This window comes from Microtus oregoni, unplaced genomic scaffold (assembly GCF_018167655.1).
Source record: "Microtus oregoni isolate MIOR12 unplaced genomic scaffold, Mior012 000007F_ref0000211, whole genome shotgun sequence".
NCBI classification, from domain to species: Eukaryota; Metazoa; Chordata; class Mammalia; order Rodentia; family Cricetidae; genus Microtus; species Microtus oregoni.
This window is the reverse complement of record NW_024543066.1, coordinates 28583762-28727940: the sequence shown is the minus strand read 5'-3', so window position 1 is coordinate 28727940 and position 144179 is coordinate 28583762.

The following is a 144179-nucleotide window of genomic DNA, read 5'->3' as shown; positions in this document are numbered from 1 at the left end:
CCCCGCTACCGCCTCCCATTTCCCTCCCTCTCCCCTCCCTCATCAGCCTGAAGAGCAATCAGGGTTTTCTGCCCTGTGGGAAGTCCAAGGACCACCCACCTCCATCCAGGTCTAGTAAGGTGAGCATCCAAACTGCCTAGGCTCCCACAAAGCCAGTACATGCAGTAGGATCAAAAACCCATTGCCATTGTTCTTGAGTTCTCAGTAGCCCTCATTGTTCTCTGTGTTCAGCGAGTCCGGTTTTATCCCATGCTTTTTCAAACCCAGGCCAGCTATCCTGAGTGAGGTAAGCCAGACCCAAAAAGAGGAACATGGGATGTACTCACTCATATTTGGTTTCTAGTCATAAATAAATGACATTGAGCCTATAATTCATGATCCTAGAGAAACTAAATAAGAAGGTGAGCCCAAAGAAAAACATATAGGCATCCTCCTGAATATCAACCTTCATCAGGCAATGAAATGAGACAGAGACAGAGACCCATACTGGAGCACTGGACTGAAATCACAAGGTCCAAATCAGGAGCAGAAGGAGAGAGAGCACGAGCAAGGAACTCAGGACCGTGAGGGGTGCACCCACACACTGAGACAATGGGGATGTTCTATCGGGAACTCCTTGGAACACTTTTTTTTTAATTAATTAATTAATTTTTTTTATTGAGAAAAGAAAAAAAATAAGTTTCCTCCTCCTCCCAGCCTCCCATTTCCCTCCCCCTCCTTTTATCCTTCTCCCCTTCCTCCCACCCTTCTCCCCTCCCCCCACTCCTCTCCCCCTCCCTATCCAGTCCAAAGAGCACCCTGACTGCTCCTTGGAACACTTTTATATAATTATTTTTAAGGCGTTTTACTTTAAGCTTAGCATTTTTTTCCATATCTACCAATGTATCTGTGTATTTTAATGAGTTTTGCAGACACATGCACATTAGTACTTCACAGAAACTTATAGATGTAGTCACTGTTTGATTGACTTCATTGAAAAAAAAAACATTAAAAAGCCTTTAAAACATGCATTAATGTATAGGCCACTTGCTACCTCATGGCCTTTAAGAATAAAGGAATATATTTTACTATGATATCAGCAGTAAAATAGTAACTAATCTTGTCAATTTAAGGAGTGATGATTAGAACAAAGTAAATAGCAGGTGGTGATCAAGGGCAGTGGAGCAACCTGATTGATCCTAATTGATCTCGACAGTGAAAAACAATGGAAACAGATCAAAAACACTAATAACCCTCTGAAACTTCCTCCTCAGATAAAGCAAGGAAGGTCAAAGTACATCTATACATATACTTAAACTTTCTATCCTATTAAACTACAGTGCTCAATAAAGTATCAAATTAATACCAGCACAGATCCAGTTTTCTGTATATTATTAGAATTTCCATTTAAACCAACCACTACACATTAAAATGGAGTCCCAAAATGAAGAGTAAGTGTAAGGTTCTAGAAAACAGGGATTTCTAAGGAATGATCTAGAAAGAAACTGTAATTTTTACATTCTGAAATGAAAAAATGGTTTTGGGGATTAATAATCAAAGAAATATGTTTTAGATGAAGTGACAGTCTCCTTAAAGTGAAATTACCCGACATTATGGAACGTTTACAAAAGGTTTAGTGTCACTTGCTATCAAGGGTGTAATTGAGTAGTGTGCTATATGAACAGAAAGGTCTAGCTGTTCTTATTTTGAACGCAATAGAAATGTCTTGAATAAAGGTGCAAAATATATATTGTTATTTATTTGCCAAATTAAGTGTAATGGATATGCTGAATATAACACCCTTTCAGGCTTGATAATACTAATGTTACAGATGATATCTGAGAAGGGCTGTTATCTAGACTTCACCTCCTCACACTAGGTTAAAATTTTGTGATGAACTATCCGAATATCATTAGATTAAAAAATTCTGACAGTGGTCAAAGGAGAAGTTTAGGAGCATACCTATCACAAAAAAAATATATCACAAAAATATATCCCATAAGGAAAGCCAAGATACCAGGGTGGTTGTGGAACACAACTTAATCCCAGCTTTTGGGAGGGAAAGGCAGTTAAATCCCTGTGAGTTTGAGGCCAGCCTGATCTCTGGTCGAAAAAAAAAAAAAAAAACAAGATCCAGGATGGCAAGAAATGTAATACAGGAAAACCTTGTCTTGAGAAAAAAGAAGGAAGGAAGGAAGGAAGGAAGGAAGGAAAGAAAGAACGAAGGAATAAAGAAATGGGAGATTTCCTAAATTTGGAAATAATTGATAATGAATATTTTTAATTGATTTTATTGAGCTCTGTATTTTTCACTGTTCCTCTCTCTTCCTTTCTCCTCTCCCTCAACCTTCTTTCTTGGTCTATAAGGTCCCAATTTACTCAGAAGATCAGGTCTTTTTCGTCTTTCCATGTGGATTAGATTTATGTATGTCTTTCTTAGGGTCCACATTGTAGTCTATGTTCTCTGGGATTGTGATTTCTAGTCTGGTTTTCTATGTTACATGGTACTGACCTAAGCTCTCTGCACATAAGTTACAATTTTATAACTTGGTCTTCTGGAACTCCTAACAGTAGGAGCAGGGCCGGTCTCTGACTCTATTATCTGCTTCTGGGATGCTTTTTCTCTTACCCTGTTGCCTTGTCCTGCCTATATATACCTAGTCTGGCTGTAACGTTATAAGCCTTGACAAAGCCTTCACCGTGATAATTGTAGAGAGAAATAAAATATAGCTTCTAAATGTGGAATAGCCTTTACTACTCTCAATTCTCTATTTTCTATGACCATCTGCTTATCAGTAAGGAGAATCCTAGTGACAATAATTAGGATTGTCACAGTAATAGTGTAATACAAACACCTTGTTTATTACTTTTTGCTTTGCAATTGAAGCTAATGAAGCAATGTCTCCAATTCCTCATTTCCAGACCAGAGTTTGCACCTTTCCACAAAAATTTGAGGTTCTCCACTTTTGTCCACTGTGATTTCAGTCATCAGACTCAGTCTGACCAGAGAATATGAATAAAATACAGAAGAAACAGTCTCAGCCTCTATCTTGGAACATATTCCAGATTCCAAATTATTTCTAAAACCCTGGTCTTTGTTACCAGGCTCTGTCCCACCTATGCACAAACAAACAAACCAAAAAGGAATTCAGCATGTGGTGTTCTATAGCATCACTAAATAATGGGCCAAATAAACAGGCAACTAAGCTCATTTCTCCAAAGGCCCACTAGTCCATTCACCTCTGAGGATCATTGCTATTTTAGGCCACTGGGTGTGAAGATGAGCCCTTGTACTGCAAACAGTGTTCCTTCTCAAATCAACTTTAGAATAACGTTCTGTTCCGATACTGTGGCATTTAAAGTACGTTACATTCGGATAATAATCTAGGGAGGACAATAAAGACTCTCATAGTTATAATGAATTGTCAAAACTAAAACAGACACACACACAAACATCTAACTTTTCATATTTTTTTTCTAAATTTGGAAACATTCACAAATCTGACAGTGCTCTTCCTCATAGAGAGATTCATTATTTATATTAAGAAATAAAAGAAAACTTTATAACTATCTATATAACTAATGGGAACAACTTACAGTCTATTAAAAACTACTGATCATTGATTTGTATGCACTGAGAATATTGCCGAATATTGAGTATTTCTCTTCATCAAATTTTCAGGTATTTTTTTTTTCTTTCCAGGTCAGAAAGCATATTTTCACAGTTTTTTTTTTTTTTCAACTCAAACAAGCTTTAGTATTTTATCTAACACCGCACATCTATGAAAGAAGAAAGAAACTGCAGGTAACACTATTCTGTTCTTACTTTATTGATCAGTAAAAGCAAGCTCAAAAATGTTAAATCACCTACCCCAAACAAAAGAAGCAGGTGGGCATTATGATCCTTTCAAACGTTCACATTCAATTCGGTGTCCAACACACGCAATTTTCAGTGAACTTGAGCAGTAATACTTTGTGCAGTACAACACTCAAAACATTTTATAGGCCTTTGTAAATCCTTTTGCTCCCTATGAGATTGGAAAATCAAAATGTTTTATAGATAGCACAATGAATCATGATGATTTGTTCTGCATTTACAAAATGCTTACACATCAAAATACCCAATACATTTCTGTTAACTCTCAGCATTTACAAAGCAGCATTTCAGGCAAAAAGTGTTTCAGTATTGGATAAGTAAGCTAACAACCAAATTCTCCTGTTTTTATATCGCCTTTCCATCCTTTCCTTGAGAAATCCCTGTCCAGTTTTTATAAAGATAAATTATTATGCTTTTCTTCAGGGCTTTGAAAAGTTGTATGATTTCAGAATCAAATCAAATATTTTACAAAGCCTATGTATTTGAATGACAGTAAATGTGTGAGTTCTTTACGCACATAAAATTGTCATGCTTAAATTGTAAAAGCAAAATTGAGGTTACTTTAGAGTAAGTATAAAAACAGGAAAGAATCTGTTGTATAAAACAAGACCAGTATGTGCCCTATACACGAAGATGTGCTGCACTATGCTTTGTTTGAGATCTACTTTATTTCAAAGACCAGAGCTGTTAAACTATTGCCTTATCAAGAATAGATCTCATCAATTTATAGGACTTTAAAAAAAAGGAAAAACCTATGGAGAAAGTAAGATCAGTAGTCTGAGTGTAGAAGGAATACAGGAGGAAGTGAGGGAAGCCAGACTGAATTAAACAAAAGGGAGGCAGTGTATATGATATATATGTCATTCATTGATCATAATCTATAGGCTTCCTAATGATGTAAACAATATACTCTGCATGAAAATGACATCAGTATCACGGAGTACTTAAAATGTTTGATTTGTGAAAAATTTTGATAGATTAGGATGTTATATACCTCTGAGAACCTGAAGTATTTGGAAAATTTTTGTGTAATTTTACTAAATTTGGATACATTTCAAAATTTAAGTCTTTTGTATTAGAATGCAGCTTGATAATATGTCAAATGTATCCTTTTAAAAAACCTGTTAATATTTTGACAAAATATTACAGGTATAATAGATTAAAATCTGTGCTTCTTTTTCAAATATAACTATGGCATGTTTTATATATTCTATTGACATCTTTATGATCTATAGTAGGGAGGAATATACCCTAGTAGATTTCTGTCCCACTTTTTTGAAAAATTTTAGCAATATTTAACACACTATTATAAAGGGCGAAAAAAGAAATCGGAACAGAACAGGAAGGTTTAAATTGGGATGGAAGAAAGAAGGGCAAAGTTAGATATGTGTCTTATAGAAATATGCTTATTTAATATAAACAATATTTGTTCATGTATCCCTTTTTCTTTTTAATGTATTTAATATTTCTATCATGTTTTCCTCACTACAGAATATTTTAGGATCAAAACAGTTATAAATAAGTCATTAAACTTCCTTTAATTTAGTCAATACATATTAAAGGATTTACCATAGAAAGTGACAAATATTTGAGAAGATAAATATGCTTTTTCTTAATTAAACATTAAATGAATTCAGGCAATATATGGTATTCCATGAACATTGAATTTCACATTTTGACATATTTCTGAAGAAGATAAGCTTGGTTTAGATTTAGTAATTGAATTAGGTTGAATTTTAAATACAGCTTGTAGCTACTGAAACTCAACTATGTGTTAAACCCATTAAGAACTTAAAGGTCCCTGAGGCAGCTAGAATTAAAACTGCTATCCTTGTTCATCTGTCATTGAATCTCAGAACAATTTTCAGTGAAATAATATATGTGAATTTCATTAAGCAAGTTGGAAATCAAAAGTGATTCCTTAAGGGTTATAGTCCCTGTTCTTATTATAGTCTTAACCATTGTGACACTGTATGCTTATTTTTTGTGTGCTTTCAAGAAATCATGATAAATAAGAAATGAAATTCAAGTGCAAAACCTTACTCCTTCCTAAGGGTTGAGCAATTTAAGTTCTAAAATAAATCCACGTGCCTGTCCACGAAAAAGCTAGTAGCCATGTCTAACCTCTTTTATTCACATTTCCTATTAATTTAGGTGCTTTACAGTAACTATGTGCCCACTCCTGTGAACATCTTTGGGGTTGCTGTACTGTGCTGCTGAGCTGAGTATAAACTCTAAATTTTTAACTCCGCAAATTTTACTTTGCAGTTATCTAAGACTAAAAAAAGAATGGCTATTTTCATCTTTAATTTTTTTTTTTTACATTTCCCAATTTCCTGCAAATGTGAAGAAGGCAGTGTCTCAGAGAGGCAGGTGCTGTAACAGGATATCACATACAGTTTTCATTGATTTGCTTTCTCTAACGGATTTCTAATTACTTTCACAAGACACTGATTGAAAGCGCGGCTTCTCTCCGTCACTATCAGAAGTGCTCTGGCTTGTTTTATTTATTTATTTTTTTAAGGGTAGACGATGATTGTTTTCTTCCACACTTCCGCTCAGCCATCGATCATGGACATTTAGAGAAGAAACTATTTTCATTTGTGTCAATTACCAGTGCCATTCATTTTGAAATAAATTAGCCACATCCTGAATAGAAGAACATGTGTCTCGTTATTTTGAGCAGCAGTGATGTGTGTGAATTTCCACAAGAATCTCAACAAATCATTCTTTCCTGAGAAGGGTATAATTTTAGCAGGGCAAAAACATTTATATTAATAAGGGTAAGATGTGTGACTGACAGGATAAACACTCTTCATGGTTAAAAATGTGATGTGGAATATTATAATTCCTGCTAAGATTCTAATGATATAATTAACATTTTAAATATATTAAAATTATCATTAGGTGTAAGATCATGACTTGTTCTTCCTGACTTGAACAAACTCTAGAAAAGTAAAATATGATTCTTTACAATTATAAGACTATAAGAAAACTCTAATATATTACAATGTTTGCATACCAAAAATTTATATAAAACATTTTATATTTAAGCATGATTAAATCAATATTAAATACTTTGCATGGAATGAGTTAGGTTTATCTCAGTCAAAAACTAAAATATACATAGGCTTTAAACATTAACAAGAGCTCAAACAGTGCACACTTAATATCGGAATTTCACGTTTCCCTCAAAGTATCTGCATGTCATCTCCCTTTTCATCTCTGTACAGCACTAGACTACAAGTGATAGTAAGTTTTGTGTGTGACCTTGAGAGGCATACAGAATATCCAGGGGCTGACTATTCACTAGTTCTGAATAAACCCCAGAGGCCTTAAATGTAGGGCAGGTAGAATTACCCAAGGGAGAATACACCAACTGGTTCCCGTGTTTCTAATTGCGGTTTTAAAGGACCTGCATTGTGGCCAGTCCATATACACTGGAGTCTATAAATGTGAAGTGTGCTGCTTCTTGATAAGTTTCCACAGTCTTTATCAATAAATATGGTACTTCTATGTAATTGGTTTTAATGCAGAACTCTCATATTACTGTGAAATTGCACTTTATCTTGCACGACAGTGAGTGAAAGATTACATAACTCCTGTTTGCTCTTAGAAATGGCCAGCCTAGCTGACACAGCTGTTATGTTAATGGTAATTGGGTGCTGAATGAGAATGGAACTATCCAGGGAGGAAATTTCCATAACCTTTGCATCTAATATCAGACATAAGAAGTAATTTTCTCCTATGCTGAATCCAAATTTTTTCATGAGTTCATATGGAAGAATATGGTAATACACTTTTATCTATCTACCAGCATTAGCTTTCATAATTCTTTTGTTCACTTGCTGTGTTTCTCAGCAAAGTTTAGTAATAGAAATTAGGAGAAACAAAGAGGAATTCCAATCTATGTTTTTGCAATATACTTAAAGTTATTCTGTTAGACACATGTATGCATAAAAATTTGTAACATACATGCAAAATATTCATGCACACATGCACAAATAGTCCTAAAAGTGCATTAATGGATAAAATAAACTTCCCACAAACATAATTAATGAATATTTATAAAAGAACAGTTTTGAAACTCTGAGGAATATATAGTGTCTCCTTGCCAGATTTGTTTGGAGTAGAGTAAATATACTATAGAGACATCATTACTTCTGTAATTGCTATTTCTAAGAGAAACGTTTACAGAGTCTAAATTGGACAGTAAATTGACTATTGTCAGGAGTACTAGGAAACTTGGCATCTGGAACTGTGTGATTACATTCTCTTTCTTCCTTCTAAAACTAGTTATATGGCGTAATTTCAGATAAAATAAAATCTAATGAAAGGTATCTAAGAATGGCTTAAGTAATTGTAGTTATTTATTAAGATATATGCTTATGCAGTCATCAAATATACTGAGTTAAGCATGTACAAATATACTGTGGAAGCATGTACTTATACGATTAATTCTGTTTTTAATACTTGTTTGCAGTGTGTAAAAATTATTACCAAGAGTTGTTTGTTTTCTAGTCGGCACTCTCTATCAACGTTCAGTATTTAGCTTCGGACTAATTTCCTCAAAAATGACATGAATAATAGTTTGAAAAAAAATAAACTTTGAAAAATAGTACATAGGTTTCAAAAGCAGTCAATACTGTGGGAACAAAGAATTTGACTATGGAGAAAACTCACTGATGCAGATTAACATATCTGAAGCTCTTGTGAGGTATTTGCTGAAGCCCAACTACTGCAGAAAGACCTACCAGAAAAAAAAAAATGTTCACAATATTTCGTAAAGAAAATTGAAACTTTTGATTTTGAAGGTATCTTAGTTTCCAGAAAATAGAATACTGGGCTGGGGTGGAGAAAGTTAGAATTGAACCTAATATCCTACACAAATTTCTTCTTGAGGTAACCATAAATCATATGCAGAATAAAAATGGAACAGCCACAGAGAGATCAAACAGAATGCACCTGACACCCAGAAATAGAATTAAGTGGAGATTTCATCTTCCTTATAGCACTGAAAATCAGGTAGGCATAAAGATGGGAAACTATGGAGTCAAAGGAAGAGAAAGGATCACCACACTCCTGACGCTAGTGAAGCTTGTGAGTCTGAGAATTAAGAATCTTAATAAATTTGCCATGAAGTTTTCAAGCAGACACAATATAGAGACATTTTAATATAGAGACATTTTAAATAATGAGGTTAAAATAATAGTGAATTAAGCTTATGCCTAAGTGTATACAAACTTTATTCTTCACCAGTTATAATTTTCTGATTTTTATAAATCTTACTAGATAGTTTATTTAAAGTAAAAGACATGCTCTACCCCACTTTGTAACCCTGGGGGCTTATGTCTTTAATTTTATCAGATTATAATCAGATCCATGGCACTTCTGGACAACCTATATTCTCAGTTATAAAAAAGTGGGAAGCTGGGCAGATGTGTTGCAAACCTTCAATGCCATCATTTAGCAGGCAAAAGAAGTCAGATCTCTGAGATATAGGCTAGCCTGGTTTGTAGAGTGAGTTCCAGGACAGCCGGGACTTCACAGAGAAAACTTTTTTTTTCATAAATCAAACCTAAACTAAACTAAACTTAACTAAATGTGAGAAACAAGAACTGAGTGGTTACTTAGAAATTTACTAGTAATAAAATTCTAGATGTCCCCAAATGCTATATATAGTTATTCCTGGGATATTTAAAAATGATTCTTCCCTGATGAGCATGCACCCAATCTTAAATAAGGCCTCATATATTTTTTTCTGAACACTCCATTTTCTATTTTTGATAAACATCATCTTTGCATCACAGTGGCTTGTCCTGACTTTCCTTCTGCTATGAAGTCTAGAATGTGACTTTTCATGGGTGGAGGTCGTTAAAAATTTTGGAAACATAAGTTCCACTATGCCCCCAAGCCCTCCTATCCTCCTGCGATCTCAGGAGAACTCGGAAACACAGGCTGCAGCTACCCATAGAGGACCAAGAGAGGAACTCTGAAGCACAGACTGTGACTGCACAGAGTGGATCAAGAAAATGAATTAAAGAGGAGAGTAGACCAAAGGAGCAGGCCAAAAGAGACCTTTGCAGTTCCCTGATACAGTATAGTGACAGCACAAAAAAGACCTAGAACAGTTCCCAAAGACACAGACAGCAACTGCAAGGATTGGACAAAAGGCAAAAACAATGCTGACACCAATTGGAGAAAGAGATGGGTAGGCACCAAAGGAAGAATGCATTCAAGAACCTAAAAAACAACATGGTGGAAGCATAGTCCATTAGGATTGGCATGGTCCCCGTGGAACATGTCCCAAATACAAGGGCACCCACACATGTTAAAGAAAAATTACTTAAAATTAAATTGCACATCAAACCCCACACACTAATAGTAGAAGACTTCAACACTCCACTCACCCCAGTGGACAGGTCAACCAGACAGCAACTTAACAGAAGAACAAGAGAACTAACAGACGTCATGATTCAAACAAATTTAATAGGCATCTATCTATAGATCAGTACACCAGAACACAACAGAATATACCTTCTTCTCAACACCTCATGGAACCTTCTCTAAAATTGACCACATAATTGATAACAAAGCAAATTTCAACAGATACAAAAAAACAAACAACAAAAAATGTTTGATTAACCTCCTGTATCTTATTGGATCACCATGGTTTAAAGTTAGAATTTAATAACAACACTAGCTGCAGAACATGTACAAACTCATGGAAATTGAACAGAGATCAACTGAACAACCTCTGGGTCCAGAAAGAAATAAAGAAATTAAACTTCCTAGAATTCAACAAAAATGAAAGAACAATGTACCAAAACTTATCAGACACTATAAAAGCTGTGCTAAGAGGAAAGTTCATAGCACTAAGTGCCTACAAAAAGAAAGTGGAGAAAACTCACACTAGTGACTTAATAGCACACTTGAAAGTTTTAGAACAAAGGCAAGCAGACTCACCCAGAAGGAGAAGAAGACAGGAAGCAATCAAATAGAGGGGTGAAATCAATAAAATAGAAACAAAGAAAACAATACAGAGAATCAATGAAACAAAGAGCTTGTTTTTTGAGATAATCTACAAGATAGACAAAACCTTATCAAAACTAATCAATAGGTAGAGAGAAAACATCCAAATTAACAGAATCGGAAATGAAAAGGGGGAGATAAAAATTGACACCAAGGAAATCCAGAGAATCATTAGGTCTACAAAATACTACAAAAACCTGTACTCCAAAAAAATTGGACAATGTAAAAACATGGACAATTTTCTGGATAGGTACCTTATACCTAAATTAAATCAAGACTAGGTGAACATTTAAATAGACCTACAACCTGCAAGAAAATAGAAGCAGACATCAAAGGTCTCCAAACCAAAAAAGGCCAGGGAGGGATGGAATTCTACCAGAACTTCAAAGAAGAGATAATACCTATACTTAAATTTTTCCACACAATGAAAACAAAAAGAAAATTGTGAAACTTGTTTGTAAGAACTGACAACTACCCTGGTAGCCATACTGGAATTGGTATGTAAAATTAAAAAAATAAAGATTGTTTTCTTTATTTAAAAAATAAAAACAAAAAGACTGTACTTTAAAGAAAAGGCTAGGCACTCACCTCAGGCTGTAGTTCTGAGTCCTATCTCCAGCTACACCACTCCTGAGATGAAGACAATGTTTGGACCTTATAGTGTACAGAAAGTTGCTGCTCATTATCACACACAACTTTATCATACATCTACAGTACCATTCTTGAACCTTAGTTCCAGGGATCATTGGGGAAAGGAAGAGAGGAAAGGGAAAAAAGAAGTTTTAAGTGAGATTGCATCTCTGACAAATAACAGAAAGGCTACATCCATAAAATCTTGTCAATATGGTTGCCTAGAAAAGACCTGAAAAACATGACAACATTTGATGGATCAAGATTGGAAGGGGAAGATCCTGCGTGGCCTTAAGACTAGACAGAGCATGAATATGAACAAAGTACAATGAGTAGCTGTTAAAATGTTACAGTAAAATCCATTGACGACAGTAAAAAACATTGCTCTCATGTGGTATTGACTTATCTTGTTATGTTTATTTTTTTTTCTTTTCTCTCTTGAGTGTTTTCACTTTTATTTATTTCTTTTTTTTTAAATTTATTTATTTATTAAGGATTTCTGCCTCGTCCCCACAACCGCTTCCCATTTCCCTCCCCCTCCCCCGATCAAGTCCCCCCCCTCATCTGCTCGAAGAGCAATCAGGGTTCCCTGACCTGTGGGAAGCCCAAGGACTGCCCACCTCTATCCAGGTCTCGTAAGGTGAGCATCCAAACTGCCTAGGCTCCCACAAAGCCAGTACGTGCAGTAGGATCAAAAACCCACTGCAATTGTTCTTGAATTCTCAGTATTCCTCATTGTCCGCTATGTTCAGCTAGTCCGGATTTATCCCATGCTTTTTCAGACCTAGGCCAGCTGGCCTTGGTGAGATCCCAATAGAACATCCCCATTGTCTTAGTGTGTGGGTGCACCCCTCGTGGTCCTGAGTTCCTTGCTCGTGCTCCGTCTCCTTCTGCTCCTGATTTGGACCTTGAGATTTCTGTCCAGTGCTCCCGTGTGGGTCTCTGTCTCTGTCTCCTTTCATCGCCTTATGAAGGTTAATATTCCTGAGGATGCCTATGTGTTTGTCTTTGGATTCACCTTATTTAGCTTCTCTTAAACAACAATTTGTACAATAAGATTTCCAAGACTTCCCACCAGCAGTATTAGCATCACCTGGGATCATGCTAGAAATGAAGACACTTGGGTTTTATACCTGATCTATTGAGCTTTGGGTCCAGTGGTCTGTGCTTCAGCGAACTCTCTGTGTGACTCTGATGCCCTCTCTGTATCATTTGGTGGCACAACAAGTGTAATGTGTAAATGGAATGGCTTAAAGAGGTCTGTGATACATCAAATGATGTTGGTAAGTATGTCTGTTGTTTATGGATACCCCATCAGTACCATTTTTAGAATAAAACGGATGTTAGCATTCTGTCTTTAAAAAAAAAGACTAGACAGAAACTAAAGTCAACTGTAGAATGAGGAGAGCGGGAGAAATGATCGTTCTTAAGGAAGAATTCCCACCCCATTATTTATCCAATACCAAGGCTGGAAGAACAAATGTTAACTTTAATATTGAGAAAAGGAACAACAGAACTTAAAAATGAGATAGACAAGTTGTCAAAATAAGCAAAGCAATACAGTTAAACAGTGAGGACAGAACTCGTTTTTCAATCATATAAATGATAATCTAACTACAATTAAATAATGTAAAATTATGCCAAAAACACATGACTTAAAATATTCCTTAAATCTTACACCAACACAAGAAAAACAATGAAGATAACATTTAAATTAAAGGCCAAATGAAAAATTCTAATGCTATAAAAGAGCTAAGGTTTCAGAAAAGGCACAAATTAGATATGAAAGATAATTCAGAATTATAAAATACTTAATCTAAGTGGAAAATATCATTGTCCATCAACACATTGGGACATGTACGTGTAATAATAAATATATAGCTGGAAGCATGGGTTGTGTATTTGGAAATGAAGAACAGAAGTAGAAAGAACAGTCTTTTCGCAGAGGGCATATTAGATGTATTTAATTTATGTCAGTTTTTGTCATGTATCATAGTTATTCATAATGTGAACCTGTGATAGTCTACAAAATCAAATTATTATTATTTATTTATTTATTTATTTGTTTTTGGATTTTTGAGACAGGGTTTCTCCATAGCTTTCAGTTCCTGTCCTGGAACTAGCTCTTGTAGACCATGCTGGCCTCGAACTCACAGAGATCCGCTTGCCTCTGCCTCCCAAGTGCTGGGATTAAAGGCGTGCGCCACCACCGCCCGGCTCAAACTCAAATTATTCATTTTCAACCAAGCCAATAACGTTCTACTTTTATATTACTCCTTTTTTTATGATGACAAATCCTTTACAAAGACTTTGGTTGTGAAAAGAAGATACAAAGCAGGAAATGATAATCTATAGTATTGCTGGTGTAAAACTAAGTAAAACACCACCTCTGTCTTTTTATGAATGATTTCGAAGAATCTGTAATACCATGCCAGGTTCTATCCTCTAAACTTTAATAAAAAATGAATAAATAAAATAGAAATTAAGGAACATGCACCCATGCCCTATGACAATCAGTGAATTATGAAAATATACACTAATTCATGAGTATTTTGCTAATAGTACAGCTGGGGATAATTTCACTTTACACTAGTGATTTAGTCTTTATAAATTTATCACAAACAGTCCTTGATGAATTTCTCCACATTCAAACTCTTTGTTTGACCCTAAATCCTTATGTACTCAAAAATATATTTTTATTTTTCATCATTTCTTATAGATATCAGTTATAATATGTTTACTAATTCCTTGAAGGAAAAAATATTGTGGAAAAAAGCAAGAAATTTATAGGTTGAAGCTTCAGTTATTTAAATAAAGACATATAGATATTTACCTAATATGCTTTAGAATAATGGATCTCAACCTTCTTAGTGCTGTGACCTTTAATACAGGTCTTCAGATTGTACTGGCCCCAAACAAGCACAAAATTATTTAATTGCTACTTTATAACTGTAATTTTGCTTTAATTGTGAACAAATATTTGCTATGCAGGATATCTTATATGCTAACCCCAGAAGGGTTGTGACCTAGAGGTTGAGAAGCACTGCCCTAGAAGTTCATCAATGTTCAAAGTACCAATGGCTTGGTGAGAACACTGGGTTAGAGACAGAAACCATGAAGTCATTTAGAAAAATTTCTCTTCAAATATAGGACTAAAAGAGTTTTCTTTTTCTTTTTTCTTTCTCTTTTTTGTAAGACAAGGTTTCTCTCTAGCTTTGGAGCCTGCCCTGAACCGAGCTCTTGTAGACAAGGCTGGCTTCGAACTCACAGTGATCTGCCTGCCTCTGCCTCCCGAGTGCTGAAATTAAAGGCATATACCACAACCGCCTGGCTTAAAAGGGTTTTCAACAATATTTGCATACTAGAATTTTTCTTCATAAAGCCTTTAAAGCTAAATGTATTATTTTAAGAACTGTTAACCAGACCGTTTAAGCATAATTTGTTTTAATATTTGTTTTTAGTTTTGAAGGAAACAAACATTTAAGAAATTTTGACCTCTTCTTCATTGAAGCTATATTTATGTCAAATAAACTTTTACATGCTTTAACATTTCAGGTTAGGGAACCGAGGATCTATTTATGTACTGAATGTGTATAATATATATTGCAGAATCATTTTGCATATTTTAATAAAACAACATAACGAAATGCCAAGATTTTTAGAAACTATAGATACAAAAGTCAGTGGAAGATACCCAAAATCCTGCAAAATTTATATGGGGAATATTAACTTTGTGTTTTATATATACTTGACAGTATATTCTCTTTCACGTGACCTCAGTGGATACTGAGTGGGCATATTAAATTTACCAGAAATATTTTCTTTTTGTTAAGTTTGTTTCTTGCTACTTTTCTAAATGTTTTTAACAGCTGTATGATGTACCTATATTCATCAGTAATATTGGCCTATATGTTTTGTTGTTGTTGTCTTTGTTAGGTTATCATATCAATATGATAACACTGTCTTGGTAATAGAATTTGGAAACACCATGTTTTTTCTATTTTGCAGAATAATTTGATGAGGATTTGAATATCTGATAGAAATTTGGCTGAATCCATCTAGTACCCAAATATTCTTTTTTATGAGTAATTTTAATTACTTCTTCTCATTGTATATTTTGATTTATTTATTTTAATTTTTGCTTTTTCTATCTCATTGTCCTTTTTTAGGTTAGGAAATTTTTCTTCTATGATTTTGGTGAATGTATTTTCTGTTATAGACTGGGATATTGTGCTTGGGGAGGGTGTGCAGTTAAGGGCTCCTGGGTCAGCTTTAAGGAGTATTGCCTGGCTGTAGGTAGTGTCTTAGTTTGGGTCACCAGAACCTGCCTAACCTCAGGTAAGGCATAAATCATCTGCCAAAGTTGTGAGCTGGAATAAAGAGCCAAGGAGAGGGGGTGCAGCAGTCTCAGTTTTTAAATAGGCTGTAAGGAGTGTTAGCAGGTAGTGGGAGATTTCTTACCTGAGGTCACTAGGACCAGCCTTGCCTCTGGTAAAGCAGCTGGAGTTGATTATTGACATCAGGGTAGGGTTCTTCCTGTATTTCTTTATGGGATTTATTCATTTCCTCAATATTTATTTTGTTTTTTTCCCTGGATTTCTTTAAGGCATTTGTTCATTTCCTCTTTAAGGAATCCTATCATCTTCATAAAGTTGTTTTTAAGTGTTTTTTCCAGCTCTTGGAATATTCAGGTCTCTTTTAGTAATATTGTCTGTGGGTGGGGGTCTTACCTGGGTTCTGGATATTGATGTGGCCTGATGTATACCAGGGACTTCTGTAGGAGTTGTAGGCCTGGATATGGTGACCAGGAAAAGATAAGTAACTCGTTTTTAAAATGATCTGAGTAAAGTTTTCCACCTTCGGTTTTGCGTACATAAACATTTAAAATTTAAAATTATAAAAAAGTAGAAAAGGAACTCCCCTGTTCGAATGTGCTTTAAAAGAAGGATTTTGAATGCAATACCTCCATTTCAACTTCCTCAGAGATGACTGCCATACTTAATACCTACACTGAACCAGCCTTATGCTGAATTTAAATTTAAATATCCAGACATGCTTGAAATCATTGTCAGTTACAAGTTTATTCAGTGATGACTAAACTCCATATGACCTACTGTGGAGTTTACACCTATTGCATCGTTGATTAACTAGTCCTCTTAGCTGTGACCTAAAGGTTTTCCAGTTTTCATTGCAAAACACCTACCAGCTGTGAAAAAGGAACATCAGGGACAGTAATGTGAAAGTTGTAGAGGTGCCAAGTCCTAATTTTAGAAGTGAAATCTTACCAATAATACCGCATTATATTCACTGTAGACAGACGGCTTATTAAACACTATTTTCAAAAGAGAAATAAACCTTAGTGTCTTGAAAGTGAAAGAACCAAAGCATTTGTAAATTTCACTTTAGACCCATCTAGAATCCTAAGGTTGAATTTGATTAGATGTGGATATAAACACACCCTGCAGGATGATACGGATAACTATTATTAGCATAGAAAAAGATTAATCTATTTTTATGATATTAAAGATGAGTTTATTATATTTTATTGTATATCACTTTATGGTGTAGTATCATATATTTTTATCACTTTATGATATGGTATCTTTGAGTAACAGAAAATGCATGGCTCCAACCAAAATGCATTCACTTGAGATATCAAGATACTGACAATCCATATTTAAGTTTTGCAGACTAATCTTTGGATAGGTGCCTACTACTTAGTCCTCCGGTGTCATGACTTAGTGAAACAGACATCCCTATGGAATTATTGTGAGAACTCTGTTGTAAGAACTGTCATTGAATTACTTTTGTGACACTAAATCTCAGGCCTGTGTATGTTTCAGTCATAGCTATGGTTAACACTTGCTGATACACCAAGCCTATTATTTAACAGACAGCACTTAAAATCTCATCAGTAGTAGTTTTAAAGGTGGAAGAGAAAAAAAATAACATTTTCAGCCTGTGAATTCTTCAAAGTAAAAAGTTGAAATTATTAGATTTTATTAAAAGTTGAAAGTGTGAGCAACACTCTATAATCCCAGCTACTCCTGAGGTTGATCCAAAATACCAAACATTTCAGAACAGACTAGAAAAGCAAAAGTTTCATCAGAATGCACAGATGTGAACTTTTATCCCATTTTATGAATCTGAACCAAAGAAAGTGATAAATGTTTATTTTAAAACTTTCGTAGTATGTGTTCTTTTATTAAAGCACTACCAAAGCATAAAATTTTTGTTACGTTCAAACATATTTCTATGTATGTACATGTGTATTGGATAAGTTTAAATTGTGAAACATTAAATAGCAATTATGGTACAGGATTTTGGTGTAACAATAAAATCTCTTAGAATGTATTATAATTTATCTTGTCTTTCAGGTGTCAAAAAGGCCCTTTTCTTGTATAATTATCTTTGCAACATATTCTATTTTATGTTCTTACTCTTATATCATTTGTAACTATGTGACAATATGCAGATTTTGCTAGACTACACATTTTGTCAGTGTGAAGAATACGTTCATTTTGCCTCTCCAACAGAATAGACTATTACGGCATTCATCTATTTTTCAACAGAGTCCATCTTTGATGTTACAGAACAAAACAGAACTAATCATCCAAGGCAATGTAGGATAAAATTACTGTGTGAACCACTGACGACAGGGAAATTAAAACATTTTATTATTTGAACACAAGACAGAGCAAGTCCATAGTGGCAGATCCAATCATTGTCATTTGTGAAGTGCAGAAACTACAGCCACTATATTGTCGTCTTTCAGATGTCTTTAAAGCTGGGTAGGAGAGAATCAAATCATAAAAGCCCTGGTAATGACTTTCCAACAGTACACGTTACTTTGGATAAAATTCCAATGATAGTAAAATAAGCAATTTTTTTTTTTTTAAATTTACTATAGGGTAGTGTCTCTGGAAAAGAGAAGTGTAAATGTTGGTAACCATTTAGTGATGGTTTAGTCAGGAGCCAGTATACAGTACACTGTTTTATCTTTAGGTAGAGAAAAGAGAAAAAAGGCCAAGAGAAAAGGAACCTGAGGAAATATAATGTGTGTACAACTATATGTGAAAGTTATTCTATATATTCTAAACAATAAATTCTTACTTGATTTTATATATTAATTTTCAGATTCACACATATTTGGAATCCTTGGCTAGTTGTGTTTCAAAACAAAAGTGAATTATTTTGAATTTTAGAAAATAAAAAAAAATAAATTCCCAAATGTTAGGCTATTTATTCTTATTTCTTACCATTTAAAAATTGTTTAAGTGTGTGAGTGTTCACATGTTCTGGCATGCAAATGTACATGTATGCAGGTCAAATGATACGTTAAGTATGTCCTTTTCCCCCTGTAGTATGTGGTAGTTTACCATCCACCAATCAGCCACCTTTTATTTACCTGTAGATAATAAACTTGTATTTTAAATAAATATACTGGTTATCTGTCATATTTCTGTAGACAGATTTTTTTTGGGGGGGGGCTCCAGCTCACCAAAGACAACATGGAGACTTATTATTAATTATAAAAGTTCTATCTATAGTTGAGGCTTGCTTCTAACTAGCAATTATAACTTAAATAAAACCATTTCTATTCATCTATATGCGGCTATGTGACTTTTACCTCTCATCTTGCATGCCTTGCCTCCTCTGAGTCTGACTCGTGATTCCTCCCTTTTTGGTCTCCCAGGAACTCTCTGTCCCCAGAAGTCCCATATAGTTTCTTCTGACGCTATTTGGCCATTTACCTCTCCATTAAACCAATGAGAAAGTGCCTTGGCAAAGACGCATTTTCACAGTGTACAAAAAGATTATTCCACAACATACTGGGTGGTAGAACATTTTAACAATTTAACAAGTAAAAGATAAGCTTTGCAAAGTGAACGATTTGAATCTTAGCAACATTTATGTGTAATTTGGTTTTATGTTTTCACTTGCTGTCTGAACTAAACTTCATCGCTGTGTTTAAACTGCAATCATCAGTGAATTCATTTTCATTTTCATCAAGGGTATAAGCTTGTCCTTCTACTTACTCTTAGTCACTCACTGACAGATGTTTAAAAGAAAAGCAATGAATCAAGGCTTAACATTGAAGATACCAATTTCTCACATAACCCTACATAATGTATATAACAAAGTGTGGACAAAGTTTCTGATATCAATTAGATTATTCAGATTCCACATATAATGTATTTGCAAATGAAAATAACTGTTATTTCATTGATAACCAATTTTAATTTTACTAATAATTTTATTTAAATACAACAGACTAACTGAAATTACTTGCATGTGATTTAATTGTACATTAGTTTTATTGAGTTAATTTCATAGAGAACTGTGAAGGGAAAAATTTATTCTTTTTCATTTTTGATTCTAGGACTTACTTAGGATAATGTGAAAAAAAATATTGATATGAAAAGCAAATATTATTGTGTTTTTAGTCAAAAATATTAAAGTTGACACTAATGAGCTAATAATATATAAAGTTTGAATCATATTTTAAATTCAAAGCTGGGAAAATGTGTTAAATGCCTTTAAAAGAAAATAAACCTCCAAGTTTACATAACATGGTCCATTTATTAAACATGAATGTGGAAGAAAATAACCCTTTTATGAAATGGCTTAGCTTTTTCAGTTTTTTCAAGAATCATTAGATTATTCAGCATAACCTTAGATTTTAAATGAAATTTTTCTAAATTAAATCATATTTAATTAATTAAATGAATTGAATTGAATTAATTAATACCGTAATGTAGCATGTGAATCACACTAATGTTAGCATAGTAACATATTGTAAATTAATACAGAAATATATAGAAAAATACATATAAAATACGACTTTAATGAGTATGCTTTCATCATAAATTAAAAGTTGTTATAATGATAGTTCTATTCTTTGTCCTCACAATTCATTGAAGAAATAAGTCTATTTTCAAAGTTATACATAATTCTTGAGTGTATAGACTAAATATATTATTATTTTCCTGTAAATTTTAATGACAACGAGGAGACAGTCTTACCTCCTTTAAGTTCTACTGGATAATCGTTTACCAGAAGCTTCTCAGGCTTGAACATGTGTTTCTTTGACTAGTTCCAGGACAGGAACCAAAATCCTGTCTCAAAAATCAATCAATCAATCAATCAATAAATAAATAAATAAAATAAAATAAAATGTTTACAATTTTCCTTACAACTTAGAAACCCTTATCTTAGTGTGACTGGATATTTTTCATAATTTTCTTTAGATAGTAGTTTAGTTTTTTTATTTATTTAATGTGTGTGGCATATCTATGTGTGTGGGTATGAGCATATGATGGAATTTTTAAGGAAGTCAGCATATAGCTTTCTAGATTCATCACTTTCCTAAAGTGAGTCCTGGCATTCAAACTTGAGGGCTGTGGCATGACTTTACCCACTGGTCCATTTTCACACCTCTTAACCAATGTTCTTAATGTTATGTCTGTGTTCTTGGACAACTATCTTCTGATAAAGCTTAGTTCCTTTACGTCACGAATACCACCTTGTTCAACAAGAAACTAAGACTGAGACACAGCAATGCTCTGAAAGGGAATGTTCAACACAAGTTCACTACTGCTGACCAGTGAGAGCTTGAATACTTCGCAAACATTTAACATATTACAAATCAGCTCCTAACTGACAAAATAAAGTTGTATCATTAAATATTTTCATCCAAACACATACACACACACACAGGTCACATGTAATTGAAAGCACCATTTCAGTCTCATTTTTAACACTGAAACTCCCTCTTTCATAGCTGTTTAACTATAATAGGTGGACAGTGTCATGTTCTGTGAACATAGCAGAGAATTCTGTCATTGCACAGGCATTGTTTGAGATCAACAGCATAACTCTATTCATTACAGAACCCACCACATGCTTATTTATATGTAGAAATACATGAAAAGGAGGCTGACTATTCATGGATAATCATTTGCTTAAGCCAAACCTGCTGTGTTTTCATGCACACTCCGGAAACATGTTCATTCCTATTGAAAGAGAAATTGCCCTTAGAGGAACCACTCTTATCTCACGGTGTAAAGGACCCAAGGCTAAGAGATACGGCACACTCATATCTCATGACATTTTTAGATTATTAGAGTTACATGTAATCTTTACCTCTCATCTCCTAGAATTATTGCAGTTTTCATTTCTAAGATAAGAACAAATATTCTGAAGCTGATGCTGTCTCTTGCATCTCAGTGCCCTGTGTCTATTTTCAGTTAGTCACTTTCTCATCTGCCAATATTTTTGCACTGGTTAGTGTTTTAAGTGACAACTTTCATCTGCAAAAGAAAAATTGAATTGTATGGTCTATGGACATAAAGACTTAATAATGAACATAACTCCAGGTGTCGGACATCATAATTACCAAAACAAAGAAAATAGGTTATTTTTTAAAATTACTCACTACAAAGTCTAAGCATTATTTCTGCTACATTGTTTTTGATAATTTGGCAAGAAATATAATGACAACTCTGCAGCATTCATTTTCTAGACAGTTCTAAATGTTCAGATCTTAGAAAGACCACCATAGTGATGCTGCAATAACCTATGAAATCCTTGCATTAAAACCTGAGGTTTCTATGCAATATAATAAAATGTCTACTTACTATGAAGCTAGTCAAGAAAAATGAATGTATTAATGGTGAAATAAATTACCTTTGCTAATAAGGTACTTTGGTAGGGTGTGATGCTGTAGACCCATAAGTATAGATCTTGGGAACCTAAAGCAGGAGAATCACAAATCAAGACCAGCCTCGTTGATATAGTCAGTATGAGATCAGATAAGCCTTTACAGCAGGACAATACCTGTGCAATTGAATGTCATAATAACTAATGAATATAGTCCTGAGCACACTCATATAATGCAGTACATTTTTAATTAACACTTTTTCAAATGATTTCAATACCAACTACAGTTTCCCCTCCCCCTCTCATTTTGAACCCCTTCTGACCCCATCTACCCCCTTTCCCATCCACGCCTCTGTCTCCATTTTAAATAAAAGGTCAGATTTCTGTCTGGTGCTCCAATGTGGGTCTCTGTCTCTGTCTCCTTTCATAGCCTGATGAAGGTTAATATTCAGGAGGATGCCTATATGTTTGTCTTTCGATTTACCTTCTTATTTAACTTCTCTAGGATCGCGAATTATAAGCTCAATGTCCTTTATTTATGGCTAGAAACCAAATATGGGTGAGTACATCCCATGTTCCTCTTTTTGGGTTTGGCTTACCTCACTCAGGATAGTGTTTTCTATTTCCACAGAAGGAGACGAAGCATGAGCAAGAAACTCAGGACCGCGAGGGGTACACCCACACACTGAGACAATGGGGATATTCTATCGGGAACTCACCAAGGCCAGCTGGCCTGGGTCTGAAAAAGCCTGGGATAAAACCGGACTTGCTGAACATAGCGGACAATGAGGACTACTGAGAACTCAAGAACAATGGCAATGGGGTTTTGATCCTACAGCACGTACGGGCTTTGGGGGAGCCTAGGCAGTTTGGATGCTCACCTTACTAAAACTGAATGGAGGTGGGTGGTCCTTGGACTTCCCACAGGTCAGGGAACCCTGATTGCTCTTCGAGCTGATGAGGGAGGGGGACTTGTTCGGGGTAGGGGGAGGGAAATGGGAGGCGGTGGCGGGGAGGAGGCAGAAATCCTTAATAAATAAATAAATTAAAAATAAATAAATAAATAAATAAAAGGTCAAGTCTCCCATGACCTTGAACAAAGTGGCACATCCAGTTGAGGAAGGACTGAGCTCCTCTCCCTGTATAATGTCTGGGGGAGGCAATTAAGCATTGGGACATGTTCCCAAAAGCCAGCTAAGCACCAGGGATAGGTCCTGATTTCACTGTCAGGATCCTTACAAGTAGATCAAGCTACACAATTGTCACAGACATGCAGAAGGCCTAGATTGGTAGATTTTGTAGATTCCTTAACTGTTTATTCAGGGCCATGAGATTCCAAGAGCTCAGGTCAGCTGTCTATATGGGATCCCCAGTCATGACCTTGACCTCCTGGCTCATATTCTCCTTCTTCTTTTTCTTCAGGAGGATTTCCAGAGCTCAGCCCAATACATGGATATGGATCTCTACATCTGCTGCTGTCAGTTACGGAATTCTATGATGACAATTAGGGTAGTCACTTATCTGATTACTGCATGATAGTCAGTTCAGGCACCCTCTTCAGTATTGCTAGGAGTCTTAGGTGGAGACACCCTTGTTGATTCCTTGGAGTTTCCCTTACACCAGGTTTCTCCCTAACCCTGAAATACCCTCCCATAAAGATATCTCTTTTAATACTCTCCTCCATCCTGCTCCTAAACAACCTCCCATGACCAGCCCACCTAATTTACTCCTTCAAGTTCCCATCCCTCCACCCCAAGTTTATCCAGCATATCTTTTCTATTTCCCCTTTCTGGGCAAATCAATGCATCTCTCCTTGGGCCCTCCTGTTACCTCTCCTCTCCTCTCTGAGGCTGTGGACTGTAGGTTGGTTATCCTATTCTTTACTCCTAATATCCAATTAGGATATTTGTTGTTCTGGGTCTGGGTTACTTCATTCTGTTAGAGAAGATGTGGAGTAAGGGGAACACTCCTCCCCTGATGATGTAATCTTGTACAGCAACTTTGGAAATTAATATGGCAGTTTTTCAGAAAATTGGCAATCAATTTGCCTCAGGATCAAGCTATAACCACTTGGGCATATACCCAAAAGGACGCTTGTTCAAAAAAGCATCATTTACAATAGCCAGAACCTGGAAAAAACTTATATGCCCTTCAAATGAAGAATGGAATAAGAAAATATGGCACATTTATAAAACAGAATATTACCCAGCCGAAGAAAACAAATTTACAAGCAAATAAATGAAACTAGAAAACCATGTTGTAATATTAACAGGCATTTGTTTTCAGTTGTTACAAAGCAAGGAGAAAATTGAAATGCTGATACTACACTGATTCATGACCACAGTAAATAATAAATATTTTCAAATTTTTAAAAATGGGTATTTTAATTTTATCAATATAAAAATAAACTTATTAAGTAGAGATTTATTAATATACTTGTTGGATTTATTCTATAATATATTATATCCCATAAGTATATACAATATTTTATAACTAAAATTAAAACATGTGAACTTCACATATATGCCTAATTTACAGTATTGCAGTAAATGTTTAATTCTAATTTTTGACTGTTAACATTAATACCATGATATATTATTATTGTTTTGTCAGTATGCATCAAATTATATGTAAAATGTATTTGCCAGACTTTCTCTCATAGCTGTAAATACCTGCTTCTGATATATATATATATATATATATATATATATATATATATATATTCACATTTTATTCAGTTTTTGTATATGCTGTTTGAAAGGACCACTTGAAATTGATACCATTTCAACATGTTCTAGTTCATCTTACTTCTACAAAAGAAATGAAATCTATTGGTCTTTGAAAAAAATATGAGACATTTACTGAGGGGAAATTTATGTTGGCCAAACATCAATTCAGTTTCAGTTATGAAACATGAACGTTTTGATCCCTATATAACAAATGGAACAATGACTAACTCATTTCACTCTGGTTTCCATTATTCTGACTGACTAATGGTATTATTTCCAATGTGTTTATACATCTACCAGCTGAAATCCTTATCAATATTAACTTTTCAAAGCTCATTCAAGATAATAAAAATATGAGCAAAACATGAAATTTATTCTGTATATTTGAATTCAGAGCTTTACTGTTTGGGTTATAAACCTTTGAAATAACTTTAATGAAAGGTGATTGTAGAGAAAGGCCATTTAAATGTGTGAAAACAGAGGGAGAATAGTGAAAAAAATCCTAAAATGAAGGATGATGAATATTTCTAATTTATGTTAATTTCAATAAAATCTTATTAATACTTCCTTGAAAATTGTTGATAGTGTTTCTTCTTAGGTTTTAGTAGAAAACAATGGTAATGAATAGCACAATGGCTCAGTGTGTAAAGGTGCTTGCCAGAGAAGCTTAAGAATAGAGTTCAAAGATCAGAACTCCTGTGAAAATGTAGGAGTGTATCAACCTAGCAAAACTATTTCGTTGCTAGACTCTAACATTTCAGAAGGATTTTAATGAGATTTAATTTCCTTTCATTACAAAACACAAAATCTCCAAAATCTCTACTTCTCATGCAGGTATCAACTAATACTGTATTTGTTTGTTTGTTTGTTTGTTTCTCCGAGACAGGATTTTTATGTGTTGCTTTGGAGCCTGTTCTAGAACTAGTTCTTATAGACCAGGCTGGACTCAAACTCACAGAGATCCATTTGCCTCTTCCTCCTGAGTAATGGGATTAATGTCATGTACCACCACCACCTGGCATATTATTCTATCTATCTATCTATCTATCTATCTATCTATCTATCTATCATCTATCTATCTATCATCTTCTATCATCTATCTATCTATCTATCTATCTATCTATCTATCTATCTATCTATCTACCTATCATCTATTATCTATCTACCTATCTATTTATTTTTAAAAACTATCTTTTTTTTCATTTTACATGCAAATCCCAGTTCTTACTCTCTCCCCTTCTCCCATTATCTCCACCTTTTCCCCTGCCCCCATTCAGTCCTCAGAGAGGGTAAGGCACATTGCTTTGAGAAAGGCCATCCCTACTATATCTAGGCTGAATAAGGTATCCTCCAAACATAATTGGTTCCAAAAAGCCAGTACAAGCAGTAGTGATAAATTCTGGTCCCACTGTCAGTGGCCTTAAAGTATGTCCCAGCCATACAATTGTCACCCACATTCAGAGAGCCTAGTTTGGTCCTCTGCTGGTTCCTTTGGTGTCCTGCCACAGATGGTCAGCCCCCATTAGATCAGGTGGGCTGTTTCAGTGGGTATCCTCATCATGGTCTTGACCTATTTGCTCATATTTTCACTCTTCCAAATCTTTGACTGGACTTAGGGAGCTAAGCCCATTTCTTCACTGTGGATCTTTGCCTCCATCTCCATCAATTACTGGATGAAGGTTCTATGGTAACATTTAAGATAGTCATCAATTTGACTACACCTGACTTCTCAATAAAAAACAATTAAAGCCAGAAGGTCTTGGACAGATGTGCTGCTGTTGCTAACAAACCACAGAAACAGGCCCAGACTAAACGAACAAGCAAATCTTTCAATCACTATCAATGGAGAAAACAAGTTATTTCATGACAAAACTAGATTTAAGCAATACCTATCCACAAAATCAGTTCTGCAGAAAGTATTAGACAGAAAACTACAGGCCAAAGAAGCTAACCACAACCACAAAACAACAATAGGCAACAGATAACCTCACACCAGCAAACCCCAAATAAAGGAAGCACACAAACACTACCTCTGAAAAATAACAGGAATTAGCAATCACTGGTCACTAATATCTCTTTATATCAATGGACTCAATTCACCAATAAAAAGACACAGGCTAAGAGAATGGATATGCTTGAAGGATCCATCCTTCTGCTGTATATAAGAAACACAGCTCAACCTCAAAGACAAACACTACCTCAGAGTAAAGGGTTGGGAAAAGATTTTCCAATCAAATGGACATAAGGAATAAGTGGGTATAGCTATCCTAATATCTAACAATATGGATATCAAACTAAAATCAATCAGAAGAGATGAAGAAAGACACTTTATACTCATAACAGGAAAAATCCACCAGGATGAAGTCTCAATCTGGAACAACTATGCCCCAAATACAGGAGTACCACATATGTAAAAGAAACATTAGTAAAGCTTAAATCGTACATCAAACACCACACAGTAATAGTAGAAGACTTCTACACTCCACTCTTGCCAATGCACTGGTAAACCAGATAGAAACTTAACAGAAAAATAAGATAAATAGCAGCTGTCCTGATTCAAATGGACTTAACGAATATCTACAGAACATTCCACCCAAACACAAAAGAATATACCTTCATCTCAGCAAATCATGGAACCTTCTGAAATCGACCACATAATTGGTAACAAAGCAAGCCTCAACAGATACAAAAAAAATAGAATAATCCTTTATATCTTACCAAATCACCATGGCTTAAAGTTAGAATTTAATAACAATACTAATTGCAGAAAGCCTACACACTCATGGAAATTTAACAGTGCTTAATTGATACTATTATTATAACAGTATATTTACTGCTACTAATACATTTTAAGTCTGCTGAATAATATGGCAGGAGATATTTGAGGCTCCACCTGGGATTACACAAGTTACCGTGGAAGATTGGATTGCCCTTAGACTTACTAATAGGAGAGTTTGGGAGCTGATTCAGAAAGAAGTTCCACAACAATTTTATTGACACTTGTAAGCTTGTAGTGTGGGCTTGAGTGGTATCTGAAGTAGGAAGATGGAGCAGAGGAAAAGAAAATAGCATGCCATTTATATTAAGTCTTTTTGAAGGTCAACCAAATGGTAGAGGGGAAGACACAACAAGTGAGGGAAGAGAATTTCAGCGAAAGGATGGAAAAAAGAATCCTAGAAGGCATGCTTTCTCTATCCCACATCTCAAAGATACAGAAAAGAATAACATTATGTCGACTTGCCAAGTGAGAAAAGCAGACAGGTTTAACATGGCAACACCCTACAAACCTTAATATTCTCCACAGAGTGGAGAGTTCTGAGAAGGAAGAAGAAATTTGAATAACCCAATTTGTAGCATGATTTTAGGTGAACACTGCTTCCTGGGTAGGGGTGCCTGTAGCAGACAGTTGACCTAGATTAATTCTTAGCAGAAACCAGAATAATAAGGCTGTACCCCAAGGTAGATTCCATTTTTTTTTGTTAAGAAGTTAAGAGATAATAGCTTTCTGTTAATGATTAAATAACAAATGTAGCACTGAGGAATTTGTTACATTTTAAAACAAATTCTTCTGGAATGACAGACTATCAGAGAAATTTGTACTTGGATAATTATTCTTTATTTAGAGCCAAGGGATGTTGTTCTCAAATAGTGTGTAGTAAGTAGACCTTAATAAAGGATGGTGCACTGTGCTTCCTTCATTCCTTCCTCTTGGGTATAGAATATAGAACTAATAGAGCATGCACAGTATATACAATGAGGATTTATTTGTATTGGAGACAGAAGAGTTCGATTCTCTAGTAAAAGGTTACTTGACAGTAATTTATATATTTTACAACATTTTCTTTAATTTACAGAAAAGAACAGAAGACAAGAATTCGTACAGTATAATTAAAACTCAAAATGTATGGAAGCTGTTTATTTAACAACAGAACCAATCACTCTAAGATGATCACTGTATAACAATAAATATTCACTCATCAGGATGCAAGTTCTCTTGTTATTGTTGTTGTTGTTGTTGTGTGTGTGTGTGTGAGAGAGAGTGTGTGTGTTTGTGAAGATATTTCTGTTCCCTAGACATTTAAAATTAAACTGAAATAAACAAGACCCTGATAAAACATTGAGAACATGTATACAAATAATTATGTTTAAGCATAAAAGAGACCATGCATCTTTGAATACATACTATTAAAACAGTTCTCATTGTTAAAAGATAGAAACAAGTTAAATGAATTGGTATTAAAGTGAATTGCTATAAATAGAACAAGAAGGAAGGGAGGAGAGTCAAAAGTCTTAAAAATAAATAAGAGTTGTCAATGTCTATTAAAATATATTTGAAATTAAATAGAGAGATAGGAGAGGTGCTATATTGAAAAATATAAATAATTCTAAAAACCCCAAAATAACACATAGTTGTTTTATGAATTTTTTCAGGAGTGGGTATAAAGACAGGGCTTTTCTGTGAATCTTTGGAGCCTTTCCTGGAACTAGATGTTTTAGTACAGGCTAGCCTTGAATTTACAGAGTTCTGCCTGACTCTGCCTTCCAAGTGTTGGGATTAAAGGTGTGTGCCACCACTTCCTGGATTTTTTAAATTTTAATTGAAACATAATTTGTATTTAAAACTTCCGACTTTCTGTCTCATGAATTGTGTGAAAAATCTTAGAGACTTTTATATCTCTTTATTTATCAAAAGGAACACTGTTTTTGAAAATCTAAGGGAGGGCCTATGAGACAAACATTTCTCCAGCAAGCAGAAAATCAGGGGGAAAAAAAAGACTGTAGGCAGGCTAATGGACCTTTCACTTAAGTATTTAAGAAGTCTGAGTCCTCCCTATGTAAGACAAAATGTTGGTGAGCTTCCCCATTCCTTGTCTGCCAAATGGAGTTTACTCTTTTAGGGAACTTTCAGATGTCATACATGAGGGCTACTATGGTAGGGGAACCAAACAAATTCTCTGCATATGTCTGTATTATCCAATTTCTGCAGAAGTTCCAACCAGTCAATTTGGAGGAAGATTAGGAGTTTATCCTCTTCACAACTATATAAAAGCCTCAACTGTGAGGAAAAATTAGGACACCTTCTCTTGGTACCATCCCAACTCTAGGGAGTCTATGTCTGTTTGCTTTCTCTACTTGAGAGGTTTCCTCTTTCATTACGCAAAGCTGTTCTGAGACCTCCTTGCTTTTCCTACCTCTTATTTTTTTAAATCAAAGGAGATAAAGAATCTACTCCTCAAACTTTATAGGACATCATCCTGATGGCATCAAATTAGTCCAAGAAATATAGTAGCTAAATTATATTGGCTGCTTTGAATACAGAATGTTTACTTAATGAAAAACAATGTTAAATACAGCCATGGGTGATGCCCTTACACTTAAGAAATATGCTTATTGCAATTCAAAAGAATTTTTAAATCAACCTGCTTAATACATTTGCGTTCAAAGCTTAATCATGTGTATTTTATAAATGTATCTCACTGAGTAATAAATAGTAATAACATTATAAGAATAATACACTAAAATTGCATATGCTTCCTTTATAAGAAAGCTTTTTTTCTAGCGTATATTTTGAATATTTTAAAAATATTTTAATTATACTGCTCAATATAAAAGTTGTGGCTTTTTGCTACAACCTTCAGAATAATGTTAATGCATATGGCCATAACATTTAAGATAACTTGATGCTCTAAATTTTCCAAACTTTTTCAAAATTGCTAAAAATTCAATTCCATTTCAATTTGGTAGTTTATAGCAATTTATATCTCCATTTATTCATCTAAAAAGTCTTTATAAGCCTTGATTCTAAAAATTTTCTAAAACAAAATGTTTGAAGAAACTAAGGGTTTTATTCAGAAACAGAACTTTTCCTTCAAGCAAAGCCATAAAATGTTGATAGTTTCTCTTCTTCTGATTTTAGAACTGGAATAAACTCAACTTTGTGTAAAAGCACTTAACATGCTAACTGGATAATAACATGATTTCTGAATATTTTAATCATAAAAAACAATGGTTTTGAATTTCTAATTTACAGCTTAAACAAAAAATAGCTAAAATACCAGATGTTTTAGAATATTTTATTAGAAGAAATGAAATTACAGACATTTCTGACTGTGGATCTTATAGATTATAACATATAAAAATAGAGCCTCATACAAACCTGAAAAATTTGAAGCCACAGACTCAGATTTTAATATAGCTATACACAAACAACCAGAATCTGACCTCCATAAAGATAAAACAAAATATTCCCAATGTGACTGCACTTTTACTTGAACACAGACCATTATATCTAGTCACTTTGGAGTCATTACATAGGCAGCCTGGGATCATATCTTTTATCTCCCTCTGTTCTGCTTACACTTCATTATATTGTTACTCCACACATTAACACAGCAGAAATTGACTCTGTAATTCAATCTTTCCCTTTGTGTGGCAACATTAACTTACTCAAAGATCGATTTTTGTTTTTTATTCTTGTTAGTAATTTATATTTAAGACCACTGTAGAAAGTGATAAAAAAACCACATTTCATAAAATAAAATGAAAGGTAACTACTGATGCTGACCATGATCACTTAACAGCCCCTGAATCCACACAGGATTTTAGAGCTTCTAGTATCTTTTCTCAGAACATTCACTTTAGAAAGCTAGCAATTATGCTGTTTTCCTGCTTCTTGGTGATATAAATCTTCACTTTCTAGGAAGCCTGCCAGTATTCCAGGAGGCAGAGTATCCCCAGGGAAGTTACAAAATTTTGGCCTAGAAAACCCAGGTGGAATTCCACCTCTGGGTCCTCTCCCATCCCCTAGAAAGGTGATGTTTATCTGTTCTAATAAAGTTTGCAATGTTCCTTCTTTTTTTTCTCTGTGTCTGTACTTCTCCATTCCCTGCAAATATGCTTTCCAATCTTTGTTATTGTCTATCAGGGACTCTCAAAGTTTTTATTTATTTTTCTTTCTAACTAACACACAGTTGCCTTCACGTTTGGCCTCAGATCTGTATTGTTACTTTTGATGAGGGACTCTCATGATTTCTGCTCTTTTCACTCTTAATTTGGACAGTTTTTGTGTGTCTGCTTCTGATGATTAGCTGTCACTGTAGGTAAAAGTCATTTCTGTCTTCAACTTTTATTTTACTTTCCTATGTGGAAAATGTATCTTCATTTTAGTTCAGTATAACTGTCAGTGCATCCAATGTAAATTAACTTGATTGTACCCAAGATGACCAGGCTTCTCACATGACTCCTATAATGCTAAAACTCTTTCTTTTCCTTCTCAGTAAGACAAAAGTTTGTGAAAACATTTAAAGTGAATTCAAGCCCAGTGGTGGTGGCACAGGTCTTTAATCCCAGAGGTGTGGGACAATTGTCTATATTCTGTCAATTATGTTTTAAATAAATGGTGATTGGCCAGTAGCCAGGCAGGAAATATAGGCAGGACAACTAGACAGGAAGTAGAGGCAGGTCAATGACAACAGGAGTATTCTGGGTGGAGGGAAGCTCCCTCTGCAGTCCTCTCCAGACAGAAGAAGCAAGATGTGACTACACTGCTAATAAAGGTACTGAGTCATGTGGCTAACACAGATAAGAATATGGGCTAATATAAGTTAAAAGAGTTAATAAGAAGTCTGAGCTACTGGGCTTATCAGTTTATAGCTAATGTAGACCTCTGTGTGATCTCTTTGTGACTTAATGACTGTGGAAACCAGGCAGGACAGAAAACTCAGTCAACATCCCAGCATGTGAGAGGCAGAGGTAGGCAGATCTGTTTGAGTTCAAGGCCAGCCTGGTCTACAAGAGTTAGTTCTAGGATAGGCTTCAAAGTAACAGAGAAACCCTGTCTAAAAAAACAAACAAAACAAAACAAAAACAAACAAAAATGCTAATTCAAACAGTATTTTAAATGTATTCATAATTTGTCCTGTTTGGCAGTCTTTTGGCAATTGAATTTTAATTTGGAATTGAGGTTTACTCCTAAACACAACCTGTTCAATCTGTATGAATAATTCCAGGCAAATTCTTTTTTTTTTGTTGTTGTTGTTTTTAATTATACTTTAAAAAAAATCATAGCTGTGAGCTTTTAAAGAGACATGATAGGAATATGCATTATTTCAGTGGCAGTTGTAGTTTTTACAGCAGTTTTTCTATGTAAGTACTTCATAGAAACATGTCTGACCGTTTTTTTCTAAATACACTGCAGAGAAGATGTAACTGGAGAACACAGAGATGTGAGTGATGATGGAGACCGACTGTGCTTGATATTTTCATCCCGCTCCTTAGCCAGCAGCAGCCCTGTCCTCTAATTTGAAATTCCCCTGTAACATAAACTAAAAGGCAGAGGTATCTAACTTCACTTAATTTTTCAGAGATATGTGTTCTGACAGAGGGCTTTCTCTGAATTAGGGAAGCCATCAGGTAGGGAGGTAAGAGTGGTCTGCTAAGTTGTGTGAAAGCTAAGTCTCCAGAGGTAGCTCACATGCAGTGGATAAATGTTCTACCTCTTCCATTTCAACAGGAAACTGCTTTGAGTGTCTAGGGCACAACATGACCCTTTACAGATATTGGGAGTATCAATAGAGCATGCCCATGTTGGTCTTTTCTATTCTGTTGTCTCCCTCTTCTGGGTCACCTGGGCTGCTATACAGCATTTCCATGCAAAAACATCAACAGCAACCAGGTAGGATCATAGGCATTTTTATAAGTTAAATTAATAGCAAAACTCAAATAATTTGCATGGTGTTTTGCCACGCATCACAACCCCGTGTCTGCGCTCTGTGCACTGGCATCCAGTTGGCGAGCTTCGGGCAAAGGGGCTGGAGGTTAAAATACACAGACACACACAGACAGAGAGACACAGACACGGGTCATCCTTGTCTTCCCCAAGAATGCCCCCTTTATTGTGTTCAGGGGCAGATTATATAGAGATAGCCACGCCCCAGCCAAACCCACCAGAAGCCACTCTCCTGCCATCAGGAACTCCTGAAGGTCTCATGCTCAGAGCAGCTGTAGGCACTCAGATCAAGGGATTACAAGAAATTCAGGATCTGGGGTCTCACTGCTCCCAACAGTGTTTGATAGTTTTTTTTTTTTTGTTTGTTTGTTTGTTTTTTTGTTTTTTGTTTTTTGTTTTTTGTCATGTACTCATGCATCATAAGAGATTTCTGGGAAAGGATTTATTTATAAACAATCAAAGAAAATTTACCTTGAATGAATAAGAATCGATTGAAGTTACTTTCATGACAGAGTGGTGGGTTTGAATTTTAAATATCCAGTTTGGCAGCTCTTTGAAGAAAAAAAATATTTGAGAGGATTAAAGAAGAACTATCACAGCAGAAATATGTGACAGACCACTTATGTATGCACAGTGAATGATAAATGATAAGGGAGTGGCTAAGTCAGATTTTCAAATTTTGAAGTTAAACTTTTATGACTTAGTGTAATACTGTATATGCAAAATGTGCTCTCTTTAGTGTAAATCTAATCAGAACTATTATATCAGTACTCCACAAATTTGGGATGATACAGAACATTATACAGACTGAGCAGGTTTTGTGTGTGTGTGTGTGTGTGTGTGTGTGTGTGTACGTGCTCACAAGTGTGAGTATCAACTATGAAATAAAAATAGCAAGGGATTCACATAGAAAGGAGGAATGTAAAGAAAAGAATGAGACAATTAAATTTTAATTTCAAAAAATTATACTGGAAATAAATAAATAATTCAAAGAAATTGTAAGTTAAAATGTTGATAATTGATAAAGGTAAAATTAAAAAAAATACTATCAATATTAATAACACACATAGAAAAGTACTTGAAACATTACCACAGTAATATACTAAGTATAATTTTTTGAGGCAAGATAAATTTTTCAAAGAGATAACTCAAAGAAACATAATAGAGTTGAAGCAGTAATCTTTAGTAACAATTAGTAACAGAAAGGAGGTTACTCAGAGTCAGAAAATATGGTTAAGAGGGAGATGCCCTTTCAGAAGTATATGAGTCTGAATGTTTGTGAGAGATAAAAGTTATTACAGTGTGGTTCTAGATAATTTTCCCCCTGGACTCTATCAATGAGAGTAAGCCCTTCATAATGTCCTGTTTTATACATTTACTGATTTATTTTATTGCATATAGGTTTAAACAAATGAAACCATTTTAATTTTGACAAATTTTCCATTTAAATGGATCAACTGTTGGACAGACATAAAAGCAGAAATGTGTAATTACAACACTTGAGAGGTAGAGGCCGCAGTTCCAAAGTTACTGTGGTCAGAAACTCATTTTAAAAAGAAGGAGGAGGAGGAAAAGGAGGAAGAGGATGAAGAGCAGGAAGAGGAGGAGGAGAAAGAAAGAAAAAAAACGAAAAAAACAAAGAAAAATAAAGTATAAAATAAACCTTATGCGTACTCTTTTTGTACAAAAGAAGGCAGAGAGAAATGCAAACAAGAATTATTTTTTCCTTGGTGAACAAGAACAAATACTATCTAGAGAAAAAGTGAAAAAAATCCCATTGTTCAATAATTTATATTCTTAAATAATAAGAAATGTTTACTCATTTACACAGTGATATCATGTAAAAACAACATGTAGTAACATAATAACAAAGATGTCAAACATATTAAGACTTTTAAATGATAAACAATTTTTTGAAATTTGTTTTTATTTCCCCTGTAATAGTCAGCTAAAATATGGCAAACCCTTAGAAAATCCAATATTAACATATCAATCAATAAGGTCTTTTCAGAAATGAAGTATTTTCCACTAAATTTAGAATTGTAAACTATTTTAAAAAGCATCCCTATGATTAGTTACTTTTAATTGATATTTTTGCCATCTTTGTACTGAACCACAGTAATTATGCCATAGCTTCACAGACTCCCGACAAAGGTGATAGGAACATGGCTAGTGTTGATCTTTTACTGAGGTAGTTTTTGTCCCTTTCCTCCCAGATGCTGATCTTTCGTTCAACTCTTTGATAGATATACACTGTTATTTCTTCTTTAAAAATAAACAAGGGTATAAGATTGTTTTGGCTATCCTGGGTTTTTTGTTTTTCCATATAAAGTTGATTATTGTCTTCTCCAGGTCTGTGAAGAATTTTGATGAGATTTTGATTGGGATTGCATTGAATCTATAGATTGCTTTTGGTAGAATTGCCATTTTTACTATGTTGATCCTCCCAATCCAAGAGCAAGGGAGATCCTTCCATTTTCTGGTGTCCTCTTCAATTTCTTTCTTCAAAGACTTAAAGTTCTTGTCAAATAGATCTTTCACTTCCTTGGTCAGAGTTACCCCAAGATATTTTATGCTATTTGTGAACTCACCAAGGCCAGCTGGCCTGGGTCTGAAAAAGCATGGGATAAAACCGGACTCGCTGAACATAGAGGACAATGAGGACTGCTGAGAACTCAAGAACAATGGCACTGGGTTTTGATCCTACTGCAGGTACTGGCTTTGTGGGAGCCTAGGCAGTTTGGATGCTCACCTAACTAGACCTGGAAGGAGGTGGGTGGTCCTTGGACTTCCCACAGGGCAGGGAACCCTGATTGCTCTTTGGGCTGATGAGGGAGGGGGACTTGATCGGGGGAGGGGGAGGGAAATGGGAGGTGGCGGCAGGGAGGAGGCAGAAATCTTTAGTAAATAAATAAATAAATAAATAAATAGATAAATAAATAAATTGTTTAAAAAAGGGATAGACATGAGGGGTGCACCCACCCACTGAGACAGTGGAGCTGATCTATTGGGAGCTCACCAAGGCCAGCTGGACTGTGACTGAAAAAGCATGGGATAAAACCGGACTCTCTGAACATGGCGAACAATGAGGGCTGATGAGAAGCCAAGGACAATGGCATGGGGTTTTGTTCCTACATAATGTGCTGGCTTTGTGGGAGCCTAGCCAGTTTGGATGTTCACCTTCCTAGAAATGGACGGAGGGGGGGGGGGGACCTAGGATTTACCACAGGGCAGGGAACCCTGACTGCTCTTTGGACTGGAGAGGGAGGGGGAGAGGAGTGAGGGGAGGGGGAGAAGGGTGTGAGGAGGGGGAGAAGGGTGGGAGGAGGGGGAGGGAAATGGGAGTCTGGGAGGAGGTGGAAACTTGTTTTTTTTTCTCCTTTTCTCAATAAAAAGAAAAGGGAAAAAAGGGTTATAGAGAGAGAAGTAACTGCAGAGATCAGAATGTGAAAATTAGAAGCAAAGCTATGAAAACAGCATAGAGTCAAAACAAGCAATGTGATGCTTTACTTTTATATAAATTATCTTATTTCTTCAAATATCTGATTCACATTTGTTCATACTTAAAATTCATAAAATTGTAATACATATATTAATATTATAGACACTATTGTAGTCTGTAATTAAAAACTATAATAAAATCCTTTATTTCTGAAGTAGATGAGATTTTGCAATTATGAATATATAGAGATTTGCATTTGTTAATTTTGATTACAAATGGAACTGAAAATGGATATATTAAATATTCTTTAAATTATTTTTTACTAAATACTCAATTTACCACCAATGCTAAAAGAAATCAAATCTTCCATATATAAAAGATTTTGAAATTCATATGTATGTTAATATTGATGCATTGTTCTTACAGAGAGGTGTTTCTGTACTTATTTCGAATATTATACAGTATTTCCGAAATACTATCATTTCTATGAACCCGTTCACTAACATTTGACATATCCCTTTTCTCACCTCATTATTTGTTAAGTTAATAAATATACAATGTATTCCCATAACATTGGAATTATAGCAATAACTTAACTATAAATTAAACAGCTTCTATTTTACAAATCTTTTAATCCTTGCTTTGCTTGTAAACAATTACAAAAATGATCTATAGAGATATTCATGAATTCTCACTCGCCTTTTGATAAGGTGGACCATGGGAATCACTAGGGATTCTAACACAATCTAAATTTGACAGAAGTTTCTCAATGATTGTGTGGGCTAGATAAAAGTAAGTTGATATAATAACGTTATATTGTAGGATATTTATAGTGAGTGGAAGATTAGAGAATGTCAATGTGGTGATTTGTCAATGCTGTCATCCTAGACCACAAGCTCCTTACAATTCATCGGAATGCAATTGAGCGGAATGAAACCTTTTTGTGTGTCTGTGGCATTTCAACTGTATTTTAATAAATAAAGACTGCCTGAAAATCTGAGAGTAAAACAGTCCCACTAGTCAGCCAAACAGACTAGATTATGGTAACACACACCTTTAATCCCAATAGCCACAATGATACATACACACTTTTAATTCCAGTAGCTACCCAAGTTTCCATAGAAATCGGATGGTACATGCCTTTAGTCCCAGTGGTACATGCTTTTAGCCCAGCCCTAGAGAGGAAAATAAGACAGCCCGAGACAGGTCTCAGATACAGTCTCATTCTGACATTCCTGGAATGGCCATTTTCATACTGAAGACTAGGTAAGAGCCAGTAGATGGCTGTTTTGCTTTACAGATCATCAGGCTGAATCCCAATTTCCTACCTTGAGTTTTTATTTTTCATGTTTCACTTGTGTGTTTATGAAAAATTTTTAAAAAGCAAATGGTATAGAAACATGGGATGTACTCACTCATATTTGGTTTCTAGCCATAAATAAAGGACATTGAGCCTATAATTCATGTTCCTAGAGAAGCTAAATAAGGTGAATCCAAAGACAAACACATAGGCATCCTCAGGAATATTAACCTTCATCAGGCGATGAAAGGAGACAGAGACAGAGACCCACACGGGAGCACCAGACAGAAATCTCAAGGTCCAAATCAGGAGCAGAAGGAGACGGAGCACGAGCAAGGAACTCAGGACCACGAGGGGTGCACCCACACACTAAGACAATGGGGATGTTCTATTGGGATCTCACCAAGGCCAGCTGGCCTAGGTCTGAAAAAGCATGGGATAAATCCGGACTAGCTGAACATAGCGGACAATGAGGAATACTGAGAATTCAAGAACAATTGCAGTGGGTTTTTGATCCTACTGCAAGTACTGGCTTTGTGGGAGCCTAGGCAGTTTGAATGCTCACCTTACGAGACCTGGATAGAGGTGGGCAGTCCTTGGGCTTCCCACAGGTCAGGGAACCCTGATTGCTCTTCGAGCAGATGAGGGGGGGGACTTGATCGGGGGAGGGGGAGGGAAATGGGAAGCGGTTGTGGGGACGAGGCAGAAATCCTTAATAAATAAATAAATTAAAAAAAGAAATAAAACTGCAAATAAATAAATAAATAAATAAAAAGAAACATATAGGCTTTATATATTTTATAATGTCTCTGCTCTATAGAACTGTGTGTTATAAAGATAATTCCTCACCTCACATTTCAATACAGTCTTTGTTCCACACTGAACTCACTCAGTAAGTTAAACAAAACAACTATCAACTATTCTATTTTATCTGTGTGAAATAATTTTTGTTTCTATTTATAGGAAAAACATAAGGATATTGAAAACTGTATACTAGACTATTGGTTCCACCACCAAGAGTTTATAAATATGTAGTTGATTTTACAAGATATGAAATAAGATAAACTACTCCAAATGCTGTCATATGAATTAGATGTCTATTTTATCACACTACTAGAATTGTCCTTTCTAAATAATCAAATTCTAATAAGATTCCTTACAAGATTCTGTACATTCACCTATGCCCATGTCCTTTTTCAACAGTCTTAAAGTATTTGTGCATTGAACTCCAGTGAAATCATGTACACAATGTCATCTTTATTTATTTATTTTTGATGTCACAGCCATATGCTTGCCAGTTCCCTAAGTTCCTGTGCACACTGTTCACCATCCCCTTTCACGTTTTGATGTCTGTGTTCATAGGAGAACTGAGTGACTTAGCTCTTAACTTCTACTGTCCCTCCGGGCTTTGAGGAGGGTTTTTTTAAACAATAGGCCTAAAACTTTGTACCCTGTGATTAATATCATTGGACATTATATTATTATGTGAACTTAAATTTTTGAAGTGAGAAAACAATTTAATTTAAAAGCAAAATATTCCACTAAAAAATCAATCATTTTAAGCATTTTTTTCCTCCTTTGGTCTAATAATACATGCCTGTAGGTGGGAGGGTGCACTGGCCAGTTGCTGCTTTCAGAAGTATGAGTAACATTATTGAGAAAGCAAAGAAGACAATATAGATGGTGTACTGGCTAGTTTACATCACTTTACACAAGGCAGAGTCATCTGAAAGGAGGGAACCTCGCTTGAGAATATGTTATCCTAAGATCTGTCTGTAAGGCAATTTTCATGAGTGATTCTTGAGGGAGGTTCTAACCAGCCTATTATAGGTCGTGCCGTCCCTGGGCAAATGGTCCTGTGTTATATATGAAAGCAGACTGAGCAAGCCATGTAAAGTAATTCAATAGGCAGCACCGCTCTGTGTCCTCTGCATTAGCTCCTGCCTCCAGGTTCCTGCCCTGTTTGGATTCCTGTCCTGACTTTCTAAAACACCGTAATCTAAGCTAAAATAAACACCTTCTTCCACAAGTTGCTTTGATTATGGTGTTTTATTACAGCAGGAACTAGGACCATAGCAATAACTATTGAACATAACTAGGAAAGATGATACGTAACAAAAGTAGGTGATGGAATGATAAAGAAGACTAGAGACTTCACTCGGGGGAAGTTCAGTTGATTAGTCCATTTTAGAATTGAATTTTAAGTTTTACATAGTATTACATTTTTTCTTATTTTCTATGTTATAAATATATCAATTCTCTATTGTCTTACAGATGTAATGGTTTTTAAACTAGTGGTGATTTTAATTTCCTTATAGGTTATAGGTACTGGTATGGAAAATGTAGGTTAGGGATGGAAATGTTGAATTGGGTTTTGCCTTTGAAGTAATGCATACATCATTGGATGCCTTAGAAAAGAAGGGCAATAGTAAAAATCTGTGACAACATTGGAGATTTAGGAAAATCCAGCATACTTCCCTAAGAAGCTGTCAAGTCCAACATGTTTATTTACTCAAATGCCTATGGTTGTCCTTTGTCTTTCACCTATCATCAGACTGTACCAGTCTCACTGTTTGCCGTCTTACACGATTATTAGTTACAGAATGGAAAGCCAGTTAGGAGAAACGACAGCTAAATTTACCTTGTGTATTTTGTCCTCCTCTCTCCTGGCAGTGTAGAAGAGAGGAGCATTATCCAGAAGAGCTAAGTTTGTTTAGGTTTTCATCCACATAGTTAACAAAGCCAGTGCCACACAATTATTGAAGGCACAATTAACAAGTCTGGGTGCCAGTCTCTAGATCCTGTTTTGCTAATATGCTTTAAAATGTATAGACTTTTGTTGTTGTTTTTGATTACTATTCCTAGCAATCAGGGCAGCTACCAGAAACATTGCTAGATGTCTGAATGACCAGTTAGCAAACTGTTTAGCTGCACACACAACACCACACATGTGTAGCAAACTGATATAGTTATGATCACAAGGAACAGATCTCATTCTCAATTTAAACTCTTCTGAACATAGAAGAGTCATTCCAGTTAAGCAATATGCTTTCCTCTGTGTCCCCATAAAACCAGTTTAGCTCAAGAATATTTATAAAAGTAGAAATTTTCACTACTTTTTTTTCTTTTTCATTATTTTTATACTGCCAAACAGAATACAGAATCAAGATTTCTAAATGGATAAATTTACACTAAAATCTTACTGTAAATGAAAGGAAACAATTTAGTGGTTAAATTATTCTATATAAGCCAGACATTGAGTGCCAAGACTATTATTTCATTCCTTATTTGGATTTTTAAAGAATATATCAAAAGCAATATATCACTTATCTAGTACTGAATAATTGTTAATTTACTTTTTATTTTCATTTTAAAATTGCCTGTGACATTTTTGCATTGTTCAAAATAAATCATCAATGGTGTTTCTTTGTAAACTTAAAATATTTAACAATTTTATTTAAGATTATTTCATAACATTTCAACAGGGCTAACTTTCAAGTTTTTTTTTTAAGGTCTGTGAGAATCCTGAAATCAAAAGAGAAAAGAATATGTGATGGTAATAAAAACCTATCTTTCTACAAGGACTATCTCCCAGAACTCTGAAAAGTGCTCCAGGAAGTACACTTAATACATAGACATCTATGCAGCCTCTCCCCCTCTCCTGTGTGAAACCACAACTCCTCTCAAGTAACATATGGCAATTGGCGCAATAAAGACCATATTAAAATCCCAAAGTTAAGTTGAATTATTACTTATTTGTTCTTCAAATTTTTGCCCACATCCTCTATGAAAATATTTTTCTGATTATTTTTATTGTGTTATACTTATTGCGTTTGTGTGTGTTGTCTGCCACATGTGTGTAAGTCAGAATCTAAATTCTAATGTGTTATTCTTTCCTTGTACGATGTGTTCTATCTCTCTATGCTGTGTGATCATTAGGTTAACAAAATGAAGATACAATACGAGAGATCCTCTTCTAGCATTCTCAATCATATTTCCCCATTTCATGTTTACCTCTATCTGACCTCCTGCCATAATATTGCAGGTGAAACAGGTGCAAGCTATCAGAGAACCAGAATAACAGTAACCAGGGTTTCTGTATCAGTACATGGAGATGAGGTATAAATCTGAAAGCCTGCACTGTCCTCTTGCACATACAAACACTCATTTTTTTTTTCTTTTTGAATAGCCTACTAATATTGCAGAAACCTGGGGTGGTATTATTTTCATTAATTCTAATTGTATTAGAGCAGTGTTATATATATATGAAAGCCTACATTTTTGATGTTCTTTTATAGTTGGTGACTTTTTAGTCATAATATGTATTCATAAACCTAAACTGCATATAGCTACTGCAGAAAATTAATGCCTAAAACTATTTATTTAAATAACTATTTTTCCTATTTAATAATACTTTACAAAGTTAATAACAAGTCTCTTATTATTAAATGTTACTATAAATCTGTCAATCCTGGTCAAGAATTGGGGTGATTAAATTGATTTTAAAAGCAAAACTTTAAGCCATATATTTTTAATATTTCCCTTTAATCATGCCTACCCACTTAATTCAAATACATTAAGGGACACATTTACCTATATGCCATATATTTGTTCTCCATTTTAATATTTCAAGTTATTTTCTTAAAATATGCATGCAGCATTTTCCTGGTTGTTATCTCCCAACTGATACCAATGGTCAGCCACCATTGTTTCTCATCTGCCTTCCATGATTCCCCATGACTTTACACTGGGTAACATTATCCAGAGAGTATTTTATCTGATCTAACATCAATATACACATTTGTTTTTATACCAACAAGTAGATGTAGTCATCACCTCTTATTAAAAAAAAAAACAAAAAAAAACTTCTCTTTGCAACAAACAGAAACCACTATAAAAAACATAACCAATAAAAATGAAAAATTTTGTATCTAAATCCCAATGGATATATTTACAAAACAATTCCTCACATAAGACTAAGGTGACATTGTGGAAGAGGGAACAGAAAAATTGTAAGAGCTAGAAGATCAGGGAGTTTGCTGTGAGATTATGACTCCTGGTAAAGTCAGAAAGTACACCCATAAAATTTCTACATCAAATGGCAAAGCCTGGGAGGTCTCAAATTACACAAAGAACTACAGGCAGCTAAGAAATGATGAATGCAGGAGAAATATCTTAACCATGAAAGATCACTGCAACTGGTTATCTAATACCAAAGAGTTGATCCTGAAAACATACATTCAAGTATTGCACACACAGAAATGTTATAACTGTAATAAGTATTGATGATGATAAAAGAGATGACACAAATTTTAAAGATATTAATGAAGTGTCTATTGGAAAGTTTGAAGTGAGGAAAGGGAATATAGAGATTTTAAAACTAGATTAAAATCTCAAAAAAAATTTAAAAAAATTCTTTGTTTTAATTAGGCATTGCATTGGAATCTACACTCTGCCTCTGGTTTGTATGATACAGAATGGGAGAGATTCTGCATGCCATGCATCAAATTGTCTGTGAGAGAAGCGCCTGTCTATTTAGACATCACTGTTTTGGCATGCTGTGCATGCCACTACAAATTATACTACCTTCATGTCTATTTATGTTGCATTACTTCACAGTAAACAGATCAAGTACATGTTTAACCACAGTTTAATTGCCACCGAGACTTACAAGGAAAGTTAAATAGTCTTTGTGTGTTACCTGTACCAGATTACCATTTAGTGACAACTGGGAAAGATAAAGACTCTCCATGGCAAATTGAATATAAAATAAAAGATTGTCAGTATGGTTCCCAGACTCCCACAGCACCAGTTGCTCTAATAGAATTGATGGAGGGACACTACATCTTCAGTGAAATAAATGATAGTTTGTGTGTGGAGAAAATATATATCAAAGCACCCTTTCATTTGTGCTCCTAATTCTTTTTAAAGTGTTGCTAATGGTCAGAATTTATTCACTCTCCACAAGCACCACATGAAAGGATTCCAGGAAATGTGGTTACATGCTGTCCAAGGTGTTGGAGGGATAGAAAAATATGGCTCTGGATGTAGAAACATGTATATGCAAAGTTTATTAATAATAAAACTAAGAATAAGTATAAAAATACCAATTTAAGTTTTTTTTCTAGGAATAGATACTTTTGTAATACCACAGTAAATAGAAAATGTTCTGTAGTATTCCTGAAAATTATCCTTAATTTAAGTGAATGGTCACAGCTTTTTGTCTTTCTATTTTGAATATGTTTTTGACAAATACCTTGGAGAACTTTGTCTAAAACTTCATCAGATGTTATTATGGGATAGTATAAGATTTTATATCAAAAATATGAATCTAAATTTTAACGAATGGATACATTTTATAAGTAGTTATATGGTATAATCATCTTTTCAAAAAATAGAAGGACCAACTCTTGTCATATAATAAACAAGTATACAATATTAAAGATCTCTTTATTATGTTTCCCTATTTCTGAACTCTTAGCTAAGAAGTAAGTAAAATGACCATTGCTGGAAGCAATGAATACAATGAATACGCTAATTATTAAATTACATAAGAACTACAGAGAGCTATTTTCAAAAGCCAGTATGGTGCAAAAAATGTGTATCATTACTCTGGATATTGAGAAAAAATACGCCTGCATTTCATCAGTTCAATCAATTAAAAACCAATCTGGGCAATAGTATACAAGTCTATAGATTCTAATGACTCATACCCATACCCATATTTGTTTTTGTTGAAAGTCATATGTATCTTCGTGTTAGTTTTCTTCATGAGAAATTTTTCAAACTGAACTCATATAAGGAAATGCAAAGAATAATTTTTTTTTGAAAAGAAGAATAAACCCTTATAGAAAGCTTTTGGTTCAAGAACTGAAATTATTTGGAGCTGCCCAAATCCTTCATGGAATTTTTCCTGCCTAAGAGCAGAAAGTAGGCCTATCATTTCTAACTGCCAAATACTCCAGAGTCCACAGATAGACCCTACTGCAGAGAAGCCTGCAGGATGTATCTAGATGAAATGATCATTCAGGAAGTAGCCACGCCACCAATGGGAGAGAGGTCTCACAGATTATATTACTTCTAAGATTCTCAGCAGAGTAAACAAGGCTTGACAGAACAGATTAACTTTTTTCTTCACAATTTTTCTTTCTCACACTTTCTTTCATATTATTGATCCCTAAGCAATAGTTTACATTTTAACTCTTAATTCAAATTGCAACATATTCAGAGAATCCTACAAAAAAGATATGAATAGAAATTTTCAATTTTCACTAGTTTGAGGTGTATTAGTGAACTTAGTGTTTAAAATGATATTATGAGAAAATAAATGTGTATATAGAATATTCTATAAGTACTATATATATTGAATATATGGACAATTGTTCTGCATAGAATAATCTGGCAAGTTAAGAATTTCATGGCCATTAGCTGAATTAGTGACTCTTCTATTTCCATGATGAAATACCACAATGAAAATCAACTAAAGGAAGAATTCATTTGGGCCCTCAGTTCCAGAGAAATCATTTATAGTTCATGGAAGAGGCATGAAATTAGGCAACACAATATAAGGTTATATTTTCATCCATATGCAAAAAGCAGGAAAAGAAAAAACTGGAAATTTATGAGGATATAGACTCCCAAAACCTATCATGTCATTCTGCAGCTACACCATATTGCCTAATGTTTCTATAACCTCCCAAAACAATGTCACTGATGGGGATAAAGTGTTAAGCAACATGAGCTTGTGGTCATTCAACCACTGTATTAAGTTTCTACTTTAAGTGAATTAAGGAATCCCATTCAAGTTGCTGGTCAGCTATCCATAAATCAATGGGAGATATTGGAGAAAAAAGGATTTCAGCACCCAAGAAGCAGGGTTGCTTTCTTTTCTTCCAAAATAGATTGTGAATTTGATTAATTATTTATATAACAACTAATCTTCAGAAAACAATATGAGAACAGAAAAATATGTGCGAACAATGAGGAAAACATGGTTTTTTTGTTTTGTTTTATTTTATTTATTAAAGATTTCTGCCTCCTCCACGCCACCGCCTCCCATTTCCCTCCCCCTCCCCCGATCAAGTCCCCCTCCCTCGTCAGCCCAAAGAGCAATCAGGGTTCCCTGCCCTGTGGGGAGTCCAAGGACCATCCACCTCCATCCAGGTCTGGTAAGGTGAGCATCCAAACTGCCTAGGTTCCCACAAAGCCAGTACGTGCAGTAGGATTAAAACCCCATTGCCATTGTTCTTGAGTTCTCAGCAGTTCTCATTGTTCGCTATGTTCAGCGAGTCTGGTTTTATCCCATGCTTTTTCAGACCCTGGCCAGCTGGCCTTGGTGAGTTCCCAATAGAACATCCCCATTGTCTCAGTGTGTGGGTGCACCCCTCGCGGTCCTGAGTTCCTTGCTCGAGCTCTCTCACCTTCTGCTCCTGATTTGGACCTTGAGATTTCAGTCCGGTGCTCCAATGTGGGGAAAACGTTGTTAAACCTACGCACCAATTAACTCCAAAGGAATCTGAGTTTCTCCAGTAGACAAATTACAAACGTTATTTGGATAAGGAGTATAAAAGAAACTCCTATAATGTGATATTTGTGAAATATTCACTACCAATTATAGCAGCCTTGGCTTGAATTTAAAAACTGAATTACTTTTTTTAGGGTTTTTGTTTTTCATAATGAAAGTTTGTCAAATAGAATGAAATAGTGTTCTTTTTCATTCAAAGAAACATAGAAACAAATGATACGAGATGCATATCCAGGTTAGTCCTCTTCTTGTAAATGTAAAAGCTGGGTGTGGTTGCATGAGACTAAGTATGCCCTGCTTTCTTTTGTATATTTTGAAAGTTCTTTGGGTAAATAATTAAATGTTTGTTAGTATACATGGAAAAATGAAACATCACATTATCAAAAAAGTAGAAAATTTGGAACAAAACACAGGTCAAACTCAGGCAGTGGCACCAGGATTTATCTCTACTGCTTGTACTGGCTTTTTGGGAACTTACTGTCTTTGGATGGATACCTGCTCAGCCTAGATATAGAAGGGAGGACCAAGGACCTCTAGGGAAGACCTTAACCACTCTGAGGAGTGGATGGTGGGTTAGGTGGAAGGGAAGGAGGAAGAAATGGGAAGGAAGGAGGGAGTGGGAACCGGGATTGGTATGTAATCCCAATGAAATAAAAAAAAATAGTTTCTATTTTAAAAAATTAAAACTAAAAAAAAAACCACTGGCCAAAATATTTCTTTTATATGCATAAATGATATAAGTTGAGGAATGTTATTTTCAGGTGTGTTACTTTTGTTTATGCTGCATTTGATTAACTGTAAAGTTGTGATTCTTTGATTATCTAAAACACCTATCCGATGGTCCTAATAAAGAGGTGAACAGCAAATAACAAAGCAGAAGCAGGAATAGGAGGGACTAGCAGGAAGAGAGTATGAAAAAGAACAAGGAAGAAGAGAACAAGAGAAGGACATCAGGGGCCAGCCACCCACTCGGTCACAGAGTAAGATGGAATAAAAGGTATTTAGAATAGAGAAAGCTAAAAGTTCAGAAGCCAAAGGTAGTAGGGATAATTTAAGAAAAACTGGCAAGAAAGAAGCCAAGCTAAGGGCATTCATAACTAAGAGTAAGCCTCTGTGTGTCTTTTATTTGGGAGCTGACTGGCAGATCCCCCCCCCCAAAGTAGAAAGAATAAAACGTCACACAACAATTATTAGATTGAAAAAGGTGCCAGTGAAATGGTAAAGAATTGTGACTATGGTAAAGAAATGTTCAACTGTGACGCATCTCGGGTCTAGTCAGCATTCGAGCGCTGTGATGAAAGAACTGACTAGAGGTTAGACACAGGCCAGTGTTCCAGCGTGCTTTCTGCTTTTTCAGAGGCCTCGGTCAAGTCCTTAGCACCTATGTCCAACAGCACAAAGCTGCCCTTAACGTCAGCTGCAGGTGATCCGATGCATCTTTCGGATTCTGCCAGCACCTGTAGTCATTCAGGAATCACGCAACCCCCACATACTTCGAAAATAATAAATATAAATTTTGAAAAGAAAAAAAAACACTTATCAAAAGCATCTTAAGGAAATAAAAGACTCATTTGACTTAAAGTCTAGGTCTTAGACTCCACCGAAAGAAAAGACAAGAATGCAAGCAAATACGTCATACAGAAACCATGGAGGGATGCTGTTTTCTGCCTCACTCACAGGATCATCTGTCTAAGGATAGTACCACTTCAAGTGAGCATGCTCTTTCTGCACCAATTCATAATCAAGACAATTACCCACAAACATGCCCACAGGCCAATCTGGTCTCGGCAATTCCTAAATCAAGGTTTTTCCCCAGATGACTCTGGCTTTTGTCAGGTTGACAATTCATTCTAACTAGGATTGTGTAATTATTTCCTCGTTAGTAATGTCTTACAGTAGCAAAGTAAAGAGACAAGAGATTTGTGCCTGGACAGGCAGAGAAATTTACCTATTATATACCTGAAGGTTGTCACTGTGGCCAGCACTCTTGGTTGTCCTGAAAAACATCTCAAAGTAGATTCTGGATTGCTTCTCAGAGTCGTTTCTATTTCCGTTAAGTCTGGAATGGCTTTAATGGCTATATGGAATCATTCAATTTCCAATGTAAGAGGAAGAACAACATGCACCCAAGTTCATTTTACTTAGTATCCTTCAAAATAATTAAAATAATCACAATTTTAGGTATTCAATTTAGAACAGTAACTGAAAAGCACAATGCCATTAATTTCTTTCTTTCACATTAATTAGTATTATGAAATATAATGAGAGATGTGCCCAAATTAAAACAAGTCCCATTAATATTTACATAAGGTTCTACAGATTAATGCGTCAATTAAGGATGTATTCTTTGTCTTTTGAGTAAAAATATGTAATATTTAACTAAATTATACTTCCTTTGTTGAGTAGTTTGGCATAAAGAAGCACATATTTCTAAAAGAAAAACTACTGATGTATAAATTTGTTTATAAGCTACCACTTCATAATTTAATAACTAATGTTACAGTTGATGTATTTCATATGGAGAAATATGGATAACACTGTGGGGACAGGTTTATTCAGAATTGAATCCAATTATAGCTACAGGTGTATTATAAATATATGTATATATCTGTTCATTAATGTGGTATAAAATAAGGTTAAGCTAAAACGGAGCGTCCTCCAGGAGACTATAATTATCATCCTAGAGATAGCAATTTTAGATGAATATATAAGACAAATTTTTTCTTTAAAAAATGTGTTGTTTTGCAATATTATGATTCACTCTGTGTACTTTTTAGTCAACACCATTAATTTTCCTCCGTTTTATGTGTAATACCATAACATTGAAAGCACAAGGGATATCTTAGTAAAATTAACACATGAATGGATGTGTAAGACTAGTGATAAAATAAAGTTGGTTGTTTTTCTACTTAGGAACTGTAATACTACATTTTCAAACTTTTACTTGTGTGCGTGCATCCTGTGTGGCATATCTATGTGTGTGTGTGTACATGCAGAGGTCAGAGGTCAATGCTAGGTATTATTATCAATTATTCTGTACCTTACATTTTGAGCTAGAGTCTATCAGTGATCTGCAGATCATTGGTTGAATGACATGAAGGTCATTGATTCACTTAGGATGGATGAGCAATGAGTTCTAGGAAAAGGCCTCTGACTCCATCGCACTGTGACGACAGTGATAACAAGCATCTTTTCTGAGTGCTAGGGATGCATACTTGTTGTTTGGTGTTTCATTACTGTGTGTCAGGCCTCCTCAGTCTGATATCTTTTTAGATTATTTTTAACTAACTTATAAAATTAGTTAATGAGGCTAAATTATCTTAAACTCTCTTGTGGACAGAAATAAGTTGCTTTTTCTGTATTTATTATTTTTTAAAGTTCTTAAAATGACAGGCTGAGAACCTGAGATAGACCTACATGGCTAATAAAGATTATTTAATATAAATACAATGAAACATGCTCAAGTCTAATATTTGTTGATGTAAATTTGCAAAAGATTAATTAGTTTTATTGTTGGAGTTTGCAACTAAAGCTACATACATATATATATATATATATATATATATATATATATATATATATATATCCATGAGAATCAGACTACCATGGTGCACTTGAATACTACTGACAAACTCACAGAATGAGGGGAATTTACAATAACTGAAGCAAGATTAGATAAATTTCTAGTCACTAATGAATAATTTTAATACATTTGCTCACATCTTCTTACTCAGCAGCATGATTAACTAGGGGGAAAGTTAAAACTATGGGTAAGGTATAATGGATACAGATCATTCATGTGCACTCCACAAATTGGCAATTGGACGGGAGGCTGAGGGAGAGATGAATGGACTGAGTGGACTAATTAGCAAGCTGAAGTGTAGGAGGAACTGGCAGCAATAATGTATCAGGACAGAGGGTGCAATCAATGTAGTATAAATAATGATGACTGTAAAACTGCAGTAACATAAGAAGGATGCTGGGCAGACAAGAGCTGCTGCTGTCTGAGTCACGTAAATATTGTTGGCTCTCACTGGGCTACCTAGTGAAGACACAAATTAACGAAAGAAGATAAAATTGGATATGCAAATGAAATGCAATTAATTTGTGACAAATAAATTGTTGTGGTTCACTTGTGCCTGCTCATTTTGTCCACAATTTTCTTTTTTTTTTACCTTTTTTTTATTGATAAAAGGAGAAAAAAAAAACAAGTTTCCTCCTCCTCCCAGCCTCCCATTTCCCTCCCCCTCCTCCCACCCTTCTCCCCCTCCTCCCACCCTTCTCTCCCTCCCCCACTCCTCTCCCCCTCCCTCTCCAGTCCAAAGAGCAGTCAGGGTTCCCTGCCCTGTGGTAAGTCCTAGTGACACGGGGTTTTGAACCTACGTAATGTGCTGGCTTTGTGGGAGCCTAGCCAGTTTGGATGTTCACCTTCCTAGAAATGGACGGAGTGGGGAGGACCTAGGACTTTCCACAATTTTCTTATTTAAAACAAATTATACTCAAGTATCAACAATAGCATGGTCATGTTGCAATCACTACAGTAAGGGCTGGATTTTGGAACCCAGTAGATTTAGAATATGTTTAGTAAAATTGAGTAATCAAATATGTTGTCTTTATAATTTTACGTAATTTTATATATTTGTATGATTTATGTACTTAAAATGTATGTACATGCTTGAATTTAAATTATACTGACAAATTTACAAGGGTAATTTGATCTATATAAATGTAGTTGATATATAAAAAACAATGAATTTCAAACAAATTTTATCTTATGATAAGATTAAAATAAAAATATCGAGAATGTCAATATAAGGTCAAAATAAGATCTGTTTACTAAACAATTAAAGGTATTGATAATTCAAAATATTTTTAAAAGTAGTAATGGGTTATATGTGAATGCATATTAGTATTTGAACTACCAACATTTAGGAGGGTCACAAATATATAATTCCATAAAGGATGCCTATTGATGCACACACTTAGCTGTATCTCATATTAAACACTGTTTACAAAAGATTCACATGAAATATACAAGTGTGTTTACTTCTTGGAAGGTTGTTCAGCTATGAAATGAGCACCAAGTTTCTATTTCCTCATGTCATCCTATGAAAAATGAGGTGTATTAAAGACAGTGCTGTCAACTTTAACTCATGATTTAAAAATGAATACTTATTTGATATCCTCAAAATACATAATTACTTATTTTGTAATATTCATTTTAAAACTATAATACATTAATATAAGCTGATTCATTTTTGCTTTAAAATTTATTTTCTGACTATGATTCCTAGCTTTGATCTAATTTTGATAAAATGTTCTTAGCTTCAAAGAAATTTTTTTTGCCCACCCTAAAGTGGCACCCTTAACTAAGAATTGTGGTTCCGTGCTCCCCTATCCACCTTTCCTTTATCCCATTTCTCCTGTTTCCCCAGGTCCCCCCTCCTTCCCTTCTATCTTTTCTCTCCCCATCTCCCCTTACCCCCATCCCACCCCACCCCCAAGATCCCATTTTCCCCCCGGAAATTTGGTCTACTTCCCTTAGCCAAGAGGATAACTATATGTTTTTCCTTGGGTTCACCTTCTTACTTAGCTTCTTTAGGTTCACCTATTGTAGACTCCGTGGTCCTTATTTATGGCTAGAAACCAATTATGAGTGAGTACATCCCATATTCATCTTTTTGGGTCTGGGACACCTCACTCAGGATAGTGTTTTCTATTTCCATCCATTTGCATGCAAAATTCGAGAAGTCATTGTTTTTTACCGCAGCGTAGTACTCTAGCATGTATATATTCCATACTTTCTTCATCCATTCTTCCATTGAAGGGCATCTAGGTTGTTTCCAGGTTCTGGCTATTACAAATAATACTGCTATGAACATAGTTGAACAAATGCTTTTGTCATTTGATAGAGCATCTCTTGGGTATATTCCCAAGAGTGGTATTGCTGGGTCCAGGGGTAAGTTGATCCCGAATTTCCTGAGAAACCGAAACACTGACTTCCACAGTGGTTGCACAAGATTGCATTCCCACCAGCAATGGATGAGGGTACCCGTTCCTCCACAGCCTCTCCAGCAAAGGTTATCCTTCGTGTTTTTGACTTTAGCCATTCTGACAGGAGTAAGATGATATCTCAAAGTTGTTTTGATTTGCATTTCCCTGATTGCTAAGGAAGTTGAGCACGACCTTAAGTGTCTTTTGGCCATTTGAACTTCTTCTGTTGAGAATTCTCTGTTCAGTTCAGTGCCCCATTTTTTAATTGGGTTAATTAGCATTTTAAAGTCTAGTTTCTTGAGTTCTCTATATATTTTGACCCTAGAGGGGCTCCCAAGTGCCCAAGATGAGGTTCCCAGTTAGTTCCTTGGGCAGCTGAGGATTGGGAACCTGAAATGACCCTATCCTAGAGCAATACTGATGAATATCTTGCATATCATCATAGAACCTTCATCTGGTGATGGATAGAGATAGAGACAGAGACCCACACAGGAGCACTGGACTGAGCTCCCAAGGTCCCAAGGAGGAGCAGAAGGAGGGAGAACATGAGCAAAGAATTCGGGACCACGAGGCGTGCATCCACCCACTGAGACAGTGGAGCTGATCTATGGGGAGCTCACCAAGGCCAGCTGGACTGTGACCGAAAAAGCATGGGATAAAACCGGACTCTCTGAACATGACGAACAAGGAGGGCTGATGAGACACCAAGGACAATGGCAGGGGGTTTTGATCCTACTTAATGTGCTGGCTTTGTGGGAGCCTAGCCAGTTTGGATGTTCACCTTCCTAGATATGGACGGAGCGGGGAGGACCTAGGACTTACCACAGGGCAGGGAAATCTGACTGCTCTGTGGACTGAAGAGGGAGGGGGAGAGGAGTGGGAGGAGGGGGAGAAGGGTGGGAGGAGGGGGAGAAGGGTGGGAGGAGTGGGAGAGGGCTGGGAGGCTGGGAAGAGGTGGAAACTTGTTTTTTTGTTTATGTTTTTTTTTCTTTTCGCAATAAAAATAAAGAAAAGAAATTTTTTTTACTTTTTTTTTCATTTTATTATTGAGAAAAGGGGAAAAAAAAAAACAAGTTTCCACCTCCTCCCAGCCTCCCATTTCCCTCCCCCTCCTCCCACCCTTCTCCCCCTCCCCCCACTCCTCTCCCCATCCCTCTCCAGTCCAAAGAGCAGTCAGGGTTCCCTGCCCTGTGGTAAGTCCTAGGTCCTCCCCTCTCCATCCATTTCTAGGAAGGTGAACATCCAAACTGGCTAGGCTCCCAAACTTCTGCCTATACATGCATTTAGACAGAGGACCTCAGATCTGTATGATGACTCACTAGGTGAAGACTGGTCTAACACATTAAACATTCAAATTTCATTTCAGAAGAACCATAATCTTATTCACTATATTTAAAAGTGTTTGTTCAATGTGACAAAAATAGATTTTTATAAGAATTACCATGATGCTTTAAAAAGTTTATAAACTTACAAAATAGCATTGAAATTTAGAAAATCAAAGATACTAATAAGATAAAATTGTTTCTTAATGGATTTCACAATGCATGATCCTACAAATTTTGGGTGAAGGAAACTCAATATTCTGATGATGAAGGCTTTAACCGGTGTTGAGGTAGTTACATGCTGCATCGTTGACGGAAAGAATGTAAGAAAAAGCTGAGTTATATACTTGCCAACTTCTGCACAACCAAGCTGACCATCAATTTTCTGCTGTGTATTTGCTGTCTCTGAACATAGTTGATAAAATATTGAGTCCCCTCTCTCTCAGGATCAAGCCACTCAATTCCAACATCCTGGTGTTAATAACTGTAGCTATTTACAAAAGAGAATGTTAAACCAATAAAATAATTACAAGTTAGTTTATATGATCAAGATTTAATTTGCTGCTCCCTCAAAAACACTGTTTATGAAGAATAATCTTATATGCATAGGAAAGATTGCTATTGTGATGGGAGATATTATTTAAAATTTTCCCATTTTTTTCCAGTATATAACTTAGTAGAAGAAAGGTGGATGATGACAGTTTACAAAAAAGTCTATCACATCCTATCTGATACAGCCAATGTGAGTAGGAGGGGTCATACCTTAAGGTTTTATTTTGAAAATCTAATTATGGAGAACTGAAATCCACCAGAGATACATCTAATAATGTATGTATACTTTGTTTCCTGAAACGGTGAGACAGAAAAGACAAATCTCAATGAATGAAGGCATCATTTGGGCAGTTCAGTATTGTTTTCTGCCAGGTATGTGCTGCAAACCAGCACAGCAAACCTTTACTTAGCACTCCAGAGGCAGAAGCAGGAGCATCCAGGCAAGTTGAATCCATTTGGGGCTACATACCAAGACCCTGTCTCAGAACAAAACAAAACATGTTACAAAAAAATATTTCAGTAATATATTTAGAGGTATATATATATATATATATATATATATATGTTTTTATTATAGATGTATTATATATATGTTACTGAATTATATTGTATCTTTTTGTTTTTATATATATGAATGTATATCTTACCAAACACACACACACACACACACACACACACACACACATCTAATTCTGATCAATCAAACTTAAAAGGTAATAAGAATACTTAATTTTCTCACTTTTTAAAACTTACCAATGTTAAATCAAAATCTAGTAAGTAATTTAAATAGAACTATAGATGACAGTGATATAGAAATAATAATTAAAAGTCTCTCAATCCAAAAAGATCACAGCCAGATGGTGTTAGTCAGAATGTATCAGACTTTTAATGAAGAGTTATTGCCAGTACTCCTCGAATTATTCCACAAAACACAAACAGAATGAACTTTGTCCAGTTCATTTTATGAGTCCAAGGTCACCCTTTATTGTGAAAATCCAACAAAGGAAGATAATTAAGGACAATTCCCTTATGAACACCTGTGCAAAAATACTCAATTAAATACTTGCAAACCAAATCCAAGAACACAACTAAAAGATTATTGACCATGATTTAGTGGGTGTCATTTGAAAGATGCAGGACTGGTTCAACATAAGTAAACTGATAAATGTAAGTCACTATATAAGCAACCTAAAAGGTAAAAATGAATATCAAATCAATGGAAGAATGGATAAAGTATGGAATATATACACACTAGAGTACTACTCAGCAGTAAAAAACAATGACATCTTGAATTTTGCATGCAAATGGATAGAAACAGAAAACACTATTCAGACCCAAAAAGATGAATATGTTATGTACTGACTCATAACTGCATACTAGCCATAAATAAAGGACAATGAGCCTATAATCCGTGATTCTAGAGAAGCTAAATAAGAAGGTGAACCCAAAGAAAAACATAGTTATCTTTCTGGATAATGAAAGTAGACAAGATTGCCAGTCAAGTATTGGGAGCTCGGGGGTGGGGGTGGTGTGGGCATAAGGGGAAGATGGGGAGAGAAAAGTGAGAAGGGGAGGATGGGGAGAGCTTGGGGAAATGGGATGGTTGGGATTGAGGAAGGGTGGATATGGGAGCGGGGAAGTATATATCTTAATTAAGAAAGCCATTTTAGGGTTGGCAAGAGACTTGACTCTAGAGGAGTTCCCAGGTGTCCAAGGAGATGTTCCCAGCTAGTTCCTTGGACAGCTGAGGAGAGGGAGCCTGAAATGGCCCTATGCTATAGCCGAACTGATGAATATATTGCATATCACCATTGAACCTTCAACTGCCGATGGATGGAGATAGAGACAGAGACCCACATTGGAGCACCGGACTGAGCTCCCAAGGTCTAAATGAGGAGCAGAAGGAGGGAGAACATGAGCAAGGAAGTCAGGACCATGAGGGGTGCGTTCACCCACTGAGATGATGGGGCTGATGTAATGGAAGCTCACCAAGGCCAGCTGGACTGGGACTGATGGAGCATGTGATCAAACCAGACTCTCTGAATGTGGCGGTCACTGAGGGCTGACTGAGAAGCCAAGGACAGTGGCACTGGGTTTTGATCCTACAGCATGTACTGGCTTTGTGGGAGCCTAGTCTGTTTAGATGCTCACCTTCCTAGTCCTGGATGGAGTGGGGAGGACCTTGGACTTCCTATAGGGCAGGGAACCCTGACTGCTCTTTGGACTGGAGAGGGAGGGGGAGGGGATTGGGGGGAAGGAGAGATAAATGGGAGGAGGGGAGGAGGTGGAAATTTTTAATAAATTTTTAATAAATTAAAAAAAAGAATTAAAAAAAGAGGAAAAACAAAACAAAAAACGCAGTGACATCTCATAATACAAAAAAAGGCCTTTTATGAAATCCAACAATCATTTGTGATAAAAGTCCTGGGAAGACTAGAAATACAAGTGATATACTGTAGGTGGAGTTTTCTATCTCACAATCACACTCAAATAAGCATACTGAAGCTTATATTAATTATAAACATTTGACCAAAAACTCAAGCTTTTTACTAACTAACTAGTTCCTACATTTTAAGTTAATTCTAATTTCTTCTTTACATTCTGCCAAGTGCTGGTACTTTTATTTGCATGACACACTCATCTCCTACTCCCTGGGCGTCTATTTGTTGATTCTAGACTCTGCTTTTCATGCTAGTCTCTTTGGCACAGGAAGGTACTCTTAAAGCTACAAAAATAGAAGCTTAAATAGAAATCCAACCACAAACGCTTAGATCTAATGGTTTGCTATCAGCTAAGTTATCTAGGTGTGGTAGTGTAATTGTGATATAAAGCCTATATAAGTAACCACTCAATATCTGATATGACTTAAGGTCCACTGTACAAAGGAAAATCATACCTGGTATTTCTTGGGTAACCAAGAACATGAAGCTAGACATCCTGAGTGTTTAAGGGTAAAAGCAAATTTTACTGAAATAAAATACAAAACTGTTAATTCTGCTATACTCATAGTTCAGATCGATCAGAGCGTTGCTCACCCACCTTCCTAGAAGCTTCTTTCAGCAGCAGTTGGAAACTAGTTCAGAGATTTACAGATAGACCTTTTGCAGAGAGTGAGATCTTATGACACTCATTCCAAAACAGGAAGTCTCCAGCAGATCCCTCTTCTCAGGGCTCAGGGAATCTGCAGAAGCCTGCGTGGAAAGGGGGAAGAGCCAGAGGGTAGGAGAACACCAGAAAACAAGATTCTGTAAGTCACGATAATTGATGTCCAGAGGGACTCATAGATAATGACGCACCATGCATGGTTCTGCACCAGATGGGGTCCTAAGCTGAAAGGACAAGTAGGTCCAAGCCCATTTCTAAGCCAGAAGCTATCTCTAATTGAGATCCACTAGCAAATGAAAACTTGGTTGTCTCCTAGGGAGTCTCATTGCAGAAACAAATTGCACTTAAGGGTAGGCTGCATGCCCAGCTGTGAGTAGCAATCAGAAAATGAACTCAATGGCATCTTTGGAAGTTCCTTTTTTAATAATGTTGTGAGGGAGCCTTTATTTTCTTTCTTTTTTTAAAAAGAAATTTATTGTATTTTATTCTATTATTTATATTTTATTATATTTACTTCTGCTATTATTTTATTTATATTTTTCCCATACTTGAGCCACAGGGCTTTTGCATATATATCATGACTTTGTTATTTCTGTAGGATTCCTGCATGTTCAAACAAGTGGTCCATTATTTCTGTTTGTTTTGTCCTTAAATTGGTGTGTCAGTTTTTCTTTTTATCTTATTAAATGATTTAAAAACAACAACATCAATAACAAAATAAAAAACAATAGGCCAGTTGTATTGACTTGATTAGTGCTTCCCGGAATATAGAAGAGAATCCACGCTCCTGGCCTCTTCACACACTCAGAGTTAATTGCTTCCATTGAATACAAAAACACAGTGGGTGCTTTTGTTCTTCACCTGTGTGTGATTAGCACTCTATACCTTTAAACTTCACATTATAAAGCCTGGAATTTTTTCCACTTAACCAGCAAAAGCCACTTAAGTCTCACCCTGACCTCTTGAAACATTCTGGGAGGAGAGTATTTTGAGGTTGCTCCAGTTAACAGAATCAACAGAACCTTGCTGAGAACCACTAAACACAACTGGGTGGGTATGAAGGCCATTACTTGAATCAAATCTGCTATAGTTACATTATAGTTAACACGTGCATTTAAATGTATGGCAGAAAACTGGAACTGTCAGTCAACTGAAAACTCACCCCACAGAGAATATAAGCTAACTAAAGTGCTTTACCTTCTAAGGTTTGTTGCAAATTAGTATGCGGGAGGAGACAAGTGGAATTTAACCTGTCTTTCGGGATTTTACTGATATAATTATTGTCTTTTTCCATTTTAATTATTACTCTTAGAGTGAGAATTGTATAGGTGTATCCATTGTGTATCTTAAAGGTAAATTATTTATGTTTTTAATAATTTGTCTTTACCTAGTAAACACACACTCTCTTACACACATATCTTTATTAAATAAGATATGTAGTTTAAAATAATGCCCTTTACTAGACTGATTTATATCTTGAGATAATTTGAGAAAGGCCTTCATATTCCTTTGAATATTTTTATTAGAATATAGGGCATACAGGGCACTCCTAGTAAGAAGTATTGGTATTTAAAAATTCAAATAACCACAATGTATCTTTAATGAGTATCAAGAGTTACAGTTATTTAGGAATCTAATGATAGTTATTTAGTATGCAGTTGGAAAATCCACCAGTTAAGTAGAGCAGTGATAGTAAGTTAATTTCTAATGTCCATGGCCTTTCCAGCCATAGGTAGTTTGGTAGGCTTATAATACCAGGCATAAATTTCTTCCTACTGAGTCAGGTCTCAAGTTCAATAACATGACTATTGTCTATACCTATGTTTTAAGTTCCACTACCTCATCTCTCAGAATATTCTTTTTTTTTTTTTTAATTTATTTATTATGTGTACAACATTCTGCTTCCCACACACCAGAAGAGGGCACCAGATCTCATTACAGATGGTTGTGAGCCAACATGTGGTTGCTGGGAATTGAACTCAGGACCTCTGGAAGAGCAGTCAGTGCTCTTAACCTCTGAGCCATCTCTCCAGCCCTCAGAATATTCTTATAATCCCACAAAAGTATTCAATAATTACTGTTTATTTATTTTTATGACTTTTTGGCTTGTCATAAAAGCTCACTAGAGCTTTTCCACATTGGAACATGATATTTGGAAGTGTAAGAATCTGTGCTCCAAGGCTCTAAAACTCAAACTGGGTTTAGAGTAAGCTGATTCTTAAAGAAGTAAGAAATTCGTTACAATAGTTCAAAAGTCAGAGATCAGATGTCACTAACTGTAGGGATAAGTCCCGCCCCTTGGGGGGCATGTTCGCCTCTGGCTAATGTTTGCCTATACATTTGGAGAGCGTGCTCCCAGCCTTCACTTCTGTTTTCCTGGTCTCCATGGGAACGGTGGTTCTGTAAGTCTATTTCGCCATTAAAGCTATATATATATATTTTTACAATCTGTCTGCATTCGTTTAAGCCGTTACATTTTGGCGTCCAACGTCGGGCTATTTTGCCCCCGACTCAAGCGGGTAGCCAGCTAGCTAACTCAGCACCCTCCTGGGTGCTGTTTATTTAGTTCGTGACTCGGGCCCCAGTGCCAAGTCCGAGACACACTCTGCCACACAGGTCCATCCTGCTCCGCCTGATCGCCAGAGCAATTAACCCCTCCCTGCCTGCCTTGGCTAAGTTTGGAGCGGAACCTCACTGCCTGAATTAGCAGACACTCAAGTACCTGTGGTTTTGCAACAAAAGCTGCCACAGCGGCAGATTTGGTCTGATACAAAGTGACTTGGCCGGGCAGTAGTGGCACACACCTTTGATACCAGCACTTGGGAGGCAGAGGCAGGCAGATCTCTGTGAGTTTGAGGCCAGCCTGGTCTACAAGAGCTGGTTCTAGGACAGGCTCCAAAAACACAGAGACCACCACTGGCAGGAACTGATCATTGCAGGTAAAATTTTTCTTTTATAAATAAAATGTCTGAACACGTTACTGTTCAAGAATTTAATAGTTTTTTTTTTAATTGTAACATGTGGGAGATTTTACAAGAGGTGTCTATCACCCCACATCTATGGATCCTTCTGGGATTCATAGTTTTCATTGGCACTAAATGGTTTTATAACAGAAATATGATAAAGTCTTTATGAGACAAATCCAGGATTCTTAAGGCAGAGATTGAACGCTTAAAAACAATTGAGAATGACAACAATCTTCTCAAGAATCAGTTTGAAGTTCTCCAGGCTGACCTTAAGGAGAAATTCATTACTATGGAAGAGGGAACAGTTGATTTGGATCGTAAGCTTCAGTCCGTTTCTGTAGGAACTGAAACATTAGTGGCTGATATTAAGGAGAAATACATTACTATGGAAGAGGGAACAGCTGATTTGGATCGTAAGCTTCAGTCCCTTTCTGTAGGAAATGAAACATTAACTAAGAGAATCAAAACTGCTGAATGTGACAATCGGATTTTGTCTAAAGCTTATGACAGATTGATGGAAAGATTGTCAATACAAAAAGTCATGGTTTATGCCATAAAAATTATGTCCAAAGATGAAATGTAATGTCTAACGGACAAACTTCATACTTTAGAATCCTCAATGAAGACTTTGGAACATAATTCTGGACAGGAGATTCAGACATTGCAGAAGGCAATGGTGAATAGAATTGAAAAGATTGAGGAATTTCTAAATTCTGATGAAGAAGAGCAAAGGGTAGAAAGGCAAATATTAACTACATCTCTGGGTAAATCTCTCAGGGACAATTTCCACAAAGCTCTACCTACAGCTCTACATGCCTTTCCAGTAATAACAACAGAGAAGGTGATTGGTTCCAAAAACCCTAGGGTCATCAAGGAGGATACATGGGAGCCTGTCCATATGAATGATCTCAAGGAAATAAAACAGGCTGTCATGACTTTTGGGATGCAAGCCTCTTTTGTTAAAGAGATGCTAAGAACTTGGGCCACGACAAGCAGAGCAAACCCCTTGGACTGGCTCCAGCTGAGCTCTGAGGTACTTGAGAGTGGAATGCAATTGAAATGAAAATGCTTATTCAGGCAAGAGGCTAGACTCTTAGAACAGCAGGAAAAAGTGAAGGGAATTGGCATTTCCCTAGATAAAATTCTAGGTGAAGGGCTCTTTTCCGACCCTCAGGAACAAGCTAATTTGGATGAAAACACACTCTCCATGTGTACTACAGCAGCCTTAAGGGCTTGGGACAGGGTACAAGACACAGGACAGAGAATGGAATCATTTGTCAGAGTTAAACAGGGTCAGAGAGAACCCTTTAGTGACTTTTTACAAAGATTAACTAAGGCTGTATAAATAGGGATATCTGACCCAGAAGCCAGGCATATAATGATTGAGTCTTTGGCTTATGAAAATGCAAATGTGGAATGCAAAATGATTTTGGGCCCTTTAAAGCTCAGATCAGCACCCTTGGAAGAATGGGTCTTGCACACACTCAATGTGATACATTTAATTATGGCACTGAAGCATGGGTAGAAGAAGCAATTTCCAATGGTAAAAGGAGACACCAGAATACCAAATGTTTTAATTGTGGAAAAATGGGTCATATGAAAAGAAATTGTAGACAACGGATTTTCAGAAATAATAATAATAATAATGCATCTTTCAGAAATAATAATAATAATGCATCTTCTAGAAATAACAGAAATAGGACTCAGCCTTCAGGTTTATGTAGAAGATGTGGAAAAGGCAGACATTGGAAGAATGAATGCAGGTCTACAAGAGATAGACAAGGCAACCTGATACAGATGGGAAACGTGAGAGGGGGGGCCTCACAGGCCCCATGGCAAATAGGGTTCAGTCATTTCCAGTTTCTGCAGAGAACATGCCTCATCAGGACAATTAGGAAGCCCCATGCCTACTGTTACAAGCAATAATGATCAGAAAGATAAGTTATGTGTGTTTTGGCAAACTTCTATAAATAATCAAAGACCTAAACTGAGAGTGTGTGTAAATGGCAATTTTATTACTGGCCTGCTGGACACAGGTGCTGATGTAAGTATCATTACCCCAGAATCTTGGCATCCATATTGGCCTCTTCAGAATGTAAATGTTCAGCTCCTGGGAATTGGAACCCTATCTTGAGTAAGGCAGAGCATGAGATGGGTTGAATGAATAGGGCCAGAGGGACAAATAGGAAAATTAAGGCCATATGTAGCCAATATCACTATGAATTTATGGGTTCGTGACCTATTACAACAATGGAATACCAAAATTAACATTTCTGCTACTTCTAGAGCCTATATTTCTGAGAAAAATATTAAAAGATATTACTAACAGAGAAAACCAGCCATTCGGGCTGTAAAAGAACAAGCAATTGATGTCCCTTCAGAGATACCAACAGCCTTGCCTCTAAAATGGTTGACTGAGGAACAAATAAGGACAAAGCAATGGCCTTTAGCTGAGGAAAAGTTACAGGCTTTAGAACAGCTGGTACAAGAACAATTAGATGCTGGACATATAGAAGAATCTACCAGCCCTTGGAATTCTCCTGTATTTGTGGTTAAGAAAAAATCAGGTAAATGGAGAATGGTGACAGATCTCAGGGCCATCAACAAGGTTATTCAAACTATGGGCCCTCTGCAATCTGGGATTCCTTTGCCCTCTTTATTACCAAAAGGATGGCCTATCATAGTTATTGATTTAAAGGATTGTTTTTTCACTATACCTTTGCAAAAAGAAGACAGAGAAAAATTTGCCTTCACAGTGCCTACTTATAACAATTCTCAACCTTCAAGGAGGTACCACTGGACTGTCCTCCCCCAGGGTAAGTTAAATAGCCCCTCCCTGTGCCAATATTTTGTGTACCAACCCTTGCAAATAATATGCAAGAAATTTCCCAAATCTATAGTATACCATTACATGGACGACATTTTGTTATCCGATTCAAACATGGATACCTTGAACAGACTTTTTGAAGAAATAAAGATACTTTTACCTAAATGGGGATTGCAAATCGCTCTTGAAAAGATTCATAAGGGAGATTCTGTTAATTATTTAGGTTATAAAATAGGTTTGCAAAAAATTAAGACACAAAAAGCACAAATTAGGAGAGATTGCCTACGGACTCTTAATGACTTTCAAAGACTGTTAGGAGATATTTCCAGTCTACGACCAGCTATTGGAATAACACCTGATCTAATAATTCATTTGAACAAAACCTTGGATGGTGATAAAGATTTAAACAGTCCCAGAGAATTAACAGCTGAAGCAGAAAAGGAACTGACAATGATTGAGGAAAAATTGCAACAGGCACATGTGGACAGGGTGAATCCAGAGCTCGATTGTATTCTCGTCATACTACCATCAAAAATTTCTCCTACAGGAATTTTAATGCAGAGAGATGATATTATTTTGGAATGGATCTTTTTACCACATAAACCAAGTAAGAAACTGAAAACTTATGTGGAACAAGTCTCTGAGTTAATTATAAAAGGCAAGCTGAGACTTTGTCAACTAGCAGGCATAGACCCAGCAGAAATTATAGTGCCTTTCACTGCTGATGAACTAAAGAAATTATGGGAAGATAATGAACCATGGCAAAGAGCTTGTGCTAATTTTTTGGGAGACATTAGTAACAACTATCCAAAAAGCAAGAGGCTTAACTTCATAAAGAGAAGTTCTTGGATTCTTCCTCGAATCATCCGTGATGCTCCAATAACTGGAGCCCGTACATTCTATACTGATGCCAATAAATCAGGGAAGGCAGGTTACAAATCAGAAGACTTGGGTAAGGTGGAACAAAGTCCTTATGATTCTGTCCAGAAGGCAGAATTATATGCCATTCTTATGGTACTAAGGGATTTTAAAGAACCTATTAATATAGTCACTGATTCACAATATGCAGAATTAGTTATTTTACATATTGAAACTGTTGAATTTATACCTGATGATACAGAACTAACCTCATTGTTTCTCCAGGTTCAAGATTTGATCAGGAACAGGCTTTGCCCTATGTACATAACACACATCCAATCCCATACGGGTCTGCCAGGTCCTCTAGCACATTGGATAATGGAAAAGTCTACTGAACTAAATCAACCAGTTTATTTCAAGGATGTGCTGACCTCACAATGGAAGCCAGGAGATGTGCTACGTTAGGGAAGGGGTTTTGCTCTTATCTCCACAGGTGAGGAAAAATTGTGGATACCGTCAAAATTAATAAAGGTTCGGTTTGAAGAAGAGAAGCCACTTGGAAAAGATAAATAACAATTCTTTCATAAGGATGGCGAGCATACTGATGGTCACAAATACAGATAGGTTGGAGGCAGGGTTCTTTTCTTATCTCCACAGGAAAATATTCATCTTCAAAGAAATTGAAGGACCCTGAATATTTAATTACTGATGGATGGACATATTTTGTAAGTATTAATTTATATATATATATATATATATAATGTCTTATTAAACATTTCTTTATAAATATGTAGAGCTGGTTTTGAAGTTGGACTCTGGCTCAGTCCCTCTCCAATTTCAAGCCTGTTAGTAAGAGAAAGACCCAGAGTTTCTGGAGTTCTGTCTCATGTCAAGAGCCATGATATGGGACAGAAAGAAATATGAGTTTAGAAGACATCTTTGCTTTTCTTCATATCTATCATACTTTTCATTGAATATATCTATCATGCCTTTCAGTGAATATATGTATGTATGTCTATATATGTCTATATGATTAATGTTTAAGTTTTTCACAATGAACAATGAGTTTTTCCTGAAGTGACATTTGAAGTTTCCAGTAAGAAGATGGGGCCCCACAACAACAACTCTACCTGGTTGATATGACGTCATGATACTGATAGCGCTACTACAAGACCTGTTTTGGATACCAGCTGCACAAGACGATCCCAACTTGGTTAGCTGAAATGGTGCACATCTTATACAACATTCTGAGCAGTCCTCCACAAAATACTCAGAGACTATTTGCAGTTTTAAAAGACATTGATCTTGAAATTTAACCATCATTTTACTTTCACAGGATCCCCCAGAAGGAACGTCGCCCCCATGACAGCTGGAAGTAATTCTAGAGGACGACGTCCCCTCTCCCAGTAAAGTTTACCCCTGAGTTTAGGGACATCATTTAGGGGTTGGGAGGTTGGGGGAGGAATTTTATAAGCTCAGGGATCATTTTGAAAAAAGAAAAAGGGAATGATGGGATAATAGATTTATAATTGTGAGTTACTGCTTTTAGACAAATATATTGGTATCCATTCTTGTATATTGATACAAAGTTAAATTATATTGACTATTGTATGCATGCATGTTTCTATCTCTGTTTAAAAACATTTTTTATGTATTGACATATATTGTATTGATAAATATATATTGTATAAATTTACCATATTGCAGTGTACATTTCTACCTCTGATTAAGATACTTATATAATGTTTGTGTATTGATATATATTTGCCATATTGCAATGTATATTTGTACAGTGTTTATATTTGGAGGTCATTCTCCTCATTTGTTACACAGTGGTTTATTTTCTTAGTCTTTAAGTTAGATAGATATTTAGAATTATATAGATAAATAATCATTTAAGTTTGTCATTTATAATTAGACTAATCAGATTCTCTAGATATATAGAGATTATACTCAGTATAGATAGATAAACTTTGACCTCTTCAAAGACCTGTAGAAAATGGCCTTTAATCTGACTCAGAGTTTCGTGATAGTGAGATACAATTGCTCCTGGCAACACCACTCTATTCCCGAGAGAATGTTGAGCACCAAAGACACTCCACCTGGAGCCTTTCTATTTGGCAGAACTGGCCTTTGGGCAAAGAAATGCCCATACCTCAACCACTGACACAGATACAGAGCGTGCATCAATGGATAAAACAGGACTGTCATATCCTGCCAAGACAGGGTAAGATAGTTTTGAAAAGTTCCTTGCCTTTAATAATGGTATGTCAGTTATGTTAGGCCTTAGACAAAATTGGTTGACTCAACATTGCAAACGAGACTTTGGGTGATTGCCCAGGTAGTCAGTTGTCTCTGTCAATTGTTGCAATTTTGGATATATCTCGTTTGTTGAGTAGTGTTTATTCCCTTCTCAGATCTTTGATGGAGTTGAAGATTATATAATTGTAGTTACTCTCTACATTATTTGGACTCCTTGAGATAGAATGTTTAGCAAAGCTTTTGTTCTCAATATTGTTTGTTATATTTATTATTTGTTGTTATTGTATATAGTTGTATTTGATTTGGTTCTGTCATATTTAGACAAAAAGGGGAGATGTAGGGATAAGTCCCGCCCCTTGGGGGGCGTGTTTGCCTCGGGCTAATGTTTTCCTATAAATTTGGCAAGTGTGCTCCCAGCCTTCGCTTCTGCTTTCCTGGTCTCCGTAGGAGTGGTGGTTCTGTAAGTCTATTTCGCCATTAAAGCTGTATATATATATTTACAATCTGTCTGCATTCGTTTATGCCGTTACAACTAAAACTCTCTTTAAAAAAGGATCCTTATTGGAGAAGGACTAATGGCTCTGGATTTAAAAGTACTGAGTTGTCTTGCAGAAGACCAGGGTTTGATATCCAGCACCAATGACTGGTCTAGCCTAAACCCCATGCCTGGATAGGAAGATCCTGTCTGGAACACCAGGATCTGCACACTGGATGACCTGGAGACGTAGGATAGAATCAACACCACTTGAGGAGAAAAAATAAATCACTTTAATAATGCCCAAAAGTATTCTGCTATGCTCGTAGTTTGGTGCCTAGCCCAGGTTTATCAGACACTTCATCCCGCAACTACTAGAAACAGATGCAGACTCACAGTCAAACATGAGTTGGAGCTTGGGCAATCTTGCATAAGAGGAGGAGAAAGGATTGTAGGAGACAGAAGGGTCAAGGACACTCACAGGAGAACCCACAGAATTATCTAACCTGGGCTCTTAGGAGCTCACAAAGACTGAACTGACAACCAGGGACCCAGCATGGACTGGCATAGGCCATCTGCATATATGTTACAATTGTGTAGCTTAGTCTTCTTGTGGAACTTGTAACAGTGTGAATAGAGTCAGACTCTTTTACTTCCTTTTGGAGCTCTTCTCCTCTACTGAGTCACCTTTTCCAGCCCTAATATATGGGGAGGTGCTTAGTCTTGCTGCAACTAGATATGCCATGTTTCGTTGATATTCCTGGGAGACCTGCCCTTTCCTAAATGGAAACAAAGAACAAGTGTATTTGAGAATTGTCACAGAGGTGAACTTAGGAGGCAGGACTGGAAGAAGAAGAGGAATGGAAACTGCAGCCAGAAAGTGAAATAAATAATTATATAAATCTATTTAAAATGAAACAAAACAAACAAAAAACCTGAACCATCTGTAAATCTAGTTCCAAGGAATTGGATGCTCTCCTCTGCCCTGTGTTTGTGTCAGTCACATACAGAGTACACTAGCATATTTCCAGGAAAAATTCCCATATACATAAACTTTAAAATAATCAAAACCAAGTAAGGAAACACAAAACCAATATCATCAGTTTTACAATGTTTCATACGTACTGAAAAAAAATTAATGTGGCTTCTAATAAATACAAAAAACTACTTTTAAATTAGTAACATTATTAACATTTTAAAAATCTCTTCATATTCTAAATGAACAATATTCATGTAGTAAAAAAGTTTTGAATGATATCGGTACATAAGAAACAATATCCACTAACTGAAATTTCAAGAAAATATCATAAAATTTAAGCAAACTAATAAATGAATGAGAACTACATTTCCAGAGAACATATATGGAATTAAAAACAATTATTTAATATAAAGTTTGTAAAACAAATTTTAATGTTCTTTTATAACCATTTTATTAATAATAACAGAATCTGTGTGGAAATTTCCACATTACTTCCTGAGATTTCCTGAGAGATGAGAGTTAATTCCATTCACTTGGATGACTGCTAATGAATCTCCATTTCTCACAATGATTAGAATATTTTTATGCAGCTTATTTAAGAATAACCGTAAGAGTTCTCAATGGGATTAGAAATAATTAAAATGACTAAACTATTTCTATATTATATTATGATGAGTTGTTAGAAGCATCTAGAGTTTGGGGAATTTATATGAAAGGCTTGATGAGTTTTCATCAAAAAATCAGTAGTAAAGAATCTCATACAAAGATTCATTTTGCTGTTTAAATAGTTTGTGGTGTACAATATATCACATAATATGTTATCACCCTGTGAAATGGAGATGGGAGATTAAATATGTGCATATACTTTTGTGGAATTGTTTCCTTATATAAGTGTATATATTTTTACAGTTTTAATATATAACAAAATATTTATGAGATATCTTTGACTAATCTTACATGTATTTCTTAAAATATTAGAGGTTTTTCTCATTTGAAATTTCCTTTTTTATTGAAAATAGATTCTATTCTCATACAATACATCCTGACCTAAGTTTCTCCTTTCTCCGCTCCTCCCAGCTCCTCCCTCACTTACCTGCTCCCTCATATCCTCTCCCCCTTCATTTCCCTTAAGAAAACAGAAGGTCTCTATGTGACAACAACTAACCATGATGAAAAGATATATTAAGACAAGTAAAAGCCTTTATATAATGGCTGGACAAGAAGACCCAAGAATTAAACGAGTTGCTGAGCTCCAAGGTGAAGAACCCAATGGAAACTTCCAATTTAGAATCTTTTCCTGCAGAAGTTTAAGCAGATGGAAGCAGAGAAGATCAAAGTGGGTGTAGAGATTCATTTATGATTGTCAAGGACTAAAATGCAGTGAATATAATCTTGCAGTGGGGATTATTCATCATCATAAGATTTTGATAAATACATCTATCTATAATAAAGTATGGCAGTTATCATTTCTGTTGTAATTTTTAAATTGACACTTTGTTTAATAAGATCAATTAATGCAATATAGAGTCAGCAGGTTTTGTTAAGTAAATGGTACTGATGGAGATTTACTCATCATACCCAGGATAGGAGAGCATATACAGGAAAAGATGATAGCATTCAACATGTCTTCAATGGTAGCTAAGGATTCCTATTATGTTACTGGACAGGAACAAGCTCTTTCATCTAGAATTCAACTAATTGAGGACCTGTCCACCATTCTACACCCCAACATTGTGAGTTAACACACATTCTTTGATTCCACTAGTTTGGGAATTCTTGCATTGATCTCCAGTATCGGTGAGAACCTGAAAATACAAAGTAAGCAAATAGAACAATGGTTATTATTTTTCTCTCTAAAGCATTTTTCAAAATGCCATACCTAAGAATTTCAGAGATAAGATTTAGAACTTATGATAAGAAGTAAACTATTTTAACATTCAAAAAGAAGCATCCACTACTTATTTTCTCTACAATTTGAAAATGTTTTTACATTTAAGAAGTAAACAAAAATTGAGTAGAGTCATGGAAGGCTTTATTCATTCCTTAACCAGGCACAGTAAGAACTGTAAATAAATATGTGCACGATTTATTTGTTTTTTGCCTATAATTTTAGCATTGCTGTCAAAATTACAGACAATAAGCATATTGCTGCAAGCAAACTTCTTTAAGAGTCTCTCAAGTGTAATTTGGAGTTAGTTTTTACTCATTTACATTTAAGCTGCTTTTTCACTGTTTAGGATAAATCACTAGGTCTCATGTATGTCACATAAATTTTCTACCAGTAAGCTACACCCCCAGATCTATTTACTTCATTGTTAAGTTATTGCTTTGTCTAATATTATCAATTAGTTCAATCCTGAATCAACAAGTTTTGTTATTAAATGATACTGAGGGAGATTTGCTAATCACTTCCAGGACAGATCTTGCACAGAAACACATGATATTTTACAACGTATTCTCAAATGAGATGGGTAATTTTTTCATCCTGTAGTCCTGCTGGACCAGTCTCTCTCTGCCCACTGGGTCCCCACAGCCACTTATGAAATAACCAATCTGAGGCTTACTATCAGTTGCAACTGTTCAGCTAATGGCTTAGGTGTCTTACTGGCTAGCTCGCTCTCTTATAAATTAACCTATTTCTACTGATCTGTGTATTATCACATGACCAGGGCATAACCTCTATTCTGGCATCTTTCGCCTTAGGCTGCTGTTGGCATCTCTCTTCTTGGGCAGTTAATGGCATCTCCCCGATTCCACTTTCTCTCTCTCCCTATCGTTGTTTAGTTTCCTGCCTAAGTGTATTCTGCCTCACCTTTGGCTGAAACAGCCTTTATCCATCAACCAATAAGAGAAATACATAGCCAAAGCATAAGAAGGACATTCTTCATAAAGTATAACTTGGGAGTCATTAATATTTGTGTAAATCAATGAACTTGGGGACCTTTTACCACTTTATACCTGCATTCTATGAATCCTATTTAGATTTTTTTCATTGAATACGTATCACTCTTTGTGAATGATACTGGCATCTTTTGATTCTAGTGCTCACAGACAAATCCACCATTCTCCAGAGTCTTGGAAATCTGATCCAATGTGCATTTGAAGTGTACTCTTTAAGTCTAAATAGAATTACAAATACCTTTGTTCACATTACTTCAATGTATAATGAAATTTTCATACAGAAAAGCATAATAAATAAACTTAAATGAATAGGTTTATTTCTCTTGGGAATGATTCACAACAGATCGTGAACAATAATTTGCATAATATCGCATAAATATTTATCAATATTTTATTGAATAGTAAAATAATACTTCTTTCAAATAAATCTGTTGTTAAAATATACAAAACTAAAACATGAACTATTCTAGAAGGTGGCATTCATGTCTTCACTTCAGATTTGCCTGAATGTAAACATAATTGCTGTCAATGTTGCTGATATATTCTGGAGATGTACTCCAAAGTTATTTTTACCTGATCTTCCATAACCTTTGCTATGGGTGTTATCCAAGTTGGATTCTTATACTGTCATGTGACTTATCCATATTGGAGTGACCATGTTGAATTGTGGAGAGTGGATTGACCTTGAAAGATTGACTGCAATTCTTCTGTTCTACCTTCATACATTGTCTCTACTGACCATGGCCTCGGCCCCTGAACTGCTTAGAACTTGTCCTTCTTTTGATATTTGTTCTGTCTCTAGCAGTCAGGACTCTCCAGAAGAACAGAAGTATCAGTCAGGACTCTCCAGAAGAACAGAATCATGAGCCTATGTAAAATTAAAATTTCTCTCATACAGTTATGGAAATTAGAGACCCCTGATATACAGTAGAAAATGTACTCACTGAGGACAGTCAATTAGATAAATTCTACATCATTTCCCAGGACTGGAAAGACATATAGTCCACTAGAAAGATATGAAGTGGAGATAAAGTAAAGATGAAGGAAAAAATGATTAGAAAAAAAAGGAATAAAAAGGGGAGGAAAGACAGGGAGAAGGCAAAGAGGAGAGATAAGGGGGGAGATTATTCTCCAGATTCTTGTTTTCTTCCCACCCTAGGCAGAGCCAATGAGGGTGACTTGCACTGTGATAGACCTTTTGTAATCAGTATAATATACATTTTAAATTCAGACAAACACTCTGACGGAAACACTAGAAATAATACTTCCTCAGATATCAAGCCACTCAAGAGTACAACAAGGGGACACATAAAATGAACCATCACTGTGTATTTTTTCATGCCTAATTTTAAGATATGAAAGCAGAACTGGACTAGAAAAACAGTTATTGGGAGAGTGAGAATGAAATGTGGAACACCACTGTTCCATTTTGTTGTAACATTATGCTAATGAAATAATTCTTCAAGAAAACCAAAGAAACAATGTAAAATTATTAGTCTTAATACTTTCAACTTAATTTTCCACAGAGTCAGAGACTCCAGAACTCTAATGATTTATGAGTCTAGACATAAAGGCCTTGAGATGAAGAGTCCTCTATGTCTTGAGGTAATGCTTTCTTTTGATCAGGGGAAGTTCCATGTATATCTTAAAGTAAAGGTTCCATTGATCTACTCTGGGAGCAGCTGTATTAGGAATCTTGAGTACTAAAGAAAGAGTTCTTATTTGTTGGCTAGAAATATAAGCACATAATGCAACACCCCATATATGTAGAATATCAGCTGGGTTCTTATGGTGACCAGGTGAGTTTTGGTACCACTCTGGTGCTATTTTTAATTGCAAATCTTATTAGAAAGGGGATTGTTTCAGAAGATTTGTATAGGAATCAAAATATACTAATACAGCTATGCCAGAAGGTAATGGAATCACATTGCTTTTTAGGAATTCCACTATAATAAATACCTACTCACATGGCTTTTACTTCATATGTGATTCACAAACAGAGGTTGTAAAGGTTACTAAACATAACCCAACCTTGGAAGAAAATTAGTGAATATTCTTAAGAAAGTATCTACAAACATACTCTCTACAAGTAGGTAATAATTCTATGTAACTACAAGGATGTGTTTATGCATATTCAAAACCTAATTGCTACCAAGAAAACAGATTATGAACAAGAGTTTTATTCAGTTTTTCAGCTGTGACAGCATCTAGCTTCGGACTTGCTGACCCTGCTTACTCATCATTTTCATAGCAACCTTAAGTTAAACCTAACAATTCTCTATAAGCAAAATCTAGACAATTAAAATGAATCCATCATTACACTGCTGTTAGCAATTGCCCTGATCTACTCAAAGCTATCTTGAACCAAAGAGATGCCAAACATTTACACATTATAGCTGGCTTGTTTTGAATAACTGTCAATCTTGCCTACACCTGCATATTACTGACCTTGTATACTTAGAATTGTTAACTTTTCTTTATGGGGTTAGCACATGATTTGGGCAGGAACGTATACACCAGGCATCACTTTTCACTTATTCTTTAAATAGGCACCACTATAATTGCTGAATGAGCAATACAAATGTAGCCTGCTTTTGGGGTTGAAAACAACTGTCTACCAATCCCCCCAACCGTAAATATATCTGTTCAGGATATTGCTAGAACACTATTTCCGGTATGTTTATTACCTGTATACATCTTCCTTTAGGCATGTTTTGATAACCTTTTGTCTCCTTAACAGACTGCATCATCAGTTATGCTTATATAGACTGTATTTTTCAAAAGTAGTTAGTGTCTTTCTCCAGAGTAAAATCTTGGTTTGTTTACTTACCAGGGAGATATTTAATCAGGTTCCCTTGTAAGCATTTCAAAGGATTAGAGTAGCTTTAGCTCAGGTGTCTCATTGGATTGAAAACTTTTAGTATCCATCTGTTTTATTCTCAACCACGCAATCGGGTTTGGGCCATAGAAACAAGGCAAATGTGAGGTGCAGGCTACCTAATAGTTTAGCCAAGTCCTTCTGCTCTGACTTAAGAATCTCATGACACTAACTTTTAATGTCCAAATGTTCTGTAGTTCCTTTAACAAAATGAAACTATATGACTCTAGAAAGTGGCAGGCATGAGATAACTTCTAAAGAAAAGATGTCCCCCAGGGATAAGATGACCACAAGAATGGGGAAATGCTGAAGAATGAACTCAGAAAATAAGACAAAGTGTTCATAAGTCCAATTGCTACAACCTTTGTTTTTAGCGTTAACTGTATTTAGCTGTGAATTTTTTTTCTCATTCCTGAGGCAAAGCAGAACTCTGTGTCTCTGTCTACCAATGTCCTCCTTGTCAGGTCACTGTGTTGCCTATTGTTGTGCTGGCCACAGCAGCTAACTCATATGAATCTGTAACAGTCTTAATCATTTGCTTATAACCAAAGTAGAGTTTTGTTACGTTTAATTTATGACATAAAACCTTGTAAGATATATTAATATGATGGATTTTTAAAGGTATTTATTTTGATGAAAAGTCATTCTATGACATGAACATTAAATTTTCAAAGTTAGTGATATCTGGAATTTCAGATGAAGATTAAAACTGTGTTCATTTTTCACACATTCAATTCAAATATTTAAAATTCTATGTTAAATATCTTTCTAAAATTTTTACAAAATATATTAGTTTGGACTAAAAACAACAAACTGTATTGAATAAATGTTCAGACAAAAAATAACTAACTAAAAACTAAGGTACTCTGTATTGTTCATTTCAACCATCTACCTGTTAATCCAGGTTAACAAAGACTGTATGAGATCAATGAGTATACTTACAGTGGTTACCATAAGATAGGTCAGGAATATTTCATTATTGAACCCAGATTTGAAATTATTAGATATCTTAGGCAATCAATAGGTATCTATGTAGCTATGTTCAAAATATAAATGTTTTAAATAAATGTACCCAGCAATAAAACATTGGTTTACATACACAATTATATCGCATAAGGCTTTTATCTACAAAATTACAAGAGTCTTAAAGAAGAGGAAATAAAACAAAAGGAAACATATGATACTATAAAATAATTTAATGTGTAAGAGCTGCACTTACTTCCTAGCATGTGCCATCAGATCAATATGCAGACGGGTGTGTCTTATTAGGAGAGACAACTACGGTGAGATAAAAGATCACTGGACAATAACAAGAGCAGACATAATGGGTTGACCTTCACAGTCTAATTCATAATTGACTTGATTGTTCCAATATCTCATGCACTCCTGCTCCTGAGTTTCTTGATTTCTATTGCTTGGTAGATGAGGGAACACAAATATCAAACTGAACAAAACCCACATACAATGATTTTATTTGATTCTGTTTGTGTATTTGAAACATGGTCTTGCTCCAAACTATGGTTATGATCAAACTCTGGCTCTTTTGAATCAATTGTCTATTAAGAACAGCTAAAGGAATGGAGGGGCCAAAAATTGTAGGCCCATTCCTACCTTGTCCGGCAGTCAAACAATTCTGAGCAACCTACAAGGCACAATTTGTACCTTCCACACAGGAGGTGCTCACCTGGCTCTTTGATAGTATATCTGAGGCCATTTTAACAAGTGTTCAGGATATGCTAATGGTTTTCTGCTCTTTCTCTTATATACTAGGAGATCACCTAGGAAGGGAGTGGTTTCAGTCTACATAATGAAACAGGCATAGGCATGACAAAACAGGTACAGACAAGAAGTGACATAAGTCATTCCCCAACTACCTAAGAAACTATGGTAATTAAGTTTGTTACTCTCCCCCTCAGTTTACAATGATATAAAAGCTGTTTGCTAAATAATGTGTGTGATTGATGGAGGAAGGTCATTGGCTAATAAAAGGAACTGCCCTGGCCCATTTTATTGGTTAGAAGATAGGTGGGAGGAGAAAACAGAATAGGACGCTGGGAGGAAGAGGAAGTGAGCTCAGAGACTCCACAGCTCTGCTATCCGGAGCAGATGCCTGAGAGAGACGCCATGCCCCGCTCCAGGCATGAAGCTCCGACCCAGGATGGACTAGGCTAGAATCTTCCCGGTAAGACCGGTTCTCACAGATTATTAGAGATGGGTTGATCGGGATGTGAGAATTAGCCAGTAAGGGCTAGGGCTAAAGGGCCAAGCAGTGATTAAATGAATACAGTTTGTGTGTTGTTATTTCGGGGCATAAGCTAGCCGAGCGGGGGGCTGGGGTGCTGGGGAAGCGGCCCCGCCGCCCTTATTACTACAGTTGGCGCCCAGACGTGTGGACAACTAAACCCACTTAAAAAACCTGAGAAGGCTTAAAAATAAGGGAGCGAGAGTATAACACAGATTTTTGCTGTTTGTTGGTGGCGTGCTGTAGAGAGATTTCCTGATTCGGCAACAGTAGCAGAAAAAAAAACGCTGTGTCATTTTAAAGCGCGACTTCCTGGGGCTGTGCCGCCATTGCGATCTCTGTCTGGCTCCTGCGGGAGACAGAGCTTTTGAATAGAGCATAAATGGAGTAAAGTGCTACGATTAGTTTGATGGCAACTAGACTCGCTGTGTCCTCGGGTCTGCTCTGCTTGCCAGAGGCAAGCAAGCACCTCATCTAAGAGAGGCTTCCTGACTCAGCTTTAGCTGCAAAGCCTGCAGCTCATTAAGAGGTCCTGCCATGAAACACTTAAACGGTGTTGATGAAAAGCTGAACGCATGCTTTTCGGTTTTCAGCCGTAGCAGGAAAAAAGCTGCGCTGTTTAAAAATGCTGGCTTTCTGGGCCATCCTGCCAGGGCAAACTCTGACTGTTTGAGGCAGGAGGGCCGGTTACCAAGAGAGGACGTGAGTGTTGTCTGTTGTAGCTCACTTGCTGGCAGGGACCTTGAAATGCCATACAGTTGTTGCAGTAAACATGGCTACAGCCTGTATATCAGCCATAAGGCTGGAAAGCTAAGGAATGGACTGGATCTAGCTGGCAAAGCCACGCCTTTAATCCTACCCATATTGCTCAGTAATTTAAAGGCTCGTGTGGTCAGAAAAAGAGAGATATACAGTAAAGAGAGATTCAAAGACAAAGAAAATTTTTAAATGGTTTACAGTGTGTTAAAAATATATGCAGACTAAAAGTTGAAGTTCTTAAAGTAAAAAACAAAAAAAGGAAGAGAGTTGTTGTGTGTGGTAGCACATGCCTTTAATCCCAATGCCTGGGAGGCAGAGACAGGCGGATCTCTGAGAGTTCAAAGACAGCCTGGTCTACAGAGTTACTTCAGGTCAAAGATACAGAGAACCTGTCTCAAAAAGCAAAGAGTTAAAAGTAAAAATAAACAAAATAGAGGTTAAAACAAAGCTGTACAAAGATGGAAAATACACAGAGAATCTTGATACTGTATGCTATTATGATCTCTTTGAATTATTTGAATGCTGAGGAAGGAGCAACAGCTGCTAAAAGATATTTATTTATAAATGCTGCTGAACTAATCCAACATAAATATTGTGAAAATGCCTTGACTTTGAAATTTGGATTTAAGGACATGATGCTTTGGAGAGGAGTTTCTTATTTTGTTTTCACAGAGGATGAGACGCTGTTCATTTCTTCTATTCCGATTTGGTATGATGGACAAGCCCTCCTGAAGGGTTGGTGTGAACGCCTTCAAAAAATTGCTTCGCTCAACTGCCAACTGAGATGAAACTAGCACACAGGTTATACCATGAAAGACCTAATTAACGACGTCCCCATTCAGCAGGAAGCAGTTTGGAGAGAAATAACTGCGCCCATGTTCCCAAATATGGTTTATAAACGTTCTTTTACATTTTAAGGGGGATATGATATAGATATGAATAATTTACATTAGTATAGATTTTGCTTTATTGATAGAGATTTAAGGTCAATTTTGTTATATGTATAAGTGTTTCTGATTTTGATTAAGGTATTGTGATTGTGTAGTTCATTTAAAAATGTACTGTATAATTAAGAAATATAGGTTAATGGATAATCATCGATAATAGTAAAGCTTGTAGTCATGTTAGTTAGATTTTCTAGATATATAGAGATGTATTTCAGTTAGATAGACATTCTTCATGTCTTTCAAAGATTACAGAATAGGACATTTAATGTTTTAATAACTTAGGACTTTTCATGACAATGAGACCAGACACTCTGCTCCTGGCAGCACCAATGTACTTCAAGAGGAAGATGGGCATCGAAGAGGCACCTTATGGAGTTTGATAGCCATTTGGGCAAGAAACTGCTCTTGCCTGGACTACTGCATAAACTGGACACAGAGAACCCGCAGAGAGAGGACTACTGAACTTGCCTAAGGTGAGATGATCTTTCGGGGTTCCTGATTCATTTTGAAAGAGTCTGCGAGATATTCTGCAGGACACAACAGATAGTGACTGAACTGACTTTGAATTTTCCTGCTTTATGGAAATGTCTGCTGGATACCATGGGCCTGAAGGCTGAAGATGGATGCCCCAACGGTACAAAAGAACTTTGGGTGACTGTCCAGGCAGCGAGATGTCTTTGTCATTTCTAGAGTTTGAAGTTTCTTAGTTCTTGTTTACTTAGGCAATATTATATCTTTCTGGAGTCTTTGATGGAGTTAAGAATAGTTAGTTATAGTTTTCTTTAGTTATGATAAAGATTATTGTAACTTTTACTTGATAACTGTTTGGTTATATGTAATTTTGCTATGTTAAAGTTAAAGCCATTTTTTTTTTTGTTTAAACCGAAAAAGGGGAAATGATGGAGGAAGGTCATTGGCTAATAAAGGAACTGCCCTGGCCCATTTTATTGGTTAGAAGATAGGTGGGAGGAGAAAACAGAATAGGACGCTGGGAGGAATAGGAAGTGAGCTCAGAGACTCCACAGCTCTGCTATCCGGAGCAGACGCCTGAGAGAGACGCCATGCCCCCCTCCGGGCATGAAGCTCCGACCCAGGATGGACTAGGCTAGAATCTTCCCGGTAAGACCGGTTCTCACAGATTATTAGAGATGGGTTGATCGGGATGTGAGAATTAGCCAGTAAGGGCTAGGGCTAAAGGGCCAAGCAGTGATTAAATGAATACAGTTTGTGTGTTGTTATTTTGGGGCATAAGCTAGCCGAGCGGGCGGCTGGGGTGCTGGGGAAGCGGCCCCGCCGCCCTTATTACTACATGTGATTTCAGGATTTGAATGATTACTGAATCTCCTTCCCAATACTGTTGTGTAAATTGTGCCTTATTTATACCCACACTTCCACTCTGGCACAAGAAATGATTACTGTCGGAGCTGGACCCTGACAAAGAATTATGATTGTGTTTATTTTTTTCATGAATGAACTTTTTCATGAATATGATTTGCATGTATACAGCTGTCTAGTTTAAATATTTTAGATTAATTCTAATTTTTAAAGAAAACATTCTAAAACATGTCATAGTAAATTATACATGAAACAATTTATTACTTTATTTATACTGTGTTTTTATTTCAGATTATAACACTATTCATTATGATATTAAATTCACATCATAAAAGCAATTTAATTTATAATGTTTATGAAATATACGAATAAAACTGATGAATAATTTCTCAAAAATTTCATTAAATACATAATCATTTAGCTCTTCTCCAAAATTGGAATATTTTAAAATTTGTTGAAATTACTCAAAATTCCTTTTAAATTTATTTTTTAATTTATTTTATGAGTATGAATGTTTTCTTTGCACAGTCTAGTTTTACAACATATATACTGTACGTGCAGAAGACAGAAGGCATCAGATCCCCTAGAACTAGAGTTATAGATGATTGTGAGCTAATATATGGAGTCTGAAAAGTAAATGTTGGTAGCCATCAATACCATGAAGTACTATTAAACACAGTGCCATCTTTCCAGCTGCTTTTTCAAATTATATATATATATATATATATATATATATATATATATGAAACACATGCACACATATAACCAAGAAAAAACAGCCTGCTTTTCAGATTTTTAGATCAGTATCAATTTACAACAATCTTAAGTTTATAATTAATTCTATCTCTATCTTGATTTTGTCCAGAGTCAAAATACAGCTTCACTATGCTTGTCATTTGTTATTGTTATGAATGTATTTCAAAATAATGTTAATAGAAATAAGATTTCAGAAATTGTTGCATGACTTCTCATTATTTTAATGAGGAAGAATATCACCATGATGTGCTATGGCATGATAAGCTCACTTCCTGATGACAGGGGGTAGAGATTCAGCAAATGAGACCAGGGACTGTACATCATTTCCTAGAGCTGTCTCCTCCTGAGCTATTTCCTTCCTGTAGGTTCCAAGTTAATTCCAAAGTTTCCAGAAGCACCATCAAATTATGGATTCATCCATTGACCCACTGATGATATCAGAACCCTCTGAGTTTCCAAAAGACTCACCTTTGAACACTTCATGTTATAAGCTTTTAATGGGCATTTCATATCTACACAATAAAAGCCTCACCATTCCAAAGTCATAATCTAAAATGCTATAATATCCAAAGTCAAATTGCTAAAATGCTATAATATAATATAATATAATTAATATAATATAATAAAAGCTGTGAGTACTGACCAATTGTCAATACCACAGGTGGGAAATCTTTAGATGACTGCATGTAATTACAAGTTCATTAAAAATACCTTATCAAAGCTACTCAAAGATATGGCTTTAAGGGATAACATAAATAAATTTGTTTAGGAGTGAGTTTCATTCTTAAGATTTCCTATTATATACATGAAAGTATTTCAATCTTTGAAGTCTGAATACAGGCCTTTATATTAAAATTGCTCAATTAGAAGTAGAAGACATTTTTTCAGAACTTCAAAATTAATACATGGACTGTTCTTTGCTTGGAATCTGGGCAAAAATCCTCGGATCATAATTTTCTATTACTTTACTTAGGTGTCAGCCAAACTGTAACTTCTTCATTTTGTTTTTTTTTTTTTTTTTTGAGGAACTTTTAGCATTAGTAGAGGGTTATTAAAAAAAAACTTTCAAAAATTAAGATAAAATTATTGTCACTTAAAATGGTTCACAACAGTAGAAAATACTGAAGCTAGAACCAACCTACATATTAATGCTAAATTATTATCAACTTTTTTGATGCATTCTCTGAGCAAAATTCATTTGAAATAAAAAGCTATTTTTAAAAGATACAAAATAATAAATTTTGTCAGCTTAAGAGATAAAAATGCTTTCATACTTTTATATAAAAATATTACTTAGAGGTAATTTAAAAATAATTACTTTCAGTCATTCTATCATAGTTACTATGGTGTCCACTGGAGCAAAGTGACGTGCCATGTCGAACTATACTTCTAAAGGCTAAAGCCAAGCAATGTTCTCAAAGGTGACTAAATTGCTTAGCAAATGAAAATTGCTAATGATATTGAATAAACAGGTTAATTGATGTGGGGAATTTTAGACATTATATGTGTCTTTTTCTTATAAAGGCGTTAATATTATGTCCCCCGATTCCCATTTAACAGACTTTACTACTATGCCACATGAGAGTCAGTTTCCGCTTTTGAACTGGTCCTTCTTTACAGAAAGCTCATTTTTGTATCAAATAAATTTGAATGAAGACAGAAGTCTGTGACAGACCAGAATAGAATAAAGAAATACTGCACTTCTCAGTGGAATAAGAGAAAGCTGAAAGCAAAAAAATAAAATTCAGGAAATGTTCATTCCTCTTTAGGTATTTAGTGGGTCTCCAAATACTGGTAGCAATAATTTTCAGTGTTATATATAATTTGGATTCTGTTCTGCTTAAGTTTTCGTTCTCACAATTTATACATTTCGTTAAATATTCAATTACCTCTGCTCAGCTGTGCAAGCCACACAAGAAAAATTCATTGTTGTGAACCAAAGACTCCATTACCAACTGGGCACCATTTACTAGTGATTGTACCTCCAAATATATAAATAGAGACTACACTTTAGTTTCCAGGATTCTCAGACCTGAATAATCAAACAAAAACACTGTTTTGTCAATGGCTTATGTGTATTCCTAGCTAGCTCTTACATCTTAAATTAACCCATATCTATTCTTTCATATTTTACCATGTGGCTTGTGGTTTGTTACCTTTTGCTTCTTAGGCTGCTACATGGCATCTGCCTGACTCTGCCTTCTTTCCTCCTCTGCTTGGATTTCCTGCCTTGCTATTCTGTCCTGCCCTAGGCCAAAGTAGCTTCCTTATTGATCAATGGTAGTAAAACATATTCACAGCATACAGAGGGAAACACCATATCATCTCCCTTTTTCTGTCTATATAAAAGGAAGATTCTAACTTTACCATAGTAAAATTACATATAACAAACAGGTGTCACGCAAGAATTACAGTTGTAATATTTACTCTACTTGTATTTGGCATAATTAAAGAAAATACTCTATCATCTATCTTATCCTTGTAAGTCTAAAGTTTTATGTCTAATTTATCATAAACTATAACTATAGCTATCTGTTTTCAACACCATCAAAGATCCCAAAAGGATATATTACCTAAGTAAATAGGAAGTGGATTCCGTGTCCTGTGGGAAATCCACTTCCTATTTACTTAGGTAATATATCCTCAGAAATCTTTAATAAATAAATAAATTAAAAAAAAAACTAAATACACTTCAGTAGGACCATTTAAACAATAAAAAAAAAAATAGGAAGTAGATTATAAGTAACTCCATAAACTCTAGAATTGACAGAGACATTTCACTGCCTGGACAATCATCTAAAGTTCTGCTCTAATGTTGGGACATCCATTTTCAGCATATAGGCACATTGTTTTCTGGCAGACTTTTCCATGAAGCAGGATATTTGAAAGACTATTTTACCTATATTGGGAGTTTGTCAGTCACTGTCTCCTGTGTCCACCAGAATGTCTGGCAGACTCTTTCATGAAGTAGGAACTCAGAAGAATGGTCTCACCTTCTTTTGGAAAGTTCAGAAGTCATTTTTTCATGTGTCTTGCATGTAAAGTTTACACAGCATACTTTCAAGCGGTCTACGCAAAAGCAGTTTCTTGCCGAAATAGGTAGACTTGTCACATTGAAGGCAAATTCCATATTGAGTTTCTTCAATGCCCATCAACATCTCTGAATTAATTAATGGGTGTTACCAGAGCAGACAAGTCTCGCTGGCAAGAAAAATCTAAGTTCTTAAAATATTTTAAATGCTATATTTTGTAGGTCTTTGCAGTGTCGAAGATTATCTATTTAACTGATTTATATCTCCGGATGTCTAGAAAACCTAACTAACTTAATTCATACACACAGTGTAACAAAGTCTACCTTAAATTTGTATCAATAAACCAAGATCTACACCAAAGCAAAATATTCATCTCTATATCATATTTCCCTTATTATATATTTAGAAATTGACTGTGTCCATTAATCATTTATAATCAACCCTCTTTAAGTGAGAAAAATTATAATCAATTATTTTGGACATTTTGGTGTTGTTTTCTCCAAACTGCTTCCTGTTCTTTGTTGGGAGAAGTATTTCTTGGGTTAACAGAGACCACCACATCAGCCTAGAAGGAATCCACAGGTTCCCTTTTTCTGTGGTAACAAAAGCAGAACCTCTTTTCCAAAGTAACATATCCTTAGACTAAAATCTTGAAGTCAAAATACCTTTTAAATGTATATGTAAGCTTAGCATTCCCCAGAGTCAAATGTCTCTTGAAGTCAAAAAGTTCTATGAAAACACAATAATATATATAATCCAGACTCTGTGTTTTCCACTTTGCAAGGTTTATTTGTTTTATATTATTTTTACTGTCTCTTTAAAGACTAGCTTTATTTGTTAAAACTGTTTTTTTCTATAATTGCCTATACCTATTTTCTTTTTTCTTTAGCCCAAGTACAATATTTAAAAACACTGTGATTCATTCAGAGGTTTATCTCTGTCTGAATCTGTCTTTATTTTGTATTTGTAGTCCTTTTTTTGATCATGGTTGTAAACTGTTAAGTAAGCAGGGCTAGGACCAAAGTAGCCCCTTTGGCTCTTGGTTCCTCCCTGCTCAGATTTCCAACATGACAGAGGTCCATTTATCACCAGCTCTGAAAGTCATGTTTACCACACCAAGTCTGGGAAACAGATGTCCCAGGCTGCCACCAACTAACTTAAAGCATGCTGCATACCAATCCATTCAAATGCTTCCTAGCAGGACATCCCTAGAAAGCCAAGCCATTTGTGTCACCAGCATAAACCAGGAATCTGTTCCTTAAAGGATAAGACAGGTTTTGCTACTAATGCTGAGTTAGGAAGCCTTCTATTAAAGGAGACGCACCTCTTCTTATGATGAGCTACCAAGAAGTTGCCATTGACTCCTGTTTTCGAGCCCCCCACCACTTTATTAAAAAGCTTTCTTGGGCTTTATGTGGATAATCTTGCCAAACATTTGGGCACCATTTGTAAACAGAGACTGTGGTTTAGTTTCCTGCCTGCCCAGACCCAAATAATCACACAAACCCTAAATTAACAACAACACTGTCTGGCCAATGACTTAGGCATAACTAGATATCAACATGTACAAGAACAAAAATAGATATCTATCACCATACACAAAACTCAAGTCCAAATGGATCAAACACTTCAACATAAAGCTAGCCACACTGAACCTCATAGAAAAAGAAATGGGAAGTTGAATGCATTGGCACAGGGGACCACTTCCTAAATATAACCCCAACAGCATAGACACTGAGAGAAACAATTAATAAATGGGACCTCCTGAAACTGAAAAACTTCTGTAAAGCATAGTATACATTCAACAAGACAAAGCAACAACCTACAGAATGGGAAAAGATCTTAACTAACCCCACATCAGACAGAGGTTTGATCTCCAAAATATACAAAGAACTCAAAAAATTGGTCATCAAAAACAAAACAAAACAAAACAAATAATCTAATAAAAAAATGAAGTATACACCCAAAAAGAGAATGCTCAACAGAGCAATCTAAAATGGCTGAAATACACTTAAGGAAATGTTCAACATGCCTAGTCATCAGAAAAATGCCAATAAAAACAACTCTGAGATTCCATCTTACACCTGTAAAAATGGCCAAGATCAAAAACACTGATGACAACTTATGCTGGAGAGGTTGTGGGTTAAAGGGAACACTTCTTCATTGCTTGTAGGAATGTAAGCTGGTACAGTCCTGTTGGATGTCAGTGTGGAGAATTAGGAAACAACCTTCCTCAAGACCCAATAATACCTCTTTCAGATATATATCCAAAGGATGCTCAATCGTGCACACGGACATGTGCTCAACTATATGTTCATAGCAGCATTGTTTGTCATAGCCAGAACCTGGTAGCACAACCTTAAAAAAAAATCTCTGTATTTTGACAGTTCATGCTAAAATTGTACGTAAAAAAGCAGGATGGATATATTTCTACATCATTAAATTAAACATGTGAAAGATTATTTCCTACATTCTAATATCAAATGATTTACCAGTAAATATTCAATAAAAAGTAATAGTGTGACCATCTGGGAAAGTATTTGGAAATGAAAGAAAGAAACGATTGAGTATATTTAATAAGGATTCAAGACAAATGAAATAAATGGGAACAGAAAATGTCACTGAATACATAAATGGAGAAATGAAGAAAACCCCATATTATGGAATTTTCGTCCAGCAATTGATAGAAGCAGATGCAGAGATTCACAGAAAATCACAGGTGTAAACTCCCAAAGTCCAGTCGAAAGGAGGGAGGAGCAATAATATGAGCAAAGGAGTTAAGACCATGATGGGGATACCTATTGAAACAGTTGACCTGAGCTAATGGGAGCTCACTGACTCTAGACTGACAGCCAAGGAAACCAGCATGGGAACAAACTAAACACTCTGTATGTGGGTGACAGTTGTATGTTTGGGGCAGTATGTCGGGCCACTGGCTATGGGACCAGGATTTATCCCTACTGATTGAATTGGCTTTGTAAAGTCCAATCTCTTTAGAGGGATACCTTGCTCTGCCTACATGTAGGGGAAGGCCTTGATCCTGCCTCCCAGTGATGTGCTAGACTTTCTTGACTCCCCATGGGAAGTCTTACTATCTCGGATGACCAGATGGCTGTAAGGGAGGGAGTGGGAATTAGGATTGGAATGTAAAATCACAAAAGACTATTATTTTTTAAAGAATAATTGATTAAAGAAGAAAGAGTAGCTGTGAAACAAATAGGGCAAAATTATTGGGCAATGTTAAAAGTGAGCTGAATCAAAGGTTTTGGATATGTGCTTACATGTCATGTGTCTGTCTATACATGAGATAACACTAGAGAACACATCATCTCCAAAGGTAGCTTATTGATGAACCCTTGTCCAATCAAAGTAATTATTTTTCTTTAATATTTATACTAACGTTTGTTTTAAGAAGAAGGCCAAATACATTCATTTCATTTGGCTTCTTAAATATTTTTGTTTTTATATATAATTGTGCAAATATTTGTCTATAAGTTTTAGGGAGAATATTGAACTTCTGATACTAATTACCTTGAAATATTAGCAGTTAAGTAAAACAAGAGTGCTTTTGGAGCTGAGTTTGTTCAGTGATTTAACTTGATTGAACAAATTTGTCCCTTATAGTAGGCAGAGCTAAAAGTGTTTGAAGTTATCTGGGCTGAAGTATTGAGACAGAAAAGATCCTTAGAATTCTATTGTGGCAAATCTGCTGTACACAGAAGTAGCTTTCAAAGCACTTCAGTGAAAAGAAGTTTCTCAGTCAAATTCAGGAAGTCCATTCTCAAAGCAACCAGACAAAATTAAGGTCATGCTCTATAGAATCTGTCTATGTCTGGTCTGATTGGAGCCACCTGTACTTGCTGTTGAGAATGGGCCTCACTTGCTGATTTTTGAAGATGAGAATAAAAGACAGCAGTTCAAGGATCTTTATTTCTATTGGAGACTTTCATTCTTAGTAAATGTGTCTTTCAGAAGAATTCCCACTTTAATGTGATATAATGTGGAAAGTCATCATTCGTAGAAGAGAAGGTGAAGTTCCTTTTTTAATTCTTACCTACATTCAAGCTGGAAGAGCCTTCCTCAGCCAAATTATCAATCTCCACAAGTGCAACTTCGAATGTCAAGTTTTCAAGTTCACAGTCATGGGGTTTCTCTACTGTAGTGATGTTATCATTTTGTTATCTGCTCTTTATATCCCCATGGTCTCCTGTTATGTGATAATGTAGGCTTTGATCTTTATTCAAGAAACAAAGGATCGCCATCTGAAATTAAAGTATTAAAAGTTAAAATTGACCTATGTTTAGAGGAGTCTAATTATCTTCACTCTTGATATTTTATGACAAAATCAAAAATGTTTAATTTCATATCTGTTTAGTCACTGACACCTACAAGATACATGTCGAAGTCCCATGTCATTTTGAAAGTATTAAATGATACTAATTATAGAATTACTATTTTATTACAATTTAAATTAAATAGGATTCTATTTAAGTCTTGGTAATTAAAATTACTCTGGATTTCCTAACCTTGTATAGCATAGGCACAAATCTCTGTACCTTGTAGTTTATTTTATTGACATTTAATTTTGAAATTATACAGTTCTTCTCAAACCAAATTCTCCTGTACTATCCAAACATTCCTTCATTATTGGGGTTCCTTTGACATTTCATATTCACTAGCTGCTACATACACACCCAAGCAACTGCTAATGTCCGTAGGTGGATTCTACTCTAAGGTAACTGTGGTATTCATCCATCTGATTTTTCTGATAATATTACCCTGTATCCTGACTATTTTTTTTCATTTAATCATTTTAGTATCTCTCACTCTCATATATATATATATATATATATATATATATATATATATATATGTAATAACATTATACTTGGCAAGATATGATCAAATTTCTATGCACCCAATGAGCTAGGAAACCAATAACAGTAAAAGGATACCTACCACCTAAAGCCAAAGCCAACTAAGTGAACCAAGGAGTTCTATTTGACTTACTTATATAAGTATGGGTGATGGATTATTTAAAGAATGACTCAAAGACAGCTAAAAGCTGACCCTTTCACAGTTGAAAGCTCAAAAATGCTTAAAAAGAGGCCATACTGCATAACTTCAGGCAGCTCAATAGTTAGTGTTCTTTCCTAGCAACTCAGCTGGTCTGAGTCTCTTCAAGGAAGCACAGCTGACCTCCGCCCCTTTTAGGTAGCTCTGCTTCTCTTTCTCTCCCAGGGAGTTCATCTTCCCTGAGAGTCTTCCAAGGAGCATGGCCAGTAGACATTCACCCTCAACAGTTCTTACTGCTAACCTACAATTAAGGAGGTAAGGATTTAGTGAATCTTGTCCATTTCAAAGAACTTTGGAAGGCTCTGAGTTGTCCACAACCTGAACTTAAACAGCTTCCTTTCAGTACAAAATGTTTTATCTCTTTTTAGAGCATCCCGAATCTTCAATTAGAATCAATCAAAGGTGAAATGGTTTGTCTCAGAGGAAATTTAGATATAATACAATTGCAAGTAATTTCATATGCTCTTAGAACCCATAAGGGAGCACAGGATACAAAGGAGCTGGAGCTAGAGTCTACCTCGATTCCTCTGTATGAGCAGTACCTGGTCTTAAATTCTGAGCTCTTTTCTGATTTGCCAACCATACAGTTTGAGACCTGTGACTTTAAATTCCTCACTTCTTCAGATTCTGCTTGAGTATTTATCATAATGTGTTATACGAATTCAGTGAGTGTTAATTATTTAATGATTAAACTATAACATAGAGATTGGTAGCAAAGATATTGTGCTCTTGAGTCATTTTTTAATAACAGAGTTATTCTCCTCTAAAATATCTCAAATATTATTGAATTCTTTAATACTAGTTGATAATATATTTATATCATATTTGATTAAGAACTCAAACATTCTTAAAATGTTTTCACTAGCCATTGCTGATTCAGTGATTTTCTAGTTAAAATAATACTACAAGAATTGCCTTCTCAGAGTTAAGTTTTAAAAAACAATGTAGAATAAGTGTTAGAACAGTAGCAATGCCATTCGTGTGTCATTTCAATTTTTCATTAATTCAACAGCTCAATGAAGAGGACTCACTTTTTGCCCATCAGGGAATGTTTTAGGTCCTGGAGATAAAGTACTAGATAAATGAAGATATTCCTACATTCTCAGAACTTCTGTATCACAGAAAAACAAAGAAATATGTTATAATTAGCCATGTTTTAGATTTTGCAAACTTGTTGCTGTTGCCTGTTGTGTGATCCCTGTTTGCCACATGTCAGGGTGTGTGAAGTTGCAGAGGCAACAACACAGACTCTGAGAGAGTCCAATGCATAAGCTCTTTATTGTAAAATGGTCAGGGCTTTTTATGGGGTTAGGGAAATTAAGCTATAACATGAACATTTCTGGCTGGTCCTTTTGAAACTGGCGGTCACTGCCGGTGTGTTTTGATTGAATAGAAGCGTGCATCATTACTTACCATGCTTTTGGTCTCCCGCCAGGTTATCTTGGCCAATTTTGCTTACTCATTGTGAGTTTGCATGCATCTGCTTATGCTAGCATTATTGCCCTGCGACACCATATGACATGGAAAGGCATGGTATATACAGAGGAGATTCACTTCCTTATTTAGGGGTGTTAGTGACAATCTCACTCATAAAAGTCATAAGAGGTACTGAGAGAGTAATAATGGGGTTTATTTGAGAATATCATAATGCATATAGTAAGTTTTGGTCAAAACTAAACCATTTCTTTGCATCCCATTCTTCTACTATCCAACCCATACAATTTTCCATCTAAAGTGTATGCTATTATTTAAAAAGAAGTATATACAAATGATTTGATTTCTATATGTTCAAATGTTCTCTATGTTCTGATGTATAGGGTAGTCTACTGGAGCATGTGTAACCTTTTTAACAACAGGCACTGAGAAGAATAAACATGTTATTCATGAGTAAAGATTTTCAAAGGTGAGCTGGTAGCATGTTCAGTACAAGAGCAATGGGTTGACCAAAAGATATCATCTGAGACCTAATGGTTACAATTTTCCAGGGATTTTTACTATTCTAAATACCCTTGAGGGTTTTTTTTTTGTTGTTGTTGTTGTTTGTTTGGTTTTTGATGTAGGGTGGTTTTGAGCAGAATCACAGAATGCTTTTCTCTATACTCTGAAAGTTTTGTTACTTCGGTTGGGAAGCAAGTAAGCTTTGAAAGTAAGAGTGGTAAAACTGTAGGAAAGTCAGAAAATCTTGTCAACAGAGAAAAGGAGGATGGCAATTGGGGGACTAAACTCTGGCATTATTATTTATAAAGAGGTGGGGGGAGACTGTTCCCACAAGGGGTGGTTGGTTATCTGAGACCTCCATAAATCTCCTGGTGGTGGATTGAGATTACAGCGGGAGACAGACAGATAGATACACGACACAGGGACAGTTTGGGTATAGAGTTTATTTAGTGGGTAATGCAGGGGCAAGGGATGGGAAAGGAGAGAAGGGGGAGAAGAGGAGAAGCAGCTTCTGCTTCTCCAGAAGAAGGGGAGGGAAGGAGGGAGGGAGGGAGGGAGAGAGAGAGAAAGAGAGAGAGAGAGAGAGAGAGAGAGAGAGAGAGAGAGAGAAGGTGGGAGCACCACTTGCCTGAGTAGAAGGAGGGGAGCGAAGTTGGGAGTGGGCACAGATTGTCTTTTAAAAGGACAAGTTACCCAGATGACAGACCAGAGCAGCAGATCACAACATCTAGACCAGTTAAAACTTGAGGTAAAATATTAATTTATGGATTAATTATAGTTAAGAACAATCTTCTTTATCATCCTGAGGTTTTGCTCCTTGGTTGTTTTTCTTAACTCACATTCTCAGGATTTTCAATCCATGAATTGTTTTAATTGGAACTACTTAAGTTTATTAACTACTAAAACATAAGGAATATATATATATATATATATATGTATATATATATTCATGGATGCCTATATAATTATTGCAAAATACCTATTATAACATTACATGCCTTACACATATATGCTATCAAAACATTTCTACATATGGTTTGAAACAGTAATTAGCTTACTGTTTTAAAACGGTTAAGATCCTATGTATAAAACATGCACACACACAGTAGTAGTTCCAGGACTCAATTCTATTTTCCCTCAAAAGTTAAAAAATTCGAATGATATTCTTGGATATCCTTATTCAAAGTTGAGACAATTTTAGCAGTTTGTAAAACCTCCTTATGCACAGTTATTAGTTTATCAGTCTAGAACTTAGCTCTAGAGGGGTATTAGTAATGCTTTTTATCTATATTAGAGAACAAAAAAAGTAGAGATTCAGCTAGGTGGTGGTGGCTCATGCCTTTAATCCCAACACTCAAGAGGCAGAAGCGGACAGATCTCTGTGAGTCTAAGGCCAGCCTGGTCTATATGAGCTAGTTCCAGGACAGACCACAAAGCTACAGAGAAACCCTACCTTGAAAAACAAACAAACAAACAAAAAAGTAAAAATTCTGTTTCAATACTATGAATAACCTGTAGAAAAGTCATTGTGTATTTGCATATTAAATTCCATCAGGCACATTTTAAGTTTTGCTTATTGCTATCCCACATTTTTCTCATATTGTTACAAAGAGCATATAGAGTACATATTAACCTTCATCATCTGCATCATGTGATGTCTGCAAGAAAATGTAAATCCTTTTAATTTCTTGTTTTCTTATATCTACCAAGCCACCTATTACTACAAAAAGGCATGTACAAAGTGAGTGGTTAATTCTCATTCACTTAATATGTGCAATTTGCATAATTAACTGTGGCTTAAAACACATAATAATTGCTTCATCATTCCCTTCATACCATTGTCTCTGAGAGCACCCGCTGATCTTAACAAGCCTTGGAAATCATGGCATTGTGCCCTCTGCGTGGATCTGCATCGCCCAGCCCATTACAGGCCTATTATCTCTACCACATAAATAATGCTATTCACACACAGAGGAGTCTTGTATCGAACACTAATAATTCTACACAGAAAACCTGTAGGGTGACAGTGGCACAGGGCACTGCCCAGGTGTCCACTTTGAGTTCGAAAATGGATGAGGGTACAATTTTCAAATGAATTGCTCAGTTTAATGACATAGTTAATAGAGACAACTGTGTATCCAAGTCAATTTGTTTATACTATTTTAGCCTAATCCAAATATTTCCATGTGAGATAGGTAACATTTTCCAGAGGAAAAAACTTCAAGATCCTTAAGGTCAAATATAATTATAGCTTATCAGTATTGGTAGACATATACACATGAAGAATGCAGTAAAACTGAAGAATGACAGTTATTTTAAGAAAATTTTACTGTGCTGTATTAGGTAGCAAGTTCTATTCTAACTGACTCACAGAAACAAACAAGCTCACCTATTCCTGTTAGTAGACTGGAGAGAGATATCATTATCATGCTGTTTCATAGGCAAGGAAATGAAGAACAAAGAATTTATTATAGCTTCAGGTAATAAGACTGATACGTCTGACTCTTGAATTGATAATATAAAATATACCACTAATATATCTTCTTGTACCAATGTTTGTGAACTTTCTACGTAAAAACAGGATATTACTGGTCTTGAAGATATTATGTTCCACTCTCCCCAACTTATCAATACGAGTAATCATCAATATTTCAATTGCTTTATGTTAGTATTTTATAAATCCCTGTCTTGCCTTTTAAAAAATATGAAAAGTTCACTTTTCATAAGTACATCTATTCACATGTTAATATACATATGTATATATTTATTTTAGCCTTTACATGTGTCTTTTTGCAAACATATGAACTCTATAAAGTGGGGAATCATCTTTTAGCCTTTAAATAACTGTGCTGTCCCTAGGGCACTAAGCATATTACCTAGAGTGTACGACGGTTACTGCCTGAAATATCATAGCTGCAGTGAGTGCCGGCATTCACTACAAGAAGATTCACAGAGTTATTAGGCAGATGCTATTCTTAGTTCTGTCATCCTTCTCAGATAATTAGAAAAGCCATTATACTTGGTCGCATTGCCTTTCCTGTGCTTTCAACAGCAGTTGCTATTACTGAGAGAGAGGAAAAAAAATAAAAAAATACCCTGAGGTAAAACTCATAAAAATAAGCAAGCAACAAATCACAGTATCTAACAGTGTGAGTAGGTATATCTTGGTGTCTTTTGTCTGCTCTTGGGACTGTTTGGAGGTACACAAAACACCAAGCTAACAGGCACGATAGATAAATATTCAGAGGACCTAGTACAGAGTAAAATACAGCCCCCGTATTTTAGGGGTTTCCTGATCCAATGGGAGGGGCCTGGTGGAGACCAATTTAGAATCCCTCTGGCAAAATGTCTTCCTGTGATCTGCTTCATCTTCTCATATCTGCTGCTGATTGGACAATCCATCCATCTGAGAATAGCAGAATATAATTAGTAATCGTTTCTTTGATTTTTTTCAATTGTATTTGCTTCTGTCATAGATATCTGGGCTCTACAGTCTCCAGTTCCTGGCTAACCATGCATTTAGCAAGTGTAAGACATGGGCTCACGCTTCTTACAATGGCCTCAGCTTAAACCAAATATTTGTCAAACACTCCTACAAGTACTGTGCCAGTATTGCTCCCAATATCTTACAGGCTGCATATATGGTAGGACCAGGATCCTGTGGCTGGTTTGGTGTTCAGGTTACTCTTTCTGTAACCTACAGAGTACCTTCTTATGACAAGGAGTCTAGATCATAGAGAAAGACCCTTGCAAGTGTCAAGCCAAACTTTCTACATTCAATGATCTATATTGATGTTGTCCTCAGCAATGGAACTCTACCGTCAGTTTTCAGAGAGTGACCATCTGTCATAATAAGAAATATTGTTGCAAGCAGCAACTCTTGGCACAGTCTCAGTATGGAGTGCTCAGAATCAGAGTAACAAGACATACACACATTTGTCTTCGACTTGCTACTAATACATCTGTGGTTCCTGACCCCTGTGGAACCTTCTGGTTGTAAAATTCCATCCCTCACATAGTAACATAGTAACGGGAGAGTCACAACAGTCCCCTCCCCCTTCTTGGGCTGGGATGGTCCAACAGTTTCCTGACAGTGTTCTCTCAGAAAGTCCCATAGTCTACCACAGTGAACAAAATAAAGCGACTTCCAGGAAAGTAAGGCAAAAGTTGCCTGCTGATACCTCTCCCTATGTTTTACACTTCTAAGGGCATAGTCCTCTTTTAGCAAAACGATGTACAGGAGGGAAATGGTTCTTCAAAAAATATTTTTCTACTGTCTCAATAACCATGTATTCTTTGGGGGTTTTTAGTCTGAGTAACTGATAATCCTGTATCCATTTGGATACAATAAAAAAAATCCACGCAAGTTTTTTTCATTAAAACCTCTAAGATTTCTTCTCAAAAAAAAAAAAAAAAGAATCAGCCTGGGTTTGGTTGTTTTTTTTGTTTTTGTTTTTTTTATTATTATTATTATTATTGTGAAAAGGAGAAAAAAAAACAAGTTTCCGCCTCCTCCCAGCCTCCCCTCCCATTTCCCTCCCCCTCGTCCCACCCTTCTCTCCCTCCTCCCACCCTTCTCCCCCTCCCCCTACTCCTCTCTCCCTCCCTCTCCAGTCCAAAGAGCAGTCAGGGTTCCCTGCCCTGTGGAAAGTCCAAGGTCCTCCTGCCTCCGTCCATATCTAGGAAGGTGAACATCCAAACTGGCTAGGCTCCCACAAAGCCAGCACATTAAGTAGGATCAAAACCCCGTGCCATTGTCCTTGGCTTCTCAGCAGCCCTCATTGTTCGCCATGTTCAGAGAGTCCGGTTTTATCCCATGCTTTTTCAGTCACAGTCCAGCTGGCCTTGGTGAGCTCCCAATAGATCAGCCCCACTGTCTCAGTGGGTGGGTGCACCCCTCGTGGTCCCGACTTCTCTGCTCTTGTTCTCCCTCCTTCTGCTCCTCATTGGGACCTTGGGAGCTCAGTCCAGTGCTCCAGTGTGGGTCTCTGTCTCTATCTCCATCCATCACCAGATGAAGGTTCTATGCAAATGGATGGAAATAGAAAACACTATACTGAGTGAGGTAACCCAGACCCAAAAAGATGAACATGGGATGTTCTCACTCATAATTGGTTTCTAGCCATAAATAAGGGTCACGGAGTCTACAATTGGTGAACCTAAAGAAGCTAAGTAAAAAGGTGAACCCAAGGAAAAACATACAGTTATCCATTTGGCTATGGGAAGTAGACAAAATTGCCAAGGAGAAAATTGGCATCTTGGGGGTGGGGTGGGATGGGGGTAAGGGGAGATGGGGAGAAAAAAAGGAGAAGGAGAGGATGGGGGAACTTGGGGAAAAAGGATGATTGGGATAAAGGAAGGTTGGATAGGGGAGCACGGAAGCACAATTCTTAGTTAAGGGAGCCACCTTAGGGTTGGCAAGAGACTTGAACCTAGAGTGGCTCCCAGGAGCCCAAGGCGATGTCCCCAGTCAGTTTTTTTGGGCAGCTGAGGATAGGGAACCTGAAATGACCCTATCCTTTAGCAATACTGACGAATATCTTTCATATCAGCCTGGTTTTTTTGGTATCTCTAAGGAAAACCTTTGGCCAACATCTCAAGGAATTGCAATCCCACTTCCACTATTGGTAATCAAGCTACAAAAGATCAATTTAGATTTCATAGACTCCATTACTAGGAGTCCTCACTAGAATCACCCTCATAGATCTTAGAAAGTTTCCAAATTACTAGGTTTCTACACCATCCCTCCAATGCTCACCAATTCCAGCTGTCTTCCTGTACTATCTTGTTCTACTCCTACACCCTACATATGATCCTTCCCACTTTAAACCCATTAATCACCAATCCACTCGGAAAGTTAATGTATTTCTGTTTCCTAGCGAGATCCATGCCATTTCCCCTATAGCCCTCCTCTGAACTTAAATTTTCTGGATCTATGCATTTCAATAACTGCTAATATTCACTTATGAGTAAATACATACTATATTTGTCTTTCTGTGTCTAGAGTTCCTTATTCAGTATGATTTTCTATATTTTTGTGTCTAAATTTGTAATTTAAACACATTTCTATATTTTTATGTGTATCTTTATGATTTCAATACATGAAGATATGTCCTTTATACTATATATTATTAGGTCTATTACCTATCCATGTTCCTGTTCTTCTCATTCAACAAACATTCTCATTCTTGAATACCCTATTCTAATTGTATTCTTTTGTGTTGGGAGCAGTGAGACCCCAGATCCTGAATTTCTTGCAGTCCCCTGATCTGAGTGCTTACAGCTGCTCTGAGCATGAGACCTTCAGGAGTTCCTGATGGCAGGAGAGTGGTTTCTGGTGGGTTTGGCTGGGGCGTGGCTATCTCTCTATTATCTGCCCGTGAACACAATAAAGAGGGCATTCTTGGGGAATTCAAGGATGACCCGTGTCGCTGTCTCTCTGTCTGTGTATGTCTGTGAATTTTAACCTCCAGCCTTTTTCCAGAAGCTCGCCAACTGGATGCCAGCGCACACAGCTCAGACACGGGAACGTGTGCATGGCACTTTTTTTTTTTTTTTTTTGAAGGGGATACTCTTGGTCCTCAGTGTAACATGCAAGTAACAGTTACTTCAAATCAGACTAGACTAAAGATTAAATGGGTCTACTAGTTAACAAATCAAACCTGTAACTACACATAGGTTTCAGAAATAGCTGACTGCATGACTTTCTGAAAATCTACACAAGAGCTCTGTTTTCCCTTTTAGCCAACAACACTAAGCGGAATTCTTTGGTTTGTTTTCGTTCAAGGTAAGGTAGACTACTATTGGTTGTTTTTCAGACCATATAAATATGTTGAGAAAAAAAAGAGCATTTGCAGCTTGCAACAACTGACAAAATCAAATTCTCTGTTTTCATTAACTTGTATAAATCCAGCTCATGTGACAGCTATGAGACCTGTGCATTCTGACAAGTGACCACAATTTTGTATGTTTGATTGACTGGGATTTCAGAAGCCTCTTGCTGGAGCTCTAAAATATTTAACTTTCTCTCTGACTAGTGCTTACAGGTGGTGGTCAATAGATGGATTAAAACAAAAAAGATAGACTAATTTTAGATGAGGTACGTGAATTTGTACAGACAAGCTATCAAAAACTTTCAAGCAACTTATAATAAAACTTTTAACTCATCATTGATCTTGGAATATATTATACCACTTAGTAACATCCTTCCCTAATAAATATCAAAAATTAATGTATATTCTGCTATATTTCCAGAAACAAATAACATTTCATGGTGTACAATTAATGTGTATTTTTTTTATATTTTCGAGACAGGGTTTCTCTGTATTAATGTGTATTTTTTAAATCAACTAAGCTATTATACAATCAGCCACAAAAGAAAAGAAGTGCTGAAAGAAGAAAAATATTAAATGATTATTCTCTTTCACTGTGATTTCATTTATATGCTAGAATTTACAAATATTTAAAATTTTATAGTAAGGATTGATGTGGGAGTCTTCTGTTTTGTGTTGATTTCATTGGTTAAAAAAGAAACTGCCTTGGCCCTTTAATAGAACAGAAAATTAGGTAAGTGGAGTAAACAGAACAGAATCCTGGGAGAAAGAAGCTGAGTCAGGGAGTCGCCATGATTCTCCCACTCCAGACAGACGCAGGTTAAGATCTTCCCTGGTAAGCCACCTCGTGGGCTACACAGATTATTAGAAATGGGTTAGACCAATATGTAAGAGCTAGCCAATAAGAGGCTGGAACTAATGGGCTAGGCAGTGTTTAAAAGAATACAGTTTCCATGTAATTATTTTGGGTAAAGCTAGCTGGGTGGCGGGACACAGCCCCGCTGCTCCCACAACAAAGGATAGTCCATCTTACTTTTTTCTTTCATTCATTATAATTTCAGAAAAGAATGCAATACAATATGGTCACATCTATTCCTTATTACCACCTCCAACTCCTTCATAGTACCCCAATATATTCCCTGCCATTTTCAAATATTTTTTTTGTTTGTTTTATAAAAGACTTTAATACTTCCAGATAGTGCTGCTCATGGGTATGATGTCAAAAATTTTAGCATGGAAATATTACCAATGATTGCTTACTAACAATACAAAAAGAAGAAAGAAGAAAAAAAAACAGGAAGGGAGGAAGCAAACAAGGAAGGAGAGATATAATAATAGAAAAGAAAGAAAGAGTTCATTTTTTTACAGAAATGATCAGTTGCCAATAATCCCACATTTTTGTGTGAGGCCTGAACTTCATCTACCCCATTTATGCTAGGATTTTGTCTGTTTTGAGCTTATGTATATGCAATGATGTAACCACAATTGTTATGAGTTTATAAGTTCAATATCCATTTTATTTCACATGTAGAGGACAGTATTCAGTATCCTTCCCATTCTTCAGTATCTTACTTTTTGCCTAATTTTCTAAGAATTTGTATTGTGTGTGCTATGAAAATTGGTGTATGTCAATAAGTAATGATGACGTATCCATACTTGCAGCAAATAAAAAATTTCACATTCAATTAATAATTTATACACTAAGAAATCTTTCCTCATTTCTACAATTGATGAAAAACTGTTCTTGTGTGCAATCAAATTTACCTATTTTTCCTGAGTCTTTTAGATGTACCAAGGCCTTCAATTCAATAAAACAAACAAACAAACAAAAAACAGGAAAGAGTTAATTCAACTAAAATGATTCTGACCCTAGATATTTAAGATGTGTTACATCCCACGAAGGAAAATACTAAAACATAAAAAGGAATAAATTATGGTGTTATTTAATTAAATGGGAAGTTCAATGCGCTCTGGAGGCAATTTATTCCAATAACTGGAGCATCCTATCCTTGCAGTGCATTGTAATGAATATAAATCAAGAAATCGTCTCCTAGAAGAAAAACATTTACCAATCACTTATAAACTATCCCTGAGGGCCCCATTAGATTAATGCTTGCTAGAATGCCGCCTTATCTTAGGAAACTTGTTTAAACCGTCACTACCACATTCAGCATCACTAAAGCTTCTGAGTACAGCTCCTTGCCTTTCCCATTCCTGGGTTTATCTGTGTCTTCTTCAGTTTTCCCTCATGACTTCACCTAGAAGTCATCTGGCTTTAGAGCACTTTCAGAACAGACTCCTCATCCTAAAAATCTTCACATACAGCATACTATAAAGTAGCTATTTCTTCTCCAAAACTACCCATTTGATACTTGATTTTTCCTTACATGTTAATCTCTTCCATATTGCTTAAACTGGAATGTTGGGGATTATTTCCATTGTTTCCTCTATCTAACCTCTGACTCCATTTCTCTAGCATCTTTATGCAAAATCATATAATGTTTCATGAAAATATTTTTTAAAGATTTACTTCCCATTGCTATTCTAAAATTTTTTATGGGTACATTGATCTTTTCCATGAATTGCCACAATATACCTTTGCCTGTTACTATTCTACTCTCAAAACAAAACAAAAAAAATTCCAAAACTGTTAAAAACTGAATAGTTTAATCACATCTTTAAGAATATAAATCAGCAGCATGCATTCACGCATAAATTCATGCATTTTGTAATTATTTTTATTACCCACAAGCAAAATCATTTCAGAACACCCATCTATTCAAAATACTTTATTTTCTGGTCATTGTGGCTAGTAGCAAATCTACTTTTGTTAATTATTTGAATACAGCTATTTTTCCTATCTTGTATTTTAATCTGGACCCTTTAGTACGTTCTCATGAAATTCCTGTGTAGTGAAATTTTTTGTCCACCCAAATTCTTTGCACTCTTTTGGTTTCTATTCCACTTTCATTCATGTGTCACCAAAATGCAGTTTCATTTCTACAACTCTGTAGATCTCCAAAAGTCTAATTTACATCCCAACACTTTTATAATGTTGTCTGAAATATCATCATTTTCTTCACTTTCAAGATTTACCCATCTCAGATTGTTATTATTTGAAAATAAAACTTGTTAATTATGTACTGATGTGTATAAATGATATTATTTCAAAATAAAAATATTACTGCATGATAATATTTTGTTACTAAGGGTGAATGTTATCAGTCATTATTATTCACAATGTATTTAATGCATTCTATGATTTATAAGACTTTTATTTTACTTTGAAGACAAAGATTATCTAGAATTTTGAAAAACTTTGGCTCCTCATGCATTACTCAAATATTTTAAAAAGAGATATAATAGAGAAGAAAAGGAAGAAAATGGGAATAAAGAACAATAAAAATGTTAGAAAGGGTTATGATAATCTTATTATTTTATCTTTACTTAAAATTGTATATGGAGTTACCCTCTTGAGAATGGCACTTTGATTATTTGAAATATAAAGTATATTCATGGTGTTTATTAAGTGTCTCCATGCTTTCCTGACCACTTTTATCTGAATATAATAGACTGCTCATACCTGAGCTATATACTTTTCCAACTTAGCAAGATCTAAATACTTTATATTCAAAAGACCCTTCTAATGATTTTTGAAAATTAATGATCCACATAAATTTAAGAACATGGCTGAATATCAGATATTTTATGAAGCTTTTGAGAAATTATTTATTTTATCAAATGGATGTGAGATGAATTAGAATAAGTTCCATAACCGGGTAATGTATAAAACTTTTAGTATCCAAAGTGCTTTAATTTAGTTGAGTTTTATATCTTCTAACATTATAAATTGGGAAGTACTTGATTCCTCAGATAATTAGTCACTAATAATTCTTGAAACTAAGTTTTAATAATTCCTAGATTCTCTCAAATGTCTTTAAATTACGGAAAATACTATTTTAAGTGAATTATTCAAATATATTACTTAAGAGGGATATATGAATTATAAGATAGCACAGACTACTAAGAAATACCCCTAACAATTAATAATGTTAAAAAAATCAGTGGAGACCAATAACGAGGTATTGAAATCATGATACAATTTATTCTTCAAAATACAAGCAATTTGTTGATAATCTGATACCTATAGCTTGTTGATTAGTAATTTGACCAGACTTTTATTGCCAATGTCAAAAACTAACTTATATGCACAAGAAAACCTGATAATTTCTTGGTTGCAGCATTATTTGTCTTGAAGTCAGAGTCACCTACATTAAAATCTACAGTCATTTTAGATAATTAGATTTTAACTACTATTTATTGCAGTTTAATTTGTGAGGAAGAAAACAAATTATAACTAAAGTTTATTTAATCAGCACATGTATATTAAATTTCTAGTAATAAATATTATTGCTTAAAGAAAGTAAAACCAAAATGAAGAGCAAGTACATTTATATATGAATCAGTTGTGGCTTATAATTTTCTGATGAATTAATAAAAAACTAAGTCACTTGTCCTAGCAAAAATATATATGCAGTTGCAATAAATTTACAAATGTACTGTCAATATCATAATACCTTCTGATGCTGTGTTAGTATCAAAACATTGTTTTATTCTCTGTCTCTCAATATTTTTATTTACTAAAAATGTAATATGATTTTTACCACTATTGAAAAATTAAATATTAATAAGATCACAATATTGAGTCTATGTCATTTGAGTTTGAAACACTAGGGGTGTGCTGTAAGCTTCTATGTGATGACACAAGTTGTAAATTTTCTGCATCAGCTTGAATAGGTACCAAGAGAATTAGATGGCCTGTGAAAAGAAAAAGGAAAAGGAAGGGAAAGGCAACTTTTCTATCAAGGTAACTTCCTTGATAGAAACTCAATCTCTAATACCAACTAGGAATAAATATTGGAGAGACACACACAACATGGACAGCCATGTCATTTACCCAAAAGAATGTGAAGAAAGCATAATTCACCTAAAATCTTTACTCCAGGGTAAACACTCGAGTGGAGATTCCATTAACAGCGTTGTAACTGCCTGGTGTGGTACTGTGTGCCTTTGATGCCAAAGCTTGAGAGGACATTGTAGTCAGATGCCCAGACTACGGCACTGTAAGTTTGTTTAATTCCTTTAGAAATGATCAAATTAATTCAAGGTGACAACATCCTAAATTTCTTTTCTTGTTTTTTTTTTTTTTTTTTTTTTTCCTCAGTAGCTTTGGAACCTCTCCTGGAACTAGCTCTTGTGGTCTTGTAGACCAGGCTGGCCTCAAACTCATAGATATCTGCCTGTCACTGCCTCTCGAGTGCTGATCTAAAAGAGCTAGTTGCAGGACAGGTTGCAAAGCTACATTCTAAATTTCTACCAATAAAGAAAAAAAAATTCCTCATCCTTCTTGATGAAGAGCTTTTGCCTTACTTTTTTTTAATTGTTTGTTTGTTTTATCACATGTTACCATGATAAAAACATCTTCACTGATAAAAAGTTAATGAAGAAAAGGGTTATTTGGTTCACACTACCAAGTTACAGTTCATCATCATGGAGAAATCACAGAGACAAGAATTGGATGCATCATATCTACATCCAGATAGCAGAATGCTTAAATGCATGAGCTCTGCTAGTATGTTCTCCTTCTATTTAGTCCAGAGCCACAGTCATGCTTAACGCTATCCATTATACTCTTCAGCAATACTAGCATTTGGTAGAGTCAGACATTTGAATTTTTCACACATAATGAGTATTTAGTAATTGCATTTAAAAAACTGGTACAGACTCAAAATATAGTAACAATGAATTATGGATTTCAAGTAAGTGTAGCAATGCAACTGACACAGTTAGCTAAAGACAAACACCTTTCTAGGTTGACAAAAGGGCTCCAGAGAGGAAAGATAATATTGTGCAAACTTGATTTGAGTTTCACCCTTGAATCCTGAGGTAAAAGGTACGAAAAGATTCCTGAAAGCTGTCTTCCTGACTCTGCAGGACATGAGCCTTTCTGCATTTATAATAATAATTGAATAATTAATTATGATATTGGTAATAATAATAGCTAAATTTTAAAAGGAAACTTTCATCTTACAATTTAGATGCTCAGATCAAGTTGTTTTGTTTTTTGTTTTTAATACCAAAGTATAACTGAAATTATGGAACAAATCTATGACCCAAATTATGACTTTTATTTGGAGAAAATAGATGTGTGCTTGTTCACAGGAGTCAGGAGTAGCAAGCATATTTGAAAAACTGGAAAAGCCCGGTGATTAGTTGACAAGATGTAAAATATTTGTCAGATATTCAAATATTGCAGAAGACTATAATCCTTTAAGGGTGTATACAAACTACAAACACACACACACACACACACTCACACAGAGAGAGAGAGAGAGAGAAAGGCACACATGCAGACAGACACAACACACACAGAGAGACACACAGAGACAGAGAGACACACACATACACATATATATGTGTGTATATATATATATATATATATACACACTAGTACACTAGGTTGGTGTGGGATTCTCCTCTGTATGCTATGAATGTGTTTTATTACCATTGGTTAATAAAGAAACTGTTTCAGTCAAGGGCTTAGCAGAGTAAATCCAGGAGGGAAATCTGAACTGAGACACATAGTGAGAGTAGGCACAAAGAGACACCATGAAGCTGCTGAAGTAGAAAGATGCTGCATTCTTATTGGTAGTCCATAGCTTCATGTTGATACACAGATTAATAGAAATGGGTTAATTAAAGATGTAAAAGTTAGTTAATAAGAAACTTGGGCTAATAGGCCCAACATTGTTATAATTAATGTTTTTTTTTGTTTGTTTGTTTTTTGTTTTATGTTTTTCGAGACAAGGTTTCTCTGTGGCTTTGGATCCTGTCCTGGAACTAGCTCTGTAGATCAGGCTGGTCTCAAACTCACAGAGATCCACCTGCCTCTGCCTCCCGAGTGCTGGGATTAAAGGCGTGTGCCACCATCGCCTGGCTAATTAATGTAGTTTTTATATGAATATTTGGGTCTGGCCTTCCAGGAAGTGAATGAGCAATCGTCACCTATAATAGGTGTCACAGGAAACATGAGGATGAGTTCTAACAAGATCTTTAATTGGGTAGACGATATGGGCAATGTAGAGTAACTGTAAAAAAAAAAAATGAAAGACGCCTCTCCTCATCTCTAAAATAGAATAGAAACAGAATTGGTAAATGGAAAGAAGCAATGTGTGTTTCCTATGTGAGCAATATTCAGATTCATCTGGGCAATATAAGAGAAAAATAAGCTGGTCTTATGGGAAGGGAATAATGCATCCTTTGCTTACACTGAGTTGTGGTGTGTAACTAAAATGAAGACATGTTGTTGAAACTATGATCACAGTCATACCTATGACAGATGCCCGTGTAGACTAGAGAATGAAGCTTCTGCAGCTACTCTCTTGAAGAAAAATTTTAAAAAAAGCAAAAGGATCTTGCTCTTTGGTAGGAAAGAAACAATAAAAAAATTACATTTAAGGAACAGTTCATGAGTGCAGGATAAAGGAACGATTTCAATGTTTAATTTATACTCTTCTTTGAAAAACCAATGGGCACCACAAATATTCAATATATCTTTAAGACTAAGTCATAACCACAAGCAAAACAAATCACAAAACAATCACTGACACATGCTTCATGCCTTACTAAGTAAAATTCACAACTGCACTGAAGATATGGTTTTCAAATAAAGGCTATTTACTTCAGTTTCTACCCAACCACAAATGGCCAACTATTAGCAACAATAATACTAATTAGACATAGGAGGAAGAAATAAAAGGGCACTGAAAGATTCAAAGTTATCAGTGGGGCTACACACAGCATGTTTCAGCTATATGCTGGAATTAAAATGTTTATGATTGTGTTAATGATTTCAGTGGTGTGAACAGATTTTATCTCAAGGAAAATATTACAAGTAAAATAAAACTAAAATCAGATAAAATTATTATAGGGAAAAGAGATTTGACAGGAACTTTAATGGACTCAATATAGTCAAGAAAAGAATCACTATAAAGTCAACTTGGATCATTAAATCTGTACCATCTAGAAACTCAAGGAGAATAAAATTAGAGTATATAAAAAAATTTACTATGGAGAGCTTTAAATCACCCAAAAAAATGTGGCAATGTGGAAATGCAGCCCCTAAAAGACAAGAAACATTGAAAGACACAAGTAAAAAGAATTTCCCAAACTACAAGGTAAAAGTAGGTCATACAATAAAGAATTTTGGAAAAAATAATAATTTACTATTATAGATATGTCAATGACATAGATGTCTCTCAATATACGTTTATACATGATGGAAGCTGAAGCACAGGAATCATGAAAAATAACAAATATTGTTCAGATATTAACCTCCCCATACCAAAACACTGCATGCTCATTGAGATCAAAATCATCCTCAACTAAAATAGGAAAATAATTATTGTAAACTTGTAATAACAAAGAGGAAAATATGTTTCTAGACAGAACATACACAAGCCATAAGGAAACTATCTGCCACTCTGCCACCTGTGACTTTATAGCCATCAAATTAGGGTTTGAAACACCAAAAGAATGGAAAGCCATACCATACAAGAATTAAAGAACTGGTGTCTAAGACAAAACTTTATCACACAAATACTGAAATGACTTGTTTCTAATATAATAAATAATATATTATAATGATATAAATAGCTATTGTCATGAAACAAAAAATTAGAAATCAACATATATGCATGTTCAACCAAATGCTTGAAACTGGACAGTGTAAAAGACACACAACATAGCATTCAGAATGTAGATATAAATGTTTGAGCTCATGGCCAACATGGGATACTTTCCAAATTTTGTCCCATACATGAGCTGAACAAGAACAGCACCAATAGACATGCCAAAGTATCTGGAAAAACCCAAAATGTCCCTACTCAAAACAAAGAACTAAAGATAACTAAGTAATGCTGAGAGCAAGAGATAACATCTTCTTTTAGGAAGTACACTCCAAATAGTTATCTATTTCTAAATGGTCAGTCCTTAAAACATGCATACAAGAAGCTTACACAGACTGAACAGGTTATATTTAAGAATATATATATATATATATATATATATATATATATGCACATATGCACATAAACATGCAATAGTAATTAAAGAAATAGGCTATGAATTTAAAAGAGAGAATGAGGGATATATATATATATATATATGAGGGTTTGAAATGAGGAAAGCTAAACAAGATTACAATTGTATTGCAATCACTGAAAAGAAAAAAAAGTTGAAGGCCTGTGAGTATAACTCAGAATTATATAGGGTTAGTCTTCAAAACTGCTGAAACAAACAAAAATAACATCACGGAATCCAGGGGTACTAAAATCAAACATTATTCATCATAAAGATAAAAGGCAAATAAACATTGACAGAATTTTAATACCACTGCCTCAATGGTGGAAAATTTTGCTAGAAAATATGTCCAACAGTGTAGGAATCACAAACAGAGTAAACCAAGGAATAACGTTTCCTCAACCTAGGAAGAGGTAGTACCCACCATATCAGAAACCTCAGGTGTGACATCTGAGTTATACACAAAAGATAATAAAAAGAAAGATTAGCAAGAAGATGTGATTGTTAGTGCTTGAGGATTACCATGAATCAGAGGCCAATTTTGACTATATAATTAGTTCCCGATCAAGTTAAATGCATACTTTTTATTCTGCATTAAGAACATAAATAACAGAAAGAATTGTAGCAAATGTCTCCACTGGTAATCATCCTATTCTAAACCAAACTCTAGAGGCAGAAACCAGAAGCATGGCTTATGCTGAAATATCATTTTCAAAATACTTCTTGAGCAGAAGCCAAATGTGGATGAAAAGAAGATACTACAGAACCCATGCTAGGAGAAAGGTTTTATGTGGCATTGCGACACATGCTCAGATGTCTTTGTAAATGTAAACTTCATCTCTTACAAGTCCATATGGCAGGATTTTTTAAATCTGAACCCCAATTTGTCTATTCCTTTACTGAGGATACTTCCTTTAACCCATTACTAGACTTCCTGTTGCATCAGACTGATGCTTGTTTTACTTGAAATAGAGTTCTAAATCCCAGGAATTGAACATCTGCCTCCTGAAGAGGCCAATTCAGATTCCAAGATTCTGGACTAATAATAGTCATATCCTTACTCGTTTATTGTAATCCTTCAATTACAATGTTGTTTATTCATATTTGGACTTTGAACATTTAAAAAATATGCCAATATATGTTCCCTATTTTCTATTGGAATTTTTGGTTCATCACTAATGTTAATTCTCTCATTAAGAACAGTATGTTTTTTTTTTTCAACAGGCACTGGCTTTTTTAATTTTCCTGGGGAGACATGTCCTCCACAATGACTGGGAATGACTGGACCATGTTTGACCTGGGGACATGCAAGAGGTCTCCCAGGGAGGTTACCCATATAATGGATGGCCTTGTTTGTATCTTGTTTATCTATATTCATTGGTTCAATGTTGTCTTTTGCCATATCTTCTACATAATCCAGAAGACGGAGACTTTCTATTTTTGTCATTCCCAAAGGAAACATTATTTCCAGGGATGTCTTGTCTACAGTTCCTTATCAATGTTCTGTTACACCATAATTAAAACATTTGGTATTTTGATGTCTCTTCATACCTTTGGAAATTGCTTCTCCTACCTAGGCCTCAGTATTATAATCCAATGACTCAACATTGACTGTGCAGGATTCATTGGAGCTAATCTAACTTTAAAGGCTTAAGTATCTTTTTGCATTCTAAGTTGGCATTTTCACAAGCCATAAATTCAATAAGTGTTCATCTAGCGTTTGAATCTGTTACCTCCTATTTGTACAGCTTTAGTTAATCTTTGTAAAAGTCACTAAAGTGTTCTATTGGGCCTTGTATGATCTTGGTATATGATTCAATTCTACTTCCATATTCTTGAATGAGACTGTCTGAGAGCTATATCCTCCCATCTTATATTCCTCTCTAGGACTGAGATTAAAGGTGTGCACACTACCACCTGGTTTCTGTGGCAAACTAGTGGGACTATGGTGGGACGTGTGTCACCACTGTCTCTAAGGCTGACCAGTGGGGCTGTTTTAGTCTCTGGTCTTCATGCAATCTATTTATTAAAATACAAATGAAGTATCACTATACCAGGCATCCCTTTAAATATGTTTTGATGTTCTTTTCCATGGTATTTCCATAAGATATAAACTTTAAGATATGATCAAACATAGATTTCTCATGGGTCGAATCAGTGAATAATGCATATTTAAGCAAATATTTCAGCCAACCCTATATTTGAATCAATATGTGATGCTAGGCTTAAATTTTGAAAAAAATTATGACTTCAGTTGCCATTTCTTAACTCTTATTTTCTAAAAATGCTAATCATGCATGAGATTTGGCTTTGTTTTTACAGAATTTGTCGGGACAAAGGAGATGGTAGCAGCAGGAGCAGCAGCTGCAGCCAGAGCCAAGCAAGGAGTGAATAAAAGTTCCAAACACAAATCAAGGTAGGGATGACTATTTGTAATTTTGTTTATTTGTAGAGAACCTGCAAACAACCTGCATTTCTACTCTGGTTCAATGGATGTAAAGAAGTGTTAGTTACTGAATATAAATCTGTACTGGATTAGTTGCACAGACTCCTTATTGATTGTGTTTTGCCATATTGTTGTTCCATTGTAAACTCACATTACCTTCATGGATAATGGCACAGACAAGAAATCTCATGAAACAGTGCCATGTAAATAAAAGTGAGAGGCCTGATAGATTTCTATTATAAAAGATTTGTTACCTTAATACTCAAAGAATTACAACATTAATTCTGAAGATATAATAGCATTATGAGTTCTTGTTCCAAAAATGGTCAGAACTTCACATGTTCTCAGAATGTTACATTTATATTAGACTGTAAAACAGCCGTTCTGGAGACAAGTGTAAAACAGGTGCTAAAGCACAAAGACTTACATTTATATGTCAAGTGATTATTTCCAGGAGCAAAAATCAAATTCTAGGTGCTATGCAAAGGAATGAAATTTAATGGTAATAGAAGACACTTTCCAACAAGTCTCCCTACAGTATTAAAATATACACAGTTCTCTATATCTGAACATAGCCTTTATAAATGATCCATGAGTAGCTGCTTGAATATACTTTCTTTCTGATTTTCAAAGCCTCTCATTTCTTGTGATTGTAGTTGCTTATTTGTAAATAAGATATAAGATGGAGAGAGATTACACCTCCAAAAATAAAGCAGAGTTGGAAATCCTCCCTCCACAATACTTCATAACCCCGAATTACTTGAATTTGCCTCCCATACCAGTGGCTAGAATAGTAATTTCTCCATTTTTTATCCTGGGATCTTAATATCCAAAAAATAAATAAAATTCTCCTGCCATTTTAGTGAAAAGAACAATTCAAAGGGAGAAAGAAATCCCAAATAGACTAAGTTACTACATATCTTCTGGAATCTAAAAATATATACCAGATTAAAGGTATTAAAATACTCAATGCTCAAAAATATAAATACTTGAATTTTCTTAAGTATAAATGACACATAATCTGTTCTTTAGAGATAACAACTATGCAGAATTAGTTTCAGTGTGGTGTGATAACAACTTTTCATGAATGGTCACCAAAAATAGACAAGAATGAACTAAAGAAGGAAGCAGATTCTCTTGTCTATTATCTATTGACATGAGTTCAGATTATATATCAAACATAGACTGATAACTCTAGCTTTTAAAGCAAAGTGTGGTTCAGCTGGAAAGATGGATCATTGGGAAAAGGCACTTGTTGCTGAGACTAATGACCTGAATTCCATCCCTAGAAAGAATATGGTAGAAAGAGAGGACCAGCTCCCACAAATGTTTCTTTTTAATACACATGTGAGTCACGGCATATTATGTTATCCAACATAATGAATATCCAACATAATGAATGTGAAAAAATCAAAAAGGACTCTATCATCATTTTAAGAGCCAGAGTAACTATACATGATAAAGGCCTAAACTCTCTTTTTCTTGTTTTTCAACAAACACGTCAATTTTTCCACTTCTTGCTTTGTTAGCCACATTTGCAATAAAATTCTTCTAAAAATGTTGTGTAATATTATTGGGTTCTACATCAAAGCAAATATTAATAAATAATTATAATTTGGAAATGACAAAAATCAACACAGAGATATTAAACTTAAGCAGGAAGTTAGTTTTTAATAATTTGTGAGTTTCATCTCAGTCTGAGATACTGCTAGGGTAGTTCACATAAAATATAAACAAGGTTTCTATTTGGACAAAGTAAGGATGAGAAACCTCTTATCAGCAACAAGAACCAAGAATGAAATTCAAAGTTTGGAACCAACATTGGCCCTATATAAGGATCTGAGATTGTCGCCAACATTATTATTCTTGTCCCCAAGGCCAGTCCTTTCAAATCCATCGTAAATCTGGTTTAATTTGTAGGAAAGAGGGTGATAAAGAACTAGTGGGCACGGAGAGCAGGTCAAAGAAGATTAGGAAGAAGGCAAAGGTGAGAAGAAAGAAGGGAAAGGAAGAGATGATAAGGGAGAGGAGGAGAGAGAAATGAAAGTTAATGAAACAGAGAAATGCAAATTAAAACAACTCTAAGATTCCTCTTACACCTGGAAAAATGACCATGATCAAAAACACTGATGACAACTTATGCTGGAGAGGTTCTCGGGTAAAGGGAACACTCCTGTGTTGATGGTGGGAGTACAAGCTGGTACAGCCCCTTTGATTATCAGTATGGCGATTTTTCAGAAAATTAGGAAACAACCTTCCACAATTTTGGTATATATCCAAATGATGCTCAATCGTGCCACAAGGGCATGTGCTCAGCTATGTTCATAGCAGCATTGTTTGCCCTAGCTAGTATTTAGAAACAACCTAAATGTCTCTCAGCTGAAGAATGGATATGGAAATTGTGGTACATTTACACAATAGAGTACTACACTGCAAAAAAAATGATGACACCTTAAAATTTGCAGGCAAATGGATAGAGGTAGAAAGCATCATACTGAATGAGGTAACCTAGACCCAGAAATTCAATTATTATATGTACTCAGTCATAAGTGGTTTTTAAACATAAAGCAAAGAAAACAAGCCTACAAATCACAATCCCAGAGAACCAAGACAACAATGAGGACCCTAAGAGAGATATCCATTGATTTAATCTACATTAGAAGTAAAAAAGACAAGATCTCCTGAGTAAATTGGGAGCATGGGGACCATGGGGGAGGGTTGAAAAGGGGGGAGAAGCAGGGAGGGGAGCAGAGAAAATTGTATGGCTCAATAAAATAAAAGGAATGTGATGGGTGATGTAGAAAAGGAAGGAGGTGGGGATGGTGTTGAAATAAGGGAGAAAAGGGAGGAGAAAGGATAGTGTTGGATAGTAAAAGGGAAAGGAAAGATATATATGGATTCACAAATTATCTAAAAGTATTCTGGAATGGAGAGGCTTAAAAGTACCTCCTGCCTCTATGGGTTATAACGGAGATATGCATTACTAGACAGTCTGTACAACTGGGAATTCTCTCTAATTCTGTAGAAGAAAAGGTTAAGAGTGTTAAGAAAAGTAGGTTCACCCTTATTACAAAGCACTCAGTAGAGAAGGCATTCTACATAGTGAATTGACATTTAATTATTAAGGAGCTACTATGTACCAGTGTGTTTCTAGACTACAACCATTTTACAAAAAAAAATATGATACATACATGGTTGAAGAGAACTTCTTTTCTGATAAGGTGAGAGTTTCTTTTTCAGTTCCTTAATAAAATTTTTATTTGTTTTAAATAAGTACATTGGCATGACTATTTGGAGCAGATGGTAATTGCTAATATATCAAAGATCATTGACCTGAGAGTAAAAGAAGCTTTTCTGAAGAAAGTTGATATTCTACTCCCAAAAATTTGACATTTAATATTGTTCAAAATTACTAAGTGTGTCTGTTTGCAGAAACTTTTTTTTTACATTTGTTTATAGGTGTTTTACTTATATATGTATCTGTATACCACATGTGTGCAGTGTCCACAGAGGTGAGAAGGAGATTTTGGATCCCCATAGAACTGAGTGCACATGAATGCAGAAACTTTTTTTTTTAATTTTTTTAATTGAGAAAAGGAGAAAAAAAACATAAACAAAAAACAAGTTTCCACCTCCTCCCAGCCTCCCATTTCCCTCCCCCTCCTCCCACCCTTATGCCCCTCCTCTCACCCTTCTCCCCCTCCCCCCATTCCTCTCCCCCTCCTTCTCCAGTCCACAGAGCAGTCCAGGTTCCCTGTCCTGTGGTAAGTCCTAGGTCCTCCCCCCTCCGTCCATATCTAGGAAGGTGAACATCCAAACTGGCTAGGCTCCCACAAAGCCAGCACATTAAGTAGGATCAAAACCCCGTGCCATTGTCCTTGGCGTCTCATCAGCCCTCATTGTTCGCCATGTTCAGAGAGTCCAGTTTTATCCCATGCTTTTTCGGTCACAGTCCAGCTGGCCTTGGTGATCTCCCAGTAGATCAGCTCCACTGTCTCAATGGGTGGGTGCACCCCTCGTGGTCCCGACTTCTTTGCTCATGTTCTCCCTCCTTCTGCTCCTCATTGGGACCTTGGGAACTCAGTCCAGTGCTCTAGTGTGGGTCTCTGTCTCTATCTCTATCCATCACCAGATGAAAGTTCTATGATCATATGCAAGATATTCGTCAGTATTGCTCTAGGATAGGGTCATTTCAGGTTCCCTATCCTCAGCTGCCCAAGGAACTAACTGGGAACCTCATCTTGGGCACTTGGGAGCCCCTCTAGGGTCAAGTCTCTTGCCCACTCTAAAGTGGCTCCGTTAACTAAGAAATGTGGTTCCATGCTCCCCTATCCACCCTTCCTTTATCCCAATCCTCCTGTTTCCCCAAGTTCCCCCTCCTTCCCTTCTACCTTTTCTCTCCCCATATCCCCTTACCCCCATCCCACCCCTCCCCCAAGATCCCAATTTTCTCCCCGGCAATTTGGTCTACTTCCCTTAGCCAAGAGGAAAACTATATGTTTTTCCTTGGATTCACCTTCTTACTTAGCATCTTTAGGTTCACCAATTGTAGACTCTGTGACCCTTATTTATGGCTAGAAACCAATTATGAGCGAGTACATCCCATGTTCATCTTTTTGGGTCTGGGACACCTCACTCAGGATAGTGTTTTCTATTTCCATCCATTTGCATGCAAAATTCGAGAAGTCATTGTTTTTTTACCGCAGCGTAGTACTCTACTGTGTATATATTCCACATTTTCTTCATCCATTCTTCCATTGAAGGATATCTAGGTTGTTTCCAGGATCTGGCTAAAACAAATAATACTGCTATGAACATAGTTGAACAATTGCTTTTGTCATATGCTCGGGCATCTCTTGGGTATATTCCCAAGAGTGGTATGGCTGGATCCAGGGGTAGGTTGATCCCGAATTTCCTGAGAAACCGAAACACTGATTTCCAAAGTGGTTGCACAAGATTGCATTCCCACCAGCAATGGATGAGTGTACTCCTTCCTCCATAGCCTCTCCAGCAAAGGTTATCTTTGGTGTTTTTGACTTTAGCCATTCTGACAGGTGTAAGATGATATCTCAAAGTTGTTTTGATTTGCATTTCCCTGATTGCTAAGGAAGTTGAGCACAACCTTAAGTGTCTTTTGGCCATTTGAACTTCTTCTGTTGAGAAGTCTCTGTTCAGTTCAGTGCCCCATTTTTTAATTGGGTTAATTAGCATTTTAAAGTCTAGTTTCTTGAGTTCTCTATATATTTTGGAGATCAGACCTTTGTCTGTTGCGGGGTTGGTGAAGATCTTCAACCAATGTCAATACCATGCTTTGTGACCTAACAATCATATAGATGTTACAATACAAGTCAACAGGTAACTGAGTGCTCAAAAAAAAAATATGGAGCATCTAGTTGGAGTGGTGACAAATGTTATTTTATAGCATTACCTAATTAAATTTCAAAAAGTTGTTGCTCTAGATGTCAGCCTTAAAAGCTTAGATGCTTAGGACTATATAAGAGAAACAAATGCCCATGGGACATAATAAACACAAACCCAAATATCAAAAGAGACATATAAACATAACACAATTCTGCCCCTTCCAAAAAATCAATAAAATGGATGAACTGAGCATGGCTAAGACCAAAATATATTTAATTCTTTGGAGCCAAACTCCAAATACTTTGTGTTGACCAGATTTAGGTCTACAATAAGTAGACAATTGATTTAGAACCCAGGGAAGAATCACTTGTGGAATTTTAGGAACAATGGGTAAAGATTTTATAATTTGACTCTAAACCAAATGTACATAAAATAATTTTTACAACTATAATATTTTTATTCACATTGAAAACTGAAATATAAGGTAATTATTTTTAGAAACTTCCACTTGAGTTTGGAACATGAAATATTTATGTGAGTCAATATTTAAAAACAGAAGAAATAAAAAACAAACATGCATAAATGTTCAGAAAGTTCAGGATACACATACAGTCTTTGGGAAGCCCTTTTTTATATTATGAAATATAAAATATTCAGAAATGTTTATCATGAAAATCATTGTAAATATACACACATTTTACCTGACTTTTCTATTGTATTTCCATTAATTTGAAAGGAAATATGTCTTTTAATCCTCATTCTCCTAATGCAAGGAGAGGTCCTCTTTGCATCAGTGTAGTATATTTTATAGACTCTTAGAATCTTTGAAATTATTTCCCAGTTGCATATAATCTAAATATTATAGGCTAAAGTATAAGAAATGTTGGGACAAAGGGTCGACTTATAAAATATTCAGCATTCTGAGAAGGGGCATTTTCATTTTCTGTGTATAAAGAAGTAACAGGGAAGTACAAAACAAGTAGGCAGGGCACGATACAGTTTGAAGTCTAGACAATTTGCCCTCTGGTCACAAACCATCAACTTTTTTGAGTTGAAAAGAGAGAACGGCTTTTCAGTCTCCACAATTAGAAGTCTCCAGTTGTTATGGTATATGGACACATATCCCGGGGCTTTGTTTTCTCCTTCAGTTAACAAACCATGAAGAAATAGTTGACAGATATTTTTTCCTAAGTCAAACTTACAGTGTGGTATTTGGGCTTTTCAAATCTGTGGACTATATTCTTTCCTTTTCTATATCATTTTTTCTCTGTGTGTTCAAATGTCTGATTTATAATTTATAGAAGCTGCACACATCTCTACTCACTCTTGGCACAGTGTAGCACTGTCTGTTTGTAGTAAGAATGATGTTAGGACCTGTTTCTGTTATTCTTGTAACTTTTTTTTTATAAATCTAGAATTAAAGATGGATATTTTTAATCCAAATGTAATAATGATTTCCATCACTGAACTAAAATGATATTTCTCTCAACTTATTGCATTAGAAGATTAGCATGCTCTTTATTTACATCTTTGTGTATCAGAAAATTACAACATGAGAATTTTTATTTGAAAAACTAGTATAAGTTTTATATGGCATTTAATATATCTTATAAACTGTTTATTTTGTTTGTGTGTTTCTTTGTGTGTGTGTGTGTGTGTGTGTGTGTGTGTGTGTGTGTGTGTGTAAGGAAGTCAGGAGTTGGTTCTCAGGTTGTCACTCCTTATGTAAAACACTGCAGGGGAATTAAAAGAAATGAGGCAAATGGGAAAATCAAGAACAGATTTCATTAAGAGATCTGCTTCTTTTTCCCAGTGGATTTGTGACTATGAATACTAGTAACTAAATTCCTGTCAAGTTATACTAAGGCCCAGTATAGAAGATGGAAAATGAGTCAAGAAGAGGAGGGGCCTGAAGCCCTATATATCCTCCAACCAGAGCCCACTTGAAAGTCCCTTAATTCTGAGTCTTCTACCATCAGTTAAGACCTCTCTTTTAAATAAAGTTTGTTGCTTTAGTTATATCCACTATGATTGCTCTCCCTTTCACTACATCTTGATTATCTGCCTTATCTGGATGTACTTTTTTAACACACAGAACAAACTTGTCAGTTCTTCATGATAAGCACCCCAATTTTCAATATCCCTATAATTTCTGAGGGGACGTGTATGATGCAAGGCAGACTCCTCATCTCCAGGCCAATATCACTTAGTGAAAATCACAGCAGAGGATTCTGGTAAGACTGGGATTACCTGGTGTCCTCACCAAGTGAAGACCACAGGGGTCACAAGAACTATAGCTGAATCCTCGGTGAATTATTGTATTCTTTCTTTGGGAAAATGTGAAGAATAGGAGACTAAACTTGCTGGAGAATGAAGGGGCTGAAACTCATACAATAAATGGTAATTTCCTACCTGTTATATCAAAGAAGTAGGTGAGGGTTTGTACCACTATTCCTGAACTAAGAGACTTTGATGATGACACATAATGATCCCGTCACTTCTTTTCAGCTGAGAAGGCTTTTAAATTCATCCCAAATGACAGGAGGACTTCTTTGTGGTCATGACATTTGTCATGACTTTGTTGAATTCTGAGAAATATTTGTGAAAAGTGCATACCCTTGATTCTTTTTCCTCCTATTACCATTTTCAGATACTAATGACGGCCCCTTCTGTACTGCCCAACTGTACTAGCTAGGTTCTATGTCAGCTTGACACAAGCCAGTGTCATCTTATAAAAAGAAATCTTAATTTAAAAAAAATGCTCCCACAGAGTTGGCCTTAAGCAAGTCTGTAGTTCCTTTATTTGACCGATGATTGCTTTTGGATGATTAAGTTCATTGTGGGCAGTGACATCCTTGGGCTGGTAACCGCAATTGCTATATAAAGGCAGGTTGAACAAATCATTCTAGAAGTGTTCCACCATAGCCTTTGCTTCAGTACCTGCCTACTGATGCCTGCACTGAGTTCTTGTCCTGACTTCCTGCAGTGAAAGAGTTTAACCTAAGAACTATGAGACAAACACAACCCTTTTATTGGTTCCTACTGATGCCAGGGTTTGTGCTACTAAAAATGGCTCCTGTTGCCATCGAAGTCTATTGTGGATCTCCAGGATTTGTGCCACCTTCAGGACCATGGTGGAATCAGGAAACGCCAAACTTCCGATAATAGCCATGTTTGGATCCATGGTCCTGCTGCAGCTGGGTTCTATGATGATGTGTATTGCCTATATCACCCAAGGGGCCCATATAAACCATGTTTTGAATCATGTACTGAAGTATGGGGGACATGCCGACCAGACTCTGCTCTTCACTCACCCAGGGATAGCCATCTATCCCACAAGAAACTGACCTCACCCCACACTCAATGGCCACTCGTAGAAGAGCTGGCCCTGCTCCTCATATGTACCTGGCCTCACTAATTGGGAAAGCTGGTTATGCTTTTCAAATTAAGGTGGTGGTCCCAGCAGCTCAGACTGACCAATTAATTCAGCTACCACCCAGCCACACTTCCAGGGATTTGAGTAAACACTCCCTAACATCTACCCCATCTATGACTTGCTGGAGCCTGTTAAGTGACTGGTCCTATGGAGCCGTTGTTGCAGGATCCCCATGATTCAGGACAATAGCAGGATATCAGAGAGGAATGTTGGTGAGGGTCCACTATTTTTGGTGTACCAGAAGCCAGAGACCTTGAACCTGCCCAACAAATGGTACACAGTGAACCAGTGAACATTTGCAAGAAAAGCTGTTTGGACAAAAGAATATACTGCATAATACACAGCAGCTCCCAGTGACTGACACAAGGATGAACAGAGAGAAGATGGAGAGGCAGGAAAGAGAGAGGGGTGAAGTGGTTTTTATAATTGTTTGATTTTTGTTTATTGTTTGCTTTTTATCATTCTTTTTTTTCTAACTTTGTTATTTTGAGACAGGGTTTTGCTATAGATAAGTCTGTGTTAAACTCTGTTTTTTGGTTTAAAATTAAGCTCTCTCTCAGGTTTTACGTGGAGTTCATTACCACGTTGGGTACCAATCTGTAGCTTTATATCCAGAAATAATTACACGGAAACTGTATTCATTTAACCACTGCTTGGCCCATTAGCTCTAACCTCTTACTGGCTAACTATCACATCTTGATTAACCCATTTCTATTAATGAGTGTAGCACCACGAGGTGGTGGCTTACCAGAAGGGATCTTAACCTACATCCATCTTGGAGAGGAGAGCTATAGCGTCTGTCTCACTGCCTTCTTCCTCCCAGCATTCATTTCTGTCTACTCCGCCTACCTAATTTTCTGTCCTATCAAAGGACCAAGGCAGTTTCTTTATTAACCAATAGACAGATGACCCTCCTCTATCAAAATTTCATGTAGAGCTAGATCGACAGTATCTTTGAACCCCCTTTCTAACTGTTTTTCTATGTATAGGTCATAATCCCTTTGGGGAACAAATGATCCTTCAACAGAGGTCATCTAACACAATCAGAAGACACAAATATTTACATTGCTATTATTAACAGTAGCAAAATTACAGTTATGAAGTATCAATTAAAATAATTTTATCCCTGTGGTTTACCACAACAGGAGAAACTGTTAAAGGTTCACAGCAATAGGAAGGTTAAAAAACTACATTAGGTTAATTCTTGATTTTGTACTTTTATTCTCCTTGGCATTGAGATTTGGCTCCTGAGGACACTCCTTCTAATCATTATCTATTCCTTACAGTTTTCCTAATGTCAAGGGACACAACTGGATCAGAATGTGAAGTGGGATTCCCTCTGTATGCTGTGAATATCATTGGTTAATAAAAGGAACTGCTTTGGGCCTGTAGCAGAGCTATAGGTGAACAAAAATAGGTGGGGAAAACTAAAGTGAGTGCTAGGAGGCAGAATTGGAGAGAGGCGTGTAGCCACTGGACACAGATGCCCTGAAACTTTGTTGGTAGGCAAGGACCTTGTGATGATACAAAGATTAATGGATATGAGTTAAATTAAGATGTAAAAGTGAGTCAATAAAAAGCTAGAGCTAATGGGTCAAGCAGTGATTTAATTAGTACAGTTTCTGTGTGATTATTTCAGTTCTGGGCAGCTGAGACAAACAAGCAGCTCCCTGCAACAAGAATGTGTGCTTGAAAGAAAATCTGAAGACTATCTGGACCCCAACATACAATCTTTACTTATTTGTTTGTTTGTTTACCAGTTACTTCTGAAATGAAAGGAGAAATGTTATAATGTACATTGAGTCAGGGTTTATACATTATAATACTGGTGTCATTCAATAAATAAGATTGCAAGTACTTTTCTTGAGGAATGATGCTTCTAATCATATTTAGAATATAAGAGTATTTAGCAGGTACAAGGGATAGGATGCCGCCTCTCAAAACTCTGTCTCAGGCCCCTAGATAATCACTTGAAGGCCAGAAACCCCCAAGAGTTTCAAAAGCAAGAGGCTTTCTCCCTCCCCTGAATATTTATGGTCCCTCCCCTGAATATTGATGGGATTCAAGTTCTGTTCTCTAGGTTTCTAACTCATCAGTCCAACTTGAGTAGCCCTGGATAATCTTAAAAATAGGCAAGCATATAATCAATTTCTTAGTGGCTTTGAAAACCCAGTTCTCTATATTACCTTTTTGTTCTAGACCATGGTCCAGTCAAACCTCAGTGGGATCCTTGGCCAATCCTAAAAAGATTATTTTATGCAACTTCTTGCCTGTCAATGAAGGAGGGTATTCTTTTCCAACACGTTTTTCCCTAGTCTTTATGATTTCCACTACTCGGTGCAGTAGAGATATTTTTGTCCAATTCTGGGTAGAATTAGTTCTGTGGGGAACCTTGTATCTATATCTGGTAAAGAGTAATGGTAGACTCTCAAATAAAGATACATGGAGATACAATAGGTCCCAAGACAGCTACCACACTACTCCTGATACATTTGAAGAATCTACTTCCTCCCATTCAAAGCACTGTACATTCAAAACTGAGACAGCAAAGGGATTTAAGTCTATTATGCTGTCTTTTGAAGGGATTTTTGAGGGAACACTTTTGAGGGGATGTTCCAATCCCTATAACTTACCTATTGTGGAAACTCATAAGGGAATTATAATTGGAGATTAGAAGAATACTTCCTACTCATCATTGAGGCTGCTGTTCCATTTCATTGTATTGTGTACCAATCTTGTTCTGTTGAGAGTGTTAACAGGGAATATAATACAAAAAATTATAACCCTCTAGTTCAGAGATGTGAAATCTGTCAAATAAAAAAAAATCTGCAACAATCAGCTGCTTCAAGTCTACATGCAGAGATAGAAATTATACAGGAGAAGATTGTCCAATCTATTTAAATGACTGGAGGAAGTAAATCCATATTCTAGTAGGGGTGGATATGTTCACTAGATGTGATGAAGACTTTCCTTGTCAAATAGAAAAGGCATTAGAAGTAGCAAGAGCCCACTTAAAAGAAGTTGATACTAGGTTTTGAATAACAAAGAGCATACAAAATGACAATGGATTTGTGGGGGTTCCTTGGACTTCCCACAGGACAGGGAACCTTGATTGCTTTTCGGGCTGAGGGGGGGGACTTAATTTGGGGAGGGGGAGGGAAATGGGAGGCGGTGGCGGGGAAGAGACAGAAATCTTTAATAAATAAATAAATTAAAAAATAAAAAATAATAAATAAATAAAAAGGTATAAACTACAGGAAAAAAAATGACAATGGACTGGTCTTCAAAACTGATGTTTCTCAGGCAGAATCTGAAGATACAATTTAACCTCTACTGTGCCTGACATCCCAGTTTTCAAGAACTACAGAGAAAATAACTGTTATAATTAAAATATAACTCACGTAATTGATTCAGGAATCTAAAATCCCTGAATAAAGTCGCTATCTTTAGCTTTGGTATATTTGACAAATTCATGGGTCATTGGAATAGACTGTATGACAAAACTCTCTTTTTGGGAGCTTGGAGGAGGTATGATCTCATGATTATTCTTCTGGAATCTCACATAGATGGGTTTCAACAATACCTCTCAGAACTTTAGCAAGGATCTAATAAGTGAAAGATTTGGAGGCCTCCTCTTTTCTTTGCTGGAGATAGAGATCTGGTCAAGACTTTCTGATCAAAGAAGTCAAAGAGATTTCCCTCCCTGAAATTTATTTGCAAGCATGTTTATCCATTGTTTCTACCTCTAATGTAATCACAGCTTTTTTTGTGCATTCCTGGAATGGTCTTATAAATCTATAAGTGACATTCAATGCAGCTTCCATTTAATACAGATTCATCTATCCATGAGGAGCAAAAGCCTACTCATGTGAGACCCTGGAGCATCTTACTCTTCAAGTGATGGCCACCTAGGTCATAAGAAGAATAATCCACTCCTATACCTGCTTCTTCCTCTTGGTGGAAACTCTTCATCAAACTAAATATTGATGTGCTTCTCTCTGACTGGACCTTGCTCAATATACTGTCACATACCCACTTTATCTATTAGTGCCCTCTGTGTAGCCCACAAACTTTCCCATTATATCCTTTGCCCTTACACAGTCATAGCTTTTATGTTTAAACCATTTTTACTATGTCATAAGGTTCTGTGCCCTTATTCAGTTCCTATTGATTTTGTTCAGTCTATCATTGAAATCATGACAAAATAAAATTAAATGTATGCAAATGATATCAAGCTCTTGTGATAAGGCTATTCTAGGACTCAACTCATATTTTCCTAACCATGGCAACAGATAGTTAATTGATATATCTCTCTTATACCTACTCTTTCTGTAATACAATCTGAATCATTTGTTACTCTGTATGTTTACAAAGCTTATCAAATATCCCCACTCTCTAACACACATACAAACAGGCTAACACACACACACACACACACACACACACACCCACCTTCAAAAAAAGGGATTCATTAAATATATTAGACAGTAAGTAATAGCCATGACATGTACGGGTGTTTCTATTTTATTCTTCTTGATTCTATTATAATGAAATACTTTCTTTTCTGAAAAATAAAAAGAGTTTAAATCATTGTACACTCCAAATGTGTCAGAAACTTAGTAGTAACTTTGAAAAGATAATGAAAATAAGAGAATGTTTGACTTTACCAATCCTATGAAGCTTTCACTATTTCTACACAGATTTCTCTGGTAGAAAATAATATTTCTGTGAAATCACATTTAAAATTACAATTTGTACCTTCCACTGAGGAATTTTTTTTTATAATGAAGAAGTGCTTTGCGTGTCACCTGGGAAAACAACTGGAGAAATTTTCCCTTGATGCTGTGAAAACATCTTCTGCCTGCATTCTTCTATATTGCAGTAAGTTGGGATAGCGTACCTTTCCTTTGTTTATTTTAATGTGTAAATAAGTGTTTTACACAGTTGTACCTATTCCACAACAAAAATATATCTATATTCTCTGGATTTTTCTGGCACTTCTATTAGTTATTAAAGGACTATTTTCAACTAATTTTTAATCAAATAGCATAGCTATTTTCTAATGGCAAGTGAGGTGGCTCCCATATTCCTGCGGAATGACATTTTCTAAAAATCCATTTACTTTTTTTTGAGATTATCTTTTCTGACTCTTCTTAAAAAGAGCTTTTACTGAAGTTTCTTGAAATGACAGATCCATGTACCAATATATTTTGGCTTGCATGTCTTGTATTTTCAGTGTTGCCATGTTTCTATTAAGAACCTGCTCATTTGATTTTACAGGTCTTATCTCATAGTTTTTGATGTATTATAATTATATTAACTTATCAGTGAAGACAGCCTATTGAACCTGTAAGCTATTAGCCCAACTCTTCAAATTAACTCACCATAAAATTGTGGTTTTCTAAGAAGAGTCAGAGGAAAGTGTTTATATTTATTAAAATGGGGAAACTGCATAATGAAGAGCTGGTTGAAATGAGCATATTCTGTTTATATAAGTTTTATGTTGCTGATGCATCAAATTTGTAGCTATATTTCTAAAAATGCAAAATTCTATGGCTGTGGACTTTCAGGTAACAAAAGAAAGATTTCATAGGAAGAGCACTGCTTATGTAGGTTGTTAGGGAATCTGTTCTTTAATGTTCTTACTTCTACAAGTCACCCATGTCTCTTGCTTTCTGGTAACGTCCCCTAAATTGCACCTTCTAACATTTGTTTCATAAAATCCTGGTTCCTAACAGTTATTTTTCTGAATCCTACTTGCAAAACTTGCTATAATACTGAATGTACCAGAATAGCTCAGAAGACTCTCCCTACAAGGACCTTTATCTTAGCTGTATCTTCTAAGTCCCTAGACCATATAAAGAAGCATTTGCAGGCTATTTAAATACCAAAGTATAGGATACTGGGGTAGACATTATTATCTATACAACACTGGAGAATATTCATTTTTATAATATCTATTAGATATAAAGTAGATGTCTGAGTGACAGATGCATGGCCACATCAGAAACTCAGGGGGGAATTAGATATCACTAGTTTATGTAGAAAGTAGAAGTATGTAAGTGATATTTGATGTTGCAGAAGTAAGATAAGGATTATCTCAGGGATCTTAGTTGCATGATACCTCACATACCTAGGATTTAATTCCCTGTGTTGACACTGATAACTTGTATTATTTTACTATGATTAATTTTGCTTCTCTGGAATAGAATAAACAATATCACCTACCAGATAATGCTTTAACAAGAATAGAATAAAAATATAAGTACTCTAATAGAGTGTTGATAACTGTAGGACACAGCCATGATAAGCTCTATAGAGACCTGAGTCTCAGTAGTTTGCCCTGAGGCAATACCTGGTTCCACAAAAGAATACAAACTGAGACTCCCTGCATACCACCCTGTAACAGACCATCCAAAACAAATTTCTAATGTTTCAACCATTGTAGATAGAATCACCTGCCAGCACACACCAATCACTTTTCACCAGGACTGTCTATTAACGGGGATAAAGTTTAAGAATATTTATGTAGGCAGACTGTCCCAGAAGAGAGCACAGGCCAGCCTCCCCCAGCTCCTTCTGCAGGGCTTTCTTTTGCACGACCCAGACCCCCAGCACCCCTCCCCAACCCTGCCCTGCTATATGCTCGGACCAGTGCTCAAGAACAGTTTTGAGCTCCTACACTAAGGCTACCCACCCAGAGTGGTGAGTGCCTGCCTACCGGGCAGGCCTCAGGGTCCCCTGTAAGGGAGCCTGGGCACCTTCAGCTCATGCATGCGCCAGGCTCTCCTGTGCTCTTCTGGATACCGCCCCCCTCCCCTTACTCCATTCATCCTTTTGTCGCTGGATCATTGGGCTGCCGGGTGGCCCTATTTAGTTGCTGAGGAATTCCATCTGGACTGGTGAGTGTGTGCAATCCAGGGGCGGATTGACCCGGAAGAGACTACAACCCCCCCTCCCCCAGCTCCTTCTGCAGGACTGTCTTTCTTACACCCGACCCCCCCCCCACACACACACACACACAAGCCTGCATTATCTGCTAGGTCCTTTGCTCAGGAACAGTTTTCTGCTCCTACAATAAGGCTACCGACCCAGAGAGGTGAGTGCCTGCCTACTGGGCAGGCCTCAAGGACCCCCCCCCCAAAAGGGAGCACGCGCACCTTCAGCTTTTGCGGCAGGGTGTCCTGTGTTCTACTCGTCCCTGCCCTGCCCCCCAAGTTCTCCCTTTTGTCCGCGGGTCATTGGACTACCAGGCATCTATGTTTCAGTGCTGAGAAGTTCCATTTGGACTGGACGGTTCCTGCTTCTACACTGAAGAGTTACAACCAGAGAGTCAGTAACAGCAAAGACTGGACCAAGACACCAGGCCTCTCCTGGCTCCATTTGAAGGAAGAGATGGGAAAGCGCCAAGGCAAGAATTCCTCCAACAAACTGAAAGGCAACATGACATCACCAGAATCCAGAGATCCCGAAATAAGAAGAATTGTACACCCTACTCCAGAAGAATTAGAAGAAATCGACTCAAAAGTGAATTATATGAAAATAATAGAAGACCTTAAACAGGAGGTGAAAAACTGCCATAAGCAATTAGAGACCACAAGCAAAAAGGTAGAGGAAATAAATAAAGCGCTCAAAGATACCCAAGAAAACCAAGAGAAATAAGAAAAAGCAATCAAACAGGTAAGGGAAGTGGTTCAAGACATGAAGAATGAAATGGAAGTAATGAAGAAAACACAAACCGAGGGAAGGATGGAGATGGAAAATCTGGGTAAATGAACAGGAACTACAGAGACAAGTACTACCAACAAATTACAAGAGATAGAAGAAAGAATTTCAGACACTGAAGATACCATAGAGAAAATAAATACACTGATCAAAGAAAACAGCAAAGACAACAAATTCTCATCACAAAATATTCAGGAAATCTGAGACAAAATAAAAAGACCAAACAAAGAATATTGGGATAGAAGAAGGAGAAGAAGTACAGCTCAATGGTCCAGAAAATATATTAAATAAAATTATAGAAGAAAAGTTTCCCAACCTAAAGAAGGATATTTCTTTGAAGGTTCAAGAAGCATACAGAACACCGAATAGACTGGACAAAAAAAAAAAAAAAAAAAAAAAAAAAACCATCTCCTTGCCATATTATAATCAAAACACAAAACATACAGAAAAAAGAAAGAATATTAAGAGCTGCAAAAGCAAAAGGCCAAGTTACTTATAAAGGTAAACCTATCATACTTATACCTGACTTCTCTATGGAAACAATGAAAGCCAGAAGGTCCTGATTAGATGTACTGCAGAAATTAAGAGACCATGGATGCAAGCCCAGACTACTATACCCAGCCAAGCTTTCGTTCACTATAAATGGAGAAAACAAAATTTTCCAGGATAAAAACAAATTTAAAAAATACGTAGCCACAAATCCAGCCTTACAGAAAGTAACAGAAGGAAAATCACAAACCAAGGATTCCAACAATAACCACAATAACTCAGACATCTAGAGACCCTTCACCAGCACAACTCAAAGAAAGGAAACACACAAACTCTACTACTAAAAAAGTGACAGGAATTAACAACCACTGGTCATTAATATCACTTAATGTCAATGAGCTCAACTCACCTATAAAAAGGCACAGGCTAAGAGATTGGATACGAAAACAGGATCCCACATTTTGCTGTTTACAAGAAACACACGTTAACCACAAAGACAGGCACCTACTCAGAGTAAAGGGATGGGAAAAGCAAATGGAACTAAGAAACAAGCAGGTGTGGCCATACAAATTTCTAACAAAGTTGACTTCAAACTCAAATCAATCAGAAGAGATGGAGAGGGACTTTTTATACTCATAACAGGAACAATTCATCAGGATGAAGTCTCAATCCTGAATATCTATGCCACTAATATAAAAGAACCCACGTATGTAAAAGAAACATTACTAAAACTCAAGGCTGCCATCAAACTACACACACTAATAGTAGGAGACTTCAACACTCCTCTCTCACCAATGGACAGGGCAATCAGACAGAAATCTAACAGAGAAATAAGAGAATTAATGGAGGTAATGAATCAAATGGACTTAACAGACATCTATAGAACATTCCACCCAAATAGGAATGAATATACCTTCTTCTTTGCAGCTCATGGAACCTTCTCGAAAATTGAACTCTAACTGGGTAACAAAGCAATCCTCCACAGTTACAAAAAAAATATTCATAACCTCCTGTGTCTTATCAGATCACCATGGATTAAAGTTAGAATTCAACAACAATGCTACCCCCCAGAAAGCCTACAAACTCATAGAAACTGAACAATCAATTACTGAACCATACCTGGATCAAGGAAGAAATAAAGAAAGAAATTAAAGTCTTCCTTGAATTCAATGAAAATAAAGAAAGAACTTACTCAAACTTATGGAACACAATAAAAGCAGTCCTGAGAGGAAAGTTCATAGCACTAAGTACCCACTTAAAGAAAACAGAAAAAGCACATATTGGAGACTTAACAGCCCACCTGAAAGCTCCAGAAAAAAAAAAAAAAGAAGCAGACTCACCTAGGAGGAGTAGAAGACTGGAAATAATCAAACTGAGGGCAGAAATCAACAAAATAGGAACACAGAAAACAATCCAAAGAATCAATGAAACAAAAAGCTGGTTCCTGGAGAAAATCAACAAGATTGATAAACCCCTATCCAAACTAATAAAACGGCAGAGAAAAAATATGCAAATTAATAGGATCAGAAATGAAAAGGGGGACATAACCACAGACACAGAGGAAATTCAGAGAATCGTTAGATCTTACTACAAAAGCCTGTATGCCACAAAACTGGAAAATGTGAAAGAAATGGACATGTTTTTAGATAAATACCATATACCAAAGTTATACCAGGTCCAGGTGAACAACCTAAATAAACCTGTTAGTCGCAAAGAATTAGAAGCTGTCATCAAAAACCTCCCTACCAAAAAAAGCCCAGGACTAGATGGCTTCAATGCGGAATTCTACCAGAACTTCCTAGAAGACCTAATACTATACTCCTTAAAGTATTTCACAATATAGAAATAGAAGAGTCATTGCCAAATTCCTTTTATGAAGCTACAGTCACTCTGATACCAAAACCGCACAAAGACTCAACCAAGAAAGAGAATTATAGGCCAATCTCACTCATGAATATCAACGCAAAAATCCTCAACAAAATACTGGCAAACCGTATCCAAGAACACATTAGGAAAATTATCCATTATGATCAAGTAGGCTTCATCCCAGAGATGCAGGTCTGGTTCAACATACGAAAATCTATCAATGTAATCCATCTTATAAATAAACTGAAAGAAAAAACCATATGATCATTTCATTAGATGCTAAAAAAGCATTTGACAAAATTTAACATCCCTTTATGATAAAAGTATTGGAGAGATTAGGGATACAAGGGTCATACCTAAATATAATAAAAGCTATATACAGCAAGCCGACAGCTAACATCAAATTAAATGGAGAGAAACTTAAAGCCATCCCACTAAACTCAGGAACACGACAAGGCTGTCCACTCTCGCCATACCTCTTCAATATAGTGCTTGAAGTTCTAGCAATAGCAATAAGACAACATAATGGGATCAAGGGGATTCGAATTGGAAAGGAAGAAGTTAAACTTTCATTATTTGCAGATGATATGATAGTCTACATAAGCCACCCCCAAAACTCCACCAAAGAACTTTTACAGCTGATAAACAGTTTTAGTTATGTGGCAGGATACAAGATCAACTTCAAAAAATCAGTCGCCCTCTTATACACAAAGGATATGGAAGCAGAGAGGGAAATCAGAGAAGCTTCACCTTTCACAATAGCCACAAAGAGCATAAAATATCTTGGGGGTAACTCTAACCAAGAAAGTAAAAGATCTATTTGACAAGAACTTTAAGGCATTGAAGAAAGAAATTGAAGAGGATACCAGAAAATGGAAGGATATCCCCTGCTCTTGGATTGGGAGGATCAACATAGTAAAAATGGCAATTCTACCAAAGGCAATTTATAGATTCAATGCAATCCCCACCAAGGTCCCATCAAAATTCTTCACAGATCTTGAGAGGACAATAATCAACTTTATATGGAAAAACAAAAAACCCAGGATTGCCAAAACAATCCTATACAATAAAGGATCTTCGGGAGGCATTACCATCCCTGAATTTGAACTCTATTACAGAGCTTCAGTAATGAAAATAGTGTGGTACTGGCATAAAAACAGAGAAGTCAACCAATGGAATTGTATAGAAGACCCAGATTTTAACACACAAACCTATGAACACCTCATTTTTGATAAAGGAGCTAAAAGTATACAATGGCAGAAAGAAAGCATCTTTAACAAATGGTGCTGGCACAACTGGATGTCAACCTGTAGAAGAATGAAAATAGATCCATATCTATCACCATGCACAAAACTCAAGTCCAAATGGATTAAAGACCTCAATATCAGTCCGAACACACTGAACCTGATAGAAGAGAAAGTGAGACGTACCCTACAACAGATGGGCACAGGAGATCGCTTCCTAGGTATAACCCCAGCAGCACAGACATTAAGGGCAACATTGAATAAATAGCACCTACTAAAACTGAGAAGCTTCTGTAAAGCAAAGGACACTGTCACTAAGACAAAAAGGCAACCTACTGACTGGGAGAAGATCTTTACCAACCTCGCAACAGACAAAGGTCTGATCTCCAAAATATATAGAGAACTCAAGAAACTAGACTTTAAAATGCTAATTAACCCAATTAAAAAATGGGGCACTGAACTGAACAGAGAATTCTCAACAGAAGAAATTCAAATGGCTAAAAGACACTTAGCATCATGCTCAACCTCCTTAGCAATCGGGGAAATGCAAATCAAAACAACTTTGAGATATCATGTTACACCTGTCAGAATGGCTAAAATCAAAAACACCAATGATAGCCTTTGCTGGAGAGGCTGTGGAGGAAGGGGTACCCTCATCCATTGCTGGTGGGAATGCAATCTTGTGCAACTACTTTGGAAATCACTGTTTTGGTTTCTCAGGAAATTTGGGATCAACCTACCCCTGGACCCAGCCATACCAATCTTGGGAATATACCCAAGACATGCCCTATCATATGACAAAAGCATTTGTTCAACTATGTTCATAGCAGTATTATTTGTAATAGCCAGAACCTTTGAAACAACCTAGATGCCCTTCAATGGAAGAATGGATGAAGAAAATGTGGAATATATACACAGTAGAGTACTATGCTGCGGTAAAAAACAATGACTTCTCGAATTTTGCATGCAAATGGATGGGAATAGAAAACACTATCCTGAGTGAGGTAACCCAGACTCAAAAACATGAACATGGGATGTACTCACTCATTATTGGTTTCTAGCCATAAATAAGGGTCCCGGAGTACATCCCATGTTCCTCTTTTTGGGTCTGGGTTACCTCACTCAGGATAGTGTTTTCTATTTCCATCCATTTGCATGCGAAATTCAAGAAGTCCTTGTTTTTTATTGCTGAGTAGTACTCTAATATGTATATATTCCATACTTTCTTCATCCATTGCGGACAATGAGGACTACTGAGAACTCAAGAACAATGGCAATGGGTTTCTGATCCTACTGCAAGCACTGGCTTTGTGGGAGCCTAGGCAGTTTGGATGCTCAACTTACTAGACCTGGACGGAGGTGGGGGTTCCTTGGACTTCCCACAGGACAGGGAACCCTGATTGCTTTTCAGGCTGAGAGGGGGGACTTAATTGGGGGAGGGGGAGGGAAATGGGAGGCGGTGGCGGGGAAGAGACAGAAATCTTTAATAAATAAAAAAAAAATAAGGGTCACGGAGTCTACAATTGGTGAACCTAAAGAAGCTAAATAAGAAGAATCTTCATCTGGTGATGGATGGAGATAGAGACAGAGACCCCCACTGGAGCACTGGACTGAGCCCCCAAGGTACCAATGAGGAGCAGAAGGAGGGAGAAGATGAAAAAGGAAGTCAGGACCACGAGGGGTGCACCCACCCACTGATACAGTGGGGCTGATCTATTGGGAGCTCTCCAAGGCCAGCTGGACTATGACTGAAAAAGCATGGGATAAAACCGGACTCTCTGAACATGGCAAACAATGAGGGATGATGAGAAGCCAAGGACAATGGCACGGGGTTTTGATCCTACTTCATGTTCTGGCTTTGTGGGAGCCTAGCCAGTTTGGATGTTTACCTTCCTAGACATGGACGGAGGGGGGAGGAACTTGGACTTTCCACAGGGCAGGGAACCTTGACTGCTCTTTGGACTGGAGAGGGAGTGGGAGAGGAGTGGGGGAGGGGGAGAAGGGTGGGAGGAGGGGGAGGGAAATGGGAGGCTGGGGTAAAAAAGAATATTCATGTAATCCTGTAAATAGTGTAGAAGGAAGAAGAAAAAATATTTAATGTTGCAGGCAAAAGACAATGAAATTAAAGGTTATGTTCATGAGGTGTTAGGTGACCTGTTTGAGCAGAATTTTGGGCTTGGTTCTATTGACAGGGTTCTCATTGGCAAGGTGAATTTGAAATAGCAGATGGACCAAAGCAGGAAACAGGAGGAAATTCTTCCCTTAATATCCTTTATTTTGCAAACAACATTAAACTGCCTAAATATTGCTAAAATATCAGAAAAGCACATTGATTTTAAGGATACAGTCTTCTTTGTTTCCTTTGGGGCTTGGAGTTGCCTCGTCTTATGGACCTTTTGAATATAATTATTAAGCACATTATTTTCTAAAAACAATGAAATCCAAAGACAGTTGATCCCAAAGAGAACCATACCAACTGTTTATCAATATATGCTTATTCATACATAGCTTGGGAGTAATGATTAAAGAGCCGTGGTTCTCAAATGATGGGTTGTGACCCCTCTAAGGGGTCACATGTCAGATATCTACCTTATCATTTATAACAGAAGCAAAATTACAGTGATGAAAAAGCAATGAAATAATTTTAAGGTTGGGGGTCACCATAACATGAGGAAGTCTGTGTTAACGTGTCACATTAGGAAGGTTGACAACCATTGATCAAGAGATTGTAAAACAAGTATACTTGAAATGTATGGCGCAAGTGATTTTCCTTTGGGAATAACGTGACTCTCAGCACTACGAATAATGTTAAATCAGTGCATTTTCCCATGAAGTAGAAAATTTTAACTGTGAATTTCATGCTTATTATATTAACATAATATAAATTCTATCAACTATTTTGAGTCAAATTGTCATATATATTAGATATATTCCACACAGTAGACAAACAATACATTAATTTGTGCTTTCAGGGTGATTTCCAGCAATTAAGATTCAGATTATAAAAGGTAATATGCTTCTATAGTTTGTAGGGTAAGTGGTGATAGGTAAATAATTCTCAGTGCCCACGAAGGAAACCCAAACCATCAAATAGTGCCCATCATTTTTTTTCCAAATGCAGTCAGCTGGGCTAGAGTTGTTTCTAGCTGAAGAAACAAAAATACACAAAAGGAATCTAGAGGCAAGGTTTCCTGACTTGAGTTAACTTGACTCTGAGTCAACAACATGAGTTGACTTGACAGCTGACATCAGTGATTTACTATCTCACAGACATCACTGTAGTTACAGTTATTTATCCCACAGACCACTGGGGAGGGTAAAATGGAGTCTATCACATCTGCATGACAGTGATAAGTACGGTTCAACTTCTGAATTTATGACAGGAATGGAAAACAACCATTTAAACTTAAAGTTATATAAACTTACCTTCCCTCTCTATAAATGGATGTAGTCATCTAACCCACTTTGTTCTGAGAACTTTCCTGAGTTAAAATGAACAGATTGACATTATTCACATATTTTTACTTTACATATTTTGCAATCTAATGTTTAAATAGCACCTAAATATACCATACAATCAGATAGAGAGTATGTGTTATCTAGATGAAATCAAAATGAATTAAGGAAGAGGCTGAACTATTCTAGAAAGATTAAATAACAAGAATTAACTTATAAATGGGAGAAGAATGTATAAATGGTGTTCTGCCCTTCTTATTTCTTCTTATTACATATTTCATCATTGATATGGGCCACATTTTGTAAATTTATTGCATGTTTCATTTAAATGTTTTAAGAAGAGCTCATCAGGGCTTTGAAAAGCATCTCAGCAGTTAAGAAAACTTGCAGTTCTTATTGACCAGAGTAGAGACAAAGTTTGGTTCCCAGCACTCACAGTGGATTTTCACAGTACCATATAAGTTCAGCTTCCAGGAATACTATATCCTTGTTTTGTCTCTGAGGGAAGAGGACCGACATGTATTTGTTCTCAGAAAAACACTCCCATATGTATGCACTTAATTAAACATAATACTTCTTAAAAATGAAGCCCGTGGAAAGATGGTTCAGATATGGAAAGCATTGACTCCTTTTTCCAAGAACCTAGGTTTGGTTCCCAGTACCCAAATGGCAGATCATAACTACTTGTAGCTCTAGTTCTTGGCAGTGTAATGCACCCTAATGGCTTCTTTGGGACAAGGCACAGATGTGGTATGTAGATATACACCCAAGCAGGACACAAGAAACATAATTTAAAAAATATTTTTCTCCCTCCAATCTGTCCCCCACATTCCCCTCCTGCTGACTCCATCCACTCCTCCATTTCTATTCAGAAAAGGGTAGGCTTCTAAGAGCTATTGCGAAAACATGACTATCAAGTTCAATAAAACTTAATATGGAAAAGTGGAAACTCAGGATAGTTAAAATAATCCTGCATAATAAAAGAACTTCCAGAGGTTTCACCACCTGTGATTTCAAGCTCTACTATATGGCCGTAATAATTAAAAAAAACTGCATGTTATTGGCATAAAAATAGAAAGGTGGATCAATGGAACCAAATCAAAGACCCAGACATAAATCCGCACACCTATCAACACCTGATTTTTGATGAGGAAGCCAAATTGTACAATGGAAAAAAGGAAAGCATCATCAACAAAGTGCTGATCAATATGATCTGGAAAAGCAATAACTGAAGACAGTAAATCAGAGATTGGAGATTGGTGATGTAGAAAGCTACAAATGAGAATAAAAAGGAAGAGCATCCTAAAAACATGTCTGTGTAATCGCAATGAAATTATGCTATGATAAGAACTCCAAAATAGGAAGGCACAAACATTTGCAGCAGATGATAAATGAAGAGAGTTACTGTGATGAGCCCATACACACCAGTGCTTATATGTAGCTGGGGTATCGTTTCAAAGTATATGATCAAACAATGGGTTTGATAAATTTATTGAGTCAATTTTTCAATTAAACAGTATTGACCTAGATTCTTCCAATATACATAGGAAATCTTGTATTTTTCCTCATACCTATGTTGATTGTTGTATGTCTCTCTTAGGGTCCTCTTTGTTTTCTAAGGTTTGGATTGTAAGCTAGTTTTTCTTTACTTTATGTCTAAAAGCCACTTATGAGTGAATACATACTATATTTGTCTTTCTGAATCTGAGTAACCTTCCTCAATACGGTTTGTTCTAGATCCATTCATTTGCCTGCAATTTTCAAGAAGTCAGTAATTTTTTACCCATTGTGTAGTACTCCATTGTGTAATGGTATCACATTTTCTTTATCCATTCTTTAGTTGAGGGGCATTTAGGCTGTTTCCGGGTTTGGCTATAATGAATAATGCTATCATGAGCATAGTTTGGCACATGTCCTTGTGGTGTGATTGAGCATCCTCAGCATATATACCCAAAAGTGGTATGCTGGCTCTTGAGGTAGATCATTCCCTAATTTTCAGAGAAATTGCTATACTGATATCCAGAGTGTTTTTACAAGTTCATACTCCCACCAACAATGAAGGAGTGTCCCCCTTACCCAACTTCATATCCAGTAGAAGCTGTCATAAGTGTTTTTGATCTTGGCATTCTGACTGGTGTAAGATGGCATCTCAGCATGCTTTTGATTTGCATTTCTCTGATGGCTAAGGATGCTGAACATTTTCTTGAGTGTCGTTAAGTCATTTGAGATTTGTCTGTTGAGAGCTCTCTGTTTAAGTCTGTAGCTTATTTTTAACTGAATTTTTTGTTCTTTTGATAAGTTTCTTGGGTTCCTTGTATTTGGAGATCAGTTCTCTGTCCGATGTGGGGTTGGTGAAGATATTTTCCCATTTTGTAGGCTCCTGTTTTGACTTCTTGACCTTGTCCTTTGCTTTATAGAAGTTTTTCAGGGGAGAAAGGGAGGATAGCAGAGAAAAATGTATAGCTCAACAAAAACAATTAAAAAGTATTTAAATAAAAAAAGTATTTCTGATTTTATTTCTGTCACTATTTCCCAATCAATACAATAACTATTTCCATAGTATTCACATTTTTATTAAGTAAGAAGTATACAGCTCCTTAGCAGGCTGACAATAAGGGTCGCTGCAAGTAGATTAATGCACTTTTAGGTTAAACATTTAAGATTACTGACTTCCTGATTCTTTTTGAGGATTGGGAGTGGGTTGTGAGGAGGAGGCTCTCTAGTGGTGTAAAAGAGCCAACTTTCCCTTCTTTGTCTATGTTTTCCAATCCCCTGTGGTAGCCCAAATCAGCAAGGGAAGAAAGAAATGTATACAACTCCCAAACCCCAACACATAAAGAATTGGCTCTGATAAAACAAAACAAAACCCCTCATACAATGGCAACAAAGTTAATATCTGTCTCTATGTATGTTTTGCTGTGGTGTGTGTATATGTGTGTGTCTGTCTGTCAGACAGTCTGTGTGTCTCTGCACATGCGCATGCACACAGGTGAATGGACACAGTTATTTTTAAACTAATAATCAGCTGAGTGCTGAGGTCTTGCTTTTCTTGTGTTCTTTGTCATTTCTGAAACAAAAGCCAACTTTACCTTGCAAACATCTATTGTAGTATAAAGCAAAAACATTGTGAGGAATTTAAATGCAAATCCAATTGCATTTGAGCATGCACACATTTTGGAAAGAGATCCTGCACAGACATTGAAGGCTGTGAGTAAATGAACTCTGCATTAAGACTAATGGTGATTGATGGCTTTCTAGTACAAATGGCACGGATTTTGCAGTTTAATCCTATCATGATTACTAACCAGACCTCTTTATGTGCATTAGTAAAGAGCTAGAGAAAACCAAATAGCTTTTGAAAGTTAACTTTATAAAAGTATAAAAGAGAATTAAGTTGAAAAAATATGCTATTCCTATTCACATCTCAAGAAAGAACTTTCAATTATCAATTGTTTACTTCAACAATTACCAAATAATGTTACTTGGAAATGCTTATTAATCTGTCTGCTTAATTCTCACTCTTTTACAAATATCTATTCTTCATGTTGTGAGAAAAATTTTTAAAGCTGTTTTTCCTATTCATATAAGTAAACAATTGTGTCATTTTTCTATAAAAGACTCAAATAACACTTATTTTAGCTTTTCGTTTAAAATAAAAAAAAACATTAACTGAGTAGCTGAAATTTTCATATTATAGGACAGATGAATTATAAATCATCAAAAATATTCATTTTCTATTTTATTATTCAAATGTGCTTCATAAGGATATAAAGATTATTTAAATTTACATTTTAATATTGCAAGTTCATTTCATCTTTTCTTTGCTATGGACAAAACAAAAGTCCATTTAACAATATTTCAATGAGAAATGTTTATTGCAACGTCAGATTCACCTTAGACACTGAAAATATGTCCTGTAAAATTTAGATACAACCACATACTTTACATAAGATAATTAAAAGTACATATAGTAACAAAAAGCAATTTTCTATTTGTCTCTATAAAACATTTGTAGGGTACAGGAATTTTTCACCAGTAAATCTCAGGTACCATTCCCTTCACTGAATGACAAATCCACTTTGGAGATGGCAAAAGTGAAATGTTTATTAAAAGCCAAACTCCCTGATACAGCTTCCTTGAAGTCTCTATCCACGGTGGAGAAAGACTTTGCAATGATACACTATTTGAAAGTATCCAATACTCCTGTAAGTAACACCTTCTATGTATTCTATAAGGAATACTTTGGTGAAATACTTCTTTGGCCTGTTGTTTGTGCCCATCTGGGTGACTGAACACCTGTTCTCCACAAAAAAAAGTTAATATCGCAATACTGAGATGAGTTTGGTGTGTGTTAATAAAACTTTAATTGCTTCTCCAACAGGACCATAAGATGTAACCCATACTGCAAGCTTATAAGATTGACTAAATAGTATTGTTGTTTTAAACTACAGGAAATATTTTGGCCCTTCTCTTTGATTAATGGATAATTTTAGTATTATTATTATTTATGATCATGAAGGTAAGATGGTACAGCATGGGGAAATGGTAACATTAGTCATAATAAAAATCATATATTCAATTTTTCTCATTTTACAGTTTTCTACTTTGATTTTTATTTATTATTATTATTATTATTATTATTATTATTATTATTATTATTATGGTTTTTCGAGACAGGATTTCTCTGTGGTTTTGGAGCCTGTCCTGGAACTAGCTCTTATAGACCAGGCTGGTCTCGAACTCACAGAGATCCGCCTGCCTCTGCCTCCCGAGTGCTGGGATTAAAGGCATGCGCCACCACCGCCTGGATGTTTTTTATTTTTTAATATGAGATTAAATCAAACTACTACATTACATTATTTTAAATATGACTATATCAAAATCATCCTCTTGTCATAACTATTAATGTACACATAAATAATGTGCTTTATTTTCAAATGTTAAAGCTAGTAATTCTGAAACTGTATGTTATAATTGTTGGGAAATATTATTTTAAGGTGTGTTAATTTTATGTTGCATTTAACTCCATGAAGCTGCATTACTGTGCCTGTCTAAAACACCCGATAGTCTAATCAAAAACCTACTGCTAGTAGCAGGGTTGGAGAGAGAAGCAGGTAGGTCTGGGACACAGAGAGAATATTATGAGAAGAAAACTGGGAAAAGGATCTGGGAACAACAGAGAAGGAAGAGGAATTCTGGGCCCAGTTACCCAACCACTCAGCATCATAGCCAGACACAGAGTAAGAAGGAAAGGAAAGGTACACAGAAATAGAGAAAGGTCAAAAGCCCCATGGCAAAAAATAATAGTAGAGATCATTTAAGGAACGATGAAAAGAAACAAGCCAAACTAAGGCTGGGCATTCATAACTGATAATAAGTTTCCATGTATGATTTATTTGAGAGCTTGGTGGTGGGTCCCTGAAAAAGCCAAAAGAGTAAAAAGAATAAAACATCATACTACAGTAATTGTAAAAAGTAATTAAATAGTAAAAAATGTGGTCATGAATTTGAAAGTAGAAACAAGACCCAATGAAAAAGGTATATGTGGGGGAAAATAAAGACTATACCTTGCCTGAAATCAATGCAGTTTACATGAATATTGTAGGAAGCAGATTTGATATGTGACACAAATAGTAATTACTAAGAGATTTACTGTGAAGAATTATGAGTGCAAAGGGCAATGATGGTTAACATTACCTGTAACCTTACTGGATTATGCTATGTTCTGGAAAATAAGCAAATATTATTTTAAATATCTTTGGAGTTTGATTTTCTGTTAAGTGAATCGTGACAAACACATGCATTTGATTAGCTTCTACAACAAGTCAATTATAGAACATTTCTTAACAATTGTAGCTAATTGTTCTATTTTCTTTCTTCAAGTTTTTTTATTCTTTTAAAAAACTTAACACAGGAGCTGAAGAAATAATTTGCGATCCTAGAGAAGCTAAATAAGAAGGTGAACCCAAAGAAAAACATATAGTTATCCTCCTGGATATTGGAAGTAGACAAGATTGCTGGGTAGAAATGACTCACTCAGTAACATGTTTCTGTTCAAGCATTATATTCTCAATTCAGAGCCCCTCTATCAGAGAAAATCTGGGTAAGCAAGATATGATTATGTCCCCAACACCACTGGCAAGGAAGGGACCAAGTAAGGAGGGTCCTAGATGTTCCTGGACAGCCAGTGTAGTAAAATTCAATAGATCCAGCTTCAGTAAGCGATTTGATGCCTTGTGGTAGAGGCACATATGTTTATACTTAACACTAGGAAGTCAGGTAGATCTATATGATTTCTAGGCCAATGTGGTTTACAGAGTGAGTTCCAGGACAGGTAGAGATATTACACGCAGAGAGAGATAAAGAGGGGAGGGGGATGAAGGAGAGAGAGAGAAAGGGGGAAGAAAAGAGAGGGAGAGAGAAATGATCAAAAAAATGAAAGTTAAAGAGTTGTTGAGAAATGCAGCTGACATAGATCTCTATCATCAGGATACACACACACACACACACACACACACACACGTGTGGACACCCAATGAAACTGTCAGCAAAATATAAAAACAAGTATAAATAAAAGGAGTGACTCTTTTTTCAACCATTTAAAAAATTAACATATTATCTGAAGACGTGTGAAAAATGACCTTGAAAGAACAATCAGATACGAAGTTTTTATCCTGTGTTGATTGATACTGTCACCTAGTCACGATATGAAAGCATCTAGGAAATAAATAGGTCCTTGGTACTCTTGGGATTGAAAATCTGGCTTAAGTTATTTTAGGTGGGAAGATCCTCCTAAAACCATGACTTGCATCAATCCGGTGACTGTTATTTTGGACTAAATAAAAAAGGGAAATGAAAGTTGAGCACTAGTAATTATAGTTTACTGCTTTCTGAAAGCAGAAAGAATTTGACCAGTGTCTTAAGCTTTTGTTTCTGTGCGGTCCTCACAACGTGTGACTGTGCCTTTAGTATGGGACCCAAAATAAGCCCTTCTTCCCTTAATGATTTTTGGACTGTATTTTTTATCCCATCAATAAGTAAAGTATGTAAAACACTACCCATTTCCTACATTATTTTGATGCCGCACACACCGCGCCCTGTGCTCTAGCACCCAGTTCACGAGCTTCAAGCAAGGGGCTGGAGGTTAAACTACACAGACACACACAGAGAGAGACAGTGACACGGGTCATTCTTGAATTCCCCAGGAATGCCCCCTTTATTGTGTTCAGGGGCAGATTATATAGAGATAGCCACGCCCCAGCCAAACCCACCAGAAGCCACTCTCCTGCCATCAGGAACTCCTGAAGGTCTCATGCTCAGAGCAGCTGTAGGCACTCTGATCAAGGGATTACAAGAAATTCAGGATCTGGTGTCTCACTGCTCCCAACATCTTGGTATTAAAAGTGTAGTATTTCAACAGTGTACATTTTGAGGTCTTCGATTCGTAATAATGAACCAGAATTCCCTTGGCATTGCATGTTCTGTTTAATCATTTTGACATTCATTGATGAAACTGAATAATTATACCAATTTCTTGAGTCCTTTGGTATTTAAATATGGCAATATTTGATAGAAGAAATAAATTGCTATCATACCTATGATTGCATCTCTACAAAATTTAGACATTAAGTTCTATTCTCCAATGTAATGGTGTTGGAAGATATTACTTGTGAGGATTTGTCAAGTAAAGTATCATGATACTCATGAAAAGTGTTGGTTCCCTCTGTATAGAGATAAAGCAATAGTTCTCTCATTTTGAAAGAACAATGAGAAGGCATTTCCTATGATAGTGTACATGCAAGTCTATTGTTCATAATCATCTAGTTTTTGCTGTCCTGTTATAGCAGCTTGAATGTATTGGTGGAAGTGAGTGGGAATAATTTCAAGTTAGTCCTTTGTAGTAGGAAATACCAGTTGATTTCACTCAGCAGCCAAGAACACAACTGGGTCAGGGAATTGCAATAAAGTAATAGTAGAGTTTAGTCTTTTCAAAAAGGAAGTCAGAGTCAAAGAGTTAAATGAGAAAAAGAATACAAGAACCAGCAGAAAGATAATTGATGACAACAACTGGTAAATTGGACAGATAGCTCCAAACAGCCATTTTAAAATGTCTTTTGTGTAGACAAGAAGTGGCAAAGAAAAGTTCTCCTGTCTGTTTCTCTATTATCTCCAAAATGAGCACACTTTCATTCAGGTTATGCCTGACAGAAACTTACAGGTGGAACCAGGACAGTCAAGGTAGGACCAACAGCACTCAGCAGCTCATAGTAACCCATACTCACCCAGGTTTCGGCTATAAGTCCTTTACAAATCTTTTAGACTAGCATAGAGATGACATCATGTTTTTTTTCTGGAGTCCTCAGCTACTCAGTTGTTCTACTTTCTCTCTTTTCCCTTTAATATTTTACATATGGATCTATGGTCAATGACTTACTAAAAACTCACTCCTGTGGCTTGTGAATTCTTTTCAAATATTCAAGGCAAGAACTCAAAAGCCTTTGGCTCAGTTTTGCGTTTGTGGCTGTTAAGTATTCCAGGATTCTAGTCCCTTCTTATCAATAAAACAGGGCCTATTCATGGTCAGTCATACTATTCCTGGTAAAGTAGTTCTGAGTTATATAAGAAGGTAACTGAGCAAACCTTAGCGGAAAAGCCAGTACACAGCATTCGTCTTTGATCACTGATGTAGTTCTTGGATTGTGATCCCTACCTTGAGTTCCTCCTTTGGCTTCCCTCGATGATAGACTATAACCTGTCGTAAAAATAAACCATTACTTCCTTTTTTTTTTTTGTTCAGTGCTTTAATTACAGAAACAGAAAAGAAAACAAGAATGGAAACATTTAGCATTTAGGAGCTCTTTGAGATGTTTTAATTTTTTCTCTTCATAACCAATCTGAGAGGTGAAACTCAGAAGTTTTTAAAATTGCATTCTGTTATAAAGGTAACTATAGACGTGAAATATAATCACACTGTAAGAGAAGAGGATTATAAAGCCATTTGAAGTGGTTCTAAGGGCATTAATGGTCACCAGCAAGAAAGCCGTTTCTGAAGAATGTGTAGGTCTGTGGGAGATTTGGAGAGATTTAAAAGTAAGCAGATCTGGAGAAAGGGGAGCTTTATCTGTAATAGTTAAGAAGGAGGCAACAGAGAGAACTACCTTGAGGGATCAATGGTGTCAAAGGCTAGGTCTCCTGGGATGGAAGGAATAAAATTACTAATGGCAGTCTGCAGGGAATCAAGTCCCAAGAGCTATAAACAAATTCCCAGTAATGACTTTCTTTAGCAGGGCATAAGGTTATTTATGTTTAGAGGATTTTGAATATCTAAAAATAAGGAAATTTAAGATTTATTGTCTTTAATTCCTAACATTGTTGTATCTATTTATAGCTATGAATTAAAATTATTTCTTGAAAAGTACTTTATTTTTGAAAATATTCAGGAAAGTTTAGGTGACACTTTCATACAGAAATGATAGAGTTTCAGAATTATAAGAAATAAATTCAATTATTAATTTTAATTTGACAGGTTTTTTCTATTTTTTAAAAATCAAAATATAATTTCACATATCGCTCCCTTTGCTTGCCTCCCTCCAATCACTCCTGTATAGCCCCCAACTTTTTTTCTCTCTCAAATTACTCTTACATACCTTTAAAAAGTATTTTTGATTGGAATAAAGTCTCATTCCTGAATTTTCATTATTGTTTGTTCATTCAAAGCTTCTATTATTGTAATATTATGTGAGTTTTTTGGATGTGTGTATAAGTGTGCATGTATTGGCGGGTTAGGTTACATCTTTGTTTAAGGAATAACTGAGGAGGTTCAAGAGCAAATAAAAGAGAAAATAACACATCTACATCCCACATTGTGAATAAACTATTAAATCATATGTAGTTATGTATAGGTATGAGATGAATATTAATAATAACAGCAATCAATAATATGAGATATTAGTAATTTACTTTTGTTTTACTAAGGCGGCTTACAGGAATATCAGTGAAGGTTTACTCACGTGAACAATTGTTAATGCTTACATAAACTTGTGTAGGAACTTTGTGATTTTTTTTATTAATTTATTTATTTATTAAAGATTTCTGCCTCCTCCCCGCCACCGCCTCCCATTTCTCTTCCCCTCCCCTTATCAAGTCTCCCTCCCTCATTAGCTCGAAGAGCAATCAGGGTTCCCTGACCTGTGGGAAATCCAAGGACCACCCACCTCCATCCAGGTCTAGTAAGGTGAGCATCTAAACTGCCCAGGCTCCCCCAAAGCCAGTACGTGCAGTAGGATCAAAAACTCATTGCCATTGTTCTTGAGTTCTCAGTAGTCCTCATTGACCGCTATGTTCAGCAAGTCCGGTTTTATCCCATGCTTTTTCAGACCCAGGCCAGCTGGCCTTGGTGAGTTCCCGATAGAACATCGCCATTGTCTCAGTGTGTGGGTGCACCCCTAGAGGTCCTTCTGATCCTGATTTGGAACTTGAGATTTCAGTCCGGTGCTCCAATGTGGGTCTCTGTCTCTGTCTCCTTTCATCGCCTGATGAAGGTTAATATTCAGGAGGATGCCTATATGTTTGTCTTTGGATTCACTTTCTTATTTAGCTTCTCTAGGATCGTGAATTATAAGCTCAGTGTCCTTTATTTATGGCTAGAAACCAAATATGAGTGAGTACATCCAATGTTCCTCTTTTTGGTTCTCAGGAGCTTCATGAGAGTAGTGAGTTATAAACTTCCTAAACCTTATACATTTAATTTGAGACTCATGGATGAACTGTTTTAGCATGAATAGAATCTTGACACAGTACACTTGATTTAAATGAAACAAACAGATTTGCCAATTTACTCTTATCAAGAATTTGGAGATGTAACTTACCTCATAGTTCTGGATGTATAAAATAAAGAAGTCAAGAAAGTCACAAGAAGTCTAGTAGGTTTAAGTGTCTCATTGTTGTGGCAAGATGATGATTCTCTCTCATGTAAATAAAACTTAATGGTTTATGCTTTAAGGTACCTATCATCTGGTGTTCTCAATTTATGCCTCAATTTATCATTTATTCTTTTGGAGAATTCTTTAACCTGCCTTCTCTGGCTTCAACTTCTAATTATTCTATCCAGTCAAGGAAATGGCTTTCTATAGAGTAATTGCCCACTCTATGTTTAAACTTTTACTCCTTTAGGGAGAAGAAAGGTTCTCAGAAGTCAATAGGCTTAGAAAAAAAATCAAGACAGAAAGAGTTCTTTAATGTTATAATATGTACTAGAAGACTCATTCTGGTCATATAAACAGTAAACAATTGTTGGGGAGATGAGTTTGCTTCATCCATTAATTGTCTGAAAATTGGACAAAGACCTCCAGTGGCTCAGTTTTCTTGAACAGAAGTTCAGGATGTGGTGGGATCTTTAGTACACAGCTGAATACTTCATTTACAAATATAGATATACATAAATGTACTTGTATATGAGTATATATACACATATATTCATATATACTTTTATATGAATATATGAATATACAAATGTATATTTCATTTAACTATAAATAATTGAAATAAAAAAATTTGTTCATAAAGCCAGTTTGTGTAGTTTTCTTTCTTTGATAAAGTGGTACTCTACAAGGAAGAAGTGAATATATGTTTCTCCATGTCCCCAGGATAATCTCACATTACACAGTTACCACCAGAGCAGGAAACTGACAGGTCTAACACCCACAGTACAGGTGTTATCCAATGCAACTGAGACAAAACCATCTGTGAATGGATGATATGGTACATTGTACCTTCTGATCATAGTCCCAGTTATATGTGCTACCTGTTACAGGTGATAAGATATGCACATGAGTCTGAGCTATCGGAAAGTAGAAAGTACTTGAGGGAAAACCCATAGGGAATAACTTCTTTTACACGATATGATGTGTGTCATGCCTTCTTCATGAATGAGGTCTGCCATGTTTTATGGAAAAGGACTCCAAATGATTAATGAACCAGAAGATATAACGTGGTCCTCAAAAGAGTAGCACATGTAGAACATTATTATAACAAGGCAACAGGGCTTGATGTTTACTGGGGTATAGGTGACAAGCA